This window comes from Phocoena sinus, chromosome 2 (genome assembly GCF_008692025.1).
Source record: "Phocoena sinus isolate mPhoSin1 chromosome 2, mPhoSin1.pri, whole genome shotgun sequence".
Lineage (NCBI taxonomy): Eukaryota > Metazoa > Chordata > Mammalia > Artiodactyla > Phocoenidae > Phocoena > Phocoena sinus.
In genome coordinates this window covers 152,887,188-152,992,251 of record NC_045764.1, presented here as the reverse complement: position 1 = coordinate 152,992,251, position 105,064 = coordinate 152,887,188, and the positions used below count along the sequence as shown (strand labels likewise).

The following is a 105,064-nucleotide window of genomic DNA, read 5'->3' as shown; positions in this document are numbered from 1 at the left end:
TTCATACCTCACATCAATTCCATCATCAAAATGTGTTGCTTATACCTTCAAAATAGACCCAGATTCCAACTTCTTACCATATCCACTACTAACTCCCTGCCTAAGCCATCAGCATCTCTCCCCAAATTATCTCAAAAGCTACGCATTGGTCTCCCCATTTCCTTCCTTGCTTCTTGGAATCCATTTTTAACATAGTAGTCATAATGATCGTCTTAAAAGCATACGTCAGATCAAGTTTTTTCTCTGTTCAGAGCCTCCGATGTAATCTCTATATCCTGCAAAGGAGTGATCTCCAAGATATATTGACAAATGGAAAAAAGCAAAGTGAACAAAAGTGTGTATGGTATCTGCTACTTGTCTAAGAAAGAAAAAGAAGTATAAAAAAATATATATGGGGACTTCCCTGGTGGTGCAGTGGTTAAGAATCCGCCTGCCAATTCATGGGACATGGGTTCAAGCCCTGGTCTGGGAAGAGCCCATATGCGTGGAGCAACTAAGCCCATGCCCAACTGCTGAGCCTGTGCGCTAGAGCCCGCAACCATAACTATGGAGCCCGCGTGCCACAACTACTGAAGACTGTGCATCTAGAGCCTGTGCTCTGCAACAAGAGAAGCCACCGCAATGAGAAGCACGCTCAGCAAAACTAAGACTGGCCACCTTTCGCCGCAACCAGAGAAAGCCGCACGCAGCAACGAAGACCCAACGCAGCCAAAAAATTAGTTAATTAATTAAATTTATTAAAAAAAATATATACTTATTTGTGTATACTTTTAAGTAGAAGGATAAACTATAAAAAATATTTTTAAACGTTATCTACAGGGTGAGGAAAGGAAAAAGAAGAAAGAGACAGGGAAATAATCTAGACTTCTCTAAATGTACTACCTGCTTGGTAAATTTTGGATTTGAAACCATATAAGTGTTTCACAAAACTATTTTTTTTAAAAAAAGCAGCTCCCAAAAATCCAAAGCAAAATGAAATATTCAGACCTAACTGGGAATCAAGCTAGTGGCATAATGACACACGGAGGAATTATTCCAAGTCACTTTAAAGCAATGCAACTTGACTGTACATGCCTAGAGAGATATACCCTGAGGACAGAAAAGACTTGAAAAAAAAATTCAGAAACTATTATCATTAGGCATATGTTTAGTAATCATATTAGAAATGTTATTCTGAAACCATTATATATATAGTAGGATAAGGCAAATGAGTAATTATGTTAACACCATTAGGTGCTGAGATTTTCAGAAGAAATACACATATAAAATCAAAGTAAAATCTGTATAATCCTAAACTTGGATTGGAATATTAGTATAAATGCATGATGCATTTTCTCAAAAACTATGTGTATTTGTGAATTTTTTAGCTCTGTCCACTGAAAAGGCTTACAAACAATAATTGCCCAGTAATGATGAGCATCCAGATTTTCTTTAAATATCACTTTCCACTTAAAGAAAACCTTCTTGGATAAAGGATTGATTCAAGGTCTGGGGCAGAAAAAGTACTAAATTAGCCTTGAACATCTTGTCACACCAGAAATCAAGTGATCTTGGATGTGGGGTGCTTCTGCTGCTGCTCAAACTAGTGTGTGTGGTTTGGAAAAATTCAAAGAACTGTACACTGAGTGCATGCACCTTTCTGTAGGTGTGCTATACTGCTATTAAAAGTTCGTTTCGGGCTTCCCTGGTGGCGCAGTGGTTGAGAGTCCGCCTGCTGATGCAGGGGACCCGGGTTCGTGCCCCGGTCCGGGAAGATCTCACATGCCGCGGAGCGGCTGGGCCCGTGAGCCATGGCCGCTGAGCCTGCGCGTCCGGAGCCTGTGCTCCGCAACGGGAGAGGCCACAACAGTGAGAGGCCCGCGTACCGCAAAAAAAAAAAAAAAAAAAGTTCGTTTCTACATCATGGAAGATTTCAAACGTATACAAGAGTAGAGAGAATAATATAATAAATATCCATTTCCCCATTATCTAGCCTCAACAGTGATCAAAACTCATAGCTATTCTTGTTTCATCTACCGTATATTCCACCCACCTCCCTCTCCCCAATATTTTGAAGCAGATTTCATGTATCCTATCACTTCATCAAAGACTGTGTTTAATCCATAATCTATGTAAAAGACAATCTATCTGAAACACTTACGCATATAAAAACATACATACATAATACACATAAGGAGTGTTCTAAAGGTAACTTACTAAGGATCACACAATACCTCCCCCCTGGAGAGTGTTTTGGAGGTGGAGTGTGGAGAAAGAAAGCGTGTAAAAATTTTTGAGTGTGAATGTTTTCATAGCGTCCAATAATTCTGCATTCGCCAGTCTCACGATTTCCCACTCTTTTATTTGACGTTGCCGCCCCCGGAAGGCTTTCGTATTTGGGACCCCAACAAGGAAAATGTGATTAAGTGTAGAATAAAATAAAGAGACTTAAAAAGCATCTCAACTTCGTTAGTATTTTGCCTAGAGAACGCTCTATCGTGTCACAGTGGAAGAGATGCATTTGCTTTTTCTTAACTGAAGCGCTTATCCCGTGATCACTCCAGTTAGAAGAGAACCGAATTGTAGTCCTGTTCAAAGAACTACAAATCCCAGAAGGCAATTCGGCAAAGGGCGCCTGCGCACCGCGCGCTCCTTCCTTTCCCCACCTCTCTGCCGGGAAAGACCCGCCTCGCGGTGCTGTCGCTTGCGCTGGAAGAAGCGGAAGAAGATGGCGCTCACCAGGTGAGTTGTTGATTTGGGTCCTCGATACGGAAGGGTCTGGGAGTACCCACCTTTTTCATTTCTCTTCCCACACTCTCCGGGCAGTAACCCGGCCCGGGTCACAGAGCGACATAGGCCGAGGCCACGGCTAGGCCCTCTCTCCGGCCGCCGGGGCGACTAGGCCTAGCCGAAGCTGGGGTCTTTCCTGAGCGGCTTCCCGGGTTGAGTTCGCCCCCTCACTAGGACCGAAAGCCGCGGCGTGGGGAATAGTTCTCTGGCTTAAGATGCGGAGGAGTCGCATGTGTTTTCGCTTAAGCATCTTGGGGGTGTGGAGAGAGCTCCCTCGGGTCCGCGGCTCGGGTGGGCGCGATGGGAGTGTGGAGGGCAGTGGCTTATTTGTCTTGGCAGAGTGAAACGGGTGGGAGGCGACCGCCTGGCTTACTGCCGTTCGCCTGCCGAAGTCTCTCTCCTGTCTCTGTCCCTAAACAAGGATTCCCGGGAAAAAAAAGGTGGGGGCGCGGCACTGAACGGAAATTTAAAATCAGCCATAGTACTGGCCGCTGTCTACTAATTTGCGCCGCTGCTCCGCACTTTAACTTTGGGCCTTAGAATTTCTTCCCGTAGATGGAACCACTTCGGATTTTTGCTGTCCCGGTTGCCTTGGCAACCGCAAGTAAAGTGGTCCCCGCCTTTAAGAGAAAGATGCTTAAGGGGGAGATTCCAAGGAGTTACGTAACTCCTATTAGTTGTCGACCTTGCTGCCCCATCTAAATAGAAAATCTTTCCACGCGAACGAACGCAACAGGAAAAGTTGAGTGTCACAGAAGGTAAAGAAAGTAATCACGTTAGTACATACGCTTGAGTTCCCTAAACACCCTTCATTCTCCTCACATACGTTTTTCCTGGCTGATGACAGTTATGAATCCTAAATGTAATTGAATCAGAAAATTCTTTGGGGAATTACTTTTGGATGCCTTGCTCTATCCTAGGGCTTGTGTGTATACAAAAGAAAATCTGACAGTCTTTGGCTGCAGGGAAGATGGGGTACAAGGCATACAGATATGAAACAAAGAACCACACAGAATGCTTATTGTGTAGTACTAACCTTAAGTGCAAAAAGAGTTAGATGGAATGAGCTGAATGAAATGGAGCGTGTTCTTTAGTAAATATTGCAGGCAGCAAACATTTGATTGAGTGCTCTCCAGATGGGAGAAGTGTGACAAAGACTAGTCGAGTTATGAGGAAAGGCTTTGGGGAAAAGATGGAATTGGAAAAGGACACAAAGGAAAAATATCAGAGATACTGTGGGTATTGTGTGCTTAAAAGTGCAGTGGCAGGGACTTCCCTGGTGGTCCAGTGGTTAACACTCAGCGCTTCCAATGCAGGGGACGCGGGTTCAATCCCTGGTTGGGGGAACTGTGTGGCGTGGCCAAAAAATTATTATTTTTTTTCCTTAAAATTGCAGGGGCAGAGTGCAGTCTTTAAATAGCTTGACTTACATAGCTTTCAGATTTTGTTGAGTTTTAGCTAATTTGGTTTCTAGAGATGGTCTCAAGTTTCCAGGTGAACTGTTATCTCTGAAATCTACCAGGGATTCTTAACAGCAGGGACTGGACATGCTGATGTGTTACAGTCCTGGTGTTACTAACTAAAGATTTAAAGTCATACTGATTTAACTTTCTAAACTCGTGTGTTTAAGGTTATGTATCTAATAATATCACTTGCATTTAATACGCTTTCTTTAGTAAAGGGGAAAGGATAGACTAAGATGTCTCCACAGTGGCACTACTGATGTTTTGGACTGGATAATTCATTCTTGTATGGGACTGTCCTGCGCATATTAAGATGTTTAGCAGCATCTTTGGCCTCTACCCACTAGATGCCAGTGGAACCTCCAAACCCCTTTCTACCCCCTACCTCCCAAGTTCTAACAATCAAGATGTTTCCAGACATTGTCAAATGTCTACACTGTAGATATTTTGCTCCCAGTTGAGAAACACTGAGGTAGACTTTCTGCTGGCTTATGCAGCCCACCCCCACCATAGGAGTGTACCTCATGGGAATATCATCTTTTACAGGGAACAACAAAATTAAGACCCCCTGGAAGGCTAGGGTGTGTTCTAATTATAATCCAGGCCAGATTTCGTGTTTACTGGTTTGTCCAAACTCTGCCTTTTGATCATTTTACTGACTGGTTCTTCCAACAGAAGGTAAAGACAAGAGAAATGAAACATAAGTAAATATTTTGGCTTCTTTGTTACTGTCTTTGTATCCCTCCTATGTATTGGGTATACATGGTTTACTGAAAACAACTGTGGTATAAGCCCAAAACGTTTGACTCCATTCATCCAGTTAGTAAATCGCATGTGTTGAAAGTCTACTATGTGTCAGGCTAGGGTTGGTTTTACAGTATTGAATCAGTCAGGCAAACCTCTTATCCTCACGGAACTTATATTCTAGGGAAGACAGACTGCAGGAGTAAACAAATCAGTAATGCAAGTTCAGGTAGTAAGTACTAAGAATAAAATACAAATAAAGGGATAGAGAGTGATTCAAAGTGTGGGGTGGAATGCTGTTTTGGACAAGGTGGTCATGTGACAGCTGTTGGGAGGTATAATTGAGCAGGGACGATGAATACTAAGAAGCAAGCACTAAAAAATCTGGGGAAGAGTTTTCTTAATAAGTAAATAGAATACTTTATGGCAGTGGGAAAGCAAATGTAAAGATCCCGAGATGGCTTGTTTAAAGGAACAAGTAACATAAAAATGAGTGCAAAGGGAAGAGTGAATATATTTATTTTGCCAACATTGAAGTAGGCCCTGCTGTGAGCTAGCTAGACAATGCGTAGAGAGTTAGGAATAAAAGAAACAGAAGGCGTGATTCCTGCCCTCAAGTTGCCTACAGTCTAATGAGAGAAAGAAAGGTAAATAAATAGATGATAGCAGTAAATAAGGTAGATATTGTAATAATGATACATAGAGGGTCTTGTGAGAGCATGGGTGGTTAGTTTGGGCAACTAACCCAAACTGGGGGAATTGGGGAACAGCTCCAAATAATCAAATATTTATGGAACACCTGTTGAATGGTATTTAGACACCGTGCCAAGTGGTTCATGGGTACTGTCATTTAATACTTATTACAGCTCTGTGAGATAGGTAATCTTATGGTCTGTCATTACAGATGAGAAAACTGAGGTTCAGAGAGGTAAACAACTAATCCAGGTTAGTGAGTGGCATAGGTAGGATTTGAACTCTTGAGTTCTTAGCCATCACATTACCTGACCCGCCAGACTGGATTAGAGCCCTCTGACATACGCTGTCATAACACTCTGTACTTTTTCTTATCACTTAGTAAGTGGATTACTATGGATTTGTGTGATTTTGATTCTCTCTCTCCCCTGCAAGACTCAGCTGTCTTTTTCTGTTCATCATCTCATTGCCTACCTAACACAGTGCCTGCACCCCAGCAACCACTAAATATTTTTGAATAAATAAGCTCTACTGCTTATTCACATATTCTTTTTTTTTTTTTTTTTTTCTTGCGGTACGCGGGCCTCTCACTGTTGTGGCCTCTCCTGTTGCGGAGCACAGGCTCCAGACGCGCAGGCTCAGCGGCCATGGCTCACGGGCCCAGCTGCTTCGCGGCATGTGGGATCTTCCCGGACAGGGGCACGAACCCATGTCCCCTGCATTGGCAGGCGGACTCTCAACCACTGCGCCACCAGGGAAGCCCTATTCACATATTCTTACTAGTCAAGAATCACAAAGGAACCTTAACTTTTCCATTAAATGTATTATTCATATACTGGAATCCTTTTGTGGTACTTTGGGATATCTCTATAATAACATTTATCATACTTAAAAGTTAAGAATGGTTTAGTAGAAAGGCTGCTTTGATTCAAGAGTACCAAATTACATCTTTAGAATTTCTGCTTTGGATCTTTGACCTCTTAAATTTTAAATTCCATTGTAAACTAGATACCTTGGGAAAACACACTTAAATGTGCAACTCGTGTTTTCTTTTTTTATCCACCTCTTTGCTACATTCAGTGCTAATTATTTTTTTGTATTGATGCTAAAATAGTTAAAAGTAGGAAGCATAAGAGTAAAATAGTTAAAAATAAGGAGTAAAAGACTAGTAAAGACACTAAGAAAACCATATACTAAAGAGTTGACCCCTTGGTAATTGAGAAAATTTACTTATTGTAAGAAAAGAAAGGTGGAAGCATAAAAACTCATTGGTTTATTATGTGAAATATCTGTTAATTTTTTTATTCTGGGCACCAGTTGCCTGCATCCTGGTCAGATGATTTTACTGTATGTCTGTTAGTACTTATTTCTTTCCAGGCATAATAAAATGACTGATAATCCTGCCATAAATCATTGGAAAGTTTGTTCTTTTGCTCAAAGGAAAAAGTATTACAGGAAAATAGTGTCTGATGGCCAAATTGCAATAATCAAATATAAGAGTTTTTAAAATTCTGACTTTTATTATCTTTGCTTATAGCTTTTTGCCTGCACCTACTCAGCTATCTCAGGACCAGCTTGAGGCTGAAGAAAAAGCAAGATCGCAGAGATCACGACAGACCTCACTGGTCTCCTCTCGAAGAGAACCTCCCCCATACGGGTACCGGAAAGGCTGGATACCTCGGTTATTAGAGGTAAATAATTGTGCTGAAAATTATTATAGCACCTTTGTAAAATAAGTTTAAACCCTAGAACTTCTGCATATGAATGTCAGTATGATAGAAATTCTGGTTGTGAGCTCTCAAGACATGTCCTTCCTTCAGAAGATTGAGCTTTTTCTTCTTGCTTATTCGCACTGCTTTATGATCACTGACAAAGTGTACAATTTATGTCTATTCTTATGTCAAACTGTTACTTATGTACAGAAGAAACTAACAAACCCTTTATGTTTGGGGGGTGTTATAGTATATGGAAAATAATGGGAAAGTAAGAGGAAAAAGATGAAAAATGGTTTCACGTTCAGGTGCCTTTCCCTCCCTCTCCCCTTCATGCACAATGCTGCATCACCCTGAAGAAACAACTTTCCTCCAGGGAAAACTCCAGCAGCATTTCCTTTTCTGATTTCTTCCTGTTGGTATAGTGGATAGAACACTGACAAGGAGGTTTTTTTAAATTAATTGTTTTGCATTATAGCTGTGTTCCTTACTCTTTTTTTTTTTTTTTTTTTTGCGGTACGCGGGCCTCTCACTGCTGTGGCCTCTCCCGTTGCGGAGCACAGGCTCCGGACACGCAGGCTCAGCAGCCATGGCCCACAGGCCCAGCTGCTCCGCGGCATGTGGGATCTTCCCAGACCGGGGCACGAACCCGTGTCCCCTGCGTCGGCAGGTAGACTCTCAACCACTGCGCCACCAGGGAAGCCCTGTTCCTTACTCTTTGTGTGACCCTGGACAGGTCCTAAGCTCTCTTCATCTGTTTTCTTATCTTCAACTTGAGAATGTTAATATATCCTAACATACAGATTAGATAAATTTGGGGGAAGGTATAAGAGACAGAATTTGTTGGTTGATTCAGAGGCAGTGAGGGAGAAGGAGGAATCTGAAATGATCTTTTTATATCTCTAGCTTGTTCCCAAAGAACAAACTTTTTTGGCAGCACCTATTCACAGGATCTTGTGCGTCAGTTCAGTGCATATTCCTTTCCCTAATTCCAGGGCATACTGCCTATGCTTGATCACCTTTTTTTTAATCTAGGGAGAAACACAGACATTTGAGACTTTCCTCCTCCAAGCTGCTTCCTGTTCTCCATCTCCCTGTATTCATTCTGACTCCTGCAAATTTTCCTCCTCCAATTCCCAAGGGATATACCTGCCCTATTGAAAACCTCTGTGCCTATTCATGTTTGTACCCAGTTATTTTCATTTTATCACTTTGTCGTGTTCTGTCTTTATATGGTTATAATTTTACTTTACAAATGGGAAGGGCCAAGTGTCCTTAGCTTTTTTTCATATGCCTGCAAGTGGTGATCATAGTGAACTAAGTATTCAGTGGATTGAAATATGTTGCTTAGCACCTATAAAAAGGCAACTGTATTCTCAGCCTCTCTCATGTTTGTCATTACCCCTGCCCTACCAAACTCTTTGTACAGCCTAGAAGAAGAACACTCAACTAAAGAGATCATGTCTTCTCCTAACATATTCCCTGGTGATTTTTTTGTTTCTCTGGTTGATTTTTGATCAGCGGTCCTCTGGTCCTTATTAATTCTAGTGTGTGAAAGCCAGTCTTACCACACTTATGATGGAATTTTTTGTTGTTGTTGCTTTTGTTTTCACTGATAATGTAATTTGTGAGAAGCAGAGCAAAATAAAAGATATCAAGGAAGCTGTGATGCCGTCTTATCTGTGGCAAGAAAGACAGAACTTGTCATTATCTAACAGAAGGCTTGAGTGTTTCTTTTTAGGGATTACAGATGCTCTACTTTTGGCCTCTCGATAGATTAGGGTGGGGTGGCAGGCATCATTTTACCTACAGTAGAAATCTCATCCTTACTTGGATTTCAGCATCAGGACATTCAGGTACTATTAGCTTTTAAAATCTTACTTGACTATCAAAAGTGTCATATATCCTGGTGGAGCAGAACAGTTTATTTGAAAATCAAACCAAAATGGCCAGCTAATAGAAATACTGTGAGTGCTTCTTGAGGAGAGTGAAAGTTCTGTGGAAGAAAGCATCTTGTTCTAGTTTTTAAAGTAAAAGCTATGATTTTTCTGGCACGCTTTATGACCGCGTAATGCCACATCTACAGTCTTGAAGTGCTTATTATAGTTGAAGAACTCTAGTAAATCTGAGCCCGTGTCAGATTGATGGCCTGGCTGCAGGTAGTACCTTTCTTGGGAATACCTTAACTATTTTCTGCCTAATTTACAAGAAAACATCTCCTTTAGCTTTATTGTTTGTTTTTAAAAATGTCAAACCTTTCTTTAGCAAGTAAGCATGTTGTACCTAGAAAATCACATATCCAGGATCTAATGGAATATTTCTTGAAGGAGGAGATCATATAAAAGTGGCTATTTTCATAACTTTTTTCCATCAAACCCCCTCTAAATGATTAAGATTAATATATTTTTTCTCTCATTTCTTAGTGAAGTGATTTGCCTTTTTTTGAGTCAGGGTATTTCAGTTTAGTAAAAAATTTAACAACTTTTGGAGTCAAAAGATCTGGGTTCAGGTTCTCATAGCTATCCATGAGACCTTGGAAAAATCACTTTTAACTTTTCTAAACTTGAATTTTTTTTTTTTTTTTTTTTTTTTTCGGTACGTGGGCCGCTCACTGTTGTGGCCTCTCCCGTTGCGGAGCACAGGCTCCGGACACACAGGCTCAGCAGCCATGGCTCACTGGCCCAGCCGCTCCGCGGCATGTGGGATCTTCCCGGACCGGGGCGCGAACCCGTGTCCCCTGCATCGGCAGGCGGACTCTCAACCACTGCGCCACCAGGGAAGCCCTAAACTTGAATTTTTTCCATATGCAAATATGGGGTGTTGAAGAACTACAAGAATTAAATGAGAATATATGTGTGGGCAAGTATTATTAAATTTAACAAAACTATTTAAATTATATTTAATCATATGTTAATTTGATGATATACATTTTTGTAATATTAAACTTCATTGACAGACTTAGCTTGTTCTACTTTAGAAGTCTTAATTCTCTTCTAAGTAATTGTATAATCATCGTTAGAAATGTGGTAAACTCATTTCTGGGTCCTTCCTATTTATTTGCTTCTCATGGAACACTGAATAAATAAGATGTTGTTAAAATCTGAAGAAGAAATATAATTCTATACTTTTTTTTTTTTTTTGGCTGTGCTGCTCAGCTTGCGGGATCTCAGTTCCCCGACCAGGGATTGAACCTGGGCCACAGTGGTGAAAGCCCGGAATCCTAACCACTAGGCCACCAGGGAACTCCCTAATACTTTACATTTTTGCTCTACCTATAGCATGCATGACCTGTCCTTCACTAAGAAAATTATGTATGCTAAAATGGAAAATCTTTTCCTTATGCTAAACATTTTGTTTAATTTCTTCCTGTCATGTACATAAAATCCACATCCTTGCCGTGGTCTAGAAGCCCTTTCGTGATCTGTTGTTTGTACACCCATGCAGACTTATCACCTATATGTCTGCTCTTCTGCCCTCAGTAAGCTACAGCCCCAATGGACACTCATTTCCTAGAACATGCCAAGTTCGTTCTTGCAGCAGGGCCTTCACACTTGCTGTATAATCTGCCTAGAAAATGCTTCCTTCAGATTTTCCCATGACTGATTTCTCATCATTCAGGCTTTAGCTCATGTTACCTCTTCACAAAGGTTATCCCAACCACACTATCAAAAATAGCCCCTCTTGGGACTTCCCTGGTGGCGCAGTGGTTAAGAATCCGCCTGCCAACGCAGGGGACACGGGTTCGAGCCCTGGTCCGGGAAGATCCCACATGCTGCAGAGCAACTAAGCCTGTGCGCCACAACTACTGAGCTTGCACTCTAGAGCTCACGAGCCACAGCTACTGAAGTCCGCGCACCTAGAGCCTGTGCTCAGCAACAAGAGAAGCCACCGCAATGAGAAGCCCACGCACTGCAAGGAAGAGTAGCCCCTGTTCACCGCAACTAGAGAAAGCCCGCGCGCAGCAACAAAGACCCAATGGAGCCTAAAATAAATTAATAAATTTTAAAAATAATAAAGAAAATAGCCCCTCTTCCCAGTCCCTTTATTGCTTTCAAGGCATTTATCACAAGCCAAAAATTATGCTTTTTATATCTTTGCCCACTAAAATGCACACTCCACAAGATCAGAGACCTCTGTTTTGTTTACTGCCATTTCTGTAGCATCTAGCATAATAAGGGCTCAATGGTTATTTGTTGAATAAGTGAATATATCTTAAATCTCAAACTACTATTAAATATTCTTTTTATTTCTTTTTAATATATAGGATTTTGGAGATGGAGGTGCTTTTCCAGAGATCCACGTGGCCCAGTATCCCCTGGATATGGGACGAAAGAAAAAAATGTCAAATGCACTGGCCATTCAGGTGGATGCTGAAGGAAAAATTAAGTATGATGCAATTGCTCGACAGGGACAGTCAAAAGACAAGGTAACCCTCTCATTGATTTTTTTTCCCCATTGATAAATATTTTGTGAGGAGTTTTTTTAATTGTATGAAAAATGATAAATCTGGCCATTTAGTTTATGTTAAAAGTAACAGTGACGTATACTTAGGCTAACTGAAGATGACTTCATAACAATATGAACAATATAATATGACTTCATAACAGCAATGACTTTTTCCTTTGAAATTCCCCAAATTGGTGATAGGTTATTTATACTTAAGGGTTTTTATGTATTTGTTTTACATTTAAAAAACAGTTCTTCTTTTTCCCTTCTAGTTTTATTGAGATATAATTGACATACAAAACTGTATATTAAAAACAATTCTTTTATAGTACTAACTTTTTTAAAGGCTAGCAAATTTTTTAAAATCTACAATCCTAGCACCCTAAAAAAATTAAATTTAGTTTTGTGTATAGTCTTCTATTTCTCTTCCATGTACTTAAAGAGTACATAGATACTGGGCTTCCCTGGTGGCACAGTGGTTGAGAGTCCGCCTGCCGATGCAGGAGACACGGGTTTGTGCCCCGGTCTCGGAAGCTCCCACATGCCGCGGAGCGACTGGGCCCGTGAGCCATGGCCGCTGAGCCTGTGCGTCCGGAGCCTGTGCTCCGCAACAGGAGAGGCCACAACAGTGAGAGGCCTGCGTACCGCACAAAAAAAAAAAAAAAAAAAAGAGTACATAGATACTTAATTATTTTAATGGTTCATTTGAATAGAATTAATCATATAAACTTCTTTCTCCCTTGATTAAGTACAAAACTGACACTTGCTACTTTTAGGATGGCCCTGCTTACAAAGTAATCCAAAGACCAAAAATGAAGTTTACTTAAAATAATCTCATCACAGAGCAGCCACACTCAGAGCCAAGGAACTGTTTTTAAGCCCTAGTTTGTTTTTTTTTAATAAATAAATACTCCAAGTATTTGGAGTATTTTGGAGGTAAAAGGGCTCTTCAGAATTGAAGATACTGGGGAAGGTACTTGAGAACCTTCACTACCTGTCCTTTGCTTCTCTCTCTCCCAAACATTTTCATTTTACCCTGTAAGACAGCACTAATGATAAACCATCCTTTGCTCCTCCGTCATGGCTGCTAGTTTTTGGGGAAAACAATTATGCGGTCATGCAAATTTGTATCTCAGGTTTCAGCAGAGCTGTCTTGATGTTCCTCCAAGCTTAGCTCCTATTCCTCTCCATCCCCCCTCAGTTTAACAGGCAACTCCCCATCTGTTTGCAGATAAGGCTATTGGAAGAAAATTGTGGCTTTCTTTATCCTGCACGTGTCTTTTTGTCTTGACTATTCCTTTTGTCTCTATAACAAATCTCTTCTCCTATCTAAACCTAATCTTGCCAAGTGTATTCTAGTGTATCCTGGATCTCACCCCTTCCCCTTTTCTTTGTAACCTCACCTTTACATGTATTCCCACTTTACATATATACACACACGTACACACTCAAACATACTCATCCTTTTTTTACATGAATGAGATTTTAATTCTCATAACTCCCATAGACGCTTTTTTTTCTTAAGATGTTTTGAAGATTTTCATTAAGAAAAATCTATATAGATATTCTAAGCATTAGTGGTTTCCAATTTTTTAGTTTTGCACACAGTGCTATATTCAAGATCCATATATAAACATCTTTGCACATGAGTATTTGTGTAAAATAAATTCTTAGTAGTCTATGCATTGGGTCAAAGGATATTCACATTTCAAATGTGACACATAATGCCAGTATGTTCTCTAAAAAGCCTTTGCTTAATCATTATTCCATTCTTTTGTGTTTCCCTCAGACCCTCCATCTGTTAGTCACCATGATTTATCTTATTTCCTTAACATTTCTCTAGTATTGTCCCTTCTTTGCTACTTAGTTCAGACGCTTATTTTTTCTTGCTTAATTTACTGCAGCAGAGTCTGAACCCATCTCCTTGGCATTTGTCTTGCCTGCCTGAAGAAACAGTCATTCACGTTTTTCTGTTTCTCTCCCTCTCTCCCCCACAAAAACACATACAAGCATGCACACTTAAAATCTTTCCATAGCCTTCAGGATAAGAACCAGCCAAGCACCTATGGCACACTTGACCCCTTGCTTACCTTTCTAGCCTAGCATCAACTTTCATGACCAGAATACTGAAATCCAAAAATAAAGAGTCCAGTTTTAACTGTTCTATTTATTTTCAATAGAAAATAATCACCATAACAGGTGGTTGTTAAAGGAGAAGAAACTTGCAGGCATTCCCTATGAATGTCTGCTATGAGGAACTTCTTGCAGCTCTCCTATTATGGCACATTCTTTCTTACCTTGGGAGCTTCCCCTGGGTTCCCTCCGATGCTGGGGAAAGCCGTCTCCCTATTCTTTTTTCTGGCTGAATTCTATTTTCAAGTCGCAACTTGCTCTTCACTATTCCAGGATACTGTCCCTGATCCTCCCTAGCTAGACTGGGTGTCCTTCCTCCCTATTCCCTGTGTTTACTATAAAGTAGCAGTTGTAATTATCCATTTTGTTGCAATTATCCTTTTGTTGTAGTTATCCATTCACTAACAATGTTCTATGTCATTTGACTAAAAGCTCCTTGAGTACAGAGATTATATCTTTTCATTTTCCTCTTTGGCACCTAACTTAGTGCCTGACAGCTTGACACACAGGCATTCAGAAGTGTTTGTTGGAGGTATTATAGCAATATTTATTGAATAACAGAAAGCCACTTTTCCTGAAGCCAGTAAGGAAGCATGGTCCACTCCTGCAAAAGGAAAAATAGATCCCTATACTTGCAGGGCATATACTGGAAATTTACCCTGGGCCATGAAGGCCTTCATTCACCTTTGTTTTGGTGCACCTCTCCTTCTCTGGAATAATAACTATGCTTTATCAGTATTTGCTACCTCTCCTCTTGTTTATTAGGAAAAAGCAGGATTTTAGGGCAATAATTTGACTTTGACAGGATGTGTAATTTTGAATGAAATACAGTTTTAACCCATTTTACATGTATACTAGTGATTCTTTTGTATTGAAAGTAGAGTAGAAATGTTAAAACTGAACTGTTTATTTTTGGATTTCAGTATTCTGGCCAAATAAGGTCTCCATAGTATTGTTCGTTACACAGTAAAAGCCTTACATGTTTGCCTAGAAATCAGCCACTGGAAATGAACCCTAGACTAGTAGTTTATAGGGGTACCACTCTCAGGTTCATACTAACCCTGACTGTAATGGGGAGGCTGTACATGTGTGGGGTATATAGGAAATCTCTTTACATCTTGTTAATTTTGCTGTGAACCAAAAACTGCTCCTAAGACTGCTTAAAAAAAATCATAATAAATAACCACAATGAAGATTAAAAAAAAAAAGAATAGGGCACTCAATGAGTTGAGAAGAAGGATACTGAAGAGAGTGACTACCTGGAGTATTCTAACATTGTTTATGATGGATGTATTTCCTTGCTGGACTTTATACCCTGGAATATACACTTGAATTCCTTATACAAATTTAATTAATACGTTATTTTTAAAAGCGGATGTATTAATGCATGAAGTTCTAGGCTGCATGTAATAATTCAACATTATGCATTGGCATTTAGAGGAGGGGGACACTTCTTGATTATTTGGGACTGTCTTGAGCATTGTATTATGTTTAACATAACTGGCACTACCTATTAAATGCCAGTAGTGCCCCCTCCTGCCCCCCCCCCCCCGCCGCCATTGTCTTAAACAGAAACATCTCACATATTTTCATAGGCCCTGGGAGGGGAGTTGGAGGCGTTAGCATTGCCCTGTGTTAAAACCACTGATTTTCCTGTTTTAGAAGTAGGAATTGGCTACTAAATGCACAAAATGGGATTTTTAAAAAATTCATTGTCATTCAGAATACTGATATGCAAGGTCCTTGACATAGGATGAAAATGGCTTATTGGATTATTGAATTTGCGCTATACAGCAGTGGTTTCTGATTTGTATCAGAGGGATCTGGCATTCTTCAGAAACCAGGGACTTCTCACTGAAATATTAATAGTGAAGGAGCAAGAATGGAAAATGCTAGCTGTAGGTATAAGAGGTGAACAAGGAAAGGTTCCAAGGGATAATCTTCTAGGGCAAGTCTAAGGCGATTGATCTCTCTAAATGTAAAGTAAATACTGTGTACAAGACTTAATGGTAATACAAAATTGGGAAGGAGAAAAAAATTTTTAAGTAAATCTCAATAGAACTAAATCCTTTTCTTTTTTCCAGTTGTGACTTCAGTCATAAATCTTGAAATAAAAAGCCTGGTGTTTACATTTTTCCTTCTGAAATTATTAAATAGGAAATGTTACATACATGATATTGCCTAAAAGAATGCCTTCAACCCCTCAGCCCCCCCAAAAAAACCTCCAAACAACCTTAACCCCAAGATAAATTGTATGTTATTACCTTGTTCATAGGATTTCACGAGCTATGTCTATAAAGACAGTGTTTTCTTTCTCTACCTCTGAAATGGTAGGTATGCTGACAAGCTTATCCTTTTAGTCAATCCATCCTTTGCCAGTTTTCAGTAATAAAAAACTTCTGTTTCATAGATGAGTTATTACTTTATCTTGTTCACAAAACTCATTTGTGCTCCTGATACCTTGGAAGGTATGTTGTAATTTTTCAGATAATCCTCCCCAGCCCCTTTGCCCCCTGAGATATACTGAGTTTCTTCAGCACATTTGGTTCTCAGGCAATAAAAATTGGGGGTTTTATAGTTAATACCATGGAGGAATCTTGCTCTTCAGATGTCCTTCATCAGCTTTGTGAAATGCTAAAATCTTACTGATGCTCATTTAAAGGGTTATTAACTTTGGAATACCCAAATAAGAAGCAGCAAATGGCTCTTGTATGCTAAATTAGTATTGAGACTTTATGTTGAGTATATACGACTACCAGGGAGTAGAATCCCTTCCTGTAGCAATTACTGTGTAGAAGTAATTAACTCTTCATAGTCTTGGTATTATTTTCTAGAGACTGTTATATAACTTTTAATTCTTATGATATAGATTTTTTTCCATACTGAGAAGTAAGACTTTTTTTTTTTAATTTGTTTTTATTGTTGGCTGCGTTGGGTCTTTGTTCCTGCATGCGGGCTTTCTCTAGTTGCGGCGAGCCAGGGCTGCTCTTCATTGCAGTGCGTGGGCTTCTCACTGCAGTGGCTTCTCTTGTTGGCAGAGCATGGGCTCTAGGCACGCGGGCTTCAGTAGTTGCGGCACGCAGGCTCAGTAGTTGTGGCTCTCATGCTCTAGAGCGCAGGCTCAGTAGTTGTGGCGCACGGGCTTAGTTGTTCTGCGGCATGTGGGATCTTCCCTGACCAGAGCTTGAACCCGTGTCCCCTGCATTGGCAGGCGGATTCTTAACCACTGCGCCACCAGGGAAGCCCAAGAAGTAAAACTTTTGAGGTCAGCTACAAGCTGTGTGATCTTAACGCACTGAGCCTTGCTTCTCTCACTGGAGTGAGCTTTAGGGTCCCTTCCAAAATGAACACTCTGAGAGGATGGTGACACTAGTAGTTCCCATATCAATAGACATGTTTTGTGGTAAATTATCTACATTTCTTACCTGATCCCTTTTCTTATTCCTGAGAAAAACAAGCTAGAGATTTCAGTCTATAGTCATGATACAGTTTTTCCAGGAAATCAACAGCTTATGTAGAACATTCTGCAGGCCCAAAATATATGTACCTTTAGCATAGAATAGAGCCTCTCTGAAAGTCACACATTCAATCATTTGTACAAAAACTATTGACTGAATGCCTCCTGGGGACCAAGCATTGTTAGAAGCACTGTAGATACTTTAATGAATGAGAGATTCCTCATCAATAATGTAGGTATAATCATTGTGCACACTTCATAGGGTTGATGCGAAAGTTAGTTTATATATATAAAGCAAAAGAACAGTGGCACAAAATAAGTGCTTAATAAATGTTACCTATTATAATTGTTATTACTTTAATGGGCAAGACAGGTAAAGATTTAAAGTAGATAATAATTTCATACTGTAAGCAGTGCTTTGAAGAGAGTAAACAGAGTTCTGTGACACTGAATGATTGGGTAGGGAGGGGTTGCTCCTTTAGTGAGGGTGGTCATAGGAGGCCTCCCCCTTGCATACCTGACCTTTGAACGAAGACTCAGGTTGAGAACCCAATTGAAGAACCGGGAGCAATACTCTGTAAAGGCCCAGAATTGGGGGAAAGCAGGTTGTGTTCGAAAAACAGAAGAGTCCATGTGACTGAAGCATAAAGAATGAGGGAGCGAGAGGTACAGGGGAAGATTGAAGCTGTAGGCAAAGCCAGGTCAGGTCGTATAGGCCATTAAGTTTTTTTGCTCTGTTGTTTGGAGTGAGAAATTAGCAATAGCATGCATTTCCTTTAAGCTGTTTTAAGGAATGTCATGGTAGAATGCAATTATTGATATAAGACTTTGACTTATAGTAGTAAACATTTTCTTCTGCAGAAAATTTCTGAAGATCTCAAGTGCCCAGGAATTTGGTTTTCTTTCATATTTATAAGTTGTCCTTTATCTCTGTGTGTGTCAAAGAATTCCTAACTCAAGCAGCAAAATCTAGAATGCTGCTTATCTGTTAAATTTCCAGTACTTCTGTTTTTCTATAAAATCTGCCATGTAAGTTATTATGGAAGTATTCGAAAGGATAGATGGACATGAAAGTCAGTAATATTCTGTTCGGCAGAGGCCTACCAATCAGATAACAGTCCTAAATTTGGATAATGAGTGTAAAATAAGGTATGTGTGTAGAATTTTTTTTTTCATGGAAGAAAGTGTTCTGGGTTTTTTGACCATGGCATATGTTCATTTTCTTAGTCTATGAATAGAGTTGATGCCATAAAAGACAAACATTATAAGTAGGGCGAGGTCAATGAAATTTTTCAGGCCTCCTGAATTTGGAAATTATTCAGTAACCTGACTTAAATTCCAGTGAGCTTGTAATCCAAGATAATGGTGCTATAGGCGGTTTATATCATCATTAATTTCAAGTCCTAGTGAGGCTCAAAAATAGGGATCACTGATGCATAAGATTTCGTTGGCACAATTTATTTGGACACTGACTTGATTAGACGATCTCGAATAATTTAAATGCATGAGGTCAGAGGAAAATTATTAACTTTTATAGCCAGGGCAGCAATTTGTGTATATATATTTTAAACTTCCTTGGTTTTAAAATCTAAAAGACAAAATCTGTGTCCTAAATTTATAAGTGTGCTGAGAGGACATTTTGACTTCTGAAATGACTTAATGAGGTTGCTTCTCTTCATTCTTTGCTTTTCTTAAGCCTGCTTTTGTTTGAACATTTTAGGTCATTTATAGCAAGTACACTGACCTGGTTCCCAAAGAAGTCATGAATGCAGATGACCCAGACCTGCAAAGACCTGATGAAGAAGCCATTAAAGAGGTAACTGGGAATTTATATATATAATTAGTTTAGATGACGTTTTACATCTTTATTAACTTTCAAACCACTCAATGTGTTGTTTCTTATTTCAGATAACAGAAAAGACAAGGGTAGCCTTAGAAAAATCTGTATCGCAGAAGGTTGCTGCAGCCATGCCAGTCCGAGCAGCTGATAAACTGGCTCCTGCTCAGTATATCCGGTATGAATCATGCCTGGAGGTTTTAGTTTCACGTTGGAAGTGATTGGAGTTGGGGGTCCTGGTATTCTTTCACTATCTTTAGTCACAACTGTAAATGCAGTTTTTTGAATAATGACTTGAAGCCTATTGACTCTTTGTGCATTCAGTTGAAAGCAGAATATTTTAAGCTATCCACTTGTAAGATATTAGCTATTATGCTATTTTAAAAACATTTTTTGTTTTTAGAAATTAACAGTTACATAGAGTATGTGGTGCAAACCACAATGATTATAGTTTTCCATTTTTATATAACAGTATATTGGAAATATTATATAGTATAATACTATTATAATTATTTAATATAATAGTATACTATAAATATTAATATCATTTATATAATAATAGGCATCCTTATAATACTTCCAAATTTTGAGGGATTTCACGCAACTAAATCTTTATGTGGAAAGATGATTCATATATAGATATTAACGGAGATTGAGAGCTGGTAGGACTGCTGCCATTATTCTTTCTGTTATACAGCCTATGCTTAGTCAAAAACTACTAACTATAAGTTGCTTGCTTAGGATATTATGAGGCATTTTTTCCTCAAATAGGTGCAGACTTACAAAATAGGTGCTATTTTTTAGACCTCTTATCTGTGAAATTGAACACTGTGGCTTCATGGTTCAAAATGGACTGTGATGAATTATTTGCAAATTAATACAGCTATAGTTTACATTGTGCTTATAATTCAGAATTGCTGTTAGTTCTCTTATCTCTGTTGCTATCTGCTCTGCCTAAATTTTGTTGCAATTTTCGATTAATACTTTGTGAGAGAAATTGACAGTGTAGTCCAGTTTAGGATTGTAATAGAAGAAAAATACCTATTGAAAACTTGAACTGGTTATACCTTTAGTTTCATCTACATTCTTTAGATACACACCATCTCAACAAGGAGTGGCTTTCAACTCTGGAGCTAAACAGAGAGTTATTCGAATGGTGGAAATGCAGAAAGATCCGATGGAACCTCCAAGGTTCAAGTAAGTAGGTGGTTTCATGAGAAGGAACCACTATTCCTAAAGAGATATCAAAGGAGGAAAATGTATATCAACATGTAGATGGGTAAACAGATCGTGAGACATCTATACGTGGAATACTGTTGAGCAATAAAAAGGAATAAACTTTATTTAATATGTGCAGTAAAGTGAAATGGGTGAATCTCAAAATAATTATGCTGAGTGAAAGAAGTGAGACACAAACAAGTACATACTGTATGATTCTTTTCATATAGAACTCTAGAAAATGCAAACTAGTCTACGATGACAGGAAGCAGATCAGTGGTTGCCTGCTGGGAAGGAGGGAGTATGGATAGGCGATGAGAGGAAAAAGAGGGATAGGCAAAGGGGCATGCAGAAACTTTTGGTAGTGATGGGTATCTTCACTATTTTGATTGTGATGATGGTTTCACAGGTATTTACTTGTGTCAGAAGTTAATCAGATTGTACACATCATGTATAGTTAATTGTACATTAGTTGTACCTCAATAAAGCTGTTTCTTAAGAAGGCAAAAATATATTGCTCGATGAAATGATGTTAATAGTGTGGAGGTGAAGTGGGTAATGATGATGACAGAGTTGGCTGTGTTTTAATAATAGTTGAAGATGAGTGGTTGTGATGAGAAAAACAACTTTGGAGGGAAACAACTTTTTTTTTCCTGAGTTGCTGCCTAGGCATTTTACAGTATGATAGCCCTGCTCACACCTAGAGACTGGACATTTAGATTAAGACTTGTGTTTAGGATGCCGGTCATAAGTTCCCACTTTGCCTTTCCCAGGGAACCTTTTAAAATATAGTTGGCCCTTTGTATCTGCAGGTTCTGCGCCCGTTGTTCCAACCAACCACAGATCAAAAATATTTGGGAAGGTTTTCCCTGGTGGTCAAGTGGTTAGTACTCTGTGCTTCCACTGCAGGGGGCACGGGCTCAGTCCCTGGTCGGGGAGCTAAGATCCCACATGCCGCGTGGCATGGCCAAAAGAATTGTTTGTAAAAAAAAAAGTCCAGAAAGTTCTCAAAAGCAAAACTTAATTTGCCACACCTACCAGAACTATTTATATAACATTTACATTGTATTAGGTATTATACGTAATCTAGAAATGATTTAAAGTATATGGGAGGGGTTTCACTGGTGGCGCAGTGGTTGAGTCCGCCTGCCGATGCTAGCGGACACAGGTTCGTGCCCGGGTCTGGGAAGATCTCACATGCCACGGAGCGGCTGGGCCCGTGAGCCATGGCCGCTGAGCCTGCGTGTCCGGAGCCTGTGCTCCGCAACGGGAGAGGCCACGACAGTGAGAGGCCAGCGTACCGCAAAAAAATAATAATAAATAAATAAAGTATATGGGAGGATGTGTATAGGTTATATGCAGATACTACGCCACTTTTTTTTTTTTTTTTTTGCTGTATGCGGGCCTCTCACTGTCGTGGCCTCTCCCGTTGCGGAGCACGGGCTCCGGACACGCAGGCTCAGCGGCCATGGCTCACGGGCCCAGCCGCTCCGTGGCATGTGAGCTCTTCCCAGACCCGGGCACGAACCCGTGTCCGCTAGCATCGGCAGGCGGACTCTCAACCACTGCGCCACCAAGGAAGCCCCTACGCCACTTTAATAAAGGACTTGAGCATTCACGGCTTTTGGTATCCTCAGGCGTCGAGGAACCAATCCTCCTCAGATACCAAAGGGTGACTATAACTACTTAGAGTTAAGCCCCAGGAAAAGTTAGTATCCTCTGTCCCAACTACCTTATAAGTAATAGGTATTGCTATGCTGCTCTCCATCTCCTGCTCACTTGTGGCCTAGGACAGAAGATTATCCTTCCTCCAGTTCTTTCCTCGTTCCTCACTCCTCACTTCTGGGATCTGAAAGTAATAATAAATCTTGTGACTCTACTTCTTCAGGTGGGTGTATTAAAACTGCACCTTTAATTGAAACAACCCAATGGGTTTCACTTCCCCAGAGTGGGAGCTTGGATGCTCAGAGAGCTATCTGCGGACCCTGGGTGGGTGTCTTGTGCCCCTCATTCAGCAGGTCATAATCTGCACATTCTTAATTGAATACACCAGCTCTAGCTTCTCGACGCGTTGCTATATTATAGGTGGACATTTGTTATATACTCTGTTTTTGTATCTGTTTGAAGCTTTACATAATAAAAAATAAGGAGGGGAGACGACATATTAACTAAAAAGGAAAAATCTGTATCACTCTGTGGTTGTGCTTTGGTTTATCCTTCAGGATTAATAAGAAAATTCCCCGGGGACCACCTTCTCCTCCTGCACCTGTCATGCATTCTCCTAGCCGAAAGGTAATCTTTGCTCTAGTTTAAAATCTCTTTTTGTACTCATGATTACTAATTTTATAAATAACCTCGCATAGAATAAAGTCTAGATGCCTATGTAGTTACATTTCACCACACTTAGTTTCTTTAATTTGTTTTCCAAGACCAAATAGGGACCCACTCAAGACTATAACATGCGGTTCCAGAGTGCCTATGAGAATGTATGTAAAATGTTAGCTAGTAGTTTTATTATTATTAACCTAACCCCTGCATTTAATGGAATGAAAAGGGTCTGGTATTTGACAAGAAGAATGTTATCATAGTTATAGGAAGGAAGTACCTGGGATCATTAAGTCTGTGCTTCATAGTCCAAGTGGCTTTTTTTAGATATATTTTATTACCCAACTAAAAAAACAAGTTTCTCATCTGAAAGAAGTCACATCAGTTTAAATATGTAAAAATACTAACCAGCATTTATAACTGTCAAAAATTATTTATAGATTATTTTCCATTTTTTATATTAAAGTTATTACTAGAACCCATGATATGGGAACATAGTATATAGTGCCACCAAACAAATGGAATTAGGACCTTTGACTAAATCCATCCATATGTAGTGTATACTGAGCTGTCTTTGAAGAGAAAGATTGCACTTAGGTTTTTAGCTAGACTATAAATCTAAAAATGTCTCTTCTTCCTCTCTTTTCTCAATTCAGATGACCGTGAAGGAACAACAAGAGTGGAAGATTCCTCCCTGTATTTCAAACTGGAAAAATGCAAAGGTAATTAACTTGTCATAAAATCATAAAAGGTAATTAACTTGTCTTAGTTTTAGAACCTCCTGGAAAACACCCAGGAAGGACCTTCAGCCTGGGTACCTTTAGTTGAAACCTCAGCATCTCATTTAGCTGAAGATTTTCAAGAAGGAACACTCAACTTATGTGACTTTTCTCTTTTTATTTTAATGTAATAGAAATGTTAGTATGCCAGGCACATGAATACCATGTGGATTCTCCTAGTAAATTGTAGTTACTAGAAGCATATAGAGAAGGAAAGGGTAGAATAAAGTAACATATCAATGAAAGATAGTATTCTTTAGAAAACTCAAATTTATATCTAAAATTCTTCCTGAAAGGATTTAAACCAATTTAAATAATCATATGACAAAACAGAGTAAATGTTTGGATATATTCATTGCTTTAATTTTTAAATTACTTGTTTCTCTTTATAACAATGCAAGTATAAACTATATGTACTAATCACCAAAGCTACCAGGAGTCATGAAGAATCTGTAAAATAATGCAGACTAAATTTCCTAATCACTGTTTCCTCTTTTCTCTCAAATAATATTTCATGATTCTGATGTTGATGGGTGAAGAAGGCTACTTTAACCCATGGTTTAAATATAAATTATTCCTTAAAGGAAGTTAGGGAATTCCCTGGTGGTCCAGTGGATAAGACTCCGCACTTTCACTGCCAAGGGCCCGGGTTCAGTCCCTGGTCAGGGAAGTAAGATCCCACAAGCTGTGCAGCGTGTCCAAAAAAAAAAAGAAGTTATACACTCATCCTGAAACAAAAAGATTGTTGGGTGGTCTGGTTTGGATTGATTAATATGTATATAACTATGGTATCTTGAGCTGACTCTGTAACACTTCCTTGTATTGGGAATAAAGACCATGGACTAGAAGTCAGTATTTGGGAGTCTAGTCAGAAATCTGGAAAAATAAAGCTAAGCCTGAAAATTACATGAATGTTCAAACGTGTTCCTTGAGTTGTTGAAGTAGGATGCAAAATTTCAAAACACAGAATCTTAGTTGTCTAGCAAATTTTATCTTTTTTCCATTTACTAAAACTTGCAGGGTTCCTAGAATCTGACAAGTCATGAGAACAGTATAGCAGATTACGCTACCTATAGACACTGATTTTAGTGATTTGTTCTACCTTTGTATGGCTGTTACATTTACTTGATGAACAACTATTAACTATTTGATAGTGATTTCCTTTTATTATAACCCACAAACTTAACATGAGAATCTGTTTTCCCAGAGCGTGCACTCTGAAATCGTACTTCCCAAGTTTAAATCCTAGTTTGTCTGTTTATTAACTGTATGACCTTGGGGACGTTACCTCAGTATCCTTATTTGTGAAATGGAAATAATAATGTTACCAGTCTTACAGAATTGATGTGAAGGTTAAATGAGGCCATGGATATAAAGTGCTTAAACAATCCTCCACACAAAACACTCATTGTTAGCTGCTGCTGTTGTTGCTTAATTGTGAAGAAAGATGTAAGGAAAAAACTTTAAATGGTTGTCAAAACGGACATATATAAATCTAGTTTTAAAGACTCTGCAGTAGCTCTTTTGTGACCAGTGTTTTCTATCTGCCTTCACACTAGGGTTATACAATTCCATTAGATAAACGTCTGGCAGCTGATGGAAGAGGACTGCAGACAGTTCACATCAATGAAAATTTTGCAAAACTGGCCGAAGCCCTCTACATTGCTGATCGGAAGGTTGATCTGTTATAATTAAGTTGTTTAATGCTCTTGATAATTTGTAAATCCGTTCTCAGTTACCTAAGATACTGTTATTTTAGCTACACTGCTGAGTACCTGAAGAGGCTGTCACCTGTGGATGTGTTCGAGAGATGACAGGTGCTGGTTGCAGCTCTGTACCTGGTCTCAGCGTTCGTAGACTCGAACACCTTCCTCACCACTAGTGGTTCGGCTTCCTCACAACATTCCAGAATAATGATTAACTAGGCTGATCACATTTTGGGAAGATTGCCAGCTGCTCTTTTTAGGTTTCATCATTTTTCTCTCTTTTAAATGTAGGTGTCTCCCAAAAGGTATCAGGGAGGGGCAAATAAACATTCCGATGTGTTGAATGCTATAGAACATGACATTCATAATATTGGCTGTCTATTAATATCATGGTATTAATATGTGTATTTGAACTTTACATACATCATGGCATGTGTATAGAACATAGAAGAGTACACCTTCTGTATCACAGTGAGCACCCTTATGGAAATTATCTCTTGCACATCTACACTAAGGCTTTATCTTTTTTTTTTGAATTTTATTTATCTTGTTATACAGCAGGTTCTTATTAGTCATCCATTTTATCCACATCAGTGTATAAATGTCAGTCTCAGTCTCCCAATTCATCACACACACACACCCGCCACTTTTCCCCCTTGGTGTCCATACATTTCTTCTCTGCATGTGTGTCAACTTCTGCCCTGCAAACCGGTTCATCTGTACCATTGTTCTAGGTTCCACATACATGCGTTAATATACAATTTGTTTTTCTCTTTCTGACTTACTTCACTCTGTATGACAGTCTTTAGATCCATCCACATCTCTACAAATGACCCAATTTGATTCCTCTTTTATGGCTGAGTAATATTTCATTGTATATATTTACCACATCTTCTTTATCTATTCATCTGTCGATGAGTATTTAGGTTGCTTCCATGACCTGGCTATTGTAAATAGTGCTGCAGTGAACATTGAGGTGCATGTGTCTTTGAATTATGGTTTTCTCTGGGTATATGCCCAGTAGTGGGATTGCTGGGTCATATGGTAATTCTATGTTTAGTTTTCTAAGGAACCTCCATACTGTTTTTCATAGTGGCTGTATCAATTTACATTCCCACCAACAGTGCAAGAGGGTTCTCTTTGCTCCACACCCTCTCCAGCATTTGTTGTTAGTAGATTTTCTGATGCCCATTCTAACAGCTGTGAGGAGATACCTCATTGTAGTTTTGATTTGCATTTCTCTAATAGTTAGTCATGTTGAGCAGCTTTTGATGTGCTTCTCAGCCATCTGTATGTCTTCTTTGAAGAAATGTCTATTTAGGTCTTCTGCCCATTTTTGGATTGGGTTGCTTGTTCTTTTTAATATTGAGCTGCATGAGCTATTTATATATTTTGGAGATTAATCCTTTGTCGGTTGATTCGTTTGCAAATATTTTCCCCCATTCTGAGGGTTGTCTTTTCATCTGGTTTATGGTTTCCTTTACTGTGCAAAAGCTCTGAAGTTTCATTAGGTCCCATTTGTTTATTTTTGCTTTTATTTCCATAACTCTAGGAGGTGGATCAAAAAAGGTCTTGCTGTGATTTATGTCAAAGAGTGTTCTTCCTATGTTTTCCTCTAAGAGTTTTATAGTGTCCAGTCTTACATTTAGGTCTCTAATCCATTTTGAGTTTATTTTTGTGTATGGTGTTAGGAAGCGTTCTAATTTCATTCTTTTACATGTAGCTGTCCAGTTTTCCCAGCACCACTTATTGAGACTGTGTTATCTCCATTGTATATCCTTGCCTCCTTTGTCATAGATTAGCTGACCATAGGTGCATGGGTTTATTTCTGGGCTTTCTATCTTGTTCCATTGATCTATGTTCCTGTTTTTGTGCCAGTACCGTATTGTCTTGATTACTGTAGCTATGTAGTATAGTCTGAAGTCAGGGAGTCTGATTCCTCCAGCTCTGCGTTTTGCCCTCAAGACTGCTTTGGGTATTCGGGGTCTTTTTTGTCTCCATACAAATTTTAAGATTTTTTTGTTCTAGTTCTGTAAAAAATGCCATTGGTAATTTGATAGGGATTCCATTCAATCTGTAGATTGCTTTGGGTAGTATAGTCATTTTCACAGTATTGATTCGTCCAATCCAAGAACATGGTATATCTCCATCTGTTGGTATCATCTTTAATTTCTTTCATCAGTGTCTTATAATTTTCTGCATACAGGTCTTTTGTCTCCCTGGGTAGGTTTATTCCTAGGTATTTTATTCTTTCTGTTGCAGTGGTAAATGGGAGTGTTTCCTTAATTTCACTTTCAGGTTTTTCATCATTAGTTTATAGGAATGCAAGAGATTTCTGTGCATTGATTTTGTATCCTGCAACTTTACCAAATTCACTGATTAGCTCTAGTAGTTTTCTGGTAGCATCTTTAGAATTCTCTGTGTGTAGTATCATGTCATCTGCAAACAGTGACAGTTTTACTTCTTCTTTTCCAATTTGTATTCCTTTTATTTCTTTTTCCTCTCTGATTGCTGTGGCTAGGACTTCCAAAACTAGGTTGAATAATAGTGGTGAGAGTGGACATCCTTGTCTTATTCCTGATCTTAGAGGAAATGCTTTCAGTTTTTCACCATTGAGAATGATGTTTGTTGTGGATTTGTTGTATATGGCCTTCATTATGTTGACGTAGGTTCCCTCTATGCCCATTTTCTGGAGAGTTTTTATCATAAATGGGTGCTGAATTTTGTCAAAAGCTTTTTCTGCATCTGTTGAAATGATCATATGGTTTTTATTCTTCAGTTTGTTAATATGGTGTATCACATTGATTGATTTGTGTATGTTGAAGAATCCTTGCATCCCTGGGATAAATCCCACTTGATCATGGTGTATGATCCTTTTAATGTGTTGTTGGATTCCGTTTGCTAGTATTTTGTTGAGTTTTGCATCTATATTCATCAGTGATATTGGTCTCTAATTTTCTTTTTTTGTAGTATCTTTGTGTGGTTTTGGTATCAGGGTGATAGTGGCCTCATAGAATGAGTTTGGGAGTGTTCCTTCCTCCGCCATTTTTTGGAAGAGTTTGAGAAGGATGGGTGTTAGCTCTTCTCTAAATGTTTGATAGAATTCACCTGTGAAGCCATCTGGTCCTGAACTTTGTTGGAAGATTTTTAATCACAGTTTCAATTTCATTACTTGTGATTGGTCTGTTCATATTTTCTATTTCTTCCTGGTTCAGTCTTGGAAGCTTATACCTTTCTAAGAATTTGTCCATTTCTTCCAGGTTGTCCATTTTATTGTCATAGAGTTGCCTGTAATAGTCTTTTAGGATGCTTTGTATTTCTGCGGTGTCTGTTGTAACTTCTCCTTTTTCGTTTCTAATTTTATTGATTTGAGTCCTCTCCCTCTTTTTGTTGATGAGTCTGGCTAATGGTTTATCAATTTTGTTTATCTTCTAAAAAAACCAGCTTTTAGTTTTATTGATCTTTGCTGTTGTTTTCTTTGTTTCTATTTCATTTATTTCTGCTCTGATCTTTATGATTTCTTTCCTTCTGCTAACTTTCGTTTTGTTTGTTCTTCTTTCTATGGTTCCTTTAGGTGTAAGGTTAGATTGTTTATTTGAGATTTTTCCTGTTTCTTGAGGTAGGCTTTATAGCTATAAACTTCCCTCTTAGAACTGCTTTTGCTGCATCCCATAGGTTTTGGATCGTCATTTGTCTGTAGGTAGTTTTTGATTTCCTCTTTGATTTCTTCAGTTATCCCTTGGTTATTTAGTAATGTATTGTTTAGCCTCCATGTGTTTGTGTTTTTTAGGGTTTTTTTCCCTGTAATTCATTTCTAATCTTACAGCGTTGTGGTCAGAAAAGATGCTTGATATGATTTCAATTTTCTTAAATTTACTGAGGCTGGATTTGTCACCCAAGATGTGATCTATCCTGGAGAATGTTCCGTGCGCACTTGAGAAGAAAGTGTAATCTGCTGTTTTTGGATGGAATGTCAATTAAATCTATCTGGTCTATTTTGTCATTTAAAGCTTGTGTTTTCTTATTTATTTTCATTTTGGATGATCTGTCCATTGGTGTAAGTGAGGTGTTAAAGCCCCCCACCATTATTGTGTTACTGTCGATTTCCTCTATTATAGCTGTTAGGAGTTGCCTTATGTATTGAGGTGCTCCTATGTTGGGTGCATATATATTTATAATTGTTATATCTTCTTCTTGGATTGATCCCTTGATCATTATGTAGTGTCCTTCCTTGTCTTTTGAACATTCTTTATTTTAAAGTCTATTTTGTCTGATATGAGTATTGCTACTCCAGCTTTCTTTTGATTTCCATTTGCATGGAATATGTTTTTCCATCCCCTCACTTTGAATCTGTATGTGTCCCTAGGTCTGAAGTGGGTCTCTTGTAGACAGCATATATATGGGTCTTGGTTTTCTATCCATTCAGCAAGCCTGTGTCTTTTGGTTGGCGCATTTAATCCATTTACGTTTAAGGTAATTATCGATATGTATGTTCCTATGACCATTTTCTTAATTGTTTTGGGTTTGTTTTTGTAGGTCCTTTTCTTCTCTTGTTTTTCCCACTTAGAGAAGTTCCTTTAGCATTTGTTGTAGAGCTCGTCTGGTGGTGGTGAAGTCTCTTAGCTTTTGCTTGTCTGTAAAGCTTTTGATTTCTCTGTTTAATCTGAATGAGATCCTTGCTGGGTAGAGTAATCTTGGTTGTAGGTTCTTCCCTTTCATCACTTTAAGTATGATCGTGCCACTCCCTTCTGGCTTGTAGAGTTTCTGCTGAGAAATCAGCTGTTAACCTTATGGGAGTTCCCTTGTATGTTATTTGCCGTTTTTCCCTTGCTGCTTTCAATAATTTTTCTTTGTCTTTAATTTTTGCTAATGTGATTATTATGTGTCTCGGTGTGTTTCTCCTTGGGTTTATCCTGTATGGGACTCTTTGCACTTCCTGGACTTGGGTGGCTATTTCCTTTCCCATGTTAGGGAAGTTTTTGACTATAATCTCTTCAAATATTTTCTTGGGTCCTTTCTCTCTCTCTTCTCCTTCTGGGACCCCTATAATGCAAATGTTGTTGCATTTAACGTTGTCCCAGAGGTCTCTTAGGCTGTCTTCATTTCTTTTCATTCTTTTTTCTTTATGCTGTTCCACAGCAGTGAATTCCACCATTCTGTCTTCCAGGTCACTTATCTGTTCTTCTTCCTCAGTTATTCTGCTATTGATTCGTTCTAGTGTAGTTTTCATTTCAGTTATTGTATTGTTCATCTCTGTTTGTTTTTTAATTCTTGTAGGTCTTTGTTAAACATTTCTTGCATCTTCTCGATCTTTGCCTCCATTCTTTTTCCGAGGTCCTGGATCATCTTCACTATCATTATTCTGAATTCTTTTTCTGGAAGGTTTCCTATCTCCACTTCATTTAGTTGTTTTTCTGGGGTTTTATCTTGTTCCTTCATCTGGTACATAGCCCTCTGCATTTTCATCTTGTCTATCTTTCTGTGAATGTGGTTTTTGTTCCACAGGCTGCAGGATTGTAATTCTTCTTGCATCTGCTATCTGCCCTCTAAGGCTTTATCTTGAGTTGGTCTGATTGATTTTGAGAATATAACCAGTTCCTGTTATTGATATTGAAATTTGCTTTACTGGAATCTTGTTTAATTTTATTTTTTAGGTTGTTTCTGAGGAAACATTAGTGAAACACTGACTTATAAGATTGATTGGGGTCACTATAGTTTCAACCACTAAAACATTTCTCTGAGTGAAAAAGCTAAATTTGCAATGTCGTCTAGGCAAGTAATCTTTTTGTAGACAAGAATCTTTGTTTTAATCGGCAGTAACAAATTTGAATTCTTTATAACTTCTTTCAAGCCAGAGTTTAGTCAGGGAATTACATGACAGCTGTAATTCTTTATCCCCAGTAGTGTCTTATTTAACATCTGACTTTACTAACAGGCTCGTGAAGCTGTGGAAATGCGTGCTCAAGTAGAGAGAAAGATGGCTCAAAAAGAAAAGGAGAAACATGAAGAGAAACTTAGAGAAATGGCCCAGAAAGCCAGGGAGAGAAGAGCTGGGATCAAAACCCATGTGGAAAAAGGTATGACATACTCATTACTAAACTGAATTTGCATTGTTAATAATATCTATCTCATTTTAGAAAATCTCTATTGTTTTTTATTGCATACAGAAGCAGTACATACATATAAAGAAAATATAGATATTTCAGAAATAATTTAGAAGTGAAACAGTAATTTCTGCCTTATTAAGCTGAAGCAGTAGAAAATAAAGAATGTGTATTTAAATGTGGGCCTCGAATATGCAAGAACACCAGAAGTTTTTAAAGTTCTGAGCAGTATACTTTTAAAAATCACATATTACTCAAATGATAGGCTTAGTTTTCTCTTATTTTAATTTTCTTGAAACTTAGAGAAATCTTATCTCCAACTGAATAATTCATATCCCCCACATGGTAAACTGATCCAGAGTTTTTCTATCTTTTAGGCCTTTGATCATTAAATTTGCCAGTATTTTCTCTCTGGCTTTATCTAGTGGTCTACATTGGTATTTTAATTCAGGTAGAGTGAGAAGACTAATTCTAATTCAAGAAAATTATGAGGGTAGTTTTTCTTTCATTAATAAATCCTAGACTAGTGTAATTATTCATTCAGTTCATACTGAGCACCTACTGTGTGCAAGGCTCTCTTCTAGACACAGAGTTTTCTACTAGACAGGTAGGGGGTATAGCAGTGAGCATTTTAGTGAATGTAGATAGACCAAAAAAAGTTAGTCATATAGTATATTAGAAGGTGATAATAGCTATGGAGAAAAATAAAACAGAGAAGGAGTATAAAAGTGCCAGAAGGAGAGGGTGGTTGGAATAGGCCTCACTTCTGTGATAGTAACATTAGCACAAACACTTGTGCTAAGCCATGTGGATATCTGAGGGAGGAGCATCCCAGATAGAAGGAACAGCAAGTGCAAAGGCCCTGAGTTGGGAGTATAACTGGTGTGTTCAAGGAAAAGCAGGAGGCCAGTATGGGTGGATTAGACTGAGAAAGCTAAGCAGTAGGAGATGAGGTGTCAGAGTAGTTAGGGCAAAGCGGCCAGGTCATGTATGCCTTCTAGTCGTTGTAAGAACATAGCTTTTACTTCAAGTAACAAGGGAAGCAATTTGAAGAGTTTTGAGCAGAGTGACATGATTTTGCATATGTTAGAAGGCTATGGAATGGTCATTTGGAGAAGCAGGGAAACCGTTTGGAAAGCTATTGCAGTAATCCAGATGAGAGATAATAATGAGAGGTAGTGAAAACATGGTCAGTTACTGGAAGTATTTTGGAAGTAGAGCTGACAAAATTTGCTTATGGATTTGGTAGAGGAATGACAGAAATGGAGTCAAGGATGACTCTAGAAGTTTTGATCTAAATATTTGAGAAGGATTGAGTTGCCATTTACTAATATTGAGAAGACTGCAGGGGGAAGAGATTTGAGAGGGAAAGGTTAAGAGTTTAGTTGTGGACATGTTAAGTTTAAAATGGAGGTGTCAAGCAGACAATTTGTTATAGGAGTCTAGAGTTCAACTGTAGGGAAGTAACTAAGGTTATAAGTAGTAATCCACTTCCTTGAATCATATATAAATGTCTTAGTGAGGCAAGATTTAAAAAGCTACCTGTTGTAACCTAGCCTCTGAAGGTCATTCAGAGTAAAACTTCCCTGTATCTAAGTTCTCTAAACTGATTTAAAAAAAAAATAGAATGGTTCTTGAGAAATTAGTTAAAATTTTTTAAAATATCCTGCCAAATATTAATAAAAGCTAACGCTTATTGAGTGTTTATTATGGCAGGCACCACTCTGAGCACTTTACATATATTACCTTATATAATCCCTATAGCAACCCTATGTGGTGGTTCTGTTATTATCACTGTTTTACAGAGGAGGAGACGAAGTCTCAGAAGGGTTAAGTCATCAGCACAATTTCACATTTGCTACTCTGTTGTAGAAACAGGATTTGAATCCACACAGTCTGGCTCCAAAGCTCATGCTCTACACTGTATTCCTTCTATATCTACACTATATCCCTTCAGCCTGGAGAGGGCAGAGAAATGAAGATAGACATAAACACAATAGATACAGATCAAGGTGCAGCCAGCCCCAATGTACCATGAGCAAAAGGTTCTTTATTCAAAGTCAGTCTTTGAAAATATAAGGATAAACTTTGCATAATTCTTTTTTCCTGACATTTTATTATGAAAATTTTAAAACACATAGAAAAGTTGAAAAAATTGTACAATGAAAACCCATATCTCCACCACCTAGATTCTACAGTTAACATTTATTTAAAAACTATTAGCATTGCTAAATTTGCTTTATCACATACCTATCCAGCTCTCTCTCCATCTGTTAATCCACCATACTACTTTGATGTGTTTCATAAAGATATCAGTACACTTCATGCCTAAACACTTTAGCTGCATGCATGATTCTGGAATTCACATTCAAAAATTAAATGAATACTGTTGGATTTAAATTAATTGCAAGTAAGGTTAAAAGGGCTGAATGTGAGTACAAAGAAATTCATGGATTTTTCTGTCTAAGGTTAAAGAATATTCTCTTGTTCAAAATATTAATGGGTAATATAGTGATAAAATAATTTTCAGGGCTTCCCTGGTGGCGCAGTGGTTGAGAGTCCGCCTGCCGATGCAGGGGACATGGGTTCGTGCCCCGGTCCGGGAAGATCCCACATGCCGCGGAGCAGCTGGGCCAGTGAGCCATGGCCTCTGGGCCTGCGCATCCAGAGCCTGTGCTCCGCAATGGGAGAGGCCACGACAGTGAGAGGCCCGCATACTGAAAAAAATAATAATAATTTTCAACTGTGTCCACACAGAGGATGGGGAGGCACGTGAGAGGGATGAAATCCGGCATGACAGGCGAAAAGAGAGACAGCATGACCGGAATCTTTCCAGGGCAGCTCCAGATAAGAGGTAGGTACTATTTGAGATAAATACAAATTATGAAGAGTGGCCTCTGTGAACCTTGTAGAGAGGAGGTTTAGTGCACTAAGACCAGTTTGCTTCTCTCTCTTTCCTCTTCAGGTTGATAATAAATCAGCACTTATTTTCTTGCACTTAACTGCTTACTCTGTCTTAGCAGAAGAAGTAACTATCCATGGAAGTTATCTTTTCTTGCATTACCTTGTAGAGTCAGCTAGAATTGAGAATGATGGGGATATAGAAAAGGGAATTGAGATCATGTTTGTGAATAGAAAGTCGTGGATATGCCTGTTCTGGTCTGTTCTTTTCCTGTTTCAAATGGTGAGACAAATTTATCATGTGCCTATTCCTCTAGACAGGAAATAAGCTTCTGTACCTTTATTGAGATCCTTTCACGTGCAGAGTACTGTACCAAGTACAGTGGGGAAGAAGAGCAGGTTTTGTAAGAAGTGAAGGTCAGCCTCTTTTCATGAGCAGTTTTACTTAAAATTCAGAAAGACAGAGCTGTCATTTGAAATTACTTAGGAAAATTGACAGAGTGCTCTTAGTAAGTACAGACTTGTATAGAACAAAGGAAATACATGTATGGAGATTGGGAATAAAGTAGGGATTAGTGAAGTTTGTGGTTCACCAAAGGCCGAGGACTGAAATTGCTGCAATGTTGAAGACATGCTGTAATACAGAGGTGGAATTCTGAGTAAGGGTTAAATGCAAATGTAAAACATTTTCTTTCCAAATAAGCAGTTTTCCATGCTCTCATCCTCCTCTGAGCTGATACAATCTATTTTTTCAAGTCATATCTAAAACAGATTCCTGCTGGTGGTATTCTTTGTTGTTTAATGGCATATTTCATCTCCCTGATGAGTGAAGTCATAGGGAAGCAGAAAATCTGAATTTAGAGTTGTGTTTAAATGTACAGTGTAGGAGAGAGGAACGAAGTATGAAAGTGCACAGTTAATGACACTCTTAGTCTGAAATTCCTAAGCTGCAAAAATCAAAATGGCTCTGTGGATAAATTGAGCCCTAAAACCAGTAATGTAACTATGAGAATTGATAACATAGAAAAGCTTTAAACTTGTGATTGTATGAAAATTAGATTGTCTATAGAAATCATTTTAAGACCTAAGCCTCTAGTAAAATAAATGATGATGGTTACTATGGTATCACTGCGATGTAGATTGCATATATACTGAAACAGCAGGGGAATCAAGTTAATCTGAATGTCAGAAATCTTACTGAGTAATCCAGTCATTGACATGTTTACCTCAGAATTCTAATAGAATAAACTTACTAAGAGTGGTTAGGTAAAAGAACTGACTCTAGCTTATTGAAAATGATTCGTGTGATACATCTAATTTGCATCTACTCCCCCTAACCCTTTATAATAGCAGATATAGACCATAGCAGTTTCATATCTCAGCATGCATTACAAGGTGATTGCTTGTATTAAAGACTTCCATATCAAGAATGATTCTTTTGAGAAAGGACAGTCTCTTCAATAAATGGTATTGGAAAAACTGGACAGCTACAGGCAAAAGAATGAAACTAGACCACTATCTTACACCATGCACAAAAATTAACTCAAAATGAATTAAGGATTTGAATGTAAAACCTTAAACCATAAAATTCCTAGAAGAAAACACAAGTAGTAATAAGCTCTTTGACATTGGTCTTAGCAATGTTTTTTGTGAATCTGACTCCAAAGTCAAAGGAAGCAAAAGGAAAAATAAATGGGACTATATTAAACTAAAAACTTCTGCACGGTGAAGGAAACCATCTTCAAAACGAAAAGGCAACCTACTGAATGGGAGAAGATACTTGCAAATCATATATCCCACAAGGGATTAATATCTAAAATATATAAAGAACTCATACAACTCAACAACAAAAACACAAACCCAATTAAATGGGCAGAGGATCTGGATAGACATTTTTGCAAAGAAGATATGCAGATGGTCAACAGGCACATGAAAAGATAATCAACATCACTAATTATTAGGGAAATGCAAATTAAAACCACACACCTGTTAGAATGGCTGTTTCAGAAAGACAAGAAATAGCAAGCATTGGAGAGGATGTGGAGAAAAGAGAACCCTCATGCACTGTTTGTGGGAATATAAATTGGTGCAGTCAGTATGGAAAACACTATGGAGATTCCTTAAAAAATTAAGAATAGAACTACCATATGATCCAGCTATTCCACTTCTGGGCATTTTTCTGAAGAATACAAAAACATGAATTCAAAAAAGTATATGCATCCCTGTGTTCACTGCAGCATTATTTACAATAGCCAAGATGTGGAAGCCAAGTGCCCATCAACAGATGAATGGATAAAGATGATCTGGGGCATGTGTGTGTACACTAGAATACAACTCAGGCATAAAAATGAAATCCTGCCATTTGTGACAACATGGATGAACCTTGAGGGTATTATGCCAAGTGAAACAAGTCAGAGAAAGAAAAATACTGTGTGATTTCACTCTTGTGAAGTCTACAAAAACTGAACAAAATAAAAACAAACTCATAGATACAGAAAACAGATTGGTGGTTACCAGAGGGGAAGGGGGTTGAGGGATTGGTGAAATGGCTGAAGGTCAATTGTATGGTGATGGACAGTAACTAGACTTTTGGTGATCACTTTGTGTAGGGTATACAGATGCCGAATTATGTTGTAGTCCTGAAACTTATATAATGTTATATACCAATTTTATCTCAAGGAAAGAAGAGTCTCTTAGCAGTTCTTTTCTGCTGTCATGAAGGCTTAACTGTAAAACCCTCTCTCTTATAATCACGTATCTGAAATGCCTTAAGAGCTGCCATCCTGATTATGCATTATCAAGGAATATATATATTCACAAGATGTGAATGTACATATTTACTCTGCTTCTGATATCGATTGTATTTAAGTGGAAATTCAACTTGTTTGTGAAGAATTTTCAGTTTGTGGCATGGTATTTCAAAACAGGTCGAAACTGCAGAGAAATGAAAATCGAGATATCAGCGAAGTCATTGCTCTGGGTGTGCCCAATCCTCGGACTTCCAATGATGTTCAGTATGACCAAAGGCTCTTCAACCAATCCAAGGTACAAAGAGTCTAGAAATAGCATGTATTAGCTGTTGATGAATACCAACCCTCAGGGAAAAGGAAATTAACATACTAGTATCCTCCAATTTTAAAGACCACTACACTAAAGCAGTCAGTTGTTAGTGAGCATCACATTTAACCTAAGAACCCAAAGCGGGTATGAACAAAAGTTAATGGACTTTGTGACTGTTCTTTAATGACCTTTTTATTTGCAGTTCAGATTATTGAAAATGTGAGCTATAAATGAGCAAGGGTTTTTACTCTTCGCAAGAATGTAATCAGATTCAACTTTTAATAAATAATAACATGTACATTTTTAACATCCTCTATTTTTCCACAGGGTATGGACAGTGGTTTTGCAGGTGGAGAAGATGAAATTTACAATGTTTATGATCAAGCCTGGAGAGGTGGTAAAGATATGGCCCAGAATATTTACAGGCCCAGTAAAAATCTGGACAAGGACATGTATGGTGATGACCTAGAAGCCAGAATAAAGACTAACAGGTACCAAGGCAGACAGTTTAGTTTGTGTCTGCACCAGTGAAAACAAAGTAGTTCATGGTCGTTTCTTTTTCCCTAGATTTGTTCCCGATAAGGAGTTTTCTGGTTCAGACCGTAGACAAAGAGGCCGAGAAGGACCAGTTCAGTTTGAGGAGGATCCTTTTGGTTTGGACAAATTTTTGGAAGAAGCCAAACAGCATGGTGGCTCTAAAAGACCTTCAGATAGCAGCCGCCCCAAGGAACATGAGCATGAAGGCAAGAAGAGGAGAAAGGAGTAGATACTTTCTTCAGAGTGAATGAACTATTATTCATAACCCTAATGATGAAAGTCATATAGGGGAACACTTTGTAAATGGCCAGGATGAAAACTAAATCTGGGTGTCAGAGCCCAGCATTACTTTTTATTATAGGAGAAAGGGGGGGATGGAAAAATTCTACTTTGAATTATTTAGTTTTTTTTAAAGAGTGGGTTGTGTTTGTGCTCTCTCCCACCTTTTGGCATTTACAGAACATACTGCCCCACACATGAAATTAAGGCCACTTCCCTTTCGAGTGACATTAGTACTTTGGGGTTAATATTTTGTCTAAGAATGACTGCTTACAAATAAAGTTAGCCCACAGCACGTAGAAAGAAGGATGTTCACATATTGGAACTGTCCTGCCAAATGACGATGTTGGCCCCTGTTGTGCTCTGTTTTAATTTGGAGTGGGGAAAGTAAGCTCTTGCTTGGTGCAACTATCTGTTTCCAATAAAAACATTTAGACAGAATTTCCAGTTTTGTTTACTTTATTTAATAGGCAGTGATGTTCTCAAAAATCTCTCTCTTCATCAGATGTTTGGTCCCCTTGCAAAGCTTTGGGTTTTTGAACTTGAACATGGAGCTGGGAAAAAAAAAGCAATCACATAATAAGCACTCTAAGGAAAGGCAATGTCTGCAAAAACATTAAAACTGAAAACCGTTGTTTTATTAGGGAGTCAGCACCAGGAAGTCAAAGGATGTTATTTGTTCCTTGTACTTAAGACTCTCTGAACTTCAATTAAAAATTGTAAATCAGTCTGGCCCAAGGTCACATAGTAAGTGGAAAAGCCAGGATTTCAACCAGGGTCTCCCTGCTGTTTCCACTGTTCTGTGTTGCATATACCTTGCTAACCATTAAAGTGTCTTCTTGTACTTCCCTTTCCAGACCTTTTAGAACTGGGCACTCTCCCACCACCACCATTCTTTAACAAACATTAAATTACACATCTTCCAAAGTCCCTGTCATTTCACACTTCTGACCTATTTAACTGATATACAGAAAGCTCATGACATGATACAGAAAAATATTTACCTTTACTCCATCAATAACATGATTTTCCTGTTGTAGTGCATTGTGAAGTTCTTCTTCTGAAGAAAATTGAATCCAGCCCATACCTCTGTGAAAGCCAGTCTCTTTGTCCTAAAAATTCAAAATTTAGGAAGAGATTAATAATCATGAACTTGAGAAAGTTTCCAGGAGTTCCAAATCAAACTACTAACTTTTTCATCTGCCAAAGTGGAGTAAAACACATTTTAATAAATATAAAAAACCCTGCTTTACTACAAATACTCTCCTATTTACCCAAAGCTTAATCTCTTAATCATAACACTCTCTCTGCTTCTCTACTGCCACTGGAGAAATAAAGTATGAGTAAAGAGCTTTCTGTGTCATTCTAGATATAAACCATTAACAGCAAGTCAAGCGAAATTTTGATCACATAAAGAAATACTCTTCCTGTTTCTAACTTCTGCACTTCTAGAAACTAGAAAATTAACCCTTAAAACCTAGGTGCATTTCTAGTAATTTCTGAGATTAACCACCCTCATCACAACTACCACCATTATCATCACATGCTCCTAATGAAAAAGAAAAAAAAAGTTACCCTTATTTACCTAGTTCTAGACTTCTGGTTAATTTAAGCAGTTCTGCTACTTCCCTTTGTGCGAAAGACAGAGTGCTTATCATTCAACCTATATATCAGATTCTATATGTCTTATACATCAGAGATTCTAGTGTGCTTAGACGTACTCTGCCCAGCCCTCCAGCCCTTCTATGTAAAAAAGGCCAAGATGTCTATTCACTCAATGTACATCATCAGTCTTGTTACAAAGTTATGTTGTGCTCTGCCCCCAAAAACACATTCTTGGAAATTGCCCCCATATACCTGGAAGGTAAGTTTATAAGATTAACCTAGAACACAGGAAAAGTTTCTGTTAATGTCCCAGTGATTCACTCCTTACCTCAGATAGATAGGACGATTTCTAAAGCACTCTACTCCACGTGGCCATTTCTATTTGTAAAGGCATTAACATTTTTGTGCTAAAATTTAGATACTATGTATCTAAAATTGGAACCTGCATTTCTAACTTGAGTACAATGAACTTGTTACTAGAAACTAATTTTCTTCCTGTTACACATTACTTAATTTTCCCAAGAATCAAAACCTCATGTTTAAATCTAAAATCTCTTAACTCTGGCTCCTAAGTTCTTTTAAGAGGGAAATAGCAACCAAGAAAAATGTTACCTTTTGGAGAAACTTTTTTTATTTTTTAATATTTTTATTTATTTATTTTTTGGCCGCATGGCATTCAGGATCTTGGTTCCCCAACTAGGGATCGAACCCTTTGCCCCCTGCAGTAGAAGCACGGAGTCCTAACCACTGGACCGCCAGGGAATTCCCAAGAAACATTTTTTTTAATGCTCTTCAAAAAATACAAAGTTCATCACTTTTTTTTTTTGGAGGAGGGGTACACGGGCCTCTCACTGTTGTGACCTCTCCCGTTGCGGAGCACAGGCTCCGGACGCGCAGGCTCAGCGGCCATGGCTCAAGGGCCTAGCCGCTCCGCGGCATGTGGGATCTTCCTGGACTGGGGCACAAACCCGTGTCCCCTGCATTGGCAGGTGGACTCTCAACCACTGCGCCACCAGGGAAGCCCAATTTCATACACTTTTAAAACTATTTTTTATGCTTATAGATTTTCATGTCTGTAATACGCATGCTCATTTTTTTAATCAACTATAAATCCCATTGTATCAATGAATTAGTATCTATTTAACCAACCCCACTGATGAACACTTAGATTTTCCAATTATGATACTATTAAACAATGCTGTTTTGAACGTTCTTGCCCTCACATTTCTGTAGAATAAATTCCTAGAAATGGAACTGCTAGATCAAAGGCAAATTCTTATTGTTAATAGATTTTGCCAAATTACCCTTCAGTGAAGGTATCAGTTAACTTCTCAACAATTTCAGTACCAGTTTCCCTACACCTTTATTAGCACTGGATATGCATAATCTGTTAGATCTTTGCAAGGCAAGTAACGTTTAACCAAGCGTTAAGAATTTAAGTTGATACTTTACCACAGCCTTTTCAGTGCCATGAGGAAAAAAGCAGTTTTAGTGAAGCATGTGTAAACTCTGTGTATTCACGTCACACACCCCAAAAAACAGTAATCTAGAGAGTCCACAGAAAAAGCCCAGGATAAAGTAGAACAAATCTATAGATTGATTTTTTTAAGACTTTTTTTTGGAATTAAAGGACTCCATTACTTTTTTTTAAACTTATTTACTTATTTATGCCATACCCCGAGGCTTGTGGGATCTTAGTTCCCCCACTAGGGATTGAACCCACGCCCTCCACAGTGAGAGCACAGAGTCCTTACCACTGGACCGCTAGGGAATTCCCTATAGATTGATTTCTAAACCCTCATGAGGAGGCAAAGAAAATGTAGCAAATATAAACACACACAAAAAGCACTCAACTCAATGAGGTTAAAGGTTAAAATATTCTCCACCAGTTAGTTTGATAAAATTACCCTCTACTCTCTGAAGTCCTTATTACAACACTGTAATAGACAAAATTCCAAAACAGCCCCAAGATCTCCATGTGTCCCACCATGTTGACCCTGTATAGTCTCTCCCCTTGAATGTGGGCAAGGCCTATGACACGCTTCTAACTGTAAGAATATAGCAAAAGTGATGGGATATTGCTCCCTTGATCAGGTTATACAGCAAGGATGATGGGGTGTCACTCCAAAGACTACATTATAAAACTATCTTACCAGACCAGAGAAACTCCCTTGCTGACTTTGAAGCAAGCTGCCACATGGGAGAGAAGCTGGCTAACAAGGAACTGCAGGCAGTTCCTAGGAGCTGAGAGCAGCCTCCAGCTGAAAGCCAGAAAGATAGCAGACACCCCACTCCTACAGCTGAAAGACTGATTCTACCAACAACCTAAGGGAGCTTGGAAATCAATCGTTCCCAGTTGAGCCTCTGATGAGACTGCAGCTCCAGCTGACACCTGGATTGCAGCTACGTGAAACTCTGAATAGAGGACCCAGCAAAGCTATGCCTGGACTCCTGATCTGTACAAACTGTGAGATAATGTATGTGTGTTGTTTTGAGCCATTAAGTTTGTCATAATTTTATGCAACAATAAAAAACTAACACAAATACCTCAAATACCTAGGATAAGGTTTATTTTTTTAAAGCAGTATCACCCATAATTTAATCAACAAAGACTGAACAGCTTCACTTCATTACAAATTCTATAAATTGATAATGCTTTCACACACAAAAAATCAAGAATTAGAGGATAACATTATTACTTTTTTTAAAAAAGATAATACTCACAAAAGGAACAGTGCACTTTCGTACATGGCCAAATTGTGAAAAGTGTTCTCTCAGTTCACCTGTATAAGAAGAGAAAACTATTAAGAGTTGTTAATTTTGTATTGTCCATCCTAGATTGATATAGAAACCAAAAGGGCTCCTAGAGCTCCCAAACTTCTTGTGAACAGGAGTTAGTTACTTTGTATTCCCTTGAAGCCTTAAGATCTAGGAAATAGCTATGGTATTGATTATAAAATTGTAATGTACTAGATTTGGGAAGGTGATGAGGTGGGAACATGGACAGATAAATTGCTGAGTTGACTGTAATCTTCATCCCCAGCAAATACTGAGTGTCTTCACCACACCAGGTACTGTGCTAAACGCATGGATTATAATCCTTCAGAAGATTACACAGAAGACAGAAAAACAATTACAGTACATCATGTTGTTAGCTATATTAGAGATTTCCAAATAAAATCTCAATTTACTTGCCTTTCATTATTTACAGTTTACATTAGGTTATATTGTTGTTACTCTTAAAAGTTTGTTGAGTCGACCCTACCTATCCTTCCTGCCTTACTTCCCATTGCATGCCCATAGTTACTTTCTAGTACAACAAATGAAAATCTGTGTATCTGTCCTGTGGATTCCTGTCTTTGCCTGCTGTTCTTTCCCTTTAACATGTAGTAATCCAATCTCCTTTTACCTAAATTGTATCTATCCTTCAAGACCCAGGCCAAAAACATTCACAGATTTTATTGGGCTCCTACTGCAAAACAAGACAACATACTAGCCCTGTGAGGCCTTAAAGATGAATAGATTATTTTAAAGATCAAAAACTACATGATCGGCGTGCCCGCGTCCAGGAAGTGTGGGGTGATGCTGTAAACGCTGGGGTGAGACTAATGTGTGGAACTCTGCACCTCGCACCTGCTGCAGTAGCTGTGCAGGGCTGGGTGGGTGCGGGATCCGTACGTCATGATACTCTCGGCACCCAGGAAGAGCGTGAAGCGTGAGACTGGGACGAGGAAGTGTGGGTGCTTTTTCCTGCACAGCCTGCAGCTGCAAACCAGAACTCACAGGTTTGCAGGGGCCCAGGCTCAAATTTAACCGTGCAGCAGTGGTTCACCCCCAGCGTAGTTCACCAGGCCTGGGGACTCGAAGGTGTCCAACAAACTTGGCCGTATGCATGCAGCTGAGGCCTCACAGCTTCCCCAATGTCTCCAGCGCTCTGGCTGCGCGCCCAGGTGTATCTCGTTGAAGGGGACACGGAGGGCGCCGGCAGCTTCAGGGCTTGCTGCACACCTCTGAAGCCCGCCTCCCCCAGAGCGTCTGCCGAATCCTTACCAGATCCCACCTGGCCGCTGCTGGCCTCCTCCCCGCCGCGTGGCTGCCCACCAGAACTTGGATAAGTGGGTACCGCGTGTCCCTGACCGGATGGCTGCGCAGATGGCGGCAGGATCCCCGGTTTCCTTTTGGCCCCGAAGCTGAACGTTCGCGCTGCTCCTCACTCTGCCCAAAGTGCCTGCAGCCTTCAAGTGTGTGCCCACCACCCCTGGTTTCCCAGTAAGTTACTGAGCAGCCTCACTCCATCAGCCCGACTGACCACTTGTGCTGTGAAGAGACCCTTCCCTGGCCCTGTGAAACAGCCTTTACTGGCCTGCGACTCTGGCTGAGCCCATCAGCTGCTCCTTCTCCTAACTACTGTTCTCTGTTGTCGACGCAAGTCAGCAGCCAACCTTAAAATACTGAAACACTGAAAATACTGCTGACCTTTTAGCTAGCAGGCAGCAGCAGGCAGAAGAGTTCAAAATAAGCATTGTTGAGGCGCAGTCCGCTTGCGCCCCGAGCCACGCACGCGCGGTGACGGTAAAATGGTGGAGTTGGTACCTTTCGCGGTTCCCATCGCGGGTGACAAAACCTTGCTGGGCTGGGAGCTGAGCTCTGGACCCACGGCCGAGGCCTTGCAATCTTCTCCCAGTTTGGCCTTCTGTATTCGGTCCGAGTCTTCCCAAACGCAGCAGTGGCCGGTCCTGGGTTCTATGCCATCGTCAAGTTTTATTCAGCAAGGGATGCCCACAGAGCCCAAAAGCCATGCGTCCAGAAGCAGCTTTTTCAGACATCTCCAGTGAAGGTTCGTCTCAGCACCAGACATAAGGCGGTTCAACATAATACGCCTGCCCTAAACAGCTCCAGATGCCAAGAATTGGCAAATTACTACTTTGGTTTCAATGCGTGGTCAAAAAGGATCATCAGGAGGTGGTGTTGCCCTCCCACGAGTGCAGGAGTCCCGGAGTTGGCATGGCTGAGGAACCTCTGGATAACTTGCAGGAAGGGTCATTATCACTCCTTATGAAAAGGAAGGTAACCCAGAAGGTTGCTATTCAGAAGGCTACGAGAGATGCATTCCAGAAACTGCTGATTGTGGTTTTAGAAAGTGGTAAAATAGCTGTGGCATATAGACTGTGTGAAGAGGTCAGAGATGCTAGAACCGAAGAGGAACTACAGGATTTAATTCAAGTATGTGGAGATAAAAACTCAAGGGGTACACAGCCAGTGTAGCCATAATTCAAAACAACCAGCAGGATTTGGAAGACTTTGGCATGTCTACTCAGCTGTCATCCTTCAGAAAAGGTGAAACTCTGAAACTGCTTTGGAGGCAGGGAGTTTCTAGGACTTTTCCAAGTCCCGAGCCTTGTCTCTGGCCCCTTATTTGAAGTTTGGAGAGGGCCATCAGTGTACGCCTACAGTTGTGGACACAGGAGAAGACACAGGCCTTTTAGAACTCCCCTCTAATAGAATTGCAGGGATTTGGGAAGAAAGTAACTATGGCCTTAAGTGTGATTATGCTACAGTGTTTAAAAACTATTCCTGCCTTTCAAGTAAGGTATATTACCCAGATCTCAGCATCTCATATATATCGTGTTAAATATTTTGCCGAAGAACCTTTCTGTAAACCAATTATATGGATGCCTCAAATTAGGGATTAAGTTGTCAACGTAATTTCTAAAAGAAAACATTAATGTACTACATATAGGGTTTTTATTAAAAAGGAGCAAAAAATGTGTTTCATGTCATTGAGAGCTTAATTTGGGGCTAGATTTCTGATTATTTAACTCACCCCAGTGTTGCAAAGTTTGTTTTTAAGGGAAGAAAGTAGAGAAAGAAAAGGTGGTTGTGTTCCGAAAAATGTAAAAATTTTGCAAGTTTTCCTGTACAATATAATTATTTTAATTCAATTTAAATCAGTCAAGGAAACTTCAGACGCATCCATGTTTGGGCTTTAAGAAGTTTAGCTTCCTGTGAAATGTGAGAGGAAAGGATTCCATATTGATACTAAAGATTTCCGAAACCTGATTATAACAGCAGATCCTTTCCTAAATGAGGCCAATTTTGGAATCAGTTCCATTTAGAAACCATTATGTGCTAGGCATTGGAAATAAGATGAAACTCCTTCTCTCTTGGAGTTTAGGTGTTAAAGGTGTACCAGACAATTAAAAAGGACTAAAATTAAATAGATTATGAAAAGGCCTGTGAAGAAAGTAAATAGGGTGCTAGTTATAGTATTTCAAGAAAATTACTTAACATGCTGACTTTAACATTCTAAGTGTCTTCTCCATGTGTGCACACAGGGTAGACCTCTGAAAAGTGACACTGTAGTTTTTTCTAGATTAATGGCTCTGTTGAGACAAGGTGGGATGTGGGAAGTTTGCCCATGCTAATTCAACGGCCATTCACTTGGTTTTAGACTCTCTTTCCCAGAATGAATTGCTCACCTGCCCCAAACCCCTTCTACAGAAGTTCTGGAGTCATCACTGATTCAGTGGTAACCCCTAATAACAGAGTGGTGAATTAATAATGAGACGTGAATACTGAGAGTTTGGAGGAAATGGCAACGTTTTATTTTTTTAACATCTTTGTTGGAATATATTTGCTTTACAACGGTGTGTTAGTTTCTGTTTTATAACAAAGTAAATCAGTTATACATATAAAAAAAATAAGCATTGTTCACCTAGCAGAGCCAAACTGAGGCACACACAGACCTTCAGGGATGTGAGTGTGTAGTGTGTGAGTAGCTGTGCTAAAGTTGGGAGTAGTAAAGTTGATGACCCACAATACTATGTTAAAACACACCAGTGGATCCATAGAGAAACTGGATGTTAACCTCAATATAGGACAAAAAGTCACTTATTTAAATTTGTTCTCTAAGAACAGGAAGTAAAAGAATAAACAATACATTAATTTGTCCATCTCTACCAAGAACAAATTAACAGCTCTGGGAAGCATAGATAGGAAGCTGAACCGTTCTCTGGAGATTGATGTGATCATTGGGCATGGCCAGAGGAGAGACCCCACAAAATGAACACAGATCCTCTTCCCTGAGGTGTAACAGTTAAACAGTGAGGAGTTTTCAAAAAATTGCTTCCTGAATTAGGTAGTGACATCTACACATACTGGCTGCAAGCAGAGATGCACAACTCCACCCACAATCTAAATTCAGTCATTCTTAACATTTTGTCATATATACTTATCTACATGCATGCATATATATGTAGTTTTTCAAAAACATTTTTAAGTAAGATACACACAGCAGTGCCATTACGTCTCTCAGTACTTCAGCACTCCTGTCCCAGGAATAAAGACATAATTTATAGCCACAGTATCATTATCACACTTACAAGTCAATGATAATTTCCTAATTTCATCTAACTCCCAGTGTAATAGGGAAGAACTTTTGTATTGTATGACAAGTTAATCACTAAAGGGATGTTGCCTATAAAGCTTAAATTATACATAATGGGGCTTCCCTGGTAGCCCAGTGGTTGAGAATCTGCCTAATACAGGGGACACGGGTTCGAGCCCTGGTCTGGGAGGATCCCACATGCCGCGGAGCAACTAGGCCCGTGAGCCACAACTACTGAGCCTGTGCTCCGCAACAAGAGAGGCCGCGATAGTGAGAGGCCCACGCACCGCTATGAAGAGTGGCCCCCACTTGCCACAACTAGAGATAGCTCTCGCACAGAAACAAAGACCCAACGCAGCAAAATAATTAATTAATTAATTAATAAACTCCTACGCCCAACATCTTCTTTAAAAAAAAAAATTATACATAATGGCCCATCTCTGGGAACCCTGCCTCCCTGGTAATGAGTGTTAAGCTAAAATACCTTTGTTTAGCTCATAGGAAATGTCCGGACCAGGCCCACCTGTGAATGGCTGTACCAAAGAAGAAATTAACACATCCCCTCCAGAGTCTGGCTGGAACCAGGGGTTTACCCGCTTCCCTTTCAGCATAAAAGAAGCCTGAATTTTAACTCAGGGAAGGTGTTTCTTTGGAACACTAGTCCACCATCTTCTTGGTCTGCTGGCTTTCCGAATAAAGCTGCTATTCTTTGCCCCACCCAACAACTCACCTCTCAATTTACTGGCCTGTCGTGCAGTGAGTAGCACAAGCTTGGACTTGGTAACACCAGTATATATTTTAAACTTCCAAATTGTTTCCTAAATGTGTTTTTTAAATTTCCCCCCTCAACACAGGATCTATTAAAAATCACACATTAAATTTGAAAAAAACAAAAAACTACACGATCGCTTTCTCTTCTGTGCTACAGCGCTTGTACTTTCACTGATTTACAGTTCATGTTACCTGTTTCACCACCCTAGTTCATTTAAACCTCACTGGTTCAAAAACTGCCTATATTTGTTGTTTGTAAGTCTCCTCACCCCCACCACTATACCATAAGCTTGCCAAGTGTTGAGTCCACTACGTCCACAGTGATTGATACACAACAGGGCAATATTTGCTGAATGAATAAATAAATGTCCAGTAATCCTTCAACCAGCCCCAGGGGCTAAATTTCTGTAGTGCTCTAATAGTTGATCAAACCAAGATCAGGCTCTCACACAGAACATATTACTGGAGGATAAACAAAATAGTTTTAAACCAGGTATTAAAAGTTCTAGAAAACATTCACTTCCAAAACAAACTAGCTCTAGAAAGTAACCCTTTTCCCAAATTACCCACAACTGTTATGGAAAAACAGCTGCAAACACCAAGAACAATGCCTACCACATAACAGATACTCCTTAAACATCTGCTGAATGAGTGAACTGAGAGAGACTGTAGTCAAGGTCGTATTTTATACACTCTTTTAAGGATCTTGAGCAAGTCCATTATGGTCTGGAAACGCATCTGCAAGATGCTTGCAGAAACCCCTCGGCCTTTCCAGTTTCACAGGGCCTAAAGCAAGACATTCTGCTGGGTGTGGTCTGAGAAGGTGCGCAACAAACTGATCTATTTTCCATTCTACTACCCACACTCATTCCATTCCTTGTTTAAGGGAGCTGACCTGATACATGAATGTCTGCAAAAGTGACCACGGATTTTTAAAGTTTTGTAAGCATATGTAAAAACCTTAACTCAAAACTGCAGCTGACAAAAATCAACGTTGGTGAGAGATTTCAGTACTGATTACTCCCAGCCCTCTATCTCCAGCCTAGGCCTCTCCCATGAGCTTCAATTTTTGTAATCATGAAAACAACTATCACTTATTGAGTACTTACTCTGTATTGAGCACAAGTCTAAGCAGTTTACATATAAATTCATTTAAGCCAATCAACAATCCTACGAGAAAGTTATTATTGACTCCATTTTGTAGATGATGAAACTGAGGCACGGTAGTGAGCCCTTTTCCCCAGTTACTTCCGTTAGTCAGGTTACACAACTACCAAATGGCCAAGCTGGAACTCTAACCCAAGGAGTACGGCTTCAGAGTGCATTTCTCCATCGATACACACCGTCCTCTGTTCAACTAACGGAGACCTCACAGGTTTTTCAAACTAAACACATTTAAACTTTACTCCTCATCTTCTTTCGATCTGCTTCTCCTACATTCTAATCACGAAATTCACCAACGCTAAAAACCTGTAAGTCATTCCACCCTTTCCCCCATCCGTACTCTTCCCCCATTCAAGCCATCTGTCGATTTTGTTTGGTTAACATAAGTGAATCTGACTCTTCCTGCTATCACTACCCTGAAATCCTCACTTTTGAACTAAATCACTGAAACTACTTTTGCCACTTTGAATCCATCCTCCACCCTACCGTCAAAATAACCCCATCTAAATCGTTAGTCTTAAATTTCCAAGTAATTAAACCTTTAAACTCCGCAAGGCTAGAGGCCGTGAATACGTGCCCCAAAACCTCAAGGGGCATCCCTAAACGGCAAATGGCAAACAAAATTTCTTTCTGCTCAGTGGCTTGCTCAGGAGCATACTCAGCCGCCTTAATCCAACCACCACGCTGACTTAAGTGCTCCGCAGAAAGCAAGGTTTTTCAGGATTGCTTGGACCTAAAACTTCCGCCCTTACTACATCTCCAACTCACTCGAGGCCGCGGTCCATGGAATTTTTCTGACAAACGCAACCGGCCGGCGGATATTCGTACGCAGTGCCACTGCTGTCCTCGCTGCCGAAGCCGCCATCTTCAGAATGAGAGACCTCCAGTGACCTGAGGTCACGACCCCGGAAGAGCGTGCCTGATCCGGAGCACGGAAATCAGCTTCCGGGTCAAAGGAGGCCGGGCAGCGAGATGGGGGAGATGGGGAAGATGGCGGCGGCCGTGGGATCTGTGGCGACGCTGGCGGCGGAGCCTGGGGAGGACGCCTTTCGGAAGCTTTTCCGCTTCTACCGGCAGAGCCGCCCCGGGACCGTAGACCTGGGAGGGGTCATCGACTTCTCGGTAGCCCACGCAGCCCGCGGCACGGGGCCTGGTGCCCACAAGGTACGGAGAGAGGAGCGGCGTGCACCTCCCCGTCGCCACGCCTCGCTTCTTGGAGAGGTTTCAGTGTTCTCCTAACCTCTTTTCCCTTCCAGACTGATGATTATTGAGCGATCCCGCCTTCCATGGGTGCACAGTTGAACTGCCCAGAAAGTATCACACTTTGGCGATGAAGGGCTCTATTGACCATTTCTCCACGCAGCTATTCCTGGCTGCGGCCTCGGTCAAAAAATGCCTGGGAATTGGTGTTTATTCCTTACATTAACTGTCCATTTGAATTTGCACCTAGATTTGTGTGAAAACACGTAAACCGTGTTCGCAGACGTTACGGTAGCGTTCTACAGCTTGAAACCAGTTACCCGAGTCTTCCTAGAAACCGTTGTCCATAAAAGGCCCTGTCTTCTCTGGGACTTTTAGAAAGAGGGCATTGAAAGATTCTGAGATAATCCCTCCAGGTTGAAAGTAAAGGGCAACTGAATCCAAGCACTATACATTATTTCTACCTTATTTCTGCACTATTCCTCATGGAAATTGAAGAAAACACGGGGAGAGGGGAAGGGGACGCAGGGAGAATCACAACTATAACGTATGTTTCTTTTCAATCGCTTTAACACTGAAGATAGATCCCTAATTTAACATCGGTGTTGTCCACAGATGGCTGGATGAGGCGTTCTTTTCAAGCTTAGTAATAGATCTAAGTAACAAAATTGGAATGCTATAGTAACATCATATTTGTCTAGAGCTCAGCTTCTTAGAAACTTCATTTGTTAGCAGAGATGGTTTTAGAGTTGTCAAAATAACATAGAGAAAGTACAGGAATAGTGTACTTGGCTCATGGAAGAACCCCTCAGACTTTCATTAACTCCTTTTGCCCATATTTTACCGTAATACTTACATAATTTTTAAATGTAAGCCACCTGAGAAGGGGACATTGTATCTGGCACAGTACCTAAAACAGTAAGTACACAGTAAATGCACTATCTATTGAGTACATAAAAACATGGGTAGTATTTCATTCTCCAGCTCAAAACAGATTGAAAGTAGCAAATTAGAGAAGAAGAAAGTTGCTATTAATAAGACATCAGATGAGAGCGGAGGAGAAAGTGATGGCTAACAGTCTGACAAGGGAGGAAGCAGACAAACTTTAAAAGGCTGAGAGGTTTGCTTCAGCTTAGAATATGATAGATTAGGTCCACAAACTTCTTTCCCGTTTGAGGGTGTTGCTGAATTACAGTGCAGTATTAAGTATGATCTATTTAAGAAATCATTATGAAATGTTTGAAATAAAAACATTCTGTTCTCTGGGTACTTGAAAGAGTTAGGTGGTCAGGACTCTCAGAGAGTTTCAGATAGCCATTTCATTATAGAGGCTGGATATACAGCAGCCACTTGTTGGTAGTTTGTCTGGAAATCTACACTCTTGGCAAAGTTAATAGATTAAGAGATCATCATATCTTTTGGGGAGAGAACATTGGAGGTATTCTAAGGCAAGCCAGACCCTAAGTTTATTATTAATGTAAGAATAGTTTGGGTTTTCTTAAATATCCTTAGTTACTTTAGTGACTGAATATTGGATTTCTCAACTAGTTTAATGAGCCATCCATAAGATACTCCTAAATGCAAAGAAACCTTCATAGGCCCCTTAAAAGCTTAATTTTTAAGTAACTAACAAAGACAAAAAGTTACAAGTTTCATTTTGAAGTTCCATCTAAGAGAGCAAATATTGTACTTCTAGCAAGCAGGATTCCCAATGTTTTATTGAACCATTTTTTCTGAGTGGTTTGAGCACTCACCCTGCCCAACCTGGTGTTCCTCATAGCTCTGTTTAAATACCATCTGTGTACAAGTTCCTCAGGAGCATTATTGTTAGCCCTAACCGAAGTAAATAGCATTGTGACTTAGAGTATTCCATATACCAAACACCTTTCATAATTCAGAGTCCTATAAGAAATCACAAAGGTGTGGTATCATAGGAAAAGATAGTCTTAAAGACCAAAGTTAGTCTGCTTCTCATCACTACTTCAATTTTGTATAGCCCTGTTGTGTTATTAGTACATAGCTGAGGAAACTGAGGTTCTAAGAAGTTAAGTGACTTATCTAAGTCATGCATTAAGTAAGTGATAGAGCTAAGTTTAGTACCCCAAACTTAGGACTCCTAACTGCCCTATATCAGAAATGCCTTTAGAGGTTTGAGATTCTCACAGTTAATCTGTAAAATAGCTCTAACCCACTGACTTCTGTTTCCTTCCTGCCAGGTGGTCAAATCTCACCTAAATGTGTCCTCAGTCAGTGACCATGATGCGTACAGAGCTGGACTTCAGCCCGTAAGCAAGTGGAGAGCCTACGGTCTCCAAGGCTATCCTGGTGAGTGCACTTGAGCTCAGAAGGCAAAATCAATCATTTGTCTAATTTTGGAGGAGGAGTTATAATCAAGTAAATAGACAAAGAAGAAAACTAAACATACAAATGTTCTACTCCCAAACCCCTCCTGAATTCTGCCATGTCTAAGATTTCCATTTATTTGGCATTCCCAAAGGATAGAACAGGAATCAGTAATGCCTGCCTTATAGTGCAGAACGTGACAAACCAGGTACGAATCAAAAATTAGGGCACTGACTCTGGGCTCCCTGCTGCAGCTCTGAACATCTACTCTGGCAAAAGAAGCACTTTGAATTGATAGAGTAACTCATAATGTTCATTCAAGTCTCAAAATCCCTACATTCACGAATGGCATAACAACTTAAAAATTGTTGCTATCATCAAGGCTGAATTTTTGAAAAGAGAATTAAAGTTAATGAGATCAAAAGTCCTAAAAGACTAAATAATCTAGAATTTTGAATTTTAATGACATCAGGTAGTTCATTTTACAGGTAGAGAAATTAATGATGAAGAGTGTTATTAGCCTTTTTTCTAGGCTCATGGGACCATTATGTTGATAGATTAATTATCAAGAATGATTTAGAAAATTTGTAAATGCCTTATTTGGCCAAACGATTTTATATTTGCATCCTGTTTCTAGAAGACATGAAGTTAACATTGCATTGTGATTTCAAATATGGGTCAAAAACAAGAAAAATTCCTTTAAAAAAAATTAACTTTCGTTGTACCAAGGGCCAGGTCTGTGTTACGGCTATTAGTACATTATCAGCACTGAAGTATATGTTGATAACATTGGAAAGGGTAACAGCTTTAAAACTTTTATAAAAGGCCTTGTGGGGCTTTCCTGGTGGCGCAGTGGTTGGGAGTCTGCCTGCTGATGCAGGGGACGCGGGTTCGTGCCCCAGTCTGGGAAGATCCCACGTGCCGCAGAGCGGCTGGGCCCGTGAGCCATGGCCGCTGAGCCTGCGCGTCCAAAGCCTGTGCTCCGCAGTGGGAGAGGCCACAGCAGTGAGAGGCCCGCGTACCGCAAAAAAAAAAAAAAAAAAAAGGCCTTGTGTACTTTAGTTCTATATTAAAGAACTAAAGACCAGTTTTGTGTCTGAAGTCACAAAGAAAACAGTTGAAATGTGGCTTTTATATATGAAAGCATTGCTCTTCATGAGTTTGAGTAAATGAGCATACATCACCAGTAGTGTTTTGTGCACCTTTTGTTCTTGAATGCTGCTCTTTACCTTTCAGGCCTTGCTCCTGTTTTCACGGCCATGTTTCTGTTGTTGTGCCTTCTTCCCTTAACAGATTGTTCAGACTACAAAGTTATCAATCCCACTTCGGTTTTCTGTTGTCCAGGTTGGAGTATGCCTCATTTTATTGTGCTTCACAGATTCTGTTTTTTATTTGTTTGTTTTTCTTTTTAACAAACTGAAGGTTTTTGGCAACGCTGCATTAAGCAAGTCTATCAGTGCCATTTTTCCAACAGCATTTGCTCACTTTGTGTCTCTGTCACATTTTGATAATTCTCGTAATATTTCAAACCGTCCACCAGCAAAAAAAGTTACAACTCATTAAAGGCTCAGAAGATGGTTAGCATTTTTCAGCATTATTTTATATAATTAAAATAAATAAATTAAAATTTTTAATTAAAGTGTGTTCATTGTTTTTTAGACATAATGCTATTGCACAGTTAATAAAGTACAGTAGAGCATAAGTATAAGTTTTATATGCACTGGGAAACAAAAAATTCATGTGACTTGCAATATTTGCTTTATTGCCGTGGTCTAGAACCAGAGTCGCAGTATCTCTGAGGTATGATTGTACTTGCTATTTGAGGTTTCCTAGGACTTCACACTTAAGCCACATCATTTGAGTTGGTACCTCATTATGTTATGTTTCCTGCCATTGTAAGCTGCATTTAAGTGAAGTACCATGTCCAGAACATGGGAAAGGAGTCTCCTCTTACTCTGACTTGATCAGAAGGATTATGTTTACTTCCGGATCCTGCTTATTCTGAAGGAATCTGAGTATACCACAAGCTGTCCTTACAAGAGTGAGCAGGAAGGTGATGGGTCTGAAGACCAGAAGCTGAGCCTGGGGAAGAGTAGACCTGAGTGGGAACATGACAGCATCAAACATTCGAAAATTTGTTGTACACAAAAAGGGGTGGGAAGCAATGCATACTAGTGATTAAGGTCTGACACCAGACTACATGGCTTCATGTCCTGGTTCTATCACTTCCTACTGTATGATCTTGGGCAAGTTTCTTAATCTCTCTTGGCCTCAGTTTCCGCATATGTAAAATGTGTCTAAAGGTAGTACCCACTTCATAAGGTTAGGATTAAATGTGAGTGTACATGTAAAGTACTTAGGTCAGTACTTGCACATAGTAAATGCTCAGTAAATGTTAGCTACAGAGTTAGAGGCATTTATCAAGAAGAATTGACAACTGATTTGGGGTTGCTGTATGTGTCAGGACCTGAGACCAATACATGAAAAATTAAAAAGAGGCAAATTTTAACTCCATAAAGGGAAGACAACAGTTGTCTGGAATGGACTGCCTATAAAAGTATTCAGTTTCCTGTCACTGTTCAAACTTGAATTAGATCAGAAGTATTCTTCCTTTGATGTGATATCTTTGTGGGTATTACAATATTCTTATTTTGTGAAATAGTGGTGATAGCAGACAGTAGGTTATTGGAAATTTTTTTCATATTTTTTTTCTTTAAAAATATTGACAGTCCTGTTACTCCTAAATTACTTGGAGAATTTGACTAATACATGACATGCAGAAGTGGCCTCCACACTTATAAGTGAATGTCCATTCCTGTCCTCCAATTTTAGAGGAAAAGGGATTGCTTCTGTTCAAAACCACTCCCTTCACCCTTTAATCACACCTTCTTTTACCCCTTCCAGCTTTCAAGACCTTGCTGTGGTCCTTTCTTCTCTTCTGTTTTCAACCAGTTCCTTTCTGCTGGCTCTTTGCTCATGTAAGCATGCTTAGGTCTTTCCAAACCCTAAAAACGATAAACTCCCCCCTTATTCTTCTGTGACTACTCAGCCTTTGTTTCCTTTCACAGCCAAACTTCTAAAGGCATTATCTGTATAACTGTCTCTACTGTTCTATCTCCAGGTACTTAGGACAAAGTTTTTCATCTCCTTATCTCTGATTCTTAAGAAAGTACATATAGTGTATGTTTGTTGAATGTTTGATGAATGAATCCTTAACCATGCATAGGATTCCAGTTAAGTATTGTTATTCGTCTTTTACAGAGGAAAAATGGTTAGGTATTTGCTTACTGAGCAGATGTCTATACCACCTTTCTTCCCTGTTACAGTGATCAGAGTTCAGAGGAAGCAGAAATCACACCAATTATTTTAACAGATGATTTTATATAAAAAAAATCATTAGCCAGATATTAGAAAACAAAAAAGGCAACACTGAGATATCACAAAAGTAGTAACTACAGGAAGCAGTTTCCACCTCTCTAAATGATACCTGGTGAAATTTGAGAGGTGACTCGTCAGTTTCAGTTCTGAAGTTTGCTTTGGAATAACACAATTGATAATTGTGTAATATTTGTTTCTCTTGAGGATAACCCAAAAAACTAGAGATAATTGCATAGTGGTAGATGTCTAACATTCATCATCAAAACAGCTTTTATTAACTTGAAGGAACTCCTCTTCCTCTGAAATTAGAGAATAGGAATGAGAATATATGCTTATGTGTGGAAGCCACTGGAAGCATTAGCAGAAGGAGACATGGAATAAATAATAATGTAATGGGTATAAGGATGTCAGCAAAAATACATGATCTGATTAACTGACGGAGGATTTCCTCCTCTTCTTTTTTTCTCATCCATCTTTTGTATAGGATTTATTTTTATCCCAAACCCCTTCCTCCCAGGTTACCAGTGGCACTGGGTGAAGCAGTGCCTTAAGTTATATTCTCAGAAACCTAATGTATGTAACCTGGACAAACATATGACTACAGAAGAGACCCAAGATTTGTGGGAACAGAGCAAAGAGTTTCTAAGGTAAGTCTTAGCAGTCACAGTAAAGCATTCGTATTCAGCTCACGTCACCACAGCTCTTTAAAGGAACTACTCTGTAATAGTTCAGTGAAAGTTACTAGCATATTTATTTTTCCTCATTTCCACTCAAATACAGCACAGTTATATTCTTTCCCCAACGAACATTTGGACAGACACTTTGACAGTTATATTAAATTGAGGTCCACTTTAAAGATTTGCTTATCATATAACGAGTTCATCCTCAATCATCAGATGATCCATTTTCTTTTCTTCTCTTTTTTTTTTTTTTTGCGGTACACGGGCCTCTCACTGTTGTGGCCTCTCCCGTTGCGGAGTACAGGCTCCGGACGCGCAAGCTCAGTGGCCATGGCTCACGGGCCCAGCCACTCCACAGCATGTGGGATCTTCCCGGACCGGGGCATGAACCCGTGTCCCCTGCATCGGCAGGCGGACTCTCAACCACTGCACCACGAGGGAAGCCCAGATTATCCATTTTCATTCAGCTTCAGCCCTTTTTTCTATCTAAAGTAGAAAAGACTTCAAAAGTCTTTTTTCAAGACTTACGGTATCCTGAAGAAAGTAACACTGAAAGCACTACTCTCCTAGATGAAGTCAGTGTTACTGCCTGTTTTACGGTAGGTCAGCTGTTCGTGGAAACTAGTCCTGTACCTTAATGTTTCAGCATTTCATTCATTCTAGAGATATATTTTTTTAATTAATTTATTTATTTTACTATCGTTTGTATTTATTTAGTTATTTTTTGTCTTCATTGGGTCTTCGTTGCTGTGCACGGGCTTTCTCCAGTTGTCGCAAGCAGGGGCTTCTCTTCGTAGTGGTGCGCGGGCTTGTCATTACAGTGGCTTCTCCTGTTGTGGAGCACGGGCTCCAGGCGCACAGGCTCAGTAGTTGTGGCACACGGGCTTAGTTGCTCTGTGGCATGTGGGATCTTCTCGGACCAGGGCTCGAACCTGTGTCCCTTGCATTGGCAGGCAGATTCTTAACCACCGTGCCACCAGGGAAGCCCCTACAAATATTTTTTGAGGGTCAGTTATGTACCAGGTGTGATGCTAAGCATTGGAGATAAAAAGATAAACAGGACACTGTCCCTGCACTCAGGAGTGCATAGTCTACAGCAGACACTCAGTATCAAAAGGAATAAAATAATAGAGCTCAGAAACTGCTACAATAGGTGTTTAGGAAAATGCAGTGGGGGCCAGAGGAAGAAATAATTCTTCTAGGCAAGAAGGAGGTATCAAGGAAAAATGCTTTTTTAATTGGGCCCATTATCCTCTTTTTTTCTCTGTCCATTTGAAATGAGTCTTCAAAAATGATTAGGAATTTGCCAGTCAGAAAATCAAGAAGGTTGTTGTCAGTAGAGAAAGCAGCCTGAGCAAAGACAGAGTAATTTGTTCTGTGAGATAGGAGCACAGAATATGTACATTCGTGTGTTCATTCAACAAATACCTGTTGAGTTTCTGCTGTGTCAGATAACTGTGCTTGTGTGTTAGAGATTCAAGACCAAAAAGACACATTCCCTGTCTTCAAGCAGTTTGTAGGTTAGTCGAGGACAGAGACATGTAAACATAATTAAATACAATTTGGCAGGTACAGGGTTAGAGTTTATAAGATTATGAGTATGGTCACTTAAGTGGCTAGATTAAAGGTAGATGATGGGAGATGCTTCCTGGAAGTCATGAATAGAATTGGCAAGAGATGACACCGGAAAGGTAGGTTAGGGCCGGATTGTAAAGAGTTCAGTGATGTAAAGTACTAGTTCTAGCGTCAGATTGCCTGGGTTCAAATCCCAGCTCTGCCACTTACTAGCTTTGTTAACTTAAGCAGTTTCTTAACCTTTCTGTACCTCAGAGTCGTCTTTTCCTCATTTAATAGTGTGAGGATTAAACAAGATAGTATGTGAGAAATCCTTAGAACATCCTGATAAAACCATTATACCAGCTCTGTGTGGTCTGTTTGAACTTAAGTGGCTCTAATGGTGTAGTTTTCAGAAACTATGTCATGTTAATTCTAGCAGGGAAATAGACGATTTTCTTAAGTTGAAAGGAAAATGAAAATTAAATGCATTGGTTTTCCTTTAAAACCGTCTTGGTCTGTAGGTTATGTTATAGACAAGAGCAGTAAGGAAAATCCTGTTCTCAAGTATGTCTTCTGTAGAATTGAGAGCAAAGTAAAGGAAGATCATGGCTGAGTGAAATTAGTCAGAGAGGTTAGAGTTTGTTACTAAGCCAGCCTGTGTCTTCAAGTAATTAATATTTTTGTTTCTGACAAATGACTCTGTAGAAATCCCAGTTGTCATTTTCTATAATAGCTCAGATGAATCTCTTTAATAAATCATCCTGTAAACAATGGTGAGATACCTTTTTTTCTGGTCTAATAAATTAGCAAAAAATGAAAAATGCTATGGTCAAACCTGTTTTCAAGGATTGGAAGAAATTGATATGCTCAGACATTGCTGGCAGCACTGAAAATCAATAAGGGACTAGTTCTCCTTCTGTCACTGTATAGAATGTGTGTTTCAGTTTCCTTATCTGGGAAAGAAAGGGATTGGGCTGGGTAAGCCATTCAAGGTGACTGAATCACGGTCAGAGTCACCTAGACAGTACATGCCAGTTCTCCCACTGTCCCAGAGCATATCAGAAAGGGAGAAGGTCTGTGGTTCAAAAAGATTTCCCTGGAGATTCTGATTATCTACCGTAACATTCACATTGAGAACCACTGAACTAGAGGACCTCTAAGAATCCTTTCTAGGTTTCTGTGGTCAGGGAGGAAGAAACTGAAGGAATATTTGGAACATATTAGCAAAAATAGTTTGTTCACATTATTAGGGCAACTCAATTCTATGTTTTGTTCAAAGTTTATTGTCAGTGAATAGTGTAGCTAGAGATTCTCATACAAGCGTACTATAGTTAGGTGTAAGCATCTTTATTGCAGCATTGTTTGTAATGGGGGGAAAATGAGAAACAAGTGTCTGTCAGCAGGAGATCAGATAAATCAAGCATGACAGACCCCAGCAGTAGAATGCAGCCACTATACAGCCATTAAAAAATCCTAACTCCAACCCTCCAGCAAATATAGTAGGGTCTACAGTTGTAATAAACAAAATCATTCCTCAGCACCTCCATCACAACCACTGTAGTCTAAGCCACCATCATTTACTGCAGTAGCCTCCTAACCAGTCTCCCTGTGTCTGCTCTTATGCCTCTTCAGTCTGTTTTCTACAGAGTATAGAAATTGTGTCATTTCTTTTATAGTTTCTAATGTGCAATACTGCAGTTCAATTCTAATGCAAACCATCCAGAGTCGGCACAGACATCACAAGTTAAGGGCGTGGTCCTTAACCAAATTACCCTCACTTCAGACACCACCTACAAGTTTGGGAGGGCCCCAGGCTGTACAACACTTCTTAACAACTGGTTACAAATTCAGGGGACTTCCCATGACCTCCTCAGGTTCATTAACTCACTAGAACAGCTCATAAAACTCAAGAAAGTGTTATACTTATGATTATAATTTCACTATAAAGGATACAAATCAGGGCCATCCAATGAAGAGATCTGTAGGGTGATGTCTGGGAGGGTCCTGAATACAGACCTTCCATGTCCTCTTCCCATGGAATCAGGGCATGTAGCCCTCCCAGGAAGCTCTCCCAAGGCCTAGTGTTCACAGCTTTATTGGGATTTCACTACTTGAACATGACTGATTGACTCATTGGCTGCATGCTTGAACTCAGTCTCTAGCCCTCCACCTATCGAGTAGGTCATGCTAATATCACTTCAAGCCTAAACCCTCTAAGTTGAAATTGGTCTTTCTAGCTTAACAAACCCACATCCTGAGTCATCTTTTAAGCATAAACTCAGGTGTGGTCTTAGGGTCCACAGTGAATAACAGATACTCCTATCCCTCCCAGAAATTCCAAGGGTTTAAAACCTTGCTGTAAAGAACCAAGGACAAAGGCCAGTCAGATTCTTTGTTTACAGCCCCATCACACTTAGAATAAAATCAAATGTCTTTATCAAGGCCATGAGGCCTAGATGATCTGGCTCTCCCACCTCATCTCCTATTCCTTTTCATTTATTCTCCAGCAGTACTGGCTTCCATTCTGTTCCTTAAACACATCAGGCATATTCAGATTCTTTGTACAAGCTGTTTGTTCTGATGTCATTTTATGAGATGATTCCTTTATTCAATTAAAAATAACCCCTGTTTCCCGTCCTCTTTATCCCTTTGCCCTGTGTTTTTATTTTTCAGTGCATGGTAGTTACTAAATAAATATTTGTAGAATTACTTAGTTAATGGATACTTTTTTATGCCTTTTGAATTTTGTGAATGTATTATCTATTCAAAAATAACTTTTTAAAGAATAAGGCAGGGCTTCCCTGATGGCGCAGTGGTTGAGAGTCCGCCTGCCGATGCAGGGGACACGGGTTCGTGCCCCGGTCCGGGAAGATCCCACATGCCGCGGAGCGGCTGGGCCCATGAGCCATGGCCGCTGAGCCTGCGCGTCCGGAGCCTGTGCTCCACAACGGGAGAGGCCACAGCAGTGAGAGGCCTGCGTACCGGAAAAAAAAATAATAAAAAAATAAGGCAAGGGAAAATATACATTTAAATAAAGCAACTTAGCTTTACTTATTCCATAAGTTAGCTTATGAAGTGCTTTGTATCCATTTTTGTATGTGTGCTTTTTTCCATTGATATTCTCAATGTGGAAGCAGAATTAATTCCTTCCCCTTTCTATTTCTTTAAGACTTTATGATGCTGTTATAGCATTTATTGTAGTGAATCCTGTCATCTGTCCCCTTCTCCTTCCTACTACCTGCCCTGCCTCATCCCTGCCCCCAGACCTTGAAATTCTTGTAGCCTTGGCACCAACCACAATTCTTAGTATATATTAGAAGGTGTTCAGTAAATACTAATTTTAAGTAAATTGGTATCTTCTCTATTAGTCCAATAAAAGCATAATGCTGAACTTGAGAATCATCAATTAAAAACTGTATAGTACAATACCTTTCCATCTCAGTTTCATTAATTTATTAAATAATGTACGTTTGTGCTTTAGGAAATATTTGGTGCTAGCATAGATATAAAACTCATTACATGTCTTTGAGGAAGGGACTATTAAAGGAGGAATTCAGGTGCTTTCATAAGGTATTTACAGCACTAAAGCTGTATTCTTTAATAGAGGAAGTTGCAAGGTGCTGTATGGGCACAGTAGATAGAGGGAGAGACTGAATCGAGGATAAAGATTTCCCTTAAGTGTTTAAACTGTGTGGAAAAGCAAGTTAGAAAAATGTGCTATGCAGAGAGTAGAGTAGGAGAGTAGAGAGCATTTCAATAGAAAATTGTATGGTCAAAAACACAGCCATGAAGGAAGGAGGGTAGGTTACCTTGTAGGAAATGTTTGAAGATGAAAGTAGAAAGGTTCGTGCCAGATTATAAGGGGGTTTGCATGCCATATACTGTAGACAAAAAATTAATTACTCGATCTGAGAAAGAAATGGAAACATTTTATTCAAGCCAAATTGAGGATTATTGTCTGGGAACAGCATGTCAGAAAGCTCCAAGAACTGTTCAGCCATTAGAAGTCAAGGCACAGTTATATAAGTATTTTGACACAGAGAGTTGTATATTAAGTGATGGATTATTGACAATTTACACAATCCAGATCTAAGCATCCCCTTACAAGATCAAGAAGGAACATTATCTTTTAAGGAGTTGTCTTGTTGCTAAGAGAATGTTGCTCTTTACGTGAGCAGGTATTTCTGCCGATAGGGGGAGGTTTGCTCGATGCATAATGCAGATACACAATGCACAGTAAGGGGAAGAGAGGGAGCCAAAGGGCAGAGAAGATTTTTTTATGTTTAAATTTTTCTTGTCTTGGGAGTTCCCTGGCAGCCCAATGGTTAAGACTCCACACTGTCACTGCCAAGGGCCTGGGTTCAGCCCCTGGTCAAGGAACTAAGATCTCACAAAAAGTACGGCGCAGCAAATAAATGAATGAATGAATGAATGAATTTATCTCGTCTTGCCATAAAACATAAATTTTATTTCACAATAGGAAAATGTGGACTTTGTCCTTATAAACAGGAGGAATTCATCAAGATTAGTAATAGATTTTTCACTTTAGAGAGATAATTCTTGTGGCAGTGAGGAAAATGGATTGAAAATTTAGTCATTGCAAAAAGCACAATTAAGAACTTAGCTTGGGCTTCCCTGGTGGCGCAGTGGTTGAGGGTCTGCCTGCCGATGCAGGGGACACGGGTTCGTGCCCCGGTCCGGGAAGATCCCACATGCCGCGGAGCGGCTAGGCCCGTGAGCCATGGCTGCTGAGCCTGCGCATCCGGAGCCTGTGCTCCACAACGGGAGAGGCCACAACAGTAAGAGGCCCGTGTAGCACACACACAAAAAAAGAATTTAGCTTAAGGGACTTCCCTGGCGGTCCAGTGGTTAAGACTCCGCGCTTCCACTGCAGTGGGTGCGGGTTCAGTCCCTGGTCGGAGAGCTAAGATCCTGCATGCTGTGCGGTGCGGCCAAAAAAAGAATGAATTTAGCTTAATAACCCACACAAAAGATGAAAAAGGCCTGGAAAAGACATTTTGTATAGGGCTTGGGAACCAAGAGATTATGAAAAGTGACAGAGAAGTAGTTAAGGATTATGCACAGATTTCTAAGTGACAGGCAGGTTTACACTTCAGTTGTGGGGGTTCCCCCAAGTTTATTGAGGTAATTGACACATAACAACGTGTTAGTCCAGGGTGTACGGCATGATGACTTCATACGTGTATATATTCCAGATGGTTATCACAATAAACTTCTTTCACGTTAGTCACCTCACATCATTACAAATTATTTTTCTTGTGATAAGAACTTTTAAGATCTACTCTCTTAGCAACTTTCTAGTATATAATACAGTGTTAACTATAGTTACCATGCTGTACTTTGCATCCCCAAAACTTACTTCTCTTACAATGACAAGTTTTTATCTTTTGACCACCTTTACCCATTTCTCTCTCTCACTCACACACACACGCACACACGCACACACACACACAACACACACACATATACCACCCCCACCTCTGGCAACCACGAGTCTGTTCTATTTCAGATTTTTTAGAGTCCACATAAAAGTATGATCGTTTGTCTTTCTCTGATTTATTCCATTTAGCATAATGCCATCAAGTTTCATCCAAGTTGTCACAAATGGTAGGATTTCCCTTTTTTATGGCTGAATAATATTCTGTGTGTGTATCACATTTTCTTTATCCATTCATCTGTTGTTGGACACTTAGGTTGTTTCCATGTCTTGGCTGTTGTAAATAATGCTGTAATTATTTATTTATGCAATATGTATAGAAGTTTCTCAGAAAGTTAAAAATAGAACTACTATATGATCCAGCAATTCCACTTCTCAGTCTGTATCCAAAGAAAACAAAATCATTATCCCAAAAACATACCTGCACCTCCGTGTTCCTCAGTGGAACATTATATACTAAGATTTAATGGAAATAGGGTTTGGAGGAAGAGGAGAATGAGCAGAGGTGATCCTTAGTGTAGTTTGGGGCTTATTGTTTTTGAAATGCCTTTGGAGTATCCACATGGAGATGTCTAGTATGCCTTTGGAAATATGGAACTGAGCTTAGGAGCCTAATGAGAGAGAGGGAGAGAAACAGAGATAGATATAAATGTGGGAGTTACACATGAAGGCCATAGTGAAGCAAACAGTGGGAATAATGTGTTTGTTTGTTTGTTTATGGAAAACATACAGAGAAAAGAAAGCGACTGGCCCTAGGAAGCATCAGCTCTGGGTGGGAAAAAAGGTACTATTAGAAGCCAAGGCAGGGAAGTGTTTCCAAAATAAGAGAAGGACCAACCATGTCTGTAGGCCTGGAATTTGACAATTAAATGGTATAATTGAAACTAAACTAGTTTTGGTAGAGTGGTGTAAGCAAAAGTCAGATCTCAGAGAAGGGGTGGGGTCAGCAAATATTGAGTCCTTTTAGGAATGTTTAATTGTGAAGAGAAGAAGCAATGTGGAGCAGAGGGAGGCAGGACATACAGGGTATCCGAGTAAGAGGTCAAGTTGAAACGATGTTTTCTGAAGTATGTGGAAATGTTGAACATTTTTGCAGATCAAGAGGAAGAAACAAGTACACAGGAAGAGTTGAAAATATGAGAAGAAAGATGATAATGGAGAAGGGACTCAGAGGCCACATCAGGGAAATGGGAGATAGTATAGGTGGAGAATTGGCCTTAATGAAAAGAAGTAAGACCACTGCTGAAAACAGGAAGGAAGGACAGAGTAAGGATTTCAAAAAGTTTAGAGGTGTAGGGGAGGAAAGTTGAAATCAGTAACTGGATCACTTGATCAGGCCTCTGTATTCTCCTCTTCCTGGAAGGGAGCAAGAGCAGGACTGAGGACTTGGGATAAATGGTGAAAGTTTACAGCAGAAGGTAGAAGATTAGATAAGACTAACATTTGCAAGATAGCAAAAGAGTGTTAAGGTAGAGTTGGATGTCCATTTGCGCTGACTGACAGAGATTCAGGTTGAGAAGGGAAACAAAACTGGAAGCACTCAAATACTGAAAAAATGGAGTTCTAGGGACAGGAGATGGAACTTTAGCTTTAATGGAAACGAGAGACTAGGAAAGGATGAAGGACAGAAAGCTGTAGTCGTGGAGGGAAATATTCAGAGTTGTGAAAGACTCAATCCCTAAATCTTTAAAAATGATTGAAAAAGCAATACCTGCAATAGGATTTTGAAGGTTTTCTGTCATAAACAACCTTCAGACTTCTGTCCTGAGTGAGTAGTTTTGCTTTTACAATGGTTCACTACTGTCCCTTGAGGCAAGAAAGAAAAGAAAATACCAGTGCTTACCCACTGCATAGAGAGTGGACAAGCAGGACAGGAGTTCGTTTCCACCCAGTTAGGGTTCAGTTGAAAGCAGTGCTATAGGATGAGATTGCTGAAAGAAATGCCAACGCTTACATTAAGATTTTACCCCTGACAGAAAGTGAGCAAAGTGCTGGGTGGGCACATTCACCAGGGGAGAAGGTGCCAGCCCACCCATCCATCATCCTCCAGCTAGTGCCTGGAGGGGCAGCATGTTTCTGTTTGCAGTGAGAACCAATAATTAGGGTCACACCTGCTTGAAAACATTCTTTTGGATAATTGGGTGAAGATTTAAAGTTAGGTTAGGTGCCAACATATTCCCTGCCTTCCTTTGGGTGGATAAGTGGCTCCACTGGCACTGAGCCTTCTTGGCTTCTTTTTTGGACAAATCAGGTACAAAAAAAGAACAGCCCACCCATCCTTTCATTAATCCCTCAGTATTTTCTGTTAGAAAAAGATCTGGGAGCATGTGAAACTTGGTTTGGGCCTTACACTGTTCACAATGTTCAAGTGAATTTTTTGGAATCTTTGTTACCCACGAGGCCTGTGGGGACCAGAAAGGTCCCTAAATGGTACTAAGACAAGAAATGTCTAGCACTGGCCAGTCCTTCTCTCACGTCTTGAAGGCAAGTGTTAAAACAATTGTTGCTGCTTTTCCTTCCAGAAATTCTATACAAAGGCAAGAATGGAAGTCAAGTTCTCAGAAGAGGATATGAAATAAGGGCTAGAATCTCATACCTACCTGGGTCTAACACAGTACATACATACACACACACACACACACACACACACACACACACACACATTTTTACCTCAAAATGGCACACTCGGTGATCACAACTGTTCTTTCACTAAGCGTCTTTAAGCTTTTTTTTTTCCTTTTTGTTATGAGGACTGGACTTATTGCTTGTGAAAGTATGGCTCTTCTCTAACTTCTTTTGCATCCTGGACCTATCCCCCTCTATAATATAGGCAAAACCCAAAGCCTTTTTTATAGTGATACAGTTAAGGTAGAAAAGACATGTTCTTTTTGGTTTCCTAAAAAAGAAACTAAATTTTAAAGGGTATGTTATAGGCTATATGTTCATGTTTGGTTGTTACTATAATTTTGATAATTTTATTAATACCATAAACCTGTGTTAATTATAATAATGTATACCCTGTTCTTAAAGAACATTAGACCCAATCTTTTGATGAAAAGCAGCTTATTGGTGCCATATCAAATGTCTAAAATGCCATCAAGTTTTCAGAGCTGCCTTGTTATCTTTATTTGTACAGATCAATCTGATTTTGGGTTCTTTGTCAAGAATAAAATGATCTCTTATTGAGCTAGAAAGAGATAGAAGGTGTTTTGTATTTTAATTTTGGCTAGAAAAGTGTGGTTCCTGGACCAGTAGCATCAGTATGATTTAAAGAAGCTCAGTGCCCAGATTTTTACTAAGAGATGGCACATAGGCAGTCTCTGCCTGACAGGTACAAAAATTCAGATTCCTAGAAGAGAGGCAGGTGTTCAGCATAAACTGTATTGTTTATACAGACAATGTAGGCACAGTGAGCTCTGGCAGTGGTGTGAACCTCCCCAGAATCCAAGTTCCAGATGCTTGCCAAGGGCCAACCTAATATGCAGTGCTTTCAAAGGATAGCAGTCGGACCTGCTATGCTTCTTTCTTCACAGCTGTCCTAAATATATCAGTGTTTGATCCATTCTTTTTATTGAGTTACTGGTCTTGATGTATGTCTGTGTGGCAATTTCCTTAGAATGTAAACTCTTTGAGGATAGATAGCATCTATTCTGTAAACTTTGTCAGACCTCAAGATGAGTGCCACTTACAGTGTGAGCCTGTAATAAATCCTTTGCTTCTGTTCATGCTTTGTGCCTATATTGCCTATTGCATCACTCCTTGTTTAAATGCTGACCATTCTTCAATGCCATACTCAACTCCCCAACTCTGCCATGAAGCCTTAACTGATTAGACAGTTGACTTTGAGCTCTGCTTTTTCTTCATTCTAGTGGCCCTCCAAGTCTTGTGCTATTCAGTTTAGTGCCAAATTTTATACTGCCTTAAATTTTCCTCTCATTTCTTATACTTATCTGTCGTCTCTTGTCAAAATATAAACTCCTTAAAGCAGCCTGATCTTTTCTTTTTTAAAGAGCAGTGGTTCCTAGACCCCCCCAAAATTTTTTTTGATTGATTAATGATGTAAATTACATAGAAAAACAAACTAAATAAAATGATTAGACCTAGCATTCTTGTATTTTTAGATATTTAGAGGTAAATCAAACAATCTTCCTCTTTAGAAGGAGAGTAGTTAGGGAATTCCCTGATGGTCCAGTGGTTAGGACTCCATGCTTTCACTGACAAATGCCCTGGGTTCAATCCCTGGTCGGGGAACTAAGATCCTGCAAGCCATGCAGCGTGGCCAAAAAAAAAAGAAAAAGAGTAGTTAATCCCATAGATTTGATTAAACAAGGTATAATTACAGAAAGGATACCTCCATTTTACAGAAACCTCCTGTGGTTTGAATAAGGGAATGTCAGAAACCAAATCAATTACAGTGGCCCTTAATTGTTAGCTGGGCCTCAGTTATCTAAGTTGTTATATGGGGTTAAAGAAGTCATGTTAAACCAGTAATTTTTGATTGTATACTGTATTTTGCCAAATGTTTTTTCCCCAAATTGCAATTCTGGGAAGCCACCATTATTCTAGACATAGTTGATAGCTGTAATTAATCACGTCCTGCTTTTAGCAAACCAAATTGAACATGTTCTGTTAGCCAAATTTTCAGTTATCTGTAGGGTTCTTTGTCCCATTTCCCATGGACGGGTAAAGGCATTTCTGTTGTCATTTTGTTTAATTATTATTGAGATGCTGGAGACTCGACATTTAAAATTAATCCCATTCAGCAGAGGATTTAGAACCAACGATTAGAAATTAGAAATGCTAACATGTGTTTTAGTAGTATTGTATTCTTTTTTTATAAATTTATTTATTTATTTATTTTTGGCTGTGTTGGGTCTTCGTTTCTGTGAGAGGACTTTCTCTAGTTGTGGCGAACGGAGGCCACTCTTCATCGCAGTGCGCGGGCCTCTCACTGTCGCGGCCTCTCTTGTTGCGGAGCACAGGCTCCAGACGCGCAGGCTCAGTAGTTGTGGCTTATGGGCCCAGTTGCTCCGCGGCTTGTGGGATCTTCCCAGACCAGGGCTCGAACCCATGTCCCCTGCATTGGCAGGCAGATTCTCAACCATTGCACCACCAGGGAAGCCCCAGTAGTATTGTATTCTTGGTCAACTCATTTCTGTTCTAATTTCCCCTGTGGAGGTCTTGGCTAACAGCTTATATAGAATACCAAATTTAGACTCCAGGATCCATGCAACAGGCTATTGCTGCCATTTGAAATGAATAAATCGTTTTTGTCTCCAATCTTTGCAGGTATAAAGAAGTGAATAAACGGAGACCCCGAAGTTTACTGGAGAAACTGCGCTGGGTGACCCTAGGCTACCATTATAACTGGGACAATAAGGTATTAAAATTTTCTTGCTAATTCCATTGTTTTTCCATTTTTATTCTTTTTGGGCCCACATAGTTTGACTTCTTCCTGACCAAGCTTAAAGTATCAGAATATACATATGTGGAAGGATTTCTTTCATTTATTCCCTCCTAAAATCCTCTTGATATGGTATCTTGAGAGGAATGAATAATTTATCAAGAGAAAATTACTTTTTCATATGTTCTCAGGTTATATTATTTTATCAGAAGTCTTTGGTGCTTCTTCTGGGGAGGTTTCAGGGATACAGATTTTTCTTTACTGTATTCAAGAGCAGTTCTCAATTACAATCTTTATTTCCATTATTATTTAGTGTTTGTTGATCATTTATTTTCTACGTAATATGTGCCTGGAGTAAAAGAAGCTCCATGTACTTCTGGTATTCTCTTCCATCAACTCACAAAAGAACTTTCAAGATCTAGACACCTTTGACTGCTGTATAAGGTGTGAGCAGGAGAGAGATGGGAAAGAATGTCCTACAGTTAACAAAGTTCCATGTTTTCTTGAGGTACAATTTCTTCTTTTGTGACCCCTACGATTCAGAAAATGCCTCCTTTATCACTGGCATCTCAGTGCCTCTTTTTGCAATGATATGTTTGCCACCAAGTGGAAGGACTAATTCTGAGAGTAAACTGAATAAAGCAAATTGGTATAGACCATCTTCCTACTAATCAGTTACTTTTTAAGAGCTCCATAGTTTCAGTCAACCCAGCTCATTAATAAATATGTTAACTACTCAAAATAATGGTAAATGTTGCTCAGAACTATTCATGATAAAATTCTTATTTTCAGTGATATAGATTTAATGGAAAACTAGACATCTGTATTTGGGGAAATGGCCATGTGGTTTTCTTTATGTTAGACACCTTGGATTTGAATCTTGCCTTCAATATGGATAGTGCCTCCCTCATAAGATGGTTGTGAGGATTAAATGATTAACGCCTTTGTAGTATTAACAACAGTGCCTGGCTATTCTGAGCAGTTAAATATATTAACACCATAAATGTTAGCTTATTGTTTTTTATGATATTAATTTTACTGTAGATATTGTTATTCTCCAAGGAATAAGTTAGCCTCATTTACTAAGAAAAACATGGAGTGAAAATTATCAAAAGCACTGAAAGGGTAATCAGAAAAAGAGAAAGAGAATTAAGAAAGAAGAGTAGTACATAGACAGTTTGGATAGGGATGAAAGCCCAAAAAGGTAATTCTTATATTATAGCAGAGGCAATCTAGTGATAGAATAGGAGCTCTAAGTGGCTGGTCTTCTGAAGGACTAAAACAAAATGTTAGAGAAAACCTTAAAGTTCTCTAACTACACCCTTAGTTTTCAGAAATTAAATAGGAGCTCTCATTTGCAGTTCAGGAAAAGAAGAAAAAAGTAAAACAGATTCCAGCTGAAAAGGCTTGGCCATCCATCAAAGACTTTTCAGAAAAGTCTTTCTTAATGAGAAGTTAAAGCTCACTTCTCAGCCCTGAACCAAGATGCTGGTGTAGAAGGACGTGCTCTCACTCCCTCTTGTGAGAAAACTAGAATCACAGCTAGCTGCTGGACAATCATCGACAGGAAGACACTGGAACTCACCAAAAAAAGATACCCCACATCCAAAGACAAAGGAGAAGCCACAATGATACGGTAGGAGGGGTGTACTCACAGTAAAATCAAATCCCATAACTGCTGGGCGGGTGACCCACAGACTGGAGAACACTTATACCACAGAAGTCCACCCACTGGAGTGAAGGTCCTGAGCCCCACGTCAGGCTTCCCAACCTGGGGGTCCGGCAACGGGAGGAGGAATTCCTAGAGAATCAGACTTTGAAGGCTAGTGGGATTTGATTGCATGACTTTGACAGAACTGCGGAAAATAGAGACTGCACTCTTGCAGGGCATACACAAAGTAGTGTACACATTGGGACCCAGGGGAAGGAGCAGTGACCCCAGGGGAGACTGAACCAGACGTACCTGCTACTGTTGGAGGGTCTCCTGCAGAGGCGAGGGTTGGCTGTGGCTCACCGTGGGGACAAAGACACTGCCAGCAGAAGTTCTGGGAAGTACTCCTTGGTGTGAGCCCTCTCAGAGTCCGCCATTAGCCCCAACAAACAGCCCAGGTAGTCTCCAGTGTTGGGTTGCCTCAGGCCAGAAAACCAATGTGGGGTGGCGGGGGGCGGGGGGGGGGCGACCCAGCTCCACCCATCAGCAGTCAAGCCGATTAAAGTTTTACTGAGCTCTGCCCACCAGAGCAACTGTCAGCTCTACCCACCACCAGTCCCTCCCCATCAGGAAACTTGCACAAGCCTCTTAGATAGCCTCATCCACTAGAGGGCAGACAGCAGAAGCAAGAAGACCTACAATCCTGTAGGCTGTGAAAAAAAAAAAAACACATTCACAGAAAGATAGACAAGATGAAAAGGCAGAGGGCTATGTACCAGATGAAAGAAAAAGATAAAACCGCAGAAAAACAACTAAATGAAGTGGAGATAGGCAACCTTCCAGAAAAAGAATTCAGAATGGTAGTGAAGATGATCCAGGACCTCGGAAAAAGAATGGAGGCAAAGATCGAGAAGATGCAAGAAATGTTTAACAGAAGACCTACAAGAATTGAAGAGCAAACAAACCGATGAACAATACAATAACTGAAATGCAAACTACACTAGAAGGAATCAATAGCAGAATAACTGAGGCAGAAGAACAGATAAGTGACCTGGAAGACAGAATGGTGGAATTCACTGCTGTGGAACAGAATAAAGAAAAAAGAATGAAAAGAAATGAAGACAGCCTAGGAGAGCTCTGGGACAACATTAAACGCAACAACATTTGCATTATAGGGGTCCCAGAAGGAGAAGAGAGAGAGAAAGGACCCAAGAAAATATTTGAAGAGATTATAGTCAAAAACTTCCCTAACATGGGAAAGGAAATAGCCACCCACGTCCAGGAAGCGTAGAGAGTCCCATACAGGATAAACCCAAGGAGAAACACACCGAGACACATAGTAATCAAATTGGCAAAAATTAAAGACAAAGAAAAATTATTGAAAGCAGCAAGGGAAAAACGACAAATAACATACAAGGGAACTCCCATAAGGTTAACAGCTGATTTCTCAGCAGAAACTCTACAAGCCAGAGGGGAATGGCATGATATAATTAAAGTGATGACAGGGAATAACCTACAACCAAGATTACTCTACCCGGCAAGGATCTCATTCACATTCAATGGAGAAATCAAAAGCTTTACAGACAAGCAAAAGCTAAGAGACTTCACCACCACCAGACCAGCTCTACAACAAATGCTAAAGGAACTTCTCTAAGTGGGAAACACAAGAGAAGAAAAGGACCTACAAAAACAAACCCAGAACAATTAAGAAAATGGTCATAGGAACATACATGTCAATAATTACCTTAAATGTGAAGGGATTAAATACTCCAACCAAAAGACACAGGCTTGCTGAATGACTACAAAAACAAGACCCATCTATATGCTGTCAACAAGAGACCCACTTCAGACATAGGGACACATACAGACTGAAAGTGACGGAATGGAAAAAGATATTCCATGCAAATGGAAATCAAAAGAAAGCTGGAGTAGCAATACTCCTACCAGATAAAATAGACTTTAAAATAAAGAATGTTACAAGAGACAAGGAAGGAAACTGCATAATGATCAAGGGATCAATCCATGAAGAAGATATAACAATTATGAATATATATGCACCCAACATAGGAGCACCTCAATACATAAGGCAACTGCTAACAGCTATAAAAGAGGAAATTGACAGTAACACAATAATAGTGGGGGACTTTTAACAGCTCACTTACACCAATGGACAGATCATCCAAAATGAAAATAAATAAGGAAACACAAGGTTTAAATGACACAATAGAACAGATAGATTTAAATGATATTTATAGGACATTCCATTCAAAAACAACAGATTACACTTTCTTCTCAAGTGCACACAGAATATTCTCCAGTATAGATCACATCTTGGGTCACAAATCCAGCCTCAGTCAATTAAAAAAAAATTAACTCATGTCAAGCATCTTTTCTGACCACAACACTATGAGATTAGAAATGAATTACAGGGAAAAAATGTAAAAAACACCAACACATGGAGGCTAAACAATATGTTACTAAATAACCAAGAGATCACTGAAGTAGTCAAAGAGGAAATCAGAAAATACCTAGAGACAAATGACAATGAAAGCACGACGATCCAAAACCCGTGGGATGCAGCAAAAGCAGTTATAAGAGGGAAGTTTATAGCTATACAAACCTACCTCAAGAAACAAGAAGAATCTCAAATAAACAATCTAATCTTCCACCTAAAGGAACTAGAGAAAGAAGAACAAACAAAACCCAAAATTATCAGAAGGAAAGAAATCATAAAGATCAGAGCAGAAATAGAAACAAAGAAAACAATAGCAAAGATCAATAAAACTAAAAGCTGGTTCTTTGAGAAGATAAACAAAAGTAATAAACCATTAGACTCATCAAGAAAAAGAGGGAGAGGACTCAAATCAATAAAATTAGAAATGAAAAAGGAGAAGTTACAACAGACATCGCAGAAATACAAAGCATCCTAAGAGACTACTACAGGCAACTCTATGCCAACAAAATGGACAACCTGGAAGAAATGGACAAATTTTTAGAAAGGTATAATCTTCCAAGACTGAACCAGGAAGGAATAGAAAATATGAACAGACCAGTTACAAGTAATGAAATTGAAACTGTGATTAAAAATCTTGCAACAAACAAAAGTCCAGGACTAGATGGCTTCACAGGTGAATTCTATCAAACACTTAGAGAAGAGCTAACACCCATCCTTCTCAAACTTTTCCAAAAAATGGAAGAGGAAGGAACACTCCCAAACTCATTCAATGGGGCCACCATCACCCTGATACCAAAACCAGACAAAGACACTACAAAAAAAGAAAATTACAGACCAATATCACAGATGAATATAGATGTGAAACTCCTCAACAAAATACTAGCAAACGGAATCCAACAACACGTTGAAAGGATCGTACACCATGATCAAGTGGGATTTATCCCAGGGATGCAAGGATTCTTCAATATATGCAGATCAATCAATGTGATACACTGTATTAACAAATTGAAGGAAAAAACCATATGATCATCTCAGTAGATGCAGAAAAAGCTTTCAACAAAATTCAACACCCATTTATGACAAGAACCCTCCAGAAAGACAGAGAGGGAATTTACCTCAAAATAATAAAGGCCATATATGACAAACCCACAGCCAACTTCATTCTCAATGGTGAAAGACTGAAACCATTTCCACTAAGATCAGGAACAAGACAAGGTTGCCCACTCTCACCACTATTATTCAACATAGTTTTGGAAGTCCTAGCCACGGCAATCAGAGAAGAAAAAGAAATAAAAGGAATTCAAATCGGAAAAGAAGAAGTAAAACTGTCACTCTTTGCAGATGACATGATACTATACATGGAGAATCCTAAAGATGCTACCAGAAAACTACTACAGCTAATCAATGAATTTGGTAAAGTTGCAGGATACAAAATTAATGCACAGAGATCTCTTGCATTCCTATACACTAATGATGAAAAATCTGAAAGAGAAATTAAAGAAACACTCCCATTTACCATTGCAACAAAAAGAATAAAATACCTAGGAATAAACCTACTTAGGGAGACAAAAGATCTGTATGTAGGAAACTATAAGACACTGATGAAAGAAATTAAAGATGATACCAACAGATGGAGAGATATACCATGTTCTTGGATTGGAAGAATCAACACTTCTTGATTCTTCAACACAATTGTGTTGAATCAACAACACAATCAATGACTCTACTACCCAAAGCAATCTACAGATTCATTGCAATCCCTATCAAATTACCAATGGCATTTTTTACAGAACTAGAACAAAAAATCTTAAAATTTGTATGGAGACAAAAAAGACCCCGAATAGCTAAAGCAGTCTTGAGGGAAAAACGCAGAGCTGGAGGAATAAGACTCCCTGACTTCAGACTATACTACAAAGCTACAGTAATCAAGACAATATGGTACTGGCACAAAAACAGAAATATAGATCAATGGAACAGGATAGAAAGCCCAGAGATAAACCCATGCACCTATGGTCAGCTAATCTATGACAAAGGAGGAAAGGATGTACAATGGAGAAAAGACAGTCTCTTCAATAAGTGGTGCTGGGAAAACTGGACAGCTACATGTAAAAAGAATGAAATTAGAACACTCCCTAACACCATACACAAAAATAAACTCAAAATAGATTAGAGACCTAAATGTAAGTCCGGACACTATAAAACTCTTATAGGAAAACATAGGAAGAACACTCTTTGACATAAATCACAGCAAGATCTTTTTTGATCCACCTCCTAGAGTAATGGAAATAAAAACAAAAATAAACAAATGGGACCTAATGAAACTGCAAAGCTTTTGCACAGCAAAGGAAACCATAAATAAGACTAGAAGACAACCCTCAGAATGGGAGAAAATATTTGTAAACAAGTCAGCAGACAAAGGATTAATCTCCAAAATATATAAGCAGCTCATGCAGCTCAATATTAAAAAAACAAACAACCCAATCCAAACATGGGCAGAAGACCTAAATAGACATTCTCCAAATAAGACAGATGGCCAAGAAGCACATGAAAAGCTACTCAACATCACTAATTATTAGAGAAATGAAATCAAAACTACAGTGAGGTATCACCTCACACCAGTTAGACTGGGCATCATCAGAAAATCTACAAACGACAAATACTGGAGAGGGTGTGGAGAAAAGGAAACCCTCTTGAACTGTTGGTGGGAATGTAAATTAATACAGCCACTATGCAGAACAGTATGGAGGTTCCTTTAAAAGCTAAGCATAGGGGGCTTCCCTGGTGGCGCAGTGGTTGAGAGTCCGCCTGCCGATGCAGGGGACATGGGTTCGTGCCCCGGTCTGGGAAGATCCCACACGCCGCGGAGCAGCTGGGCCCGTGAGCCATAGCCGCTGAGCCTGCGCGTCCGGAGCCTGTGCTCTGCAACGGGAGAGGCCACAACAGTGAGAGGCCCGCGTACCACAAAAAAAAAAAAAAAAAAAAAAAAAAAAGCTAAGCATAGGGGCTTCCCTGGTGGCACAGTGGTTGAGAGTCCACGTGCCGATGGGGGGGACGTGGGTTCGTGCCCCGGTCCGGGAAGATCCCACATGCCGCAGAGCAGCTGGGCCCGTGAGCCATGGCCACTGAGCCTGCACGTCTGGAGCCTGTGCTCCGCAACAGGAGAGGCCACAGCAATGAGGCCTGTGTACTGCAAAAAAAAAAAAAAAGTTAAGAATAGAATTACCATATGATCCAGCAATCCCACTACTGGGCATATACCCAGAGAAAACCATAATTCAAAAAGACACATGCACCCCAGTGTTCATTGCAGCACTATTTACAATAGCCAGGTCATGGAAGCAACCTAAATGCCCATCGACAGACAAATAGATAAAGAAGATGTGGTACATATATACAATGGAATATTACTCAGCCATAAAAAGGAATGAAATTGGGTCATTTGTTGAGACGTGGATGGATCTAGAGACTGTCATACAGAGTGAAGTAAGTCAGAAAGAGAAAAACCAATATCGTATATTAACGCATATATGTGGAACCTAGAAAAATGGTACAGATGAACCAGTTTGCAGGGCAGAAATTGAGACACAGATGTAGAGGACAAACGTATAGACATCAAGGGGGGAAAGCGGCGGGGGCCAGGGGTGGGGGTGTGATGAACTGGGAGATTGGGATTGACATGTATACACTAATATGTATAAAATTGATGACTAATAAAAAAAAAGAAAAATGAGGAAGAGGAAGAGAAAGAAACAGGAAATAAGTATATTGTTAACATACTGAAATAACAAAAATATACTGAAGCCCATTTTTTTAAATGTGGATGAAAGATTACTGTGTGTGTGATAGGTTTCTCATTGGTGTTACTGTTTGCATTCCTGTTAATGGATTGTTTCTGCTGTATTGAATCCTCTGTGCTTTGGAGCAGATGTGTACCAAATTGTCTTTTGTCCCAGTAATAATCACTTACTGAAGACAAAAAAAAAAAAAAAAAAGAAGAAGCTCACATCTCTCCAGAGCCAGGACCATTGCTCCAGCTAGTCGACACTAGTGGGGATGTGAGACAAAAGTGGATTTTCTAATCAGATTTGAGTTTGACTGAGTAACAGGAGGAATGAGAGAGGAGCATCAGCCCAAGGAAGAGATCAGGATGCTGCTGGCTTACGTAGCCAGACTAGCCATCAGCCTCACCTGCGTAGGAGGCTGCTGCCTTGTCATTCTCCGAAATTGTATATGTTTTGTAGAGAGAGTATTCTGGCCTTTGTTTTTTTGTTTTTTAAGAGAAAAAGGATATTTATGATCCTTAGGTACAAAAAATAGAGGCAGTTCAGGGGGTAAAGTGCTGAAAATTACTTCCATTTTAAGGTCGTGCCTTGACCACAGTGTAAGTCGGTTTAAATTCAGATGTTTTGAGCATGTCATCCCATCAGATTGACCAGTGAAATCACATGAAACTACGTTGCAGGCTGAGGGGTCCAAAATCAAACTGGCTATAGTATTTGAGGGATGGGTAAATCATGCTATATTAATATTACATGTAATAGAGAACAGACTTGTGGTTGCCATGGGGGAGGGAGGGATTGGAAGTTTAGGGTCAGCAGATGCAGACTATTATATATAGAGAATGGATAAACAACAAGGTCCTACTGTATAGCACAGGGAACTATATTCAGTATCCTGTGATAAACCATAGTGGAAAAGAATATTAAAAAGAATGTAGGGCTTCCCTGGTGGCGCAGTGGTTGAGAGTCCGCCTGCCGATGCAGGGGACACGAGTTCGTGCCCCGGTCCAGGAAGATCCCACATGCTGCGGAGCGGCTGGGCCCGTGAGCCATGGCCGCTGAGCCTGTGCGTCTGGAGCCTGTGCTCCGCAACGGGAGAGGCCACAACAGTGAGAGGCCCGCATACCGAAAAGAAAAAAAAAGAATGTATACATAGGTATAACTGAATCACTTTGCTGTACAGCAGAAACTGACACAACGTTGTAAATCAATCAATCAATATATTACATGTAAATTAGATGATTTTAAAGTGGTAATTAATCTTATGCCACACTTTCCTATTTTCCTGAGATCATTGTTTATTTTTCTTATTCTCCCTACTTTTATCAAAGAAATACTCAGCAGATCATTATACACCTTTCCCTTCTGACCTGGCTTTCCTCTCAGAGCAAGTAGCCGCTGCCTGTGGATTTCAGGGTTTCCGAGCCGAAGCAGGTATCCTGAATTACTACCGATTAGACTCCACACTAGGAATCCATGTAGACAAATCTGAACTAGATCACTCCAAACCCCTGCTTTCGTTCAGGTAAGTTGGGTCTAGGGATTTTGAATTAGTTATCAGTTCATTCCTTTTTCTAAAGCACTTTTAAGCTTAAATAAAATATTAGATTTTTTAAATGGTTGGACTCTATAATCTTTCACTTCTGGGCATCTTAGCCATGTATCATAAGTAAAATTAGCCTAGTCCTTTTCTAGTAATGACCAAATTACAATGAATATTTCTGTTTAAGATGCATGGAGTCTGTCTTTTATAATGAGAGGTATTGTCAGTGTCTGTGGAATAGATAAGTGGTAGAGGCCATAAGGCAAAGTGAGCAACCTTTTTGGAATAGAGGAGAGCAAAGCACAGAAGCCTGAAAAGTTTACTCTCCTTTTCTCCCTAAATGTAAGTTTATATTTCTGCAAAGTACTGCACCTGTATCTCATGAGGAAAGTGCCTGAACAGAATCTTTTATTAATTGCCTTATCTTTAAAGTGAACAGGAATTACAAATATATATTAAAGGACCCAAATAAATTTTAATTTGCTTATTTAATTGCTTCAGATTTTATTTTACAGCAGTTCTGTGGGCTATAATAAGTTTAAATAGCAGATCATGGGCTGGTCGCTCATAGACACAAGCTGGAAAAGAAGTATCTTAGCATGGTTTAAAAAGGAGGATTGGGACTTCCCTGGTAGTCCAGTGGTTAGGACTTGATGCTTTCACTGCTGTGGACCCAGGTTCAATCCCTGGTCGGGGAACTAAGATCCCACAAGCTGCACAGTGCAACCAAAAAAAAAAAGCAGTGGGCAGTAACTTTCCCAGTCATGGCTAGTAACAGAAGCTTACTATTTGTATTGTTTTACTTTTTTTTTATAGCTTTGGACAGTCTGCCATCTTTCTCCTGGGTGGCCTCAAAAGAGATGAAGCGCCCACCCCCATGTTTATGCACAGTGGTGACATCATGGTAATGTCAGGTTTCAGCCGCCTGTTGAACCATGCAGTCCCGAGGGTCCTTCCCAGTCTGGAAGGGGAAAGCTTGCCTTGCTGCCTAGAGACGCCTCTCCCAGCTGACCTCCCCAGAGACTCAGTGGTGGAGCCCTGTTCTGTGGAGGACTGGCAGGTGTGCGCCAGCTACTTGAAAACTGCTCGTGTTAACATGACTGTCCGGCAGGTGCTGGCCATAGGTCAGGACTTCCCTTTGGAACTCATGGAGGAGAATAAAAGAGACATCACCACAGAGGGTTCCTGCCATCTGGATGATGAGAACAGCCAAGTAAAATAAGCTAGGTTAAACCCTGACTGCTGAGACTGGGAGAGCCCCACTCTTTTACTCAAGCAGGTCTTACAGTAAATGACCGTGCTGTTTTGTATTGCTGCAGACTTCAGCGCAAAGACAGGCCAAAAGCAGAGGCAGGGAAAAACTCATCATTGATCACACTGTTGCCTTGGAACCCACCCTGAAGAGAAAACATTAACCAGTTTGGCCAGAGAAGTGCTTGACGTGATCCAGTCCCGGTTAGGTTTTGGCACTAACGTATGTGCGAAGTCCAAGGAGGTATGAGCTCCCACAACAGCCTTCTCAGCCTCGCCGTTATCTCTGAGCAAGGTAGACGTGAGTTTCCATGTCTGTGGAATCTTTAAATACCTCAGGTTTTATTGATGGGAAACATAATTCCCCTTCCACCACCCCATCTAGTGATGTGTGGTTCCATGAACCAACCATTAGTCTTACCTTCTTAATTCTTCCAATCAACACCAAATTCTTTGATCTTCTCTGGCCTTCACAGAAAAATCCTATACACTTAAGACAGTGGAACTGGAAATCGCATCTCCTAGAAAAGACAATCACAGTTATCTCTCTTGCCTAAAAGGTAAATATATATAAACCCAAGGAAAGAGGGACAGTAGTTTCTCTAGATGTCTTTCAGGTCTGTAAACTCTTCCCGTTGGCTTTTAAACGCAATTTTAATTGTTGGACTAAAAAAGTCTTAAGGGTATTCTGTAACTGTTTTCCCCATGAATAAACTTACTCAGTTTTAAATTAAAGATCTGTATCTATGTTTGAGGGTGAGTGATTCTGGGATTCGTTTTTTTCCTATTTTCACTTGCTGTATTCATGCGATTGAAGCCTTCTAGCTGTTTCTGCCCTAAGTATTCTTTGTGGCTATCTCACAGGAGAGAATATTCCTTGATATTCCAGTCACTGCTGTTTTTTGTATTGTAGACAGTATGGAAAATGCATGAAGCACTGAGTTTAATCTGTGTACCCCCACCAGTTCACCTCGGTACACCCTGAGCCTTTAAGTTACCTTATGTCTCAGTGAGCCTCAGTTTCCTCACTCATAAAATGAAAATATTTATTACCATCTTCCTAGATGGATATTGCTATTTCAAACAATAATGGAAATTTAGTGCTCCTTTCTAGAAACATAATATTGCCAATATTTTATTACTATCTGGACTCTTAGAAACATTCTGGCTTATTTGTTTGTGTGGACGACTGACCAGAAGCTGCTTTGATACCTGCTGATTGCGACATGACTTGCCAAATTTTCATTTCTCCTCTGCCCTGCCTTTTTTTTCTTACAAGTGTTGAATATTGAGTTTATATTGTAATCCTTGGGTTTTTTTTTTTGTTTGAAGGAATAAAAATTAACAGGTTCATCCTTTATGTGTACATACATAGGTTCTAAAATTCGTTCGTGATAGGATAATTTTATATAATTAAAATTACCACTGGAAAAATCCCTTAAATTTTTAATAATGTACATTATATGAACACTGTGTACATTATATGTGACCCACTGAACACCAACACATGTCATTTAGTAAATCCAGCAGTCAGCTTATCTTTCAGCATTAGAAGATTGCTCTTTAGTCAGTTATCAGATGAAGGTATTGCCTTGTGTTCAGGGTCAATATTTTACAAAAAATACATGTTCCAACTGTAAACTCACACTCCATCAAGCAAGATATGTATGCTGTGAGAAGCATGTGGAAACTGAGGCCAGCCAAGAGGATGGAAGACTCCTGTCTCCCAGCCCACGCTTCCTCTAGGGATGTGCTCCTGGACTCATTCGCGGGGTGGAGAGGGCTGAGCAGAATTGTTTGCACAGTTCACTTCTCTCGTTTTTATGTATATTTCTGTGAGGCACATATAGTTGAAGATGTATATAATGCAACTGTACTTTGACAGCAGAAATTATACAGCTCAAGGAAAAAGGAAAAGTTGGTGATTTTTCTGCATTTAAATGAGGATGATTCCCCCCCCACCAAGTTTGTTTTAGTTGTCTACCAGATGTTTTCTAAGTCAGGTGTCAGCAAACTGTGAGCTACCCTCTGTTTTTATACTGCCCATGGACTAAGAATCATTTGTACATTCTTAACCGGTGGGGGGAAAAACTCAGAAGAATAATATCAGTGACACATGAAGATTACATGAAATTCAAATTTCTGTGTCCATAAATAGTTTTATTGGAACACAGCCACACTAATTCATTTCCAGATTATCTGTGGTTGCTTTCATGCTAAAATGACAGAGTTGAATAATTGCAACAAAGTCTAAAAGATATGATCCAGGCTGTACAGCAAACATTTGCCAACACCTAGAAAGGAAACCAGACCCCTAGAAAGGAGCCTGAAACCAAGAGAAAACATCAAGAGGAAGATATTTTGTTTTCTTTATTTTTATATCAAAAATGCCAGGGTAGATAACTCTGTGTTCTAGGATGTATATGGTATCAAGAGTGGAGTCACAAATGTTAGGTCTGGGGAAGCTGGCGCTCATGCTCTGCAAGTGGCAGTGTAACTTGCTATATAACCTTTAAGGCTCAGTTTGGCATCATGTAACCTGTAATTCTGTTGTACATCCCAGTTGGGCCAGGGCAGTCCTGAATGATGTTCCCTATTCCTCTCAGAAGGGTTCTGGTTTGATGATAAATTATATGGTCATCCTAATTATGTTCTAAAATGTGTACCATTTGACCCAATAAATTTCACTTCTAGTTGAGTCTACGGAAGTAATTAGAGCTGTCTGCAAGATTTTTGTATAAGAATGTAATAGTCAGTTTGAAATAAGCTCAATATCCAGCAACAAGGAGTTGAATAAATTCATGTATGTGTTCAATAAATGGTTATTGAGCACTGTTCTTTGATTTGCACAAAGTACCCGCTTTTGTGGTGCTTATGTCCTAGTGGAAATGACATAACCATACAGAGGAAAACTATAGCCATTAAAATTCATGTTTTGGAAGAACAAATAAAGATATGAGGAAATACTTGTGTTTAATGAGAAAACCCAGTTATGAAACCATGCATAGTAACCTAATTCTGTATAGATTATTTATATATATTTTTTAAACTGGAAGGATAGGTATACCAAAGTGTGAATGATAGTGGGATTATAGTTGATGTTTCTTCTATTTGTGCTTTTCTGTATTTCTATTTTTTTTACATTGAAAATTTTTTTGTCTTTTTTTAAAATAAATTTATTTATTTATTTATGGCTGCGTTGGCTATGTTGCTGGCATGCAGGCTTTCTCTGGTTGCGGCAAGTGGGGGCTACCCTTTGTTGTGATGCGGTGGCTTCTCTTGCGGAGCACGGGCTCTAGGCACGCGGGCTTCAGTAGTGTGGCACGCGGGGTTCAGTAGCTGTGGCTCCCGGGCTCTAGAGCCCAGGCTCAGTAGTTGTGGCGCATGGGCTTAGTTGCTCCACGGCACGTGGGATCTTCCCAGACCAGGGCTCGAACCCGTGTCCCCTGCATTGGCAGGTGGATTCTTAACCACTGCGCCACCAGGGAAGTCCCTGAGTCATTTTTTAAGTAAAGAATACATGCTTGAATTTTTTTTTCCAATTAAAAAAGATAGTCCTTTACCTTGTAATTCTGCCTCTACTTGAAATATATTAGAATGCAAATCTAGGAATATCAACATTGTCTAACAAGAAGAGCTTGTTGGGCTTCCCTGGTGGTGCAGTGGTTGAGAGTCCGCCTGCCAATGCAGGGGACACGGGTTCGTGTCCCGTTCTGGGAAGATCCCACATGTCGCGGAGAGGCTGGGCCCGTGAGCCATGACTGCTGAGCCTGCGCGTCTGGAGCCTGTGCTCCGCAACGGGAGAGGCCACAACAGTGAGAGGCCTGCGTGCTGCCAAAAAAAAAAAAAAAAAAACTTGTTGGAGGAAACTATTTTATGTAATAAGATACTATATAACCACTATCAATCACGTTTTAGGGACATATTCAGTAATCAGCAGAAATGCTCAATATGTTAACTGAGAAAAACAGTTTAACAACAGAACGCACAAGCATTTTACCAGGCCTTTTTGTATACACAGAAAAGGCTGGAGGGTTATAATCTTAACCTCTCCCAAATTTTCTATCGCCAGCACAAATTGCTCTTTTGAAGAAGGCCTTTGTGTTGCTTTTTTGGAAGGGGCAGGCAAGGCACACACTGCACTCGGCAGCAGCAGCTTTGTAGAGTGTCCACTCACCTTTTTAACTGCTCTCATCAGCTCCATTCCAGTCTGAGGCCCTTTCATCTGGCTAAGATGGATCTTCTCACGACTGCTTGCTTATTATTTCAGTAGAGCCTCTTGCCTGTTTCCAGCACCCTACATCAGATTTTTCCTAAAGCATCCCAGGCCCACAGTGAGACAGATGTGCTGAACAGGACAAACTCAGCAAGACTTGGCTTGCCACGTTCTAATTTTCCCAATTCCTTTTTTACTAAGATAAGCTGGTCTTATCCCTTTTCTGTTTTCCCTTCATCTAAAAGGTTGGTTTATCAGAGTAGGGGAAAAAAAATAAAACCCTAATACCCTAGGTAGATTATACTAAGGCAAATTAGAATGGTAATGAGGCAGAAAGGAGCCCAAGGACTGATTACTGATCTCAGTGTGAATGAGGGGCTGGCAGAGCTAGGCAGGAAAGACACCTCACCTGTTTTCTCCTGCTTCGAATATTACAGTGGAAAAAGCAATGCAAATCTAGTTTCTTAGCCTGCGTAGCAAATTTTTATTGATAATCCTTTTGATCAACTATCCTATCCAAATTTGAGCCCTCATGGAAATGAGTTTGTTGGTTCTCAATTAGTTTTATTGGAAAAACAGATTTCTAAGAAGATGGTATAGACGATGGAAAGTGAAATAGAGTGGTTATCAGGAAAGCTAAATTTTAATAAAGCTCCAACACTTAGCTGGGTGACCTTGAATAAGTCACTCCACTGAGCCTCAGTTAACCTTTTTGAGCAACCCAGTTTTCTCACCTTTAAGGATGTTTGACCAAGTAATCCTGTGTTACCTACCAGCTCTGCAATGCTGTTCTTCTAAAATGAGAAATTAACCTCAGAGTTTGGCTAAACAGCAAAGCTACCCAGTAAGCAGGATTGTTGGTAAGGAAATCAAGTGTTAACCAAGAGAAAGAGGAGGGTAAGGAGGGGTTAGGGAAATGCAAATTAAAGCAATGAGATGTAAGTAAATGAGATGTTTGTACTCATCTATTTGGAAAATTTAAGGAGATTTTAACCTCTTGACTGTTCTTTTTACTTCCACCCTATTTCTTAATGGTCAGTGTGGCTCTGCTCTCAAAGTATCCAGTCTAATCCCTTCTTTTTGCCTGTAGCACCCTGACCCAAGCCACTATCATCCGTCAACTGGATTATTATTGCAGTAGCCTTCTGACTTCTTCCATGCTTGTCCCCACCTTCTACTCCTATGGTTTATTCATAGTTTATTCTTAACTATGGCCAGAGAGGGGCTGTTAACACCTAAGGCAGCTCATGTCACTCTGGTGCTCAAAACTTTCTAATGTCACTTGTTGGGCTGAGTAAAAGCCAAAGCCCTTTTAGTTGACTACCAGTGCCTCCCCATTCTGGCCCCCCATTTTCTCTTGGTCCTCTCGCCCACTCTGTTCAAGCCACACTGGCCTTGCTGCCCCTCTGAACAGGCCAAGCACATACTGACCTTTGAGCTGGACTTGCCTTTGCCTAGAACACTCTCTTCTCTGAGATTTGTACTTACTTCCTTCAAGGAAGGCTCAGAATCACTGGGGTGAGGCCCGCCTTCACTATCCTATTCAAAATCTCAACCCCACTGCCATTCCTCATGTTCTTTACCACACTATTTTCCATAGCATTTAGGACATAAAACTTCATTTAAGGAAATAATTTCTTTTTAATAGTAATTTCTTTTTTCCTTATTTTTAAGAAACAAGGAAATAATATTGTTTCCCACCACTGGACTCTAAGCGCCCTGAGGCAGAGGTGTGCCCTAAGTTTTCTAGAACAGTGCCTGGCCCATAGTAGTTTCTCACTATATATTTGTTGAATGAATGGATGCCAGTGTTGGTGGGATGTGTGAAAATGAAATTTACATTGATAAAGCTATTATATTATCAGTGTTTAGCTAAATTTTGACGCAGCAATTCTAGGTATCTTCCCTATAGAAATGCCTATCAGGGACACAATGATATGTGTAAAAAGATGTTCATTACAGTGTTCAAAATAGGGGAAAACTAGAAACAACCCAAATGTTAATCAGTAGCGAAAGAGTTATTTGAATTATGGTTCATACACACTATGGAATATTAATACTATGGAGCCCTTCACAATAATGTACTGACATGAAAAGTGCTCCAAGGGACTTGCCAGGCAGTCCAGTAGTTAAGACTCCGCGCTTCCACTGCAGGGGGCTCTGGTCCAGGAACTAAGATCCCACACGCCGTGCAGTGTGGCCAAAAAAAAAAAGTGCTCCAAGACACATTGGTTATTGAAAAACATGAAATAGCAAAATTCTTTGTACAGTGTATGAATTAAAATGTAAAAACTAAAGACTATTATCTGTATATGCACGTACATGTGTGTGTGTAAAGATGGGGGAAAAGATACATCCAAACGTAACAGTGGGAAGGAGAGGGGTTGGGAGGTGGTAGAAGGGACTTTTTACTCTATATGCTTTTGTGTGGTCTGATTTCTTTATAAGAACATATTTATGTATTACTCATATATTTTTTTAATTATGCATAGCAAACCCTATAAAGAATTATATGCAGTAATGAAAAATGGAAGAAATAAATCTCCAAACTCTCTGGAAGTTTTCTGTTATAAATAAGATCGGGTACTGTGTTAAGTGATGCAGAAAGCAACCAGTTTCAGCTGCTCCCACAAAGGCTTTAGTTCTTGTTTCTGGGTTGGGATTCTCCATGGGCTGACTAGGGAATGTGTGATCCTATCCATCCAGGCAAGAGAATCAACCTCCATCACGTTTGCGTCTGTCCTAAGCTCAGCTTGCCGCGCCTGGAAACCTGGTTCTACCTCCGCCATGGAAGCACCAGCGTGGGCTTTGGTTGCTAGGGCAGTAAACAGTCAGCCTTAAGGTTGAACCAGTCGGCGAGGGCCACAGTCCTCCCCTGAAAAAGATTACTGTATCCTAGGGTTATGGCTGGCTAGATAGCATTGAAGTCCACAGGGCCCTAAGATTTATTATTTATTAGGTGAGGGAAAGAGGGAGGAGAGGTAAAATCTGCTGTTGGGGGCACACTGGTGGGTGTTCGTGCGCGTGTACCTTTCCTGGGTTCAGTGTGTGTTCCCTTTTGTTAGATGTTAACTGTCCTGTCTCCAAAGTGAGATTAGGCCTGAAAATGTGCCCAACTGATGGCCGGCTGCTCCCATTTGCTCCCATCAACAGGAATCAAGCACTTCCTGAGAGCCACCAGATAGAGGCCCTAAACGTTTTGCCTTCGTTTTTAAGAGGTGCTCAACACAAAGGCTCCGATCTCGACAGCTGTAAAAGAGTTAACAAACCACCTTGCCTGGGTTCTGGCCATGGAAGATTCTTCTCCTATCTCTGAAGACAACCATGCCATGTCTGTGTCATTATCCAACTACTCCTGCCTTTGGAGGGGTCACATGGTAGAAGAATTGCCTACAGGAGTTGAAGAAACATCAGTGTTGCTGCTGTCTGTCAAGCAGCAGCCCTTGTTATTTATTAATCCAGCAACTTTAGTAAGCATCTATGCAGTGTGTCACTGTGTCATGTGAATGCGATGGGCATTGTTCCTGCCCGCAGGTCCTACAGTAAGTGGGAAAAATACCTCTGTAAACAGACAATAAAGTATGCTGTGATGAGCCAAGTGCAAGGTGCAACAGGAGGGGCATGTAACAGAGAGCTGGAAGGGAAAGGCTTCCTACAGGAAGGAACATAAAAGCTGGCAAAGAATGAGCTGGACGTAGCTTTGCTACCCTCCTGTGTGGCTAAAGGCCATTTATTATCTCTTTTGTTTCTTTGGTCTTGTGGGAATAAAAGCATCTGGAAACTTTTGAGGACTTTTTCAAACCTTAATAGTTTATGATTCTGTATGATTCATTTGTTTTGTTCATAGCCCTTAGCAATGTCTGCTATCATGTCCTTTGTTCACTCTATTATATGTGTCCTCCAAAGAACAAGCTCCCTAAGGGCAGGTTCTCTTCTGTCTGGTTCACTGACGTTTCCCTAACATCTAGAATACTGCTTGGTACATAGCTGCTCAATAAAATACTGTTGGACAACTGAAAATTTTCCAGGCAACCTTTTTTGAGGAGTTTACTGCTTATCCTGAGTGGGAATGTGACTAGAAAAGGCACTTCCAGGATCATCAACCAAACCCTATCCAAGTGCTCCTCATGCCTTAATCAGGGACATTCCACTGCAAGACACAAACTTAGCAAATTACAAAAAGCATCTGAGGGCAGGAAGTGCACAGAGCCTCCCTGAGAACCAGAAGCAGGAAAGACCCCTGGACCACAGCAACTGCCACATTTCCCCCCCTCAGCCAACCTCTCTGGTCTTTACTTCCCTCTGCCTGTGTCTGCTTCCTGGGACTGCAGACCCTCTCTGCTGACTTTACTTACACAAAGCTGCCCCCAAGTTGCACCGTAAACCTTCCAGGCTGTTTGCAAGTAGATTATTAACCCCCATCCAGACTGCTGGAGGAGAATCTGCTTGGTATTCTACATGTTCCCCCTGTCCGGTCAGTTGTGGCCAGGGACACAGGGATACTTTGCTCATCAAAATCAAAGGAAGGCTAATGGGTGGAAGGAAAGGAAGTGATTAGCAGAAGAAATGATTGGCATCTCTACTGACAATCATTGTACAAATTTCCTTCTAGAATGAAGTGCTGGAGAACGTTAACCCCAGATCACTGGACCCAGAGGTAATAGAAGGGGGGGCCTATCCATGGCTGTCCCCAAGCCCCTTCACCAGCGGCTACTCCCAGGGCCTTGCCCAGACAAGATTCATCAGTGCCCCCATGACACCTCCCCTGCTTATCACCTCTTGGGCTTTGTGAAAAGGTTGGAGATGAGGGTGAGGCATCTGCTGCCCCCGCACCCCCATTGCTTGGGAGACCAGAGGTGATTGAGGCGCTTTCAGCCAGAAAAATATAATTTAAGGGCTTGGCATCTGGCTGGGAACAGAGAGCTGTGTTGCCATGGCAATGCCTCGCTTCATTTAACAGCAGCATATCCCTGAGTTTGGTCACATCCACACTCAGGCACATGTAGCTCCCTGTCAGCAGCCCCCGCGATGCACACACACACACACACCTCTGGCAGAAACCCCTCTGCAGAAGCAAAGCCCATTCCTGCGCCTGCCTCCCCATCGTAGACACCCAAGCTCATACCCTTTCCTGCAACACCTCGGCCAATCATGTGGACTCCAAAAGCACCCCCAGACAGCACAGAGCCCTCCAGGGAATTTAAAGGGCTACATGAGTGCAGAGCCCCCATACAGGTCCACATGGAAGCCTGCCAGGGTCCATATGCTTTCCTGAGTTCCTAACACAGAGCCATATCTCCATCTTCCTTTATAAATCTTTGTGCGTCATCTCCAACCCTTTCATGATGCCCAAGAAGGTAAGAAAGAGAGAGAGGAACAGTGGTGGCCGGTGCACAAATGCTTCTTTGTTTTCTAGAGAGGAAAGGGGTTAGGCCAAAACATTGCAGATATTTACCCAGAGGCCCCTAAGCACCTACTGAGGTTCTGTCCCTGCCCCTCCCTTAACTCAGGCAGCAGTGGACAGGATGGATCAGGGCAGGGAGACCTGAAAGCACAAGGATGTTCGTAGCAATGATATTTGTGGCGGTGAACAATCAGAAATAACCTAAGTGTCCATTAGTAAGGAACAGGTAAATAAATTTAGAGAAAGAGCAAAGAAAGTATAGCTATTTCACTAGATTCCCAATGATAAGAAATAAATGTAATCAGACTTTGAAATAGCTGTATATGTGAAATAGATGTGCATATTATTACTGAGCTATCAAAATGGATGACAGGATTTTCTGTTCTCTTCTGGATCTCTGCCACTGCTTGCTGATCATTAAGTAATTTTCAGAACCACATTTTCACCCATAAAATGTAATGATTCTCCTTGATGGGGTCTTTTTAAAAAAAAAAAAGAAGATTGATGATTTCACACGTATACAATATTCCTGCAAAGATGGTTTGGTCCATCGGCACTGATGATTTAATAAAACAGTGCCCCCAAGGCTAGGAACAACAGGGCAAGCTAAAGAAAAAATAGAAAACCTCAGTCTCAAAATGGCAAGTTTGAAGCATCGTGATTCCCAGTATGTCCTGAGTGAGGGCCTGTTCTATGCGGAGCACTGTGCAAAGCATCAAGTTCCCAGGACACAACAGACATAAGAATAACACTATTAGAAAGATGCCAGGGGTGCCAACCCTAGAGGGAAGAAAGAGGTCACAGGTCACGTGCATGGGATAGGACCACAGACAGATAGAAAGGAAGGATATGAGGGAGGGAACTTCTTCCTCATTCCTGACATTTCCTCCCGGTGAAAGAAGCTTGATTAGTGGAACTTCTGGAACTCTCTCTGCCCCACTGCTCCTCCTGCCCTGGTGAGTAGAGTGGTGAAGAGTGAGTAGTGACTGACTGTTAATTTTGGAAAGAATATTTGGGCATCCTTGACTCGGCCCACATCTTGTCTCCCTTGGGTGTGAGCCCACCTGTTGAGTAAACATTCTTCCCACCTTCTTGCTTTTACTCTTATAGGGCAGGACCCCTCTGCGAGGGGAAGGACTGTCTCCACTCAGTGTTGGGATTGGGTGGGTACGTCTGCTTAAATTCTGGGTCTCAATATTAGCAGACTCATTTGGCTAAAGACTGGTCTCTTACTACCAATAAAGGTGATATTTCATCTTGCACGTTTCATTTGTTTTATGTCTTGACTTATGCAAAACCCAGGCAGGAAAGAAGAATGCTAACTTTTGGGAACCCCTTGAAGCCTGCAGTAGTTATCCGTTGCTGCATAACAAACTACCACCAAACTCAGTGACTTAAAATGACAAATGTGTATTATCTCACATCGTGTCCCAGGGGCACCTTAGCTGAACGGTCATGAGGCTGCAGGTCAGGGCTGCCTTCGTCTGAAGCTTGTTCAGGGCTAGAGCATCAGCTTCCAGCATGGCTGTTGGCAGGAGGCCTCAGCTCCACCCTACGCAGCCTCTCCACAGGACTGCCTGAGGGCCCCCTTGACACAGCTGAGGGCGTCACCAGAGCAGTTAGAGGAAGTCACAGTGCCTTTATAACCTAGTTTCCAAAGTCGAACACCATCACTTTCTCTGTATTGTTCAGAAAAGAGTTCAGCCCCGAAGGGGGATTGAGCTCCATTTCTCCAGAAGAGTGTTAAAGAACTCGAGGTCTTTCTTAAAACCACAGAGTCCTCGACAAAGGAAAAGTGACTCTGCTCTCTCACACAAGAGGCCAGTCAAGAGCTGGAGAAGGAGAAGCAATTCTGCCCACTAGCTTCCGGGCTTCAAGCCGGATATCACGTGGAAAGACAGAAATAACACAAAATCCTTCACTCAGGATCTGGGTGAAACAGGACACATCCTTTGCTCCCTGCTTTAGCCACAATCCTCTCCTCAAGGCCCAACAGAGGTGCCTACCCAGAGCTCTTAACCTCTTTCTAGACTGTGCTCTGAGCACCCAGAATCCCAAAATTCTCTTCCCAAATGGCCCGAGCCTGCTCCCTGGGCCTTTGCAGGCCTCACCCTCAGGTTCATTTTCCCACCAGTGTATGCACCCCTGGGCCCGCAGGTTACTTGCTGGAGTGTGGACAAAGCTTGGCCATGCAGGCTGGGGTGTCCTCACACACGGTGTGGAGGCGAGGCAGGGACAGGAAGAGAAGGAAGATGGGCTGGGTCAGTTGTATAGATGCATGTATCTATAGATGCATGGAGGTCAAGGTGCCCACAGCATACCAGCGGCGTTCCTTTTCTTCCTAACTTGCCAGTGTGCATGTCCATAATCTAGCAAGCCTGCCTCAGCCGAAGGGCTGATGTGAGTCAGGATTTGACTGCCTCCGTAGCATCCTTTTTCGGCCAGGGACCAGCAGACTGTCAACAACAGGCAGTGAGGCGCCACTTCTGAGCCCAGGCCTCCCTCTAGTGACCAGTCCGGGGACAACAGCTAGAGGCTCTTGGCCACTTTCCTGAATGGACACCTTTTCCAGAACCTACTTTCCAAAATCCATATCTGATCCTATCGTTCTTTGCTTAGAAACCTCAAATACAAGCAAAATTTCTCAAGTGCCCCCCCATACCCCTCCATGGGCTTCAAATGAAAAATAAAGCCAAAGCCTTGGGCTTCCCTGGTGGCGTAGTGGTTAAGAATCCGCCTGCCAATGCATGGGACACGGGTTCGAGCCCTGGTCCAGGAAGATCCCTACATGCTGCAGAGCAACTAAGCCTGCGAGCCACAACTACTGAGCCCACGTGCCACAACTAATGAAGCCCACGCGCCTAAAGCCCGTGCTCCGCAACAAGAGAAGCCACGACAATGAGAGGCCCATGCACCACAATGAAGAGTAGCCCCTGCTCGCCGCAACTAGAGAAAAGCCCGCGCGCAGCAATGAAGACCCAACACAGCCAAAAATAAATAAATAAATTTATTATTTTTTTTTAAAAAAAAGCCCAGGTCTCAGCCTGGTTGACAAGGCCCTTCTCAATGTTAAGCGAGCCTACGTTTCCAGGATCCGCCTCTGCCCCACCACCACACACACACACACACACACACACACACACACACGTGCATGCGCACGCACGCGCACACACACCTCCACCCCCGCAACCTCTGCCTCCCACATGGCACACACACATGTGCTTAGGTCAGGCCAGAGGGCTTGCTCTTTTCGCACCTCTGTTCTTTTGCTGGCAATAAACTGCCCATCAAACAAACTCTTACTCCTCCATAGAGACCCACTTCACTCTTCTTTGCGGCTCCCTGGGGGAGAATTCACGACCCCTCAGGGGGTCCCTCTGAGCACTTTTCTATAGAACAATAGCTAATGCTGACTGAGCAGTAATGCCAGTCCCAGCGCTGAGGGCTCTAGAGGCATTATGTCCTTTAATCCTCACTATAACCCCAAAGCCAGGCGCTATGATCATCCCCATTTTACAGATGAGGAAACTGACAGGAGAGGGGTTAAGTCATATTCCCAAGGACACATGGACAGCAAGTGAGAGCGGGGCAGCCACAACGCTCTCTTGCGCTCCAAGCCACCTCCTCGACCACGGCTCTCGGACACATGTCCTTGTTTCCTGCCTAAGAGCCTGAGAGAAGCCTGTTCTCTGGTCTCTGGATCTTGAGCATGGGACACGGCCACCCCTGTGACTGGTGCCTGGAAAGCCCTCAGTCTAGTTCCTGAACTAATGGCAGACAGGAAGGGTTGGCTTTGCCTGCCACACTTCTTCTCAGGTCCTTTGGTTCTGAATCTTTTTAAAATTTATTTATTTTATTTATTTTTGGCTGCCTTTGGTCTTTGTTGCTGTGCGCAGGCTTTCTCTAGTTGCGGCAAGCAGGGGTACTCTTTGTTGCAGTGCTCGGGTGTCTCATTGCAGTGGCTTCTCTTGTTGCAGAGCACGGGCTCTAGGAGCGCAGGCTTCAGTAGTTGTGGCACATGGGCTCAGCAATTGTGGCTCATGGGCTCTAGAGCACAGGCTCAGTAGTTGTGGCGCACGGGCTTAGTTGCTCCGCAGCATGTGGGATCTTCCCGGACCAAAGCTTGAACCCGTGTCCCCTGCACTAGCAGGCAGATTCTTAACCACTGTGCCACCAGGGAAGTTCCTGGTTCTGAATCTTGATTCTAAATCTCCCATCTTGTTCCAGACTCAGAGCCGGTCACACATTCTTAACCAGGAAGGGCAGATCCGTGGGCATAGTTTGCAGTGTAAAGATTAAGAATAAGAAACAGGGTGTAACTTTGAGCTATTTGCCAAAACAACTGATCCCTGATTCCCCATCTCTAATAACCCAAATTGGCGACCTGTCAGGGTTTGTGCTAACACAGCCAGCTGCTCCCACAGGACTCTCTGTGCCCCAGAGGGCTGCCTACAGTCCCTGCTGTCCCCCTTCCCCTGGCGGGACCAGCGTGTGTCATCCCTGCTCCCTCCTTCCTTTCTCCCGACTGCCTGCCTTCTCTGCTCTCTGTCCTCTAATTTAGCAACAAGCATTAAATTAACACTTTTTTGTCCACCCGAAATACTCAAGTGACTAGGTTGCTATCATTTCTTCCTTTTTTTCTTCAAAATGGAAATACAGGATCATTTTTTTTTCTTCCTGATTATGAAAGTAATACAGTCTTGTGAAAAATGCAAGCATACACGTTTAAAGTAGAAAGTGAAAGTTGCCAGCCATCCCACCTGAACAAGATAATCACCGTTTTCAGTTTGGTTTGTAGCATTCCAGATGTGTGTGTGTGTGATTCCATATTAGTCTGAATTGTAAATGAAGACCTATCTCATGGTAATTTTATTCCAGCAGTCCTGGGTTGAAACAATAATGCTGCTACAAGATCCAGGTCAAAAACCAATCAGATTCACCTGAACAGAATTCTCATACTTCCATGGGGGAGGACTAAGAACAGGTATAGGGAATATTGGAACCTTTGGCTCCAGAAGATTCCTGAGGTCCTTATACCAATTGGTCATAAAAGGTCTATGTATAAAGTGGCCTAAAGCCATAGGAACGTCATCTTATACTATTTGCTCAGAGCTAAGTTCCTACCTACTCATATTACCAAAACTAAGGGAGCCAAGTGACATGGTATTTCCCTCCATAGTAATGAAACACTGCTCTCTTGGGTAATTTGCTCTCTTCCCTTTACAACTGAGCAGACCATGGCACAGGGTTTAGGGAGAGAGGGAGACGAAGCCACTTCAGCAGACAGCAGGCTTTAATCCCTTCCAGAAGCGCGGACTGTGAAGCTAATACCTGGTTCCCGCCCAGAGAAGCCCACAGACTGTGGCAATAATCCCTCCAGAGTGGGAGGCACTAAGGGTAAATTTCTCAGCAAAAGGAAAAATGCCAGACTGTGTAAAGCAGGACTCATGCCCCAATGGCTGATTCACATCACCAAACCCCGAGAGACCAATGTATAAAACCAGGAGAGCTGTTTAATCATTTTCTAATAAGTAAAACTTGTAAATGGATTGATAGGCTACTTGTGTTTGCTGACCAGCAAGTTCTCTCCCTATGCGCTTATGACTACAAAGGAAAATAATAATACATAAATAGTAATGATAACAATTACAGTTACTCTGTTGAGTGCATGCTGTGTGCTAGGCATTGTGCTGATTATCTTCTTAAATAAGTCTCTCGACAACACTATCCAGTGGGTACTATTTTTATCCCCGCTTTGCATTGGGGTTCAGAAATGTTTAGAGCAAATAAGCGGTGGACCCACAATTCAAACCCAGTTCTTCCTGCCTCGGAGACCCAAGCTCTGAATTTCCCACCTCCCCGGCCTCTCCTCCCATCTGGGAAACTGGATCGCGATCTGGACTCAGAACGAGGGGCATTATCTGGAGTCTCAAACACAACTCGAATGTAACTGGGCCTCTTTGCAGCCAGTCTCAACACGGCGATGTACAGGGTCTGCATCCCACATACGAAGCGCCCACTGTACTAGCCATCCTACATAGAGGACTTGAGCATCCTTGGATTTAGGTATCCACAGGGGTCCTGGAACCGAGGGACCACTGTACAAAGAAAGCACAGATCTGACTCCCAAAGCGCCTGTGCTGAAAGTCTTATTTTCCTGAAGGTTTTATGAAAAGAAGAGTGAAGAGTTTACACATCATGAAGCTTTCTAAACATTCTGTCTCAACATCTCTGTCTTTTTTCCCAGGTCCCTCTCCCTCTAGGATCTGTCCCCATCCCTTTCCTCCTGCTGCTCTGCTCCATTCCACCTTCCCTCCTTCGGGAGTCCTCCTCTACTTCTCTCCAGATTTCTCCTCCCTCCTTCAAATCTCTCTATCCTGGTTTACCTACTTCAGAGATGGCAGATTGATAGCTCGAAGCTTAGCCTACAACAGTGTTTAGATTGGCTCACACAGTTATTCAAAAATTTGAATTAGTGACAAAATTTAAAATCAGCAGGTTTCACACATAAATTTAATTTGCAACATAAAGAAAAAAAGGTGTGTTTTTTCTACATAGCAACCACTGGTTGGAGCTGAGTAGCACCTGCTTTTCCTAGAAGCTCAGATTCTTCCCTTTGTCAGTCAGTCTCCTCCCTTCCCCCTAGCCTGCTGACAATGAGTTTGAAGGTCAAGGGCTCTTTGTCATCCTTTTTATCACTAAAGTTATCACCTGACCTTTTCAGGTATTCAAATTTCCAAGCCCTATTTCTTTATTTGGATACCACAGCATGGTAACTAGTGCAGCTAGACTTTGGAGCAGTCCTTGGGATGGGTTTTCCTGGCACGTCTATGAATATACTTGAACACCTTGTAAATGGGACACTGACGGAGAAGACTGTGGTTCTGTACTGGTTTTTATTGAAAATACTAGGCCTGGGCATGTATGCTCATGGGAAATTATCCAAGTGGGTACACCACGGGAGCACATGCCCTGTGCACTCAATTGAATACTGAGCAAAGGTCAGGTTTATCTCCTAGAGACTTGCTCTTATCACAGGGTAAGAATCAGTCGGGCAATAAAACATGAATACTTAACACATCACATGGTGATAGTAACATAATATAGAGAGCTTAATGTTTGTTCTAAGATGGGTGCTTCTTATCTTTTATATTTATGATAAGAATAAGCTTAGTACCTAGTGATTCATCTTTGAAATAAACTTTCTCATTTTTACTTCAAGCTTGGGGATTCATTTAATTAGAATCCTTGAGATTGTCAGGTGAGCTTTTATCATTTCTAATGAATCCAGTTTCTGTAGTATCTTGCTGTGGTAGACTGTACTGTTGTTTAAGAGTATTCACTGCTTCTCCCTTGGATGAGATTATATGTCCTTGCCTTGTTGACATCAGGCTTGACCATGTGATTTGTTTGGGACAATAAAATGCAAGTGGAAGTGATATGTGGCACTTCAGAGTCAGAGCTCTAAGAGCTAACAGATGTTCATCGTTGTTCTCTCTTCTCTGGACCACAATGAGGAGAGCCAGGATCTGAGGTGAAGGCAACATGGAGCAGAGTCTGCTCCCTGCTGGATATAGAGCCTGAATAAGAAATAAACCTTTGTTACATGCCACTGAGACGTCAGGATCATTTGTTACGACAGCATAATCTAACTTATCCTGACCAAGACATGGGCAAACAAAGCAAAAATACTAACTCTGATGCCTCTGATATCACAACAGATTGCAAAAATTTCCATTTTTTTTCTGTGTATCAGAATGATTTACATTTTCTCATTCATTGAGAAGTAAATGCCATAAATTTATTTATTTACTTATTTTCGGCTGTGTTGTGCCTTCGTTGCTGCACGCGGGCTTTCTCTAGTTGCAGCGATCAGGGGCTACTCTTTGTTGCGGTGCACAGGCTTCTCATTGCGGTGGCTTCTCTTGTTGCGGAGCATGGGCTCTAGGTGCACAGGCTTCAGTAGTTGTGGCACATGGGCTCTAGGTGCATGGGCTTCAGTAGTTGTCTCACCGCGGGCTTCAGTAGTTGTGGCATGCGGGCTCTAGGCATGCAGGCTTCAGTAGTTGTGGCACGTGGGCTCTAGAGCGCAGGCTCAGTAGTTGTGGTGCACGGGCTTAGCTGCTCCGTGGCATGTGGGATCTTCCCGGACCAGGGCTCGAACCCGTGTCCCCTGCATTGGCAGGCGGATTCTTAACCACTGTGCCACCAGGGAAGTCCAGTAAATGCCGTAAATTTAAACTCATAAAATAATTATATACTCATAAAATGCTCTCTTTATATGATACATAAAATTACAGATTATATAGATACACATATCAGATACACATGTATCACCCTCCCAGGACAAAGCTTAGATGGGGCACTGTCAATGTTTGCTTTTTTGCATATCCTTTTTTAAGTACCCATTGCTGAACAAACCCCTTTCCAACAGACATATTCTTTCTTGAGAGAAGCCAATGGCTTCAATCAAGCTACTGTGTCAAGTTCTGCTAACCTGGAAGGCATTCTGCCTCTTTAAGGTGGCTGTGTATGTCTCAGCTCAAATCCATTATGAGTGAAATATTTTAAAATTATTGCCATAATACATGTACCTGGAAAAAAATGCCAGAGTATAAAATGATAAGCAAATTCTCGCTCCCTGCCCCAATTCCCAGTACCACTCTACAGAAGTAATCCCGTTAGGAGTTTCTTATCAGGGCCAGCTTCATGGGTGTACTACCTCTGCAGTCACCCAGACCCCCATGCTCAGCCCTCTGCACTTGGTTTAATGTGCTACCATTACCATCTGAAATTCTTAATCACATTTGAACAAGGACCTAGCATTTTCATTTTGCACTGGGCCCCCAAATTATGTAGCTGGTCCTGCTTATGTATGTCCTTCCAGAAACATTTTTATGCACACACAAGCATATGTTTGCTTATTTTTTAAAAAACACAGTGGTTTGGAGGTTTCCCTGGTGGCGCAGTGGTTGAGAGTCTGCCTGCCGATGCAGGGGACGCGGGTTCGTGCCCTGGTCCGGGAGGATCCCATGTGCCGCGGAGCGGCTGGGCCCATGAGCCATGGCCGCTGGGCCTGAGCGTCCGAAGCCTGTGCTCAGCAACGGGAGAGGCCGCAGCAGTAAGAGGCCCGCGTATCGCAAAAAAAAAACCCCAAAAACACAGTGGCTCATCAAGCCCTTTTCTTCTTCCTGGGCCTGCAGAAAGACTACATTTCTCAGCCTCTTTTGCAATTAAGTTGGAACTCTGTGAGAGCTCGGGCCAGTGGAAGGCGGGCAGAAGTGATATATACTACTTCCAGAAGGTTCCCCTAAAGGGACCCGCCCACTTTTCTGCACAGCCCTTCTGCTATATGTATGGCTCTCTATGTTTGCATGGGGGCACAGTTACATGATAGGAGGATCCCATCATAAGTCATCACTGGAAGGGGAGCCACTTGGAAGAACCTCTAACCCACATTAGACTGCTATTCTGTAAAGCTATGGAGTCTTTGGGGTTGTTTACTACAACAGCTATAGTGTTAATTACTGTAAGACATACACAGGTGGGATCACGGTATATATTTATACATAAATATGTGTGCGTGTGTGTGTATGTCTTTTGGCACCTTTAAAAAACCCACATATTTTAGGAGTGTTTTCATCACATGTATGTTGAATTTATACTTAAATTCATCATGAGTTCTTGGTAGGCAGCTCACCATGGCTCTTGAGTAATGACAACCGAAGCTATGTTTGTCAAGCACAGGGCAGGAGAATTCCTATGAAGCTCCTTGGGCCAGTCCAAGCCCCAGACCTATTTACCTACTCCCCCTGCTCTGTGTCAAAACAGGACTGGCTCCTGTAGACTGCATTTCCCACGACTTCCTGAGTCAGCTGGCTTCCTGCTGGGCCTAGCCAATAGAAGACAGGAAATCAGGAGGTGGGAGAAAGGGAAAGGCCGGAGTATTTCCCCCTTTTCTCATTGCCTTGAACAGCATCTGTAGCAGCTGCAGAATCTTTTTTTTTTAAGATTTATTTATTTTTTATTTATTTACTTAATTTATTTTTGGCTGCATTGGGTCTTAGTTGCGGCATGCGGGATCTTCACTGAGGCACACGGGATCTTTCGTTGTGGCACGCGGGCTTCTCTCTAGTCGTGGCGTGCGGGTTTTCTCTTCTCTAGTTGTGGCACGCAGGCCCCAGGGCGCATGGGCTCTGTAGTTGCAGCACGCAGGTTCCAGAGCATGTGGGCTCTGTGGCTTGTGGCACGCAGGCTCTAGTTGAGACGCGTGAGCTCAGTAGTTGCAGCAGGCGGGCTTAACTGCTCTGCGGCAGGTGGGATCTTAGCTGCCTGACCAGGGATCGAACGTGCATCCCCTGCACTGCAAGGCAGACTCTTTACCACTGGACCACCAGGGCAGTCCCGGCAGCTGCTGAATCTTTTCGGTGCCTCTACCTCCTGCTGGGCAGGCCCTCCACAGTTATGACTTAAACCAATTGACCCCATCCCTGGTCTCCACAACACCACCTTCCTTTTTTACCCTTCCTTACAGACTGAATGGTTGTGTCGCCCCAGATTCAAATATGTTGAAGCCCTAACCCTCAACATGACTGTACTGGAGATAGGTCTTTTATGGAGGTGATTACCGTTAAATGAGGTCATCAGGATGGAATACTGATCCTTTTAAGAAAGACACCAGAGAGCTCTCTCTCTCTCTCTCCCTCCCTCCCACCCCTTCTCTCCCCCATCACACACAACACAGTGAGTCGGTAGCGGCCTAGAAAAGAGGCCTCAGAATGAATTCTACCTCGCTGGCACCTTGATCTTGGACTTCCCAGCCTCTAGAATTGTTAGAAATAAAGTTCTGTTGTGTAAGCCACCCAGTCTGTGGTATTTTGTTATAGCAGCTTGAACAGACGAAGACACCCTTGCAGCTGAGGAGCTCCGGTAGCTGCCTGGCATTGCTAAGTTCTGGGCTGTCTCACTGTCTCCTTCGGGCTTCTCAGCTTTTCTATCACCAATTCTCTGCATTAAACTCCCTCTATTTCAAGTGCTCACAGTGGTTTCCCGTTTCCTGATCAGACCCTGAAGGATTCACTCTGTCATTCTCAAAGACATTACATGGACTAAGATATATCCAGCTTCCTTCACTGACAATGCAGTGTGCTGCTTAAGAAAGACACTATCAAATTAGGCTGACCTGAGTTTGAATCCTGACCCCACCCACTTCCTTGTTCAGTCGCCAAAGTGTAACATTAGTCTCACTAAGCTTCAGTTTCTTCATCTGCAAAATGGGGATAAAAATATTAAAGTCTAGCCCACAGAGGAAATAATGCTTGAAAGGTACTTAGCATAGTACCCAACACAGAGAAAGTGTTCAGTAAGTGTTAGCTAATGTAATAGGAGGAGGGACAGGGCCTGGTGAGAAGCTGACATTGTCGGCCATAATTACCAGTGCGTTCTTATAATTTGCGATGTGTAGTCGGTCTCCTAACAGTGCTGGGAGCCCCTGGCGCAGCATCCTAGAAACTTGTTTATAATCCCCTCGTTTATAATCAGTGTCCAGAACACATTATGGGAGAGTCTCAGAAAGTCAGGTTGGCCCTGATTTCCTAATTACCACAGAACACCTTACATTAGGCCTGCCTTTTTTTCTGTACTACCTACACCTGGCCCTGAACTCACCCTTGGTTTCCGGGCCTTTAACCAAAGGACCCCAATATCAGACTTCCCTGGTGATGTAGTGGTTAAGAATCTGCCTGCCAATGCAGGGGACACGGGTTCGAGCCCTGGTCTGGGAAGATCCCACATGCCACTGAGCAGCTAAGCCCATGCACCACAACTACTGAGCCTGTGCTCTAGAGCCCGCGAGCCACAACTACTGAAGCCCATGCACCTAGAGCCCGTGACCTGCAACAAAAGAAGTCACCTCAGTGAGAAGCCTGAGCACCGCAACAAAGAGTAGCCCTGATCTCCGCAAGTAGAGAAAGCCCGCGCGCAGCAACCAAGACCCAACGCAGCCAATAAAAAGCACCCCAATATATGCAGTCCTCTCTCCCCTCACCCCTCACCCTCCACATACCCCAGCCAGTCCCCAGCATCTAAGGCCTTCCAAAGCCGTCAAAAACCTAAGGAACTGCTGAGAATTCCCGACCTGGAGTCAGCAAATGTTTTCTGTAAAGGGCCAGATAGTAACTATTTCAAGGTTTGTTTGCAGACCACTTACAGTTTGCATGCTAACTACTCAGTTCCACCTTTTTAGTGTGAAAGGAGCAGTAAGTGAATGGGCATGGCTGTGTACTAATCAAACTGTATTTATAGACACTGATATTTGACTTTCATATAATTTTTACCTGTCACAAAATATTATTCATCTTTTGATTTTTAGCTATACCTAAAATATAAAAAATATTCTTAGCTCTCAGGCTGTACAAAAACAGGTGGCAGGCAGAATATGGCCTGCAGGCCATAGTTTTCTGATGGCTTTTAGTCAAGTTCCTGTGCTTTTTTTAGTTGTTGCCCTCTTTCTTTCCTTCTTTGCTGTGTGACACTGGGTAAGTCACTTAGCCTCTCTGGGCTGCAGGGTTTTTTTTTAATTAAATTGTTTAGTTTTATTGAGATATAATTGACATACAATACTGTATACGTTTAAGGTGTACAGCATAATGATTTGACATAACATATATTGTTAAATGATTACCACAATAATTTTTTTTTTTGTTTTTGGCCCTGCTGCCCAGCATGCAGGATCTTAGTTTCCCAATCAGGGATCGAACCTGCATTCCCCTGCAGTGGAAGCCCGGAGTCTTAACCACTGGACAGCCAGGGAAGTCCCATACCACAATAATTTTAGTTCACATCCATCTGGGCTTCAGTTCTTTCCCAGTAACCCCGGAGTAGTAGTAAATGAGTGTTTATTAAAACCAGCTCTTCCGTGAGGATGGGGCAGGAGAGCAGCTGTTGGTTTTGCTGTTCCTGTTTTCAATCTTTTTTTAACTGTTTAGGTTTCCAGGTAAAAATGTCATTTCAACAAAAGTTCCCCGCGAACGAATTAATTTGGGAAATTACTAATTGATCCAGGGGTTCCAAATCTTTTCCCTGCCTCCTCATTCTTTACCAGCACAAAACAAATCCAACATTTCAAAGAGACGAAATGGCGTAAAAGTTTACTTTCCTCCCTGAGTACTCCCTTATCAGACGATCAGTATGTTTGTTTATGTCTTGTTTATATATTTGTTCTACGCACAAAGTTCCATTCACTCATTAAAGAAACATTTGTGGAGCATCTCCTATGTGCAGCGCACACCCTGGAGGTTCTGAAGTGAACAAAACAGACTTGATTTCTCCCGAAGGAGCGGAGTGATGAAAGAAGGGGCGGGGGTGGGGTGGAGGGATGGCTAATGCTGTGCGGATGGACCACGTACGAATGCTGGCAAAGAGGGAGGGACAGAGGGAGGGAGGGACAGTTGGATGGAAATCGACCCCAGCTTCTGTGTTCCAAGAACTGTCCAACTGTCATTCCGAACCCCTGCTATCTTACCTCCCCGACTTCCTTCCGGTGCTTTCGCCAAACACAGGCTTCAGTTTCCCGGGCTAGCGCCTGCGCCAGCGCATCCTTTCCGCCCCTGCCGTTCCCAGCGCCCAGCAGGGGAAAGAGCGTGGAAGTCACACCCTCCTGCCCCGCACGCCCCCAGCCCCACTCCCTCGCGCTTCTCGGGACTGCTCACGGCCCCGCTCACAGCCGCCGCCCCATTACAGCACTTATCATTTCGGGCCACGTGAAAACCTGGCGACCCGCAGGGCGGCGTTCTGGTCTCCACGCAAGTGTTCTGATCTCTGTAGGGAAACAATATTAAGGCTAACCCCAATCTGTTTCAGTGACCTTTTCTAGACAGAAACGTTGCTGCCAGCTATTGCTAGGAAATGCACACAAACGCACGTTCTCTGTGGGACTTCGGCCTGAAATAGCCTCAAGTCCTGGCTTTCACTCTTCTGGGGTGGGCCTGGGCTGAGAGGTTAGAGGGATGCCTAATCCTGCCCTCTGTTTTCTCAGTGACAACTCTTTTTCTTCTCTAGGGCCAGTCCTTTCTTTCCTTCTTATTTCTTTACCCACCTCTTTTCCTCACTCCTCATTCAAGAAAAGTCCTTACAAGATCGAATTTTGACTTCTTTTCTGAGGAATTTTCAGCAATGCCCAGGGATAGCTTTTACCTCTCAGCTTTTCACCTGCTGTTGGAATCTGTTTCTCTCAGGCTGATTGGCCCCTTCTCACCCACTCCCTAAAGTACTTAACATGATTTTTATCTCCCTTCCTTTCTTCCTCACCCAATATGGTAGACGCTTAGGGGTATCTTTTAGCCCCTGTCTCTCCCTTCTTTGAGAACTTCACACACACCACACTTCTGGGTGAGCCCTTGGTAGCCGTGTTTGAGTTTGAGCACATGACCTTGCCTCCATGGTATTAACTGGGCCAGGGAGGTACGGGACTCACAAATGGGTCAAGCCTATTCTCTCTTCCAGACTTTGGAATTGAGCTGGAGATTCCAATGGCAACCTGAGCTGGTCTCTTAGGTGCAGGAAATGCAGACAGGGAAGGCTTTGCCATGTGAATGTTGAATCAGTGAAAACTGGTCTGTAGAAAAGAAAGAAGGACACAAATTCTCAGAAGCAGAGATGAGGCTAGAAGAGTGACTCCCTAAGGATATGACAGCTTTCTTGTTCCTGCTTCCTGACCTTTGAGAGCAGCTGCCCTTGGGTTCCTTGAGATTCGCAATGAATGTGATATATAAGCCTGTGTGAGATAGGATGTATTTTACTGCAAGTAAGAGATAACCTAAATCAGGGGTCCCCAACTGGGCTGCACAGCAAGAGGTGAGCGGCGGGTGAGCCAGCGAAGCTTCATCTGCTGCTCCCCAGTCGCTCCCCAATCGTTCCCCGTCGCTCACATCACCGCCTGAACCACCACCCCACCCACTGCTGTCTGTGGAAGAATTGTCTTCCACGAAACCGGTCCCTGGTGCCAAAAAGTTTGGGGACCTCTGACCTAAATGACAGTTGCTTGAACCATTAGGACATTTTTTTCATTTAAAAAGTCTGGAGGCAGGCATAGTTGGGGTGTGTTCAGTTCAGCTATGTCATTAAGGACCCAGGTTCTTTCCACCTTTTGGCTATGCTACTCAGCATGATGAATTTCCATTCTTGTGCTTGTTGTTGCCTCATGGTCTCAATATCGCTGCCATGGCTCTAGACATCATGTTTTCACATCATTGCATCTAGTAAGAAAGAAGAGAGGAGAGAGGAAGGGGCTCAGTTTTTGTTAATAAAGAGAAATACCTCTTTCTCAGAGGCTCCGCAGAAGACTTCCTCTTATATTGGCTAGAACAGTGTTGACTATCTACTCTACCTGCAAGGGAGGCTGGAAAAGTGAGTGGCAAAGGGGAATTAGCTTTCCATGATAAGTTTAGACCAATTATGATTCGTGGGGTTGGCAGGACAGCTGCTGTGAAATCAAGGAATTTCCTTCCTGCACCTGAATAAAATCAGCAAGGAGGAAGGTAAGAGGGGGAGGGGGGATGGTGTTGCATATAAAACAAACAGTGTCTGCCACACCTTCCTCAAACTTCCTGTTCCATTTAGGCTAATTTAACTCTATCTGTTACTTGTAACTAAAAGA

General features: G+C 40.9%; 3 protein-coding genes and 1 pseudogene across 5 annotated transcripts; 3 read left to right on the top strand and 1 right to left on the bottom strand.

The window, feature by feature from the left end:
- Positions 1 to 2,648: 2,648 nt before the first annotated feature.
- Positions 2,649 to 38,601, top strand: SNW1 (SNW domain containing 1). The gene is made up of 14 exons (XM_032623668.1): positions 2,649 to 2,721; positions 7,207 to 7,360; positions 11,646 to 11,807; positions 19,138 to 19,233; positions 19,326 to 19,432; positions 20,347 to 20,451; positions 22,695 to 22,764; positions 23,454 to 23,519; positions 25,136 to 25,252; positions 31,218 to 31,359; positions 34,144 to 34,240; positions 37,215 to 37,332; positions 37,675 to 37,838; positions 37,915 to 38,601. The coding sequence occupies exons 1-14, from the start codon at positions 2,708 to 2,710 to the stop codon at positions 38,111 to 38,113; spliced, it is 1,611 nt and encodes a 536-aa protein (XP_032479559.1). The 5' UTR covers positions 2,649 to 2,707; the 3' UTR covers positions 38,114 to 38,601.
- Positions 38,600 to 49,966, bottom strand: SLIRP (SRA stem-loop interacting RNA binding protein). 3 transcript variants are annotated; one of them, XM_032623671.1, is made up of 4 exons: positions 49,859 to 49,966; positions 42,493 to 42,551; positions 39,168 to 39,275; positions 38,600 to 38,717 (listed from the first exon to the last, which is right to left on the bottom strand). In XM_032623671.1, exons 1-4 carry the CDS (start codon positions 49,953 to 49,955, stop codon positions 38,646 to 38,648), a joined length of 336 nt encoding a protein of 111 aa, XP_032479562.1. In that variant the 5' UTR covers positions 49,956 to 49,966; the 3' UTR covers positions 38,600 to 38,645. The 3 variants fall into 3 exon arrangements, with proteins under 3 accessions (XP_032479562.1, XP_032479561.1, XP_032479563.1); XM_032623670.1 differs by having other exon boundaries at positions 42,493 to 42,569; positions 49,859 to 49,963; XM_032623672.1 differs by lacking the exon at positions 49,859 to 49,966 and adding an exon at positions 42,739 to 42,931 and having other exon boundaries at positions 42,493 to 42,569.
- On the top strand, positions 43,116 to 45,373 carry LOC116749367 (annotated as a pseudogene).
- A 78-nt stretch (positions 49,967 to 50,044) lies between the features above and the next one.
- ALKBH1 (alkB homolog 1, histone H2A dioxygenase) lies at positions 50,045 to 80,541 on the top strand. The gene is made up of 6 exons (XM_032623762.1): positions 50,045 to 50,254; positions 52,507 to 52,615; positions 56,496 to 56,658; positions 68,996 to 69,086; positions 78,327 to 78,520; positions 79,355 to 80,541. The coding sequence occupies exons 1-6, from the start codon at positions 50,063 to 50,065 to the stop codon at positions 79,758 to 79,760; spliced, it is 1,155 nt and encodes a 384-aa protein (XP_032479653.1). The 5' UTR covers positions 50,045 to 50,062; the 3' UTR covers positions 79,761 to 80,541.
- Positions 80,542 to 105,064: the final 24,523 nt, after the last annotated feature.

What these genes read in the sequence shown, in the direction of transcription:
- SNW1 (XM_032623668.1), top strand. An exon ending in GGATACCTCGGTTATTAGAG is followed by an intron (nt 7,361 to 11,645) that starts GTAAATAATTGT and finishes TTTAATATATAG; the next exon opens with GATTTTGGAGATGGAGGTGC. An exon ending in TCTACATTGCTGATCGGAAG is followed by an intron (nt 25,253 to 31,217) that starts GTTGATCTGTTA and finishes CTTTACTAACAG; the next exon opens with GCTCGTGAAGCTGTGGAAAT.
- SLIRP (XM_032623670.1), bottom strand. Translation starts at nt 49,955, where the DNA reads ATGGCGGCTTCGGCAGCGAGGACAGCAGTGGCACTGCGTACGAATATC. An exon ending in TCCATGGACCGCGGCCTCGA is followed by an intron (nt 42,570 to 49,858) that starts GTGAGTTGGAGA and finishes AACTCTTAATAG; the next exon opens with TTTTCTCTTCTTATACAGGT. An exon ending in ATGTTATTGATGGAGTAAAG is followed by an intron (nt 38,718 to 39,167) that starts GTAAATATTTTT and finishes TTTTTTTCCCAG; the next exon opens with CTCCATGTTCAAGTTCAAAA.
- ALKBH1 (XM_032623762.1), top strand. Translation starts at nt 50,063, where the DNA reads ATGGGGGAGATGGGGAAGATGGCGGCGGCCGTGGGATCTGTGGCGACG. An exon ending in CGGTCTCCAAGGCTATCCTG is followed by an intron (nt 52,616 to 56,495) that starts GTGAGTGCACTT and finishes TCTTTTGTATAG; the next exon opens with GATTTATTTTTATCCCAAAC. An exon ending in ATTATAACTGGGACAATAAG is followed by an intron (nt 69,087 to 78,326) that starts GTATTAAAATTT and finishes CTTTTATCAAAG; the next exon opens with AAATACTCAGCAGATCATTA.